We start from the raw sequence: 121277 nt of genomic DNA, 5'->3' as shown, positions 1-121277 counted from the left end.
TGGTAAATCCTCTAATTTTTCCAGAAACACTTACAGTGAGATGCCACTATTTTATCGTCTACATGCTAATTCTTTCTACAGATCCCTCACGGCCAAGTTGAAATTGATCTAATAAAGAACATTTGGAATCATGCATGTTGGAGTGCATCTTTGACATATCCCCATTCTCACTACTGTGATCCTAATTTTGTTCCCTACTCCAAGCTCAAGAGCTGCTCCTCCTCCCACCCCAGTTTTTTTAGAATGGATCATCTGCTGTGGTTTGTTTTCCTTTGATCAACCCTTTGCTGTAATAGAGATTTATACATTTTCTCCTTGACCTTAAGAACAAATTAATGGCCATACTGAGTCAGACCAATGGTCCTTCTAGCCCAGTATCCTGTCTTGCGACAAGGGCCAGTGCCAGATGCTTCAGAGAGAATGAACAGAACAGGGCAATTATGAAATGATCCATCCCATGTCATCCAGTCCCAGCTTCTGGCAGTCAGAGGTTTAGGGACACCCAGAACATGGGGTTGCATCCCTGACCATCTTGGCTAATATCCATTGATGGCATAGGAGCGGGCTTCCTATGGGCCTGGGGGGTGCTCAACCCCCCTGGCCCTGCCCCCACCCCATCCCTTCCCACCTCCACTCCAGGCGCTGCGCTGCCCCACTCCTTCCCACCCAGTTCTGTTCCCTCCCCTGAGCGTGCCCTGTCCTTGCTCCTCCCTCTTCCGGCGCCTCTTGCATGCTGTGAAACAGCTGATCGCGGTATGCAGGAGGTGCTGGGACGGAGGAGGAGGAGTTGATCAGCGGGGCTGCCGACGGGCAGGAGTGGGGGGGAGGGAGCAGAGCTGCCTGCCAGTAGGTGGTAAGTACCTGCTAACTTTTTTATGTGGGTGCTCCAGCCCTGGAGCATCTAAGGAGTCAGTCCCTTGATTGATAGACCTATCCTCCATGAACTTATCTAACTTCTTTTGAACCCAGTTATACTTTTGGCCTTCGCAACATTCCCCAGCAACAAGTTCCACTGATCAACTGTGTGTTGTGTGAAGAAGTACTTATGTTTATTGTAAACCTGCTGCCTGTTAATTTCATTGGCTGACCCCAGGTTCTTTTGTTATATGAAGGGGTAAATAACACTTCCCTATTCACTTTCACCACACCATTCATGATTTTATAGACCTCTCTCATATCCCCTTTGTTGTCTCTTTTCCAAGCTGAACAGTCCTCATCTTTTTAATCTCTCCTCACGTGGAAGCTGTTCCATACCTTTAATCATTTTTGTTGCTCTTCTCTATACTTTTTTCAATTCTAATATATCTTTTCTGAGATGGGGCAACCAGAACTGCACGCCATATTCAAGGTGTGCGTGTACTATACATTTATTTAGTGGTATTATGATATTTTCTGTCTTATCTATCTCTTTCCTATTGGTTCCTAACATTGTGTTAGTTTTTTTTTACTCCCGCTGCATATTGAGCAGATGTTTTCAGAGAACTATCCAGTGACTCCAAGATTTCTTTTTTAAGTGGTAACAGCTAGTTTAGACCCATCATTTGTATGTCTAGTTGAGATGATGTTTTCCAATATGCATTACTTTGCACTTATCAACACTGAATTTCTTCTGCCATTTTGTTGCCTAGTCATCCAGTTTTGTGAGATCCCTTTGTAACTCTTCGCAGTTTGTTTTGTTCTCCTTGGTTGTCAGGCTTGAAATAAAATATTACTGACATGATTATGTTTTAATCATATGCAGGAATAACCCTTAGCAAAGCAACCCACCATTAGTAAAAGTGTTGGAGAAACACAAAATATATCAGCTAACTACTCAGTTTATCAAGGTCTTTGTTTTTATTATATATATATTATATTTAATTTGGTCAAACTTTTTTAAGGTACTTATATGGCCCCCATTACCATAGTATCTGAGCACCTCACTATCTTTAATATCTTCATCCTCAACATCCTTGTGGAGGTAGCTAAGTGCTATTATCCCATTTTATAAATGAGGAATGGAAGTAGAGAGAGAAACTAAGTGACGTACCCAAGGTCACACAAGAAATCTGTGGCAGAGCAGGGAGTTGAATCCATATCTCCCAAGTCCCAGACCAGCATACTAACCCCTGGATCATCCTTCCTCTCCTAGTTGGGAAAAATATATGCTATTCTATTCTATCAGAAATAAACTCTGTGGTTTGCAACATGAAACCACAATAGGAGAATGAATTTGTGAAATATAGTCATTAGGACCTATCTTAATTGTTAAAGTAAGTTTATTACAGAGGTACAATAAAAGTACAAAATTAATACATCTACCTATAATCCAAGTTTGCCAAGCAGGTAAAGCTATGTAAGGAATATCTTCCTATTAATTCTTTTTGCACTTCTATAATTCTCAGCATTTTCCTCTGTTCAGGAATACTTTGTGGATCATGTCACTATAGTCTATATTTCCAAACAAGAGTAACAGAAGCTTCCTAAAAGTGGTGGTGCCACTGGTACCCAAACCATGGCATAGCCCTCCCACTTTTAAAAGTGATAGGGCCCTTGCTCCCCCATTCCAGCACCCCATTTCCAAATCTCTCATTTTATTTTTGTTTTGCTATCTAGCATTTGTTGTTCTAAACCTGTGGATTGTACAGGAGTGGTAAGCAAATGGATTAACACACTTCTCCCAGGTTTCACATGTCAAGGGAGTGATGAAGTGACATCTCCATCTAAGAGGATGCCTTTGGGAAACCCAATACCTGTAAAGGCTCTGAATGTGCACAGCCTATTGTAACCCATTATTACCAACAACAGTGGGCTATAGCTCATTGATTATTTTGACATTTAGGATGATATCAACAGTCCTCAGTTATTTTGAGGGGGGTTGTTTTGTTTTTTAAATAAGAACCAAACCTCTGTGATCTGAAGTACACTGCTACCTTGATATAACGTGACCCGATATAACACGAATTCGGATATAAAGCGGTAAAGCAGTGCTCCGGGGCGGCGGGGCTGCACACTCCGGTGGATCAAAGCAAGTTCAATATAACACGGTTTCACCTATAACGCGGTAAGATTTTTTGGCTCCCAAGGACAGCGTTATATCGAGGTAGAGGTGTATCAGAGCACATGTAAGAGATCTACTCCCATGAAGCATCTTAAAGGAGGATCATCTTCCAGTTGCCATTGTTAAACCCCATTTATCAGTTTCCTCAGCAACAGTATCATTGAGAGAGGGCTGTACTTAGTCATCCCTGTGATTCACATTTTCTTTTCAAAGCACACTGGGCCAAGTTTATACCCAATGAAACTCCACTGACTTGAATAAAATTACACCCCCACTGAGTTTGAGATGCACTTTCTGGTAGGGCAACCTAAACTGAAATTCAGTGAGAGGATATAATTAGAGACTATAGCATACTCCCAAATTTTAAAACATAAGCCACTTTTATTTTTGCTACTGCATCTTAATTCCAAACTTTAAAGCAGCAGTGATACTGAGCGTAGGATGATTTTATAGGCAACAGTGAGGGGGAAACCCCAAAACTTTCCTTTGGCCAAGCAAGCCAGGGGATTTCAGACTGATTGCTGCTTTGTTTCGGTTATCTTTGTCTATTTAAATTCACTTGGCAAGATATTTTGACATCAGATGATTAATGAGAAACGTAAAATTGTTTTGCTGTCTACCCCCACCCTTCTACCTGGGTATGTCTGTTTGCTGCTAGAAGGGAAAGCATTGATCTTTCTGTTTATGTCACAAACTTCTGGCTTTCCTCCAGGCAAACTCCTGAAGTTACCATTTACAGATTGAGTGTACACAAGTGCCTGCAATGCACAGTTAAGTATAATAAAAAATAGACATAGGATTTAACTCAGCACTGCTTAAGGACTCCAGATGTGAACAACAATAAATAAATAAACATTTAGAATTCCATGAATTTATTACTTCAAGAAACTTTATTAAATTTAGCCTGGCCAAATGGTGGGACAATTTGTGAAAGACAGCACTGCCAACACGCTTACAGAAACCCCTCCAAACCCAAATAGCCAGGAAGTTTTTTATAGGCACATCTGATAGACTCTCATTTTCTCTTGGACTCAGCTAATTAAACTGTGACTGATGTAGCTGAAATCTGGAAGAAGGATTGCCTTAACCATAAAACCCTGCGTGGGAAATCTGAGTTTTAGGCTTTGTCTTCACTACCCGCCGATCCGGCGGGTAGCAATCGGTCTATCGGGGATCGACTTACCGCGTCTAGTGAAGACGCGATAAAATCGATCCCTGATCGCTCTGCCGTCGACTCCGGAAATCCACCACGGCAAGAGGCGGCAGCGGAGTCGGCGGCAGCGGTCGACTTTCCCCCGTCCTCACAGCCAGGTAAGCCGACCTAAAATACGCAACTTCAGCTACGGTATTCACGTAGCTGAAGTTGCGTATCTTAGGTCGGACCCCCGCTGTAGTGTAGACCTAGCCTAAGTGTTCTGTCACAGATTTCCTTTGGGACTTCAGGCAAGTCACCTGGGGCCTGATTCTCAAAGATGCTGACCCACCACACACACAACTCCAGCTCTGAAAAGTAGGCCCCTAATCTCTCTGACTATACGCTGGGAGAGGGAGAGGTGGTTGTGTAACCCACACAGCTCCTGGGTGTGGTGCTCTGTCCCATCTAGTGGCACCGAGACCACTTAGAGAGAAATTAATCATAGAAGATTAGGGTTGGAAGAGACCTCAGGAGGTCATCTAGTCCAACCCTCTGCTCAAAGTAGGACCAATCCCCAACTAAATCATCCCAGCTAGGGCTTTGTCAAGACGGGCCTTAAAAACCTCTAAGGATGGAGATTCCACCACCTCCCTAGATAACCCATTCCAATGCTTCACCACCCTCCCAGTGAAATAGTTTTTCCTAATATCCAACCTAGACCTCCCCCACTGCAGCTTGAGACCATTGCTCCTTGTTCTGTCATCTGCCACCACTGAGAACAGCCTCGCTCCATTCTCTCTGGAACCCCGTTTCAGGTAATTGAAGGTTGCTATCAAATCCCCCCTCACTACTCTCTTCTGCAGACTAAATAAACCCAGTTCCTTCGGCCTCTCCTCATAAGTCATGTGCCCCAGTCCCCTAATCATTTTAATTGCCTTCCGCTGGACTCTCTCCAATTTGTCCACATCCTTTCTGTAGTGGGGGGCCCAAAACTGGACACAATACTCCAGATGTGGCCTCACCAGTGCTGAATAAAGGGGAATAATCACTTCCCTCGATCTGGTGCCAGTGCTCCTACTAATGCAGCCCATATGCCGTTAGACTTCTTGGCAACAAGGGCACATTGTTGACTCATATCCAGCTTCTCGTCCACTGTAATCCCCAGGTCCTTTTCTGCAGAACAGCCGCTTAGTCAGTCGGTCCCCAGCCTGTAGCAGTGCATGGGATTCTTCCATCCTAAGTGCAGGACTCTGCACTTGTTCTTGTTGAACCTCATCAGATTTCTTCTAGCCCAATCCTTCAATTTGCCTAGGTCACCCTGGGCCCTATCGCTACCCTACAGCATATCTACCTCTCCTCCCGTCTTAGCGTCATCCGCAAACTTGCTGAGGGTGCTTTCCATCCCATCACCCAGATCATTAATGAAGATGTTGAACAAAACTGGCCCCAGGACAGACCCCTGGGGCACTCCTCTTGATACCAGCTGCCAACTAGACATCGAGCCGTTGATCACTACCTGTTGAGCCTGACAATCTAGCCAGCTTTCTAGCCACCTGACAGTCCATTCATCCAATCCATACTTTTTTAACTTGCTGTCAAGAATACTGTGGGAGACCCTATCAAAAGCTTTGCTAAAGTCAATATATATCACGTCCACTGCTTTCCCTATATCCACAGAGCCAGTTATCTCATCATAGAAGGCAATCAGGTTGGTCAGGCATGACTTGCCCTTGGTGAATCCATTTTGACTGTTCCTGATCACCTTCCTCTTCTCCAACTGCTTCTAAATGGATTCCTTGAGGACCTGCTCCATGATTTTTCCAGGGACTGAGATGAGGCTGACCGCTCTGTAGTTTCCCAGATTCTCCTTCTTCCCCTTTTCAAAAGATGGGCACTATGTTTGCCTTTTTCCAATCGTACGGGACCTCCCCGATCACCACGAGTTTTCAAAGATAATGGCCAATGGCTCTGCAATCACATCAGCCAACTCCCTCAGCACCCTTGGATGCATTAGATCCAGACCAATGGACTTGTGCATGTCCAGCTTTTCTAAATAGTCCTTAACCTGTTCTTTCACCACTGAGGGCTGCTCACCTACTCCCCATACTGTGCTGGCCAGTGCAGCAGTCTGGGAGCTGACCTTGTCTGTAAAGACCGAGGTGAAAAAAACCATTGAATACTTCAGCTTTTTCCAAATCATCTGTCACTAGGTAAGGGTCATACTTTGCCTGACCTCCTTCTTGTTGCTAACATACCTGTAGAAACCCTTCTTGTTACCCTTCACATCCCTTGCTAGCTGCAACTCCAATTGTGCTTTGGCCTTCTTGATTACACCCCTGCATACTTGAGCAATATTTTTATACTCCTCCCTAGTCATCTGTCCAAGTTTCCACTTCTTGTAAGCTTCCTTTTTGTGTTTAAGCTCACTGAAGATTTCTCTGTTAAGCCAAGCTGGTCACCTGCCATATTTGCTATTCTTTCTGCACATTGGGATGGTTTGTCCCTGCGCCCTCAATAAGGCTTCTTTAAAATACAGCCAGCTCTCCTAGTCTCCTTTCCCCCTCATATTAGCCTCCCAGGAGATCCTGCCCATCAATTCCCTGAGGGAGTCAAAGTCTGCTTTTCTGAAGTCCAGGGTCTGTATTCTGCTGCTCTCCTTTCTTCCTTTTGTCAGGATCCTAATCTTGACCATCCAGTGCTTCCCATCCTTGACCAAACTGCTGCCCAGGTTGCCACCCACTTCTACTTCCCCTACCAATTCTTCCCTGTTTGTGAGCAGCAGGTTAAGAGGAGCATGGCATCTAGTTGGTTCCTCCAGCACTTGCACCAGGAAGTTGTTCCCAACACTCTCCAAAAATTTCCTGGATTGTCTGTGCACTGCTGTATTACTCTCCCAGCAGATCAGGGTGATTGTAGTCCCCCGTGAGAACCAGGGCCTGTGATCTGGAAACTTCTGTTAGTTGTCCGAAGAAAGCCTCGTCTACCTCATCCTCCTGGTCTGGTTGTCTATAGCAGACGCCCACCATGACATCACCCTTTTTGCTCTTGCCTCTAAACTTAACCCAAAGACTCTCAACAGGCTTTTCTCCAGTTTCATACTGGAGCGCTGAGCAGTCATACTACTCCCTTACATACAGAGCAACTCCTCCACCTTTTCTCCCCCACGTGTCCTTCCTGAACAGTTTATACCCAGGCATGACAGTGCTGTAGTCATGTGTGTTACCCCACCAAGTCTCTGTTATTCCAATCACATCATAGTTCCTTGACTGTGCCAGAACTTCCAATTCTTCCTGCTTGTATCCTAGGCTTCTTGTGTTCGTATACAGGCACCTAAGATTGCCCTACTTTCTCAGTATGAATCAGGAGGCCTCCCCGTTTGCACCCTCCTCCTTGGGTTTCCTTCCGGTATCCCACTTCCCTCCGGGCTTAAGTCACCATCCCCTGGTGAATCTAGTTTAAAGCCCTACTTACTAGGCACTGCCTGCTAACCATTCCCCCGCCCTCCCCCCAACAGACCTGGCACCGCCCCACCCCATCTGGCCACTCCCACGCACCAGTGGACCCAGCACTGCCATTCCCGCTACTCACCCACCCACCCAGTGGACGTGGCACAGCCCTTCCTGCTACTACCCCCACCCCCCAGTGACCAGTAAAATATCAGGACACATTGGGGTGCCATCAGCCCTGCCAACAGTTCAACCCCACTCCTCCCAGGCTCCACCCCCACTCTGTCCCAGGTCCCACATCCTCCCTGCTTGGCCCCCCCGCCATCATGCCCTTCCTCAGCCCCCGGCCCGCTGCTGGCTTGCTGCATCCTTCCGCAGTCTCCCACCCACCGCTCGCCCTCTGCTTGCCTCCTCACATCCCCCGCCCATCACTGGCTTGCCGCTTGCCCTACGGCGCTGACTTCCCCTCTGCCTGGTAGGTGCTCACCTGCCTCCTGCCCCTATACTGCCCTTGCCCCACCCCCATTCCACTCCTTTCCCCCAAGTCCCTGCCCTGACTCTTCTCCATCTCCTGCCCTGAGCGTGCTGCGTCCCCGCTCCCTGCTCCACCCGCTCAGAAAGTCCCACATGCCACCAAACAGCTGTTAGGCGGCAGAACCACTGGGAGGGAGAGGAGCGGGGACACAGTGCACTGGGGGAGGGTGGTGGGAGGGGAGCTTGGCTGCCCCGGATCACCCACAGAGTCGGAGCCTCCCTCCCGCTTGCTTCCTTACCTGAATATCAGGACAAATGGGGTCCCGATCGTACATCGATTGGGACAAAGGGTTAAATATCGGGACATCTGGTCACTCTACCCGCCACCCACCCAGCAGACCCAGCACCGCCCACTCCCTCGCCGGCTATAGCGTAGTCGGTACTAGCCTCGGGACCGCCACAGGCAGGCCCCGCCCGGAGTACAGCTCCCTACTGCCCCCGCTCACCGCGCGCCCGTAACTCCCTCCGTCTCCTTCTCCTTCTCCTTCTCCACTCACCTCAGCGCGGCCGGGGCTGGGCGGGGCTGCGGGAGCGAAAACCAGGGAGGGGGCCCACCAGCTCCTCCCCCGCTGCCAGTGTAACGGCCTCCCGGCCCGGGCCAGCCCGCAGCCACAGCCCCTCTACTCCCTCCGCTCGGCGACAGCCTCAAACTTTGAGCCCCGCCCCGCCCCGCCCCGCCCCAGCCGAGTCCAGCGCCGAGCGGAGGCTCCCGGGCGAAACTACGAACCCCAGGCTGCCACTCGGCCTCAAGTGCGCGCTGGGAGTCGTAATCTCCATCGCGAGCCTCGCCCGTTGCATGCCGGGATTTGTAGGCCCCGGGTTGGCCTGACGGAGCGTTCGGTCGCTATGTTATGACGCAGAGCAGCGGTCACCACCTTCTTCCTCTCTGCTTGCCCGCGAGTCGCGACCCTGCTCCCGGGGTGCTGCTGAGGCTTTTGTTTAGCTAGCGGAGGCGGCCGGAAGCGCCGGCAAGGAGGGAACCCCGCCCCGGAGCGGGTAAGAGGGGCCCGGGGTGATCACCGCTCCCCATGATTCCCCCGTTCACCGTGATCCCCGCCCCGTCCTGACCCCCTGGTCCTTCAGCCCCGTCCTGACCCCCGTCCTGGGTCCTCTCCATCTCCCCCGCCCGTCCTCCACCCAATGGTCTCTTGACCCCGCCCTCCACTCCCCCCGGTCCTTCAGCCCCCTCCATCTCCCCCGCCCGTCCTCCAACCCCCCCCCCCCCCCACCGGTCCTACAGCCCCCTCCATCCCCCCATCCGTTTTCCAACCAACAGTCTCCTGACCCCGCCCTCCAACCCCCCGGTTCCTTCAGCCCCCTCCATCTCCCCCGCCCGTCCTCCAACCCCCCCCCCCGGTCCTTCAGCCCCCTCCATCTCCCCCGCCTGTTCTCCAACCAACGGTCTCCTGACCCCGCCCTCCACCGCCGCCCGGTCCTTCAGCCCCCTTCTGCCCTCCTCTTTCAGCCCCTTGGTCCTCAGTTCTTCAGCTCTCCCCGTCTCCTCTATCTCGCCCCCTCGTCCTTCCCCCCCCTTCAGTCCCCCGCTCCCTCCATCCCCCTGTTCCCTTAAGCCCCCTACAGCCCCCAGTCAGCTCCACCCCGCCTCCGGTCACCTCCACCTCTAACCCAGTCACCTCCCTCTCCCTGGTCTTTCAAACCCCACCCCCCTGTCACCACCCCCCACCCAGTCACTTTCATCCTCCTGGTCCCCCTTTATTCACCACCATGTCCTTGTTAACTGAAAACAATGGGCCTGTTTCTTTTCTGAGTGACACCCATGGAATCCCCAGTTGTGTGACTGGGATAAATCCCTGCAGGCTCAAGGATGAGTTTTCTCCAGCCCTGCTATGGAAGTGATGATTGCTGGGAGAGACATGGAACAGGGAGCAATGGAACTTCCTTCCCATTTGTGGAGGGGGGTGGGAGAGTTGTACTAAATTGGAAGGAGCATTTCATAAACCTGTTCTCTTATAATGGTCTCAAGTAGGGCTTCCAAGAGGTGTGTGCGTGGGAGGAGTAGTTACTCTTTGAGTTTTTTAACACCCTTTCCTTTCCTCTGTTGATGATTCAAAATGCAGATTGCTAACTTATTAACAGATAAGTATGGCTAAGGTGGATTAATTAATTAGAAACTAACTAATGCAGATTAGTTATTATTTAGAAACTAACGAATGCAGTAATGTGGCCTCTTACTGTGGCTATACTGTCAAAGCTGATTCCGTTTACAGATTCTTGGTAGATTTTTCTCAGTAGAATGTTTTATTCTTGGCACTTGCTGGAAGAAGTTAATTAGGGGAGGTTTGCTTTATTTTACACTTTCTTTCAGAGAGAATACAACTGAGTAGCCTAGAGCATGAGACTGAATCAGAAGGTCTGCATTTTGTTTCTGTTTTTGCTGTTGACTTGCTACATGACTTGGGGGAAATTGTTTACCCTCTGATGCGGTGTCTACTCTATTGCCATCCTTTTGGGGGGGGGGGGAGATTTTCCACTACCATTGGTGTAATTACAATGTTGTGTTTTGTATGTAGGCAAGGTACCTACATTTTTATCACTATATCATATAATCCTGCTCAGGATAGTACTAGATAATGCAGTGTAAGAATGCAAGTGTCCTATCTACACTAGGGCTCCCACTGTTGCTACTGCTTCTTGGGAGATTCCCTAGAAAAGTTTAATGTGGGTCAAGGCTTTAAATTATGTTAGGTCAGTGGGAAGCAATGAAAACAGCTTCAAGTATGCTTGAGAGCGCCTTTTGTTTAGATTATCACCAGGTTCGGTTATCACTGGGATAATTACCCAGTTTTTATTCAGAATATCACCAGGTTGAATCATCTCTAGGTTTCGTGGTCTGCTACCATCAATTTTTTAAGTTCTTGGCCATTTTTGGCTTTTTTACATGCAACTTTACAAATTTCACCCATGCAGGAGCTTGAACATTCAGCTATTAGTTATTACAAGCATTTCAGCCTCTGAAGTGTGAGTTTCTTTTTAAGAAAAGAAAATTCTATAAGAACCCATGGAAGTATTCTCTGCCATCATATATAATATGTGTATTAAGAATGCTCAAATTACTGTAATACTTTCAGTCAAATGTTATACTTCATTGTAAATTTTAGTGGTAGCTGCAAACATGCCAGATGGCATGACTTTAAGCTCCTAATCAATGAGTTCATTCATTCATTCAAAGTACCTTTCAATCATATTATGATTAGAGATTATATATTTACTGATAGAAAATAAAGCTGTTTTAAATTCTGTTGTGGCTCTGCTCATGTGCAGATCTGGTGCAAAAGAGATTCAGACTTCACCAAGTTTTGCAACAGTCTTCTTCACTGCAAAGTTGTATTATGGCATTAATAGTGATACTGTAAGAATTTCTATTAGAAACCCTGTTTTTCATGAATTACCTGGTCTGTTTCAAATTATACTTTGTTAAAATTACTCTTTGAATGCAACTTTTAATCTTTTCTTGAAATCAGTCCTCAATTATATGGAGTCAAATACACATCGTTCTTTGTCTTGGTTTCGGAGGTATTTTTGATAAATTCTGACAAGAGGATTTTTCATAGAAAACCTGTGTGTTACTGAGTGACTCATTGGACTTTGGATGGGGAAAAAAACACCCTTTGAAAATACCCTGAATTTGATTACCTTCAGAAATGCTGCAAAACCATTTGTGGGGTAAAGTTAAGGGTATGTTACTGGCTATAAATTAGGGTTGAATGACTTTTTTGGATTTTTTCCCACTTTTATCCTAGGCACCACAGTAATACAAATAATAATTTATCTCAGCTAGTAGATTATTATTTATCTTTATTTATCTAAGGCTGCTGGCTGGCAGAGTTAACTTACTTGTATATTTAGTGTTGTAAATCTAATTATTGTCATGATGCTTTTATATGGGCATAATTTTTTTAAAGTTGAATCTAAAAAAAATTGTGTATTTGGAGTAGCTACTCTTGTTGCAGTATTCTATAAAGAGGTATTTTAAATATACCCATCTCTTAGGCATGTTGTCAATATTGGTCAGTGATCGTAACCCATTTTGAAAGCCTCAGATGAAAGGTGCTATATAAAGAACAATTTGTATTTTATTTATGGTTTCACATCTGCAGATCCTGTTCTAGAAACAAAATTCTTAAACTTTTGTTTCAACATAAAGCCCTCAACTTTCTGTGCTTTGGTTAAATTGAACCATTTGAGTGTCAGTAACTCTTTATTAAGGATCATTACCACTGTCTCTACATAGAATGAACCAGATAATACAATTCAAGGCTACTTGATTTTTTTTCTTTTTCTCCAGTCCTGTTGCTACCAGTAGCTGATGTCGCCCAGTTACAAATGCAATACTGTTAATACTATTCAGGCCTCTGAATAACATTACAAAAGAAACAAAAATTGTTTGTTGGAAAATATACTCTGTGATTTAGGAGTGAGCAGTAAAGCTAGTGACTAGTTGTGTTACTGTTTTTTCTGAAACACATCATTTAACATCATTTATAATTAGCTTCTCTCCTCCCTCCTCCCCCCTTCTTTTTATACACACTTCAACACTGTCTTGTCTCTTGGATTTCTTTGTTTCCTTCAATAGAGATATAGTGACATGTGAGTAGTTCATTTATATTGGTCACAGATCAATGTAATTTGTTCTTGTAATTTATGGCAGGGGTGCTAGAGCGTTGAATAGATGCCTGTTGTTCATATAAATATAATAATAAATTGTTGAAGTAAATATGAAATAATCTAGTTCCCATTGCTTGACGTATTGATTCCCCTGTATGAGGTGATGCTGCCATAATATTTTTATATCTGTGTAGCCTAGTTTATCTAATCTCTATTAGGTATTTCTAAGGCCTTGGTTTTATATGACTAAAGTTCTTATGCAGCACAACTTTTTGTGACAGTGATTTGCTTCCATAAGAGAGGATCTGTGGGGGAGGAATAGCCTTTCTGCTGTGTCCTGACTCTGTAGGAAGCATAGGGATATGTGATTCACTGACAAGTATTGTTCTAAGAAATTACAAACCAGCATTTCCACAGAGATGATTACAGAACTGACAGCAAAACCTTTCTATCACTTAAAATGGTGGCTATACTCATTTTGAGGCTGGTGATTCAATAATAGACAGTGAGCAAGGTTATTATTTATCGGAGCATTTTAATAGTGCAAAATTTGTTTTAAAATACAGTCGTGCAGAATTTGTTTTTGAGCGTTGAACTAAAATTCTCAAACTGTTTAAAAAAAATCACATTGTGGAATTTCTGAAGACCTCTAAAAATATAGTGATTAATACAACTCTATAGATTTTCAAACAAATATTTAAAAAAACCAATAATGGCATCAGATGAAAGTAACTTAGCTACTGCTTCTGATTTGAAGAAAGAAATGTTACTTGCTTTGTTTATAATCTTGAAGTAATGCACTGTTTTAAGTATATTAAGAAACCAATCTCTTGACTGATAATAAGTATTTCCAGATTGTGTGTTTTACTAGCTATGTGTCAATGCCCCTAAATGCTCAACAAAACTGAATACAACATGCTCATTTTAAGTTTTGCCCAGTGAAACAAACTTGTACAGTAAGACTCTTAATATTGTAAGAATATTTTATCCTAAAGATCTTTATGTAAAGACAGTGATATAACATATTGATGAAAACTGATAATAATACACAGCATTTAGGTTACTATTTTGGGAAATCCAATCTCTTGCTTGTGTCCTCCAAGAATAAAAGGAAACAGCTGCTTATATTATTCCATGATTCCCCACTAGTCATTGCTAAAATATTTATTTTCTGCCACTAATTCACTCAGAGTACTCAGTCCATTTCTAAGAAATGACATACCCTGTTTGTAGCAAAGAGACATGAAGACACCACTTGCTGACTTTCCCTGGAGCCACCCAGTCCTAACTTAGACATGTACCTAAGGGCCTTTTGTTTCCCAAAGAGTCAGGAATTTAGAACAGAGTCATCAGAATTTCATTGCAGTCTTTCCCTGCTATGCTCCCTGACCAAAGTATTGGTTTCATGACATTTTCTTGTACTCTGAAATAAAGGTCCAGGCCTCACTGGATGCTTTTGGTGAAAGTAGAAGGAAAAGAAAACCCACACTGCCAAAATGGTAATATATCTGTTATTAATGTTGTGTATGTGCAGAAAAGATTTGGGAACTAATAATCATGACATGGTTACTTTGCAGAAGTTGTTGTAGATGGACTTAAAATAAGAACTGTTTGTTTTGCCATGATTTTGTACAGAAACTCTGCTTTCTCCTGTTTTAAATACTGTTATTCAGTTACCTGAGCATGTTCCTTTTTTCAGTGTGTTTGCCCTGTATTTTTGCTGTACTGTCATTGTAGTGTGTGAAGAGCATCAAATTATTTGATTTAAATATCTGAAATGAGTCTTTGCTTTAAGTAAAAATTCTTAGATAAAAGTTAGCTAAATTAATTTGCCTAGAATCTACCAATTTAATTTACTAAATCTGTTTTCATTACAAAACTTTCAAGCTGTCATGGGTGTCATGCTGTCTGGAGTGGCTCACGACTGTGAGAGCCTACTTGAGGGCAGACTGTCAAAAACCGGGTGGACACCCCAAACTGGTGATCTGTTCTATAATTAGTTTTCACCAAGTCAGTAACAAATGAGAACTGCTAGATCAGTGGTTCTCAAAGCCGGTCCGCCGCTTGTTCAGGGAAAGCCCCTGGCGGGCCGGGCCGGTTTGTTTACCTGCCGCGTCCGCAGGTTCGGCCTATCGTGGCTCTCACTGGTCGCGGTTCGCTGCTCCAGGCCAATGGGGGCTGCGGGAAGGGCGACCAGCACATTCCTTGGCCCGCGCCGCTTCCCACAGCCTCCACTGTCCTAGATCACTATAAGTATCAGGGGGTAGCCGTGTTAGTCTGTATCCACAAAAACAACAAAGCGTCCGGTGGCACCTTAAAGACTAACAGATTTATTTGGGCATAAGCTTTTGTGGGTAAAAACCATCTGAAGAAGTGGGTTCTTCTTCGAGTGCTTGCTCATATCGATTCCAATTAGGTGTGCGCGCGCCGCGTGCACGATCGTCGGATAATTTTCTACCCTAGCAACACCTGGTGGGTCGGCTGTGTTGCCCCCTGGAGTGGCGCCTTCATTGTTGTTTTTGTAGATCACTATAACAGTCTTAACATGGAGGTCCAGAGAGTCCCCTTAGACTCTCCAGCCTATCTTGCCACCCAGACAAACTGGACTTCATGATAAATGCGCACATAAACCAAAAATCACCCCACATTCAGGTTGCTTCTAATCTCAAGATGCCAGTCACTTACCCTAGATCAATTGATGCCCTAGATTTTACACCAAAGACAATGCCTGCAGCTAATCCTGTAACAAACCATCTAAAGGTTTATTAACTAGGAAAAAGGAATAAGAGTTATTTACAGGTTAAAGCAAGCAAACATCTACACAGAAATTGTTGCCATCTAAATCCTAGGAGTGACAGAGTTGTAGTGATCTCTCAATTCAAAGTGTCTTTCCAGGCAAACTCAGGAGGCAGCCTGTAGGGATCTCTGGCTCCAATTTAGAATCTCTGTCCCTTCAGAGTTCAAACAGCCAAAAAGATGGAAAATTTTCACATCAGCTATTTTTATTTCCCTCTTCCAGCATTCAGAGCAATGGGATGAGGCCTTCTGCACATACTCCTCCAGGGGTGTGATAGAGCCATTAACCAATCCTTCGTATTGCAATGGTCCTTTGTGGCCCATTTGATTTTGATAGTCCTTCTGGATGGGCAGTAGGAATGATTTCTGTGCCTGAGTTCACAAGTTTAGAGCAAACATTTTCAAAGGTATAAAGCATAACTTACATATTTTCTTAATACATTCATACATTCGTATAAAACTAATATTTAGTTTTGCTCAAAATAACATTCAAGTGACCTGTTCTGGTCTCCAGCTCTGAGTTCTTAGCTAATGCCTGCAGCCTGGGCAAGAGCTAGCATCTGGCCTGCCACTGTCACAGTGGGTATTAATGACTGTCATTAAACTAATTATTCTTGAAATGGTGGCACTTGGGAGACATATACATATGGTTATGTTTCGTTCCCAGTTGCTTTACACTTTAAATCCAGAAAACTGATGGTCTTGCATTCAGTGTGTAAGGGCTTGTCTACACTGGGAAAATGATCAGATTAACCATTGCAGAATAAGGTATTCTGCACTAGCTCCCGTATGAAGACTCTATTCTAGAATAAATGTGACTTTTATTGTGGTCGCATCTGAGGTAGGGGAATTATTTTGGAATAAAATCACTTTTATTCCTGAGTAAAGTATTCACACAGGCAGCTGTTGTGGAATAGTTTATTCTGAAATAGCTATTCTGGTCAGCTTTCCTGTGTAGACAAGACCCTAGTCATGTCTAGTGGTTTTAAGTCTTTGAAATTTTCTGCAATTAAATGTAGTTAGATGTAGTCTTGCAGTTATTCAGCTGGGACAAGTGAACAGCCTGAGTTGTTTCTCACTGCCTGCATTTCCTTTCATGATCCTGCAAATATTTACATGCCTGCTTAACTTCATGCACTTGCATAGTCCCATTGATCTCATAGGCTCTGGGACTTCATTTGAAGTACTCATATGAGTAAAGTTATTGCATGTGTATGAGTGTTCACAGGATTGTCCCTTAAAATTCTTTTTTACTTGTGGTTGAATAGGTGATAACACTTGCGAAAACATCTTTGTTTATATAGTCAGAATCTCTAGTCCTTCAATTACAGGCATATGTCAAATTAAAAAACAAAAACAAGTCAAAAATAGATTCACACACGAAACCTTCTCCAGACACCCCCGCCGATTTTGATTGCTTTATAATCACATTTTACTTTTTAAAACAACATTTTGTTACTAAAAACTTTAAAGAAGGCTTTAAGGTTACTGCTGCCTAATTGTACCTTCTGTTCCTTCTACTCCTCTGGGACATGAAACTTCAAAACCCCCAACTCAAATATTAGGAAATACTCATATATTCCCAGAAAGAAATGTTGTTAATAAGTCAAAAACAAACCTATTTATGTGAAAGACCTACATCAATGAGAGAAAATGGCTATAAAGGGGAAACAATGCAACTGACTAGACACAAAGTTATGTTAAATGCACAAAATAAATTGGACATATAGAGACGTTTTCTTCAATATCTTTTAGTTATGGTAACTTTATGTGGTACAATAGTAGTTAAAAATTTTTTTCCAACACTTCTGTTTGTGTGTGGACGTGTTAAACTGATGGTGCCCTGGTAAGGGCAGAGAGAGCAAGCAAGCGAGAGCTTACAATCCATATCTGAGACATCAGAGTCTTCCAGTGAAACCAGATTTGACATTTGACTTTTCTAAAGTGAAAGAATCAGCAGTAGGGAGAAAAGTCCATAAGGCCACCTGTATGCATCAAAAAACCAAGGAAGAACATAGAGACCTCACATTTTAATAGCTTATCTCTCCTTCAGAACATATGTTGTTTCATTAGCAGCAAAGAGACTGAAGATTTTGTTCCTTATGTATAAAGAAAAATAGTGTGGGATTCACAGTTGGCTCTAAAACCCAGTTGCTTAATGACAGAGTAACACTGACTAAGCAAAAGGAGCTAGTCCCTTTCATTATATAATCATGACACTGGCATTAATAAGGGAGAGGGAATATGCAAATAAACTTATTCTTCACAATCAGATAAAAAATTCTTTAGTCATTTAAAGGAAAGTGCTGTACACACGTTTAGGACAGCTCTTCACAATATGACAAAGTGACAGAGCCAGGGGCAACTCCAGATCTGTCACAACAGCTGTTTTAGGAGTAGAATTGCAAGAGAGCCAGACAGTGCTGGAAAAATAGTATCCTGCATGACTTATGTGTCTGATAATGAGTAGAGCCCTGCACGGATACTAAAATGTGGCTCATCGTCCGCCAGAATCAACCCATGACCCGACCCGTGATCCGCTAACCGTCTTTTATGTATATCCGCACCCGCAGCAGCAAGCCATCTCACAAGGGCTAGCGATGGGGGGGGGAGGGGTGGTTTGCAGGGGGAAGGGAGTGGAGGGGCGCATGTTCTTGCAGGGAAGAAGCAGCGTGAGGGCGGGGACAGTGGGTAAGGGGTAGTGTGGGCCCGGGGACAGGGTGTCAAGGAAAGGGGGCCATGCGGGAGAATGGCTTTTGCATCGCGTGCTGCTCCCGGGGTTTTCATCGCTTAGCATAATGTCTAGGAGACAATCACTGCCAGGTGAATGTTAAAATTCAAGTATGTAATTTTTTTTTATTGTATGTCTTAAAAACCCAGCCCATTTATTTTTAACCATCCCCAAATGTTGGATTTAAATTGTGACATTCTCTTTAAACTGTATTAGTCACAGATTTCAATTACCTTTTGTCATATATCACTTTTTTGTGCCATGCTGCTTCTGAAAAAGAAGACAAGAGGATAGAAACTATATCATGAATAAAATAATCATGGAGAAGATGAGCAACCTTGTCTGGCCCTTGCATCAGATATTAACTTTAATAGTCCTTTTAAAAAAAAAATTATACACGTTAAATTGTGCAAAAAGAGACATCTTTATATAAATTCCAGAACTGGTAACTGTTTGTGCCAAAGTTAAGTATTATAAAGCCAGGTTGGAAATAGGGTATTCCTGTGATTTCTAGGTGGATAAATCTAACTAAATTTGTAACTTGGAAAAGCAAGTTGCACTCAACAAACAAATAGAGCGTGATTACTCTTGATGGGTTGTATTGTACAGTGAACTGTCTGTTCTAATCCCTGGAAATGCCAAGTCATGGCAAGCTATTTTAAAGCAATAAGAAACCCCACAAATGTCAATAAGATGAAATGCTGTGGTACTGGTACATTTCAGTAAATGTCTCAGGGTTCTGCTTATGGATTTGCCTTTCTCTGTCTGGACAATGCAGTAGCTTAATATTTGCATGATGTCCTAGAAGCTGCAGAGAGTTTCTGGAATGGGAAGTAATTTTCTTTGTGTTGACTAGACTGCTGTTTGAGCAACACTGTGCTTTTGATGCTGTTGACTACAGTCTGTAGTAGCTCTGCTCTTACTTTATTTAGAAGAGATTTAAAGTGCCATCCTGCACAGATGGGGAGAAAAAAAACATTTTTGATGCTATCAATAATAAAAATGCAAAGGGAAAAAAAAGTGGTTTATTGTAAGGTGTTGTGATGAATCTTCAGCATCTAACCAGTGCTGAGTAGAGCAGTACTGTCACCTCCTGTGACTTGCATGTTATGCCTCTGTTAATGCAACCTAAAATTGCTGCTTTTTATTTATTTATTTATTTTGCAACAGCATCATGTTGCTGACTCATGTTGAGGTGGTGATCCATCACAGCTCCCAGATCCTTCTCAGCAGTGCTGTTGCCAAGCCAGTTATCCCCCATTCTGTATTTGTGCATTTGGTTTTTCTTCCGTAAATTTAGCACTTTACATTTGTCTTTGTTGAATTTCATTTTGTTGTCTGTAGCCCAGTTCTCCAATTTATCAAGATTGGCTGATGGAGCTAAAATTCAAAAGTGTTGGCAACCCCTACCCTGCCTAACTTTTTGTCATCTGCAAATTTGATCAGTATGCTCTCTATTCCTACATCCAGGTTGTTAATAAAGATGTTAAATGACATTGGACCTGAACAGATCCCCGTGGAACCCCACTTGAGACCTCCCTCTAATCTGACATCATTCCATAGTAGTTACTCTTTGTTTGCAGTTGTTTAATTGGTTATTACTCCTGGGGGGGTTCTGCGCCAAAAAATTCAAAATTCTGCATATTTTATGTGTCAAAATAATGCAATATAATCACACCAGTTTCAATTGTTTTGGTAATTTATTTAAAGTACAATACAGAAAAAAGTCACAATAAGTATTGAGCATTTCCTAAACACATGAAAGTTAAATTACAAACACTTGGTAACTAATAATCTGCATTACAGTTATAATCCTGGATTTTCATTTAAATTACATTACACATCACCAAACAGCTTCACACACACACCCCCAACCAAAAAAAAAGTTGAATGTCATTTTAAATTGCTCAGACTTTCACACATGACAGCCATACAGTTTTGCTAATCATTGTCCTGGACCTGGCTGGGTACTTTGGGAAGTACTTGGTTCTGATTGTCCTGGCGTTTTATAGGCTGCTTGGTAAATGTTTCATTTGCCCTCAGTCTTTTTTTTTTTTTTTTTTTTTTTTTTTTTTTTTTTTGCTTTAATGGGTAAGTAAAATAAATCCTGAGCTGTAATCTAACTCCATTGTGCCACTTTGGCACAGGAAAAGTGAGAAAGCACATAGATCTTCCTAGGTGAGGATTCTCTTAACTGTCATTTATAATAAGGCTCCTTTACATCACTCTGGCAGTATAGGGGCCTTAAAACTTTCACAGATTTTATGCTCCCGAGGGAATTGACTGAGAATGGGAACAGTTAAGTAACAATAGAAACATTAATAACATTAACATTAAAAGTCAGGTGCTACATTTCTGCCTCGGAAAGTGAGATCAATTAACCATTAACAGCAACTTGAACAATGTTACTAACTACACAGTCAGGCTGCTAGTGTCTCAGAGAATGAATCCATTAACTCAGGCAGGGCTGCTACATTTGTGCCTCTAGCCTGCCTCATGCATAATAAAAAGCACTACCCTTACACGCCAGTGAGCTGCAGTAGCCAGGAGGAGGAGAGTCACACTCTCTCTCTCTCTCTCTCTCTCTGGCTTGTTGGCAAGCATGTACGCCCAGCCCCGTCCCTGTCTCCCACCTCAACCCCTGACAGTGATCACGCAGGCACGCACGCCCAGCACCCCTCCCCCATCTCTGAGGCTGCTCCAGGCACACTGGAACAAACGCGCTGCCTGGGCTGCTGCGGAAGAGGCGCGTGTCCCCCGGCTGACTTTTGTTTGCATTTTTCTGCGCAGGGAGCACAGAAAAATGCGGGCCTTATGAATTCTGCGTCCCGCATGGGCGCAGAATCCCCCCAGGAGTAGGTTATGTATCCACTTAATGGCTATTAATATCCTGTTTCTCCTTGTTTTCTTGGACTTGAGAAAAAGCATAGGTGCAGTTAAATGTTTCCAAAGGATGTGCATAATTTACTTATCTAGATCGATTCACAGTTGCACACGTGTGAATATTCTCAATAGGCTGTGCTTACAAGCAAAGAAGCTATTGCTCACAAAAGCGAGGGTGCAAACAACTGGCCAGCTCTAGATCCTAAAGATGTTTGAAGTGCTTTTGTCCATCTGGGGCTTAACTCAGAGTTATAGTGCACGCAAGCCCATATCATGCCAGTGGACATAAACAAACATTCAGTTGAGCTGAATTGCATGGGAACTGCATGCATGCAACTGACAGGTGAATAACTGCAGAAGCAAACACGCCAACTTCTCAACAGTAGATGTGGGGATAACTTTTGTGTGTCTTTATGGATTAACAATTAAAGGTAAGAAAATGTTCACCTCTTCTGAGAAAAATCAGATAGGGCTTGGACCTGCAACCCACTTGTATAAAGTTGCATTAATCCGATCACGGGCTCTTCAATGCAACATTCTGTACTTTCTAGGGTAAAAGGCTTTTGAAATATGTTGTAATTTCCAAGTAAACTTTTTTCAAAAGTGAATTGTATCTTTTTTTTTTTTTTTTTAAGTTCATAGCTGAAACAACTTCCCAGTTTCCCCTCAAATTTTGACAAAAAAAATCTCCTCACACCACAGATCACATGTGGAATTTGACCTATGAACAAGATTTTCTTGAGGACATGAGGGAATGTGGAAACAATTACACTGGTCTACAATTTTTGAGAAGTCGTCTGCTTCAGAGATAAAATGTGCTATTTATTATGTATTTTGATTTCAAATATGACAATTAAAACAACTGATTGGCTACTGTTTCTAAGATATTTAAGTTTTTACATTTTATGTCTATGTATATTGTGTAGATAGTAGAGTTTTAATCATAAATTGTAAACCTAGGTCTTTTCATGTGTTTATGGTTGCTTTACATAATAATATTTCACCTGTCCTGTTTATGTAACACTTTAAAAATCAGCAAAAGGGTTATATAAATAAAACTTATTATGAAACAAAAGGCAAAAAACTATTCTGTACATAGTTTAGTCCTATTCAGTGTCTACTCGGCGCTTCTTGGCTTGTCTCTTGTATTCATTAAATGGAGCATCTCTTGTCACTGTCCAGCAATAGTCTGCAAGCATTGATGGGCTCCATTTGCCCTGATAGCGTTTCTCCATTGTTGCAATGTCCTGGTGAAATCGCTCGCCGTGCTCGTCGCTCACTGCTCCGCAGTTCGGTGGAAAAAAATCTAGATGAGAGTGCAAAAAAGGTATCTTTAGTGACATGTTGCAACCAAAGCTTTTGTATGCCTTGAGGAGGTTTTCCACCAACAACCTGTAGTTGTCTGCCTTGTTGTTTCCGAGAAAATTTATTGCCACTAACTGGAAGGCTTTCCATGCCGTCTTTTCCTTGCCACGCAGTGCATGGTCAAAAGCATCATCTCGAAGAAGTTCACAAATCTGAGGACCAACAAAGACACCTTCCTTTATCTTAGCTTCACTTAACCTTGGAAATTTTCCACGGAGGTACTTGAAAGCTGCTTGTGTTTTGTCAATGGCCTTGACAAAGTTCTTCATCAGACCCAGCTTGATGTGTAAGGGTGGTAACAAAATCTTCCTTGATTCAACAAGTGGTGGATGCTGAACACTTTTCCTCCCAGGCTCCAATGACTGTCGGAGTGGCCAATCTTTCTTGATGTAGTGGGAATCTCTTGCACGACTATCCCATTCGCAGAGAAAACAGCAGTACTTTGTGTATCCAGTCTGCAGACCAAGCAAGAGAGCAACAACCTTCAAATCGCCACAAAGCTGCCACTGATGTTGGTCATAGTTTATGCACCTCAAAAGTTGTTTCATGTTGTCATAGGTTTCCTTCATATGGACTGCATGACCAACTGGAATTGATGGCAAAACATTGCCATTATGCAGTAAAACAGCTTTAAGACTCGTCTTCGATGAATCAATGAACAGTCTCCACTCATCTGGATCGTGAACGATGTTGAGGGCTGCCATCACACCATCGATGTTGTTGCAGGCTACAAGATCACCTTCCGTGAAGAAGAATGGGACAAGATCCTTTTGACGGTCACGGAACATGGAAACCCTAACATCACCTGCCAGGAGATTCCATTGCTGTAGGCTGGAGCCCAACAGCTCTGCCTTACTCTTGGGTAGGTCCAAATCCCTGACAAGGTCATTCAGTTCACCTTGTATTATGAGGTGTGGTTCAGAGGAGGAGGATGGGAGAAAATGTGGGTCCTGTGACATTGATGGTTCAGGACCAGAAGTTTCATCCTCTTCCTCTTCCTCATCTGACTCAAGTGAGAATGATTCTGGTGCATCAGGAACCGGCAGTCCTTCTCCATGGGGTACTGGGTGTATAGCTGATGGAATGTTTGGATAATGCACAGTCCACTTTTTCTTCTTTGACACACCTTTCCCAACTGGAGGCACCATGCAGAAGTAACAATTTCTGGTATGATCTGTTGGCTCTCTCCAAATCATTGGCACTGCAAAAGGCATAGATTTCCTTTTCCTGTTCAACCACTGGCGAAGATTTGTTGCACAAGTGTTGCAGCATATGTGTGGGGCCCACCTCTTGTCCTGATCTCCAATTTTGCAGCCAAAATAAAGGTGATAGGCTTTCTTAACCATAGTGGTTATACTGCGCTTTTGTGATGCAAAAGTCACTTCACCACAAACATAGCAGAAGTTATCTGCACTGTTCACACAAGTACGAGGCATCTCTGCTCACTTTGGCTAAACAGAAATGTGTCCCTTTGCAAAATCAAACACTGACAAATAAGAGAACACGACACCGTATGATTTCTAGAGCTGATATAGGGCAATTTGTTCAGCAGAGTGATGTAAGCTTCGTTATGATTGCATCATCCATGACTTCTAGGAATAACATGATGCAATTCATATAATGTATGACGCAATACCAGCTTCAGATTGCATCATTCATTGTTTTGCCTAAAAAGCAAGTACTGTCCAAACCCAGTCATAGATTTATTCATAGATCCAGTCAAAGATGTATTTTAGTCATTTCTGGTTTAAATTGAAATCCCTTCCCTTTATAACTCACTTATCCTCCGCCATTCCCAACTCAAGGGTCGTAAATACTGACCCAATAGCATATCTTGAAAACTAGAGCCAATCAACAATTTTAAGCATCATTTTCGTTCTCAGTGACCCAGAATTAGTAAAGTTTGACTACATTTATTTCAGAAGCATTTTGGCTGTAGAGCAGTGTTATTGAAGTTTGTTTCAAACGTTATGACTAGCATCTCTCCATAATACTTTTCAGAGCCTATTTTGACAACTCAGTGAGTGAGACTTTTGTAAGAAATAGACTCTCACAAACAATATGAAGGTCCTTAAAAAGCTCACATATTGTAGATATTGATAAAGGGACATCATAAATGCTTGGTTTCGGAGACTGTTTCCAAAGTTTGGAGCTCATTCATTTAAGATAAATGAGACACAGTGACGACCTCTAGATCGCACTGTCCCATACATTTACCTAATGCTGGCTTTGTAAATGACAACTGCATATGTAATCAAGACTAAAAACAAAAGCATAACAATCTGTTTTATAAGCTGTTCTCACAAAAATGGGTATTAAACACAGTGGCTCATTTGCTTCCATATACAAATCAGTTTTCTGTGCTTTTTCCTTCCTGGGGTGATACTTCGTGGGGAACAATCTAACAGTCACATGTTTATGCTCCTATTAACTTGTCTCATTATTGCAATGTAATAAACAGCATGCACTATGCATGATTACTGTGGAGAGGAGCTAGGAGTACAGACTTTGGTTTATGCAGTCACATGGCAGGGTTACATTATATATGGGCTTATAATTCTAAATGGATTTGTTACTAGCCTCAGGGTTTATCAGTATTCAAAACTAGTAGTTGTATTGGTCTGTTCTTATAACTAACCAGGGCTTTTTAGTCTCCGTCATGAGACTAAATTTGTTCCTTTGGCAGCATTTCTGAAGTGATTGGGGCATGACTGGGAAGGGGTCATGGGTCAGAGCTGTGAAAGCCAATGAAAGCTGTGTTGTTTGCTTGTTTGGCTTTTAAAAGTTTCCGCAGTTTGACGTCTCCCCTCTTTTACTAACTCTTTGGTGTAAGGAAACTCTGCTTAGAGATTTCAAGGCTTTTAGATGTATATTTACCCGTAATGTGGCAGTAAAGAAGCTGCGTTCAGCCCAGCTGGCTAGAGGGTGCTTGTAGTGATGTATATTACCTGGAGGAGGGCAGAGTAGTGTATATGAAAGGGATATGCACCCATTGTTAAAGCATAAGTGCAGCCTGGGTGCTCTTGCTGCCTGTATTTCTTGACATGTCTGCATTCTCCGTAATGGGAAAGGCCGTAGGGAGGAGTTGTTTTACAAGAGGTAGTGGCAGATGGTGGCTATGTAGGATTGGGGAAAACGAACACTAAAAGGTGGTGGCAAAAAAATGGAGAAATCAAGTATTTAGTTTTAACTACAAACTGTCACTGTGTACTGAGAATAAAACTAACTCAAACCCTGTGGATTTTCTGTAAGATCACTTGCAAATGGGGAAAACAGATTTGTCCTCCTTACTATTTTTACAATTGGTTTATATAAAGAAGGCTTGAAAGGTTTTCTCCTTTTTATTATTTTTAAGTTGGAACAATTAGATCTTGTGTAGCCTGATGGGTGACTAAAGAATTAGTATTGCTGATACCAAGCATTAGTATTGCTGATACCAAGCATGTTATATTCATTTTCTTTTTTTAACACCTATTTATCTATTTGTGGGGGGCGGGAGGGGGGAAATCTTTAAGGATTCAAAACACCCTTCTTTTATTTAAGGTTTGATACTACCCATCTGAGTCATTCAAAAGAACTTCCTACACAGGGAAGACTAGACTTGATAGTCCTAAAATGGAAAATCTTGTGAGGGGAAAAATCTTTCAGGCTGGCTTAAATAATAAAGAAGCCATAAAGGGGCACAAATCCCTTCCCCCCTCCCTTTCTTTGCAATGTACCTTCAACAATTGCTTTAACTTTTTATTAAACATACAAGTGCATTCCAAGAAGCTGGAGAGCAGAAGTCACAGTCATACCAACTTGGACAGTTCTCTCCAGCAACTCCCTCTCCTCCTTAAAGCACTTCTGATTAGCAAACAGGTGCAAGCTTAAATAAATGAGTTTGCTCCCTGTTTCACCCTAGCCACGTTTACCCAATAGGAGCAAAGCAGGCCCCTGATGTTCCAATAACCTTGTGTTAATGCTTTATGTTATCCAAAGCTGAAGTCACTGCTTTAACCATGGCAGCAGTTTTGAAATAGATATCAATAATGTTCAGCTAAAAATCAATACTTTTTGAAAGAAGTGTCACAAATTGCTGTAGTAGCCAACATGTGTTCAGCCTAATATAATTAATTTTTTGTTTCAAAGTCAAAATGAAGACTTTTAATTGGACACAAAAAAGTAATTAATGGCAAGAACAAACTAAGGCCTTGGCTACACTTGCGAGTTACAGCGCAATAAAACTGCCCAGAGCACTGTACCTCACTCCCCGTCCACACTGGCAAGGCACGTACAGCGCTGTATCTCCCTGGCTACAGTGCTACAGGTACTCCACCTCCCCGAGAGGAATAAGAGATGCAGCGTAGTGGCTACAACTCCCGGGTGTCAGTGTGAACGAGGAGTTAACTTGCTGCGTTGTGATAATCCCCTTATCAAGTGGCCATTCTTCTCATTGTTGTGATGGCTCCAGGAATGTGGAAGTGCAGGTTCAAAACTCCGTACCAGAGAGAAAAAGCAAAGATTTTGCTGTTTGCTTTGAGTGAGTGAATGAGAAGCAGGGAGGGCAGAGGGGTCGGAACTTGCTAGGCAGGGTGCTGACACACTCTCAGCACCCCAAAACCCACTCTCTCTCCCCCCCCCACTCCCTGTCTCACTCCACCCCACCCCTCCCTTTTGAAAAGCATGTTGCAGTCACATGAATGCTAGGATAGCTGCCCATAATGCACCGCTCCCAGTGCAGCTGCAAATGTGGCCACGCCAGTGCGCTGGCAGCTGTCAGTGCGGACAGACTGCAGCGCTTTCCCTACTCAGCTGTACGAAGGCGGGTTTAACTCGCAGCGCTGTACAGCTGCAAGTGTAGCCATACCTTAACTCTAACAGTGTTTAGGTCTCTATTAATTATCTTGAACCTATGAGCGCTCCTTGGGAGTTGATAGTTGGGGCCAAGGGGAGAAGTGTTGGCAGTTTCTCTTAGAGCGGTATCGCTCTGCTGACATCTACACATAAAAGGCCCAGTCTTGCGGACCTTGGTGATGTGAGTAGTGCCAATGAGTTGAATGAGACTACTCATAAGTGAAGGTTACAAGATCTGGCCAAAGTTTGGGGAATTTTTTAGGGGCAGGTAAACTGCTTGATGCGAAATCTGTGTGTATTTGGGTATTTCAGGCTCATAGCTGAGTTAAGATCCATTGAGAGTTTGAAGTTGGTGTGCATGTTTTAGATAAAAAATGCCAAACTTCATACAGCAGAGAAAATGTGGTGGACCGTTTTGAAACATTTGATGAATAACGTTGCTCAGTCAGTGAAAAAACATTTTGTTATCTTAGTCTCTTCCATTAGGTTATAAGTATTGTAGGAGGTCAGCTTGGCTTTTTGTGGTACTGAATGTGCAATTCAGGTGACACTTCTAGCAGTGTTGAGCCTACTCTCAGTTCACAACATTCTCTGGAAAAGAGTTCCACAGGTTGACTGTGCGTTGTGTGAAGAAATACTTCCTTTTGTTTGTGTTAAACCTGCTGCCTATAATTTCATTTGGTGACCCCTAGTTCTTGTGTTATGAGAAGGAGTACACAGGTTGACTGTGCGTTGTGTGAAGAAATACTTCCTTTTGTTTGTGTTAAACCTGCTGCCTATAATTTCATTTGGTGACCCCTAGTTCTTATTTACTTTGTCCACACCGGTCATGATTTTATAGACCTCAGTCATATCCCCCCGCCCCTTTAGTCATCTCTTTACCAAGCTGAAGAGTCCCAATCTTATTAATCTCTCCTCATATGGAAGCTGCTCCATACCTCTAATCATTTGTGTTTCCCTTTTTTGAACCTTTTCCAGTTCCAATATATCTTTTTTGAGATGGGGCGACCCAACAAAATTCATGATGATGATTTATGGAAACAAGTAAAGTAAAGAGGATCAAACTGCAGGAATCGAGCAAGCCTTGGGATATCGCTTTGCTAATTTTTTAGATTACATATGAGACTAAACTTTTGACCTATTTGCATTATAAATAGATGTATTTTATATTACATCAGTTTTGCTTGATGCATCTTTTTGCTCTGTTGTATAATAGCAATTGATAGGTGTTATGGTCTCTAGAGTACAGCTTTTTTAAGAGATCTCGACTCTTAGCTCATTTGCAATCAGAAAAGAAATGGCCATCTTGATGGTCTAATGTAAATAAATTAAGGAATTGCCTCATAACTTGAGTACACAGGAAATCTGAGACTTTCAACATTTTTTAAGTGGCATTTCTGTTGAGTTAATGTAACAGCCATGTTTTTAAAAATATACCTTTTCAAAATGTTTTAAATTCTCAAACCCTTAATGCAGTCAGCTCACTAAGCAATCAAATCAGTGCTGCAAAAGACCTATTATGGATATCGTCTAGTCCAGGGGTTCTCAAACTTCATTGCACTGCGACCCTCTTCTGACAACAAAAATTACTACATGATCTTAGGAGCGGGGGGACCGAAGCCTAAGCCTGCCCAAACTCTGCCGCCCCAGGTGTGTGGGGGGGGCCAAAGCCCAAACTTCACTGGCCTGGACAGGGGGTCCAAAGACTAAGCCCAAGGGCTTCAGCCCCAGGCAGGGGGCCTGTAACTTGAGCCCCACCACCCAGGGTGGAAGCCCTCGGGCTTGGGCTTTGGCCCGGGGTGGTGTGGCTCAGGCTTCATCCCTGGGCCCCAGCAAGTCTAAGCCAGGCCTGGTGACCCCATTAAAATGGGGTCATGACCCACTTTGGGGTCCCGAGCCACAGTTTGAGAACCGCTGGTCTAGTCCATCCCCTGGCATTGCAGAATGTTCTATAAATCATGTTTTATATATGATGATACTAGGCTTCCTTCTGCAACCTATTTAAATGACAGCCTCCATGAAATAAGATACCAGCACTAATCCCAGCTATGGAAATACTGAAAAGTGATGGGCACTTCTGAAATCTACCTAGAAAATTAACTACTGATGATTTTATTAAGTAAATATCTGCAGTAATAGATAACAACTGGGATTATATTATTATTTTATTTTAAAGCAGCTAATAGCTGTGTCTCTATTCCTAAAAACAGGAGGGACCACAAGGCAGGTAGATATTGCTGCTGGCAAGTCTGAATCAACCTTAATGGATGAAGGTCCTTTCTTGGTCCGCAGCCAAATTCTACAGCTAGAGGAAATGGCAGACGCCCTTTAGGAAGTTTCTGCATTGTCTATTCTGATCCTGCCAAGTGAGATGTTACTGCTGACAGCAAGTCAAATCTGTGCTAGCTGTGGTAGATAATGGGAGACTTTGAGGAAATCTAGAAAGCATTCTTGAAACTTATCTACAACTTCAAGAAAATTTCAGATTGCTGAAGTTAGCAAAAGAGCTTGGATGCAGAGACCTCGCTTTTTGAGTTAGACTGTATCATCTATCGCTATTTTTGTAAGTTTACATGATAAACTAGCAATCCTGGCTAGAGGACAGCAAAAGCTTGGCTTCCTTAAACTGTTCTGGCAGTTCACCTCAATCTTAAACTGTAACATCACTTCTATTTTAGACCTGGGCTGCTAAGCAGGCACAACCAGTTGTGTGAGATTTTTACAGTGAACCATTATGTGATTTTCCTGTTAGGGCACACACTTGATTTTTTTCCCTTTAACATAATTTTACTAAAGAGCAGAGTCATACAGTTTTGTGTTTGCTAGAGTGTTGTTTTGATGTATCTAAAGAGATGACTAAGTCCTGCCCTTTAGAAACCATTACTGTACTTTGAAAAATAATTTAAACCCCTTTGTCTATGAGGCTGCAGGGAATCTACTTAGCTGAAGCAGCCATGTCTTAGGGCAAAAGAGAATGTCCTACAGCAGTGAACAACCCGGTCATACATTAAATATTTTATTGGAAGGGGAAATGAGTAGACAGCAACAGATGAGAATTGTGAGTTACCAAAACTGAGATTTACTATCTTAATAGAGAATTTTGTTTTTGTTTTGGTTCATTTCATGCTGCTCTTTGCATGTAATATATAAATTACAATCCAACATATTCCATGTCTTTGATTTCTAGATGATGGCTGATCTAAGAGAAACCATCACATGAAGCTTGCACAGTATGTCAGATAAAACTTTTACTGATCTGTACCTCTGATGAAGTATCAAGTGTCAAACCAAGAATATAACCCAGCCAGTAGAAGTGAGTTAAGAAAACCAGAGTAATTAATGCCTAGGTAGCTTGATGGATCTCACTTCAAACCAAAGTTATCCTTCAACCAAAGCAAGAAAGGGACTATGCACAACCTGAACACAGAATGCCATTCCTAAATAACTGAAGCGTGAAGAAACCCTCATGAATATCAACCACGGAGATCCGGAGAGCATCACTGGTAAGTTGGAAGGGCAGCTCCAGTCTCAACTGCAAATTCATGGAGTATTTTGAGTGCAGCTAGCCTGAAACCCCTGATCTCAGCTTTAAATTGTGTGAAGCAGTTATCCAGTAGTTCACATGAACAAGAATAGTAGATCCTTCATAAACTAAATTAATTCATTCTCCACCCTTCCAAACCATCCATTATTATATTTTTCTCACCACATAAAACTTTTCTCCAGTAGATAAATGTTTGTTCTTATCAGGGATGGAATGAATGAGTGTTGGAGACCCCAAGTGATTTTTGAAGGAGTGGTGGGAATTGACAGAAAAAGAAAGATGTGGCTTCAAATGTGATAGTTGAAGCTGTAAGAATACTTTATATTTTCAGGTAAAAAGCCTGACCGTAATCCAGGCCACTGCTGCCTCTCCCTTCCCATTCATGGTGAGTGGAGAATTGTGGCCAAGTTCCTTCCTTCCTCTTGGATCTCTTTGCTGTAACTTATTCAGACTCCCCTGAATTCTGTGCCTTTTTTTCATATTTGTAACCCAGAGGAGGTTGTGCCTCAAAAATGTCAGAAATCATTGATATAACTTTGAGATTTCTAAAGAATGCACGTTGGAATATAAATACAACTCTTCAGCTGACAGCCTGTGGAGTGGTGTCCAATATGTGGCCCTTAAGGAAGACTGTCCCTGAGAAGAAAACTTGTATTTGATTATGGATTGAAAATGTGTACCCTCAGTTATGTATGCCCTGTGACTTATAAACTGACATGTTTGAATCAGGCCTGCCACCAGGAAGGAGGGAGTTCACGGGCACTGCCTCCCAGGTCCACCACTGTAACTCCAGGAGAAGTCCTGTTAAGATCTGGGAGTACTCTGAGCTGCTGCTGCTGCTGGCTGCCTGCTGCATTGGAGGGAAGGGAGGAGAGTGTAGTACTAGCTGCTCCATTGCCTGCTTCCCTGCTGGCTGTGAGAGCCCTAGGAGGAGCAGGATAGGAACTTGGTTGGCTGTATCTCAGTCTAGGCCAGTGCCTGGCAAAGGATGGCTGCCCTCCCGCACACAGGGCAACCCAGGAGAGGTGAAAAAGAAAAACTGAAAAACAGCAACCAGTTACAGCTACTTGATTCTCTGCATCAGCTGGGTATGGTCCCCAAAGGACCTTATGCTAGCTAGGTATAGGCAGAGCACAGCATGCCCCAGCCACTTCCCATCCCTTATGCCCAGGAGAGCAGGTGTCAGCTTAATTGGGTCTGACCTCTGGGCAGGGAGACTCTTCAGCAGGCTTCTTGCGTTTCCCCTCCCTTGAACAGTGCAAAGGGACCAGAACAAGACAGAGAATCTGTCCCTATGTCTTGATTGTGTTCCTTTTGAAATACATTTGGCACTCAGGCTGAAAAGCTCTGACACCTCTGAACTAGGAGTACTTGTCCTTTAAATGATGGTATCTAAATGTAATATACTACTAGGTGCTTTCCTTTCATTTTTCTATTGGTGGAATACAAAGATAGAATTAGAAACTGCCCTCCATTTTGGGGGGTGAGGAGGAGTCACTCCACATGTTCACTCCAATCCATAACATTTCTCATGGTTTAAAAAAAAAAAAAAAAAAAGCTAAGTTTTTAAATAAATGAAATGTATTCTACCATTAGGGTGTCACAGAAGGGATATGCATCACTAAACTGAGAGAGAAACTGAAAGGCAAGAAAAAAGTGTGGTTAAATTGAAAGGTGCAAGAGGATATTCAAGACAAACAGATTTCCTTCCAAAAAGGGAAATGCAGCCAGAGTAAAGCCTACAGAAGGTAGTACAACCTATAGCAGGTAAAATGAAACATGGAAGTTAGGAGAGCTGTGATGGACTTTGAGAGCTAATAGCCAGACATAAAAACAAATAATAAAACTTAAGTATGTCAGAGCCAGGAAGCCAATGAGAATCAGTGAGTCTGCTAGATTCACTAGAAGTAAAGGGATCAATTAAGGAGAATAAGGATATTGCAAATACTAATATTAAAAAATCATGCTACTAGTGCAAATTCATTTGCTGGTCAAAGTGAAATATCCTTGTGTAATCCCTCCTATGTAGAACAATTCTTTTCAAATCTGTGGGTTTTTAAAATAGCAGATTTAATAGTAATGTGCTTGCTTTGGTTTCATGGCACATGTTCATCTTTAGATGTCTGCTCCAATGAGGACCTTCCTGAAGTAGAACTGGTGAACATGCTGGAAGAACAGCTACCACAGTATAAGCTGCGAGCGGACACTCTGTATCCATATGACAACCAAGACTGGCTCCAGGCCCCCTCCCGCTATAGCCATGTCCCCCAAACCATCTCTCCTGTCCTTGCTGAGGAGACCTTCCGTTACATGAGTGAGTATTTCTGGTTATCATGGAGATCTTTGCATCATGTGAAATGAAGTCATTAAAGTGATTAAAAAGTACTCTCTTACTGAAAGATTCAGAGCATTGTGAACACAGGCAAAACAAAAAGCTCTGTTCACAGGGAAACGTTTCTAATTCACTGTTCCAAGAAGCTAGAGTCTGTGCATAAGCAGTAAAGCAGTGGTCCCCAGACTTTTTGTGGTCAGTAGCACATTCATGTTTTCAGAGGAGTGTGGCGGGCGCCAACAATTTTTCAAGGCTTATTTTGTATTTGTACATTAAATAATATAAAAAACATCATATTCATAATATATGAATCCAGAGAGAAGAGAGAAGCCGCAAGGACAGAGAACACTGGCGCCCGCAGCCCCGGAGTACTCTGTCCCCAGCAGGCACGGGGCCGCGGCTTCTCTCCCCTGCTGGGCACTAGGCGGGCGCCCATAAATGCCCCGGCGGGCGCCGCGTTGGGGATCACTGCAGTAAAGGGTCTTGCTGTAATGCTCTGCAAGTCATAGATATAGTCCTGTTTTATTGCAATTGAAGTCATTTGGGCTTCATGGGGAAATTGGGAGCAGAAACGGTATTAGTGCATGTGGTTCCCTAAGTATGATGACGCGAACCTGGAATATACCAGGTATTGCTCAGTGTCATGCATAATTTGTCCCAGTTATAACTTGTTTTAAAATATCACTTTTGTTTTAAAATATATGGCTATGTAAACACAAGTGGGAAGAGATGAGATAAGAACAACCTAAAACACACCTTTTCTTCTTAATAAAGAAGTTTTACTTATTTAAAAAAAAAAAAACAAATGTGAACTGTGGTTATAAAGCAATTGGATCAGCCAATATAACTAAAGAGATGCTGTCCAATTAAAACTCATATTTAAGAAAATCTTTACCTGTTATCAGTAACATCTTAAGATTAGGGAAACCTAATTTATTAAAAAGCCAAAAAACAATAATGCTTGTTATTTGCTCTGAGCATTTCTCTCAGATTGGTTGATGAAAACTGATTAGTCAGTTTTACTTTTGCCTGTGGGCAGTTTGACTTTGATTCTTGTGTAATAGCTCTGACCTGAGATATTTTGGGTTGGAATCACTATAAGGCAACATTTAAATCCAAATCACTGTTTCCATTGAAATTTGAAACAAAACTGTAGTTACAATATTTCTGCTTTAGTTTGTAAAACCTTGTTCTTACCAAAGCTAATTTTTAGCCTAAATCATCTTGATGTGGTGTCCTTTTCAAATTAATGTACACTTTAATGTTCACTATATAAATATATTGTCATGTTCACTGTCAGGAAAAACATTTTTAGAAAACTTTTATTACATAAAACATTTGTAGCCTATAGGATGTTAGGTTGAGAAATAAGTAGAAATTAGGTTTTGGTTAAGTTAGGTTAAGTACTGTATAGAGGAGTATGGGAAATTGAGTTTGTTAGTTTGAGTAAAAGTTAGAGATAAGTTGGAGACAGGAAGATGGGAAAATTTAATTTAGTGAGGAAATGACTCAAGGTTATGTTGTGGCTGTGTTTCTGGTTATAACTGGTTCTAGCAGAGTTTTTAACAAGGGTTTAGAGAATTTTGAATATTTTATTAAAATGCTATCTGAACTGATAGCATGGAAGGATATTGGTGCAGATGTTAATTTAAATTATGTGTAATGTAAAGAGCCAATGAAAAGGTGGTGGAAATTAGAATATAGTTAGGGCCCTACCAAATTCACAACCATGAAATCTGGTCTCCCCCTGTGAAATCTAGTCTTTTGTGTGCTTTTACCCTATACTATATAGATTTCACAGGGGAGACCAGTGTTTCTCAAATGGGGGTCCCGACCCAAAAGGGAGTTGCAGGGGGGTCACAAGGTTATTTTGGGGGGGGAGGTCGCGATATTGCTACCCTTACTTCTGCACTGCCTTCAGAGCTGGGCGGCTGGAGAGCGGTGACTGTTGGCCGGGCACCCAGCACTGAAGGCAGCGCCGCCACCAGCAGCAGTGCAGAAGTAAGGGTAGCAGTATCACAACCCTCCTACAATAACCTGGCAAAACCCCATCCACCCACACAACTCCTTTGTGGGTCAAGACCCTTACAATTACAGTACCGTGAAATTTCAGATTTAAATAGTTGAAATCATGAAATTTATTATTTTAAAAATCCTGTGACTGTGAAATTGACCCAAATGGACCATGAATTTGGTAGGGCACTAAATATAGGGTTTTATAATAGTTAGGTTTAGTGTTAATTAGTATTAAAATGGAATATAACAGGAGTAGCCTTGCTAAATTGTGGAGAGCGCAAATTAACACCAAAAGGTACCGTTAGATTACAGGATTATACTTCATTCTGTTGTCAGTGGTCTGATCACCCAATGATGCACCATTCCATCTTTTAATGTGAGTATAATTGTTGCATCAGTATAAATGGTAATTGTATGCCTGTTTTGCTTAACTGATCATTTTCCCCTTAAATAAAGTTTGGTTCTATCATTCAAAGTGTCCTCTAAGTTAAATTGTCTCTAATCTACCTAGAGGCTTGCACCTGAAAACTAATTTCAGTTGAGTGCATTCTTAGCTTTAACAATTTAACCTTAATTGAGAACATTTAAAAGTCCAGGTTTGATATCATAATACCATATTTTATAAATAAATTACTAGATAAACTGAAATGGAAGCACTTTACATTTAGACTTAATAGGTTTTCAAGTAAGCAGCAAAGTAGTTGGAACATAAAAATTAAATTCACTGTTGACAGTGGCTACTACCCCATAACTCCTGGTTATTATAGGGAGAGAAACTGAGGTTTTACTGAACCTTTAAGTCACAAATGCTCAGCAGTCAGTTGATGAAGATATTAACCTGAAATATCCTTAATGAGATTCCAAAATGCTGAAGCCATGAGAATGATAGTTCATGCTTTGGGTGAAGTTATACTGCTGTGTACCATTTCCCCCCCCCCCCCCCCGCCACTTCAGCTAGAGTTGAAAAAACTGATATTTCTTCTGCGGGGTAACAGCGTCTAAGCACTGTAGGTAGGCAAAGACTCCTTAAACCCACAGGTGTAAATCACAGCATTGTCCTGGAGCTTTACACCTCTGAGATAGGAAAAACTGGCTACCAGGGAGTTGCCGGGGTTAAAGTCTTTCAAATGAAAACAAAGTTGCTATCTACTCAACATGAACCTTAGTGATCCTCTGGCCATTTCCGTAAGAGTAAGGATGTTCCCCGTTGCCTTTTGCAAAAATGTCCATTCTTGTCATGCTGTGTAGTAGTTTATTGAATGACAGTTCATTGCCACCCTCCACCTCAGAGGTGGCTGCATTTCATTGCTGCTTTGTTTGTGTAGGGCCTGATGATATGAGATACGGAACAACCTCTTTTCGTATTTGTTGTTCAGAAGTAAGGGTGCTTAGTATCTTGCAGGACTGGACTCACATGTGAAGTGCTTTGGGATTCTTTGTGTGGTAGAAGATTTCCTGCGAATGGCAAATATTTTTTAACTGCAGTAGGAATCCAATCAGCATTCATCATATCACATGCTGGAAAGGCAAACAAATTCAGTGACTATCAATTGGTTATCTTCCCATTAGGGCTGTCATGCAATTAAAAAAATTAATCACGATTAAAAAAAATTAATCGTGATTAATCGTGCGATTAAACAACAATAGAATACCATTTATTTAAATATTTTGGATGTTTTCTACATTTTCAAATATGTTGATTTCAATTACAACACAGAATACAAAGTGTACAGTGCTCACTTTGTTTTTGATTACAAATATTTGCACTGTAAAAAAAACAAAAGAAATTGTATTTTTCAATTCACCTAATACAAATACTGTAGTGCAATCTCTTTATCATGAAAGTTGAACTTACAAATGTAGAATTATGTATGAAAAATAACTGCATTCAAAAACAAAACAATGTAAAACCTTAGAGCCTACATGGCCACTCAGTCCTATTTCAGCCAATTACTCAGACAAACAAGTTTCAGAGCGGTAGCCGTGTTAGTCTGTATCTGCATCTGATGAAGTGGGTTTTAGCCCACGAAAGCTTATGCCCAAATACATTTGTTATTCTCTAAGGTGCCACAAGGACTCCTCATTGTTCAGACAAACAAGTTTGGTTACTATTTGCAGGAGATAATGCTGCCCGCTTCTTGTTTACCGTGTCACCTGAAAAGACGTTCGCATGGCACTCTTGTAGCCGGCGTCGCAAGATATTTACGTGCCAGATGCGCTAAAGATTCATATGTCCCTTCAGGCTTCAACCACCATTCCAGAGGACATGCATCCAGGCTGATGACGGGTTCTGCTCAATAACGATCCGAAGCAGAGTGGACCGACGCATGTTCATTTTCATCATCTGAGTCAGATGCCCCCAGCAGAAGGTTGATTTTCTTTTTTGATGGTTTGGGTTCTGTAGTTTCCGCATCAGAGCGTTGCTCTTTTAAGACTTCCGAAAGTATGCTCCACACCTCGTCCCTCTCAGATTTTGGAAGGCAGTTCAGATTCTTAAACCTTGAGTCGAGTTCTGTAGCTATTTTTAGAAATCTCACATTGGTACCTTCTTTGTGTTTTGTCAAATCTGCTGTGAAAGTGTTCTTAAAACGAACATGTGCTGGGTCCTCATCCGAGACTGCTATAACATGAAATATATGGCAGAATGCGGGTAAAACAGAGCAGGAGACGTACAGTTCTCCCCCAAGGAGTTCAGTCACAAATTTAATTAATGCATTTTTCTTTTTAACGAGCATCATCAGCATGGAAGCGTGTTCTCTGGAATGGTGGCCGAAGCATGAAGGGGCATACGAATGTTTAGCATATCTGGCACGTAAATACCTTGCAATTTCGGCTATAAAAGTGTCATGCGAATGCCTGTTCTCACTTTCAGGTGATATTGTAAATAAGAAGCAGGCAGCATTATCTCCCGTAAATGTAACCAAACTTGTTTGTCTTAGTGATTGGCTGAACAAGAAGTAGGACTGAGTGGACTTGTAGGCTCTAAAGTTTTACATTGTTTTGTTTTTGAGTGCAGTTATGTAACAAAAAAAAATCTACATTTGTAAGTTACACTTTCACAATAAAGAGATTGCACTACAGTACTTGTATGAGGTGAATTGAAAAATACTATTTATTTTGTTTATCATTTTACAGTGCAAATATTTGTAATAAAAATAATATAAAGTGAGCACTGTACACTTTGTATTCTGTGTTGTAATAGAAATCAATATATTTGAAAATGTAGAAAAACATCCAAAAATATTTAATAAATTTCAATTGGTATTCTATTGTTTAACAGTGCGATTAATCGCTGTTAATTTTTTTAATCGCGATTAATTTTTTGAGTTAATTGTGTGAGTTAACTGCAATTAATTGACAGCCGTAGTCCTGATAGTAAAGCTGGCAGCTTTTCAGGGAGAAAATGGCCCAGTCATAGAGCATTTTTGAAGTGTTTGAATTTGAATTTGTTAAAATGAAATGTCATAGTAGGCTCCCAAAAGGATTGAATGTGGGGGTGGGAGAATCTTTGAGTATTTTGATGAATTGGTAGGGGCACTAGGTACATATTTTCCACAGGAAAATAGGGAAATGAAATGACTTTTCATACAGCAACTGGAAGAAAATAGCTTTTAGTAGAGGTTAATATTATATTTGGACATAATATAATATTCACTGTGAAACAAATTTTCCTTGTACATGCCTCACTAAGAAGATTTTGTCATTAGTCTGTGGGCTTCCTCCTAGGGAGTATAGTAATAAAAAGGAATTATCATCTGAATTTGGCTTGACATGATGTCCCACAATCTAAACAGAATTTTGTTCTGTGACTCAAAGGTTCAGTTCAGAATTCTATCTAAATGTGTCAGATGTTTAAATATTGACTAGACTGTGTTTTATTGCCCTAGTTTTCTGATAAGAAAATTTAAAAAACAAGTAAAGTGAAAGCTTTACTATTGCCTTAAAGCACATTGCTGTGTATCAATAGGGTGTGTTCTTGCCTCTGAGCCCAGAAAAATTGAGACCACAGTTCACTTAGATTTGAAAACAACTTTACAAGCTTTACTGAGGTACTTTTGTTGTCAGTGTCTGAAAGCGCAATTTTTCAGTATCAAACTGTTCTCACACAAGAGGCCCTTTGAGCAGTCCATCAGAGACTGAATTTGTAGCCTTCAGAGTAAGATGCAAGGCTTTTGAAACAAACAAAAAACCCTCAGAAAGTTAATTGTTCTATTAACTGATTGTAATCAAGGCAGTAGAGTGGGTGGTATTTTTGCAAATAAAGAGACAGTGATTTTACTTAGTTATTCATTGGGATTCCTTCCTTTCACAAAAATCTCTAAAATGGGACTAAACATGACTTTCCAGTTCATCCAGTGGAATTTATTTTTTCTGAAATCTTAAAAAAAGGAAATTCAAAGAAAAATATCACTTCTAGAAGGAAAAATGTAACCTGATCAGGAGAGAGATTCTTGGAGTTACTGTAGAAATACTCTTGTAGTTTTCAAAATAATGCATTCCTTAACAAATACAGTGAAACTCCATCCAAGTAAGATGAATTCTTGTTATTAAGAAGAGCTACTCCATTTTAGGATTTAGAGTTCCATGTAGTCTGGACGTTTTTGTATATTTTTATTTTTATTATTGTTAGGATTTGTCCCTACAGTGGTCACTAGGCACCCTATAGGAACCAAAAAAAAAAAAAAGCATTACACACAATAACTAATCCTGTCATTAATGACTGGCACACCTGTTGGACTCTGGACACTTTCAGGGAGAGTTGCAAATTGTATTTATTTACAGACACTGGCTCAGAGTAACAGGCTGTGGATTCTGAGACATATGATACCAACCCCCATAAGTGCAATCCTACAGACAAACAGAAGGGCCACAGCCAATAGCAACTGTATCAGAGGATATGGATAGAATTGATCCATGTACATTCATTCAATTTAAAAAAACTTGGGTACTGCATAAGTTTAAACAATTGTTAGGCAAAATGGGTTTCCACACTAGAAGTGATAATAATTGGGAATAAAATAATAGAAGATGTCATAGTTCAGGGCACTTGCACCTGTATTCCCCCTCGATGGTCCGGGAAGGGCACCCAGTCTAGGCTTCTGGCTCCCCAGCTGTTGCCTCTCTTGGGTGGAGATGCATCTCTCCTTTCTGACCAGGGTATTTCCAGGCTGCACAGCTCCCTGGTTATATTGTAAATTCACCGGCAAAGTGAGACTGCATGAGCAGCCCTCTTTGCTTTCTCTTCAGAGACTAACAACAGTGTAATTGGCCACCGTTAAGATACCACATAGTTCTTTCTATCCAAGCTTATTTATTGTTAGGATAAAAGCATTACAGAGAAAATGGAGATCATCACCTCAACTCCATCAGGGGGTCTGTCAGGAAATTAGTCCTTCAAACCCCACAGAGGGCTCTCTTCTTCGTCACAAATTCCATTACAGCAGTGGTCACTAACCAGTCGATCGCGATCTCCGGCGGCACAGTGGGGCTGCCAGCGCGGCTCCGGGGGCGGGAGGGCAGGGGTCTCCCTCCACGCGTTGCTCCTGCCTGCAAGCACCGCCCCCATAGCTCCCATTGGCCAGAAACAGGGAGCAGTGGCCAATGGGAGCTGAGGGGGCGGTGCTTGCACATAGGGACAGTGCACGGATCCATGTGCCACCTGCCCTCCCCCCAGGGGCTGCAGCAGCGCATTGGCCCCTTCCAGAAGTGGCGTGGGACCGGGGTACACAGGGAGCCTGCCTGAGCCTCGCTGTGCCGCCTCCTGGGAGCAGCCCAAGGTAAATGCCGCCCGGCGAAAGGCTGCATCCCAGCCCTGAGCCCCCTCCCGGACCCAGCACCCCATACCCCCCTCTTGCACCCCGAACCCCCTCCTGCATCCCAAGCCCTTTCCCCAGCCCTGAGCCCCTTCCCAGAGCAAGCACTCCAAACCCCCTCCTGCACCTCAACACTCTGCCCCAGCCCGGAGCCCTCTCCTGCACCCAAACTCCCTCCCAGAGCTTGCACCCGTCACCCCCTCCTGCACCCCAACCCCCTGCCTCAGGCTCAGCCCAGAGCCCCCTCCCACACTGCAAACCCCTTGGCCCCAGCACCCCCTCCCAAACCCCTACCCCAGCCCAGTGAAAGTGAGTGAGGGTGTGGGAGAGCGAGTGACGGGGGGGGGGGGGGTGGAATGAGCAGGGCAAGGCTTTGGGGAAGGTGCGGGGTAGATCCTGGGTTGCTCTTAAATTCAAAAAGTGATCTTGGGTGTAAAAAGGTTGGAGACCACTGCATTACAGCCTCATCTCAGAACTAGCACACTCATGAAGAGTTTAGTCCATCCTTTATATAGTTCAGGGGTCTTTGATCTGGAGTTTCCAGAAGCTGGTAATTAGTAGAGAATGGGTTTTTCTCAAGGCCAGCTTTAAAACGATAGACTCTGAGGTGGATTATTTGCATTCTCCTTATCCCAAGTATTTCCTAGGAAACCCACTTCATATGTATTGTCTTTTTGGTGCTTTGAAGTTCCTAATCCTTCCCAGAAATTGCATTAGTCAGTCTCCTAGAGGAGTTACATACAACTCCACAATAACACATACACAACTGCATTTTTAATACAATGGACCCCAAAGGTATTAAACTTAATACAGTAATGTTCATCATAATTCCTTAAGATTTGTCCAGAATGTTGCAGGATATTGTCATATCTGTCACAGAAGGAACTACTAATGAGTGTTACAGCAAAGAGTCAAATGCACATTTTAGATAGGTTTCTGAAAAGAAAAAAGCAGGAAATGTGCAGCCATTAATAAAGCCGAAAGTTCTATTCTAATCTGTTACACTCGTGTAAACCCTGAGTAACTGAATTGACCTTAATGAAATTATTCCAGATTTATACCAGTGTACCGGGAGCAGAATCTGACCTACTCCGTGTAGGAAAAGTACAAGCCAATCTTTGCAATATGCTTCCAGCTTTTTCTAGACCTCTTCAAAAGAGCTTCCATGTGCTAGCTGAGATGATTCTTCTGAGACCAGCTTCAAATCAGTATTACTTTTGTTCCTGTAAAAATAACCGTTCTAAAGTATATTGGGCCCAATACACTAACAGTAGCTTAGATCCTAGTATCATTGTATAAATACTGATTTAAACACTGGAAATTTCACACTATGGGCTTGTCTACATAGGGGGTAATGATTCTACATGGATGTGTTGTCTAAAGCACACTAATGTGTGGCACTTGAATTAGTCTGTGTAGACCCAGCTGATGCGCACTAACTACATGTTAATGCTATAAACTATGTTAGAGCACCCTAAGGAATTTTTAGTGTGCACCAGCTGGGTCTACATGGACAAATTAATGTGCAACATATTCTTCTTCAGCTATCCCTCGATGCGAGGGTGATGTCTGCCATGGAGGTTCATTGGTGGATTTTTAAGTGGCTGAGGAGCCCAATATGTGCCCTGCAGGTTTTCCCACAGAATTGACAGGTGTAATCTTGGAGGAGACATAGTTGTTGGCTGGACTGTTGTGCCCTTTCTTTCCTCCTTTGTAGCTTCTCTGTCTCATAAGTACTTCTGTTCTCTTCAAAGTGACCCTGTGGCTTGGTGTATGGTGCGGTGCCACTGTACACAGTGGCCAGTCCAGCAGAGTTGGTGTTTCATGAGCTGTGCCTCTATACTGCTCATGTTGGCTGCAGAGAGAACGCTGATGTTAGTGCATCGGTCTTCCCAGCTGATCCTGAGAATCCTCATGAGGCAGCGCTGCTGGAACCACTCCAGCCACTTGAGATGTCATCTGTAGGTTACCCAGGTCTCTCACCCATAGAGAAGGGTGGGGATGACCACTGCCTTGTAAGCCAAGATCTTGGTGCCTGTTTGCAGATCCCTATCATTGAAGACTCAGTTGAGTAGTCTTCCAAAGGATGTGCTGGCACAGCGGATCCTGTATTCAATTTCTGTGCCAATGCTGGGTGTTTGGGAGAGGTGGCTGCCAAGGTATGAAAAATGGTCCCCATTTTCCAGGGGTTCTCCGCTGATGGTAATTTGTGGAGTACGAAGAGTAGTTTGTGCAGGTGAGGGCTGGTAGAGTACTTTGGTTTTCCCAATGTTGAGAGAGAGACCCAGGCTGCGATAGGCATCTGCAAAAAGATTTAGGGTACTTTGAATGACGCAGTCATCTGCATACTGAAGGTCAGTGATGGCAACTCTCGTGATCTTAGATTTTTGTTTGGAGATGTCAGAGATTGAGGAGTTGATCGTCCATACGATACTCAATCCTGATTCCATCAGAAAGGCAATCACGGATGAGAATCGGGATCACAGCAAGGTAAACGAAGAAGAATGTTTGGAGCAATGACAGCGCTGCTTGACACCAGTGCGAATGATGAATGGTTCGGTCTCTGAGCCATTGCACAGAATAGTGGTAGTCATCCCGTCATGGAGTAGTCTGATGATGGAAATGTATTTCTGTGTACAGCCAAATGTACACAACACCTTCCATAGGGCATCACAATTGATAGAGTCAAAGGCCTTGGTTAGGTTGATGAATGCCATGAACGGTTCCTGGTGTTGCTCTCTGTACTTCTCCTGAATCTGTTGTGCCACGAAGATCATATCAGTTGTGCATCGGGATGGCCTGAAGCCACACTGGCTTAAGACCCTCAGAGCGACATAGTCTGGAGCTTTTGTACTCCTGGTAGGGTCCCCCTTGGCGAGGAGGTCTGAGGCCAGGCTCCTGACTAATCGCGGTCCAAACTTCACAAGACCCCAGCGGTGGATCAGGCACATATAGAGGACCTTTTAATACTCTGCGGCTATAAAGGCAGATGAGGGCTGCAGCAGGAGGGAGGCCCCTTGTTGTCTTGGATCTCCTTGCCACTGGGCCAGGGTTTTCCTCCTGCCAAGTCTCGGGTGGTCACACACAGCCTGTGCACCGGTTTCCCCATGCTAAAAGATTTCATGTGCAGGCCTCTGCCAAAGGGCTGTCACCTGCACAAAGCCCTGAGGTGACGATAGGAGCAGTGATCTCTGGGAGTCTTTAGTCACAAATCTGTACGCAGGCGGTAACCGTGTGACAGTCGTCTTGTGCTTGGGGAGACAGAAGTGCATTTCGGTAGCAGTGGCTGTGAATGAGCGGACTTTTTTTTAAGATCCCCTCTGCTGACCCCAAATGGGGAGGGGACTAGAAAAGGTGCCCCAAACGTAGGCTGTCTCACTCTTCCGACTGGATGGCCACATTCAGTGGGGTCACTCAACTCCGTAGCCAAAACAAAAGATGATGAATTTCACCACCTGGAATGTCTGCACCCTTTTGGACTCGCAGCGCAGTGAATGTCCAGAAAGAAGAACTGGCAAGACTCAACATTGACATTGCAGCTCTTAGTGAGACTTGCCAGGCCAATGATAGCCAATTAAAAGAGGATGGAGGTGGCTACACCTTCTTTTGGAAAGGAAAGCCACCCGAAGAGAGATGCATTCACGGGATTGGCTTTGCCATCAAAAATGAGATCGCCAGTCAGCTTTTGGGGCTTCGCATGGGGATCAACGAGCATCTCATGACTCTTCGGCTCAAGCTCAGCAACAACCAATATGCCACGATCATCAGTGCATACACCCCAACACTTAATGAGGAAGACAACAAGGAGCAGTTTTATAGTGTTCTTGATGCAGTCGTCACTGTAGTAGTAGGATTTTATGTTTGTATTTTGTATAATTTAAAATAAAGAATAAAAAATAAAATAATAATGTAGCATGTATTAAATGTATTGGTGTATAATTTGATCATATCCTGCCAGCCACCCTTTTTGAATAACAAAAGGAATGGCCTAATGGGCCAATGAGTAAAAATAAATCAGCCAGAATCTGTGTCTGAACTGATTTCAAGGCTGTAACAGACCTTTGAGGGTCACTAATTTGTTGTAGGTTTAGCATTTTAAAATAAGTAAAAGAATGCCATGATTGTTTTCTTTTACATTGCAATTTAATGTTCCTGTTCAAAATGTTCTGTGTAAATTAATTCTGTTTTGTGTGTAAATAAGGAATGTATGTGGAAAGAGAGAAGTATGAAAGCCATCACTGAGCCAGATGTATGAGGGAGGAACCAAAGACAAACGCAAGGGCGCCAGGAGGCTGCAACACGCCCCTATTAAAATGTCAAATTAACAACTCTAAAAATAAGACCAGCACCTATCAATAGGAACAAGATAGCTGTGATAAAGAACGAGAAGGACAATTTAAAAAACAAGCACTCATCAAACAACAATTAATTACAGCATGACGGTGCAAAACTCATTGGTCCCAATGAAGAAAAATCACTATATAAACAGGGTGCCTTGCCATAAAACTTTGGGTTCGTCCTGTCAAGACTTCCCCGGAACATCGTGTCACAACTAACGGCACCCGGCTCCTCTGTACCTGTGATCAATATAGCTGGCCACTAGATTGATCTGGACTCTAAGCTGGTAACTATAACATCAACTGGTGGAACTGTGTGTGGTGTAATTAAATGCATATGCTAATTGTTGTATCTTTAATAAACGCGGCATATTGCCTTTTCCTCTAAAAAAGATCCCGTGTGCTTCTTATAAGCATAATTTTTTGGTGGAGAATTGCGAAAGGGGGAAAACATGCACTGTAATTATTAAAAATACTGCTAAATATTGCTAAAAGGTATACCATACATATAAAGTAATCAATCATTCAGATGTGCACACCCCCAGTCGTAAAAGTGCTGAGCAATAAAAAAAAAAAGTCCTTGCTCCGACCTGTCTGTCGGAAAAAACTATACAAATAAAATATATACAAACTGTCTAGGTATATACACCCCCAGTCATAAAAGTGCCGGGCCATAAAAAAGTGTTAAAGTCCTCACTCCTACCCGTCTGTCAGGGGAAAATTGCATAGGTATATATACTCTCGGTCGTAGCAAAATCAAGCCCAAAAGTTAGGGGGCTTAGCGTTTCCCCCTCCTGCTCTGTCAGGCAAAGTTCTTTTTAGTGGGTATAAACTTTTGTGTTTTGTAAGTCCCAGCACAAGCGTGGGCACGGAAGAGTTATAAAGGTGAACATATTTTTTAATGAAATTTTTTTAAGCGGTATTTTCTATGTAAAACCCAACTCTAAAAAATATAGGCGTGTGGGCCTATAGTGGTAGCACCTGTGTAAAAAATGTTTAAAAGGAAGCAATCCAAAGATAATACTTTGTTCAAGAGATTACTCCTTTTAAACAGATGTTGCTCTGTTAAACCAAACTCTGAAGAATGTAGGAATTTGGGCAGTGTAGTAATTTTTGTAAGTAATATTGTGGTAATTTCACAATTTAAAAAAAATATGCCTTAAAAAAAGGGACCAGGACGGGTGGGGGGCTAGTTAAGGATCCCACTCTCCTTGCTAACTTAGTAGTAAAACAAAGCCTGTGTCCATAAAAAGGGACAGTTCAGCAAAAAAAAAAAGCAAAATCGGGCCCAAACAAGCAGGCAAGCAACAAAGTATTTTTAAAATTTTTATTTAAAAGCCCTAAGGGCATAATGGCAAAAATAAAATAAAGTAAGTATAAGCATAAAAAATTCAAATCCCTAAAACAATACTCAAAATAGTAAAATCTAAGTTAATAAAGGTGTCATTTTAAAAAATAAGCAAGTAATTTAAAAAAAAAAAAGTTAACTCTGCAAAGGCAAAAAAAATTAAGCAATTAAACATTATAAAAATGTTTCAAAAAAGTGTTAAGAAAAATTCTTCGTTTCTTTGCAGCCATTCTAAAGAAAAAATGGGCCCTTTTCCAAAGGAATGTCTGTAAATAAGGCAGGCAAAAATACAATCAAATTTAAATCATTTAACGATAAACAACTTAGTCAAATTCGCAAAAAAAATAAGGGGTTTCTATTAAAACTTAACTGCTTCCAAATGTATACAAATATCATCTATGTACAGCTGTATAAAAATTAAAACAATATAAAAAAATGTTTAAAAAAAAAAAAGTGTGTATAAATATATTGTGTAAATATGTGGAGTGTTTAAAACCTAAACCAGCGTTCCTGGTTTGTAAAACTCTTGTTTTGTAGGTTTAAAATAAATTGGTTTTGTTTTTAAATAATACCACTAAAATCCATTTGAATCTTTGATTCAAAGTTGCAAAACCAAAAAAAACACTTTTTGCCAAACACAGGTAACTAGTGTTGTTTGGCTTTGGTATTTAGCATTTAACCCTTAAGGTAATGCTTTATAAGTTCAATATTTTTTTTAAAAAGACCAAAGTCATGGCTGCAGCAGGGCAGTCAAAACCAAAAAATAAAAATAAAAATCTGGATTTGTTTTTTAGTAACAAAATAACAAATAAAAGCTATAGTTTAAAAAAAACACACAATGCCCCACACTGAGCCTTAAGGTGGCTCTGTGTAATTAAACTGTCACTTTAATAAGGGTACATAAAAACTCTAAGCACAAAAAAACCCAGTTACACCTTATATAAAAATTAATATGGCTCATGTTATAAAAGTTCAACTATAAAAAAAATTGCTTTCTCCCCAAAACATGTACAATATATATTATTAAAAAAATAAAATAAAATAAAATAAAATTAAAATAAAACATACCATACTACTTAATTAAAATCCTGTTAGGGCTCCAAAGGGAGCCACAATAGGTTGTGTTTTCTTTTTCAAATCGCTGTGTTTTAAAAGCAAAAGTTAAAAATAAAAAACAATTAAAACTCTGGTAAAAGTTAATTGTGTCCCTTTTAAAACAGAGTCTCTGAGCTGCTAATGGCTTTAAATCCAAAGGCAAGCCCAAAAGCATCTGTGTTAATGCAAATTACCAAACTAATAAAACAAAAAAAAATGCTCATAAATGGCAGTACAAAAAAATCAAACAAAAAAAAAAGGGGTGGCTGGCAAAGTATAATAAAATTATACACCAGTACATTTAATACATGCTACGTTATTATTATTTTTTATTCTTTTAAATTCTACAAAATACAAACATAAAATCCTACTACTACATGCCAAGACTTCCCCGGTGCATCATGTCGTGACCGATGGAACCCAGCTCCTCCCTACCCGTGATCACGTGTGTGTGTGTGTAGTGTAATTAAATGCATATGCTAATTGTTGTATCTTCAATAAACACGGTGTATTTCCTTTTCCCCTAAAAAAGATCCCATGTGCTTCTTATAAGCATAACATCACAGCCACATGTAAGGCAGACAATCTCATCCTCCTGGGAGATTTCAATGCCAGAGTCAGACGGGACTCCCAACTCTGGAGCAGCACAATAGGCAAAGAAGGAGTAGGAAATGTAAACCCCATTGGTATTCTCTTCCTCACCAAATCTGTGGAGCATAATCTGCTCATCACAAATACCATCTTTAGGCAGAGTAATAAATTTAAAACCACCTGGAAATATCCTTGGTCCAAACACTGGCACCTCCTTGACTGTTCTAGTCAGAGCTCAAGATTACGCCGATGTCTGTATAACACGAGCCATGAGAGATACAGATCACTGTTGGACAGACCATCGATTAGTAAGATCAGTCATGTACCTGCAGCTCCACCACAGCACAAACACCCAAAGATTAAGTGAAAGCGGTACAACGTCAAAGCACTTCAGGACCAAGCCAGCTGCGAGATGTTCCAGCAACACCTGTCTGAGAAACTCTCTAATTTGCCTGATAACATCATTGACATTCAAGAGCACTGGGATCAACTTAAAAACACCATTCACAGTGCATGTGTTGAAACTATAGGATAGTCCATTCATCTGTACCAAGACGGGTTTGACGAAAACAACGAGGAAATCCTAGCATTAATTCAACAGAAAAGAACTGCATTCTGTAACTGGCAAAATGATTCCTCCAACCAATGAAAACATGAGGCTTATTACCTGCGCAAAGCCAAACTCCAAAGGAGGCTAAGTGACATCCAAACTAAGTGGTGGCAAAAGAAGGCCTCTGAGATTCAGGGTTTCGTAGAGACTAGGACAACATGAGAAGCTATATATGGGCCAAACGCTCAACCCCTTTACGTTCCCAGAATGGCTCCATCCTCCTCAAGGAAAATGCGGCCATTAAACAACGCTTTGAGAGCCTACTAAACAGCGAATCCACGGTCTCTGAAGACACCATCAAGTCTATTCCACAACATTCGGCAATGGAACACTTTGCTGATCCCCCATCTTCTGAGGAAGTCCAGCATGCCATCACCCAGACAAAAAATCATAAGGCAGCAGGCCCAGATGGCATCCTAGCTGAGGTTTTTAAAGCTGGTGGAACAATGCTCCAGCACAAACTTTGCCAACTCCTCGACAAAATCTGGACCTGTGAAGAAATTCCACCTGACTTTAAGAACGCCAACTTTGTTTCAATATTCAAGAAAGGGTACGAATCTTTGTGCAGGAACTACAGAGGTATTGCCCTCCCCTCCATCGCAGGGAAGATCCTTGCCCAGATCCTACTAAATTGCCTTCTCCCCCTTGACGAGGATCTCCTCCCCAAATCGCAACACATTAGTATGCATTAGAAATCACACCCTCATAGAACTCATTACAGTGAAGACAAGCCCTCTGTAAATGTAATACCTTGTCCACTGTGAACATCACAGATAAATCTGAGACAAGATATTGTTTACTGGATGGAATTCTAAAACTTTAAATGCATTGGGGAATACCAGAGCTCAGACTGATTATCATTAGGACATAAGTATGTGTGTCTGGACATAAACCGGAAGAGATAATGAGTCTGAAGGAGGTGATTAGAGGAGAAATGATGGTCTTTACATTGAACATATCCCTTTGGATTATTCCATCTAGTTTAATCAACTGATCCAGTGCAAAGTGATTCCTAGTAGAAACCAACTATACCTTGTCTAGTCACATATCAGTGGGAAAGAATCAAGCACACTGAAATGCAAACATACATTGCTTTCTGGATGTTGGTCCAATAAAAGATATTACCTCACCCACCTTGTCTCTTCTGTATGTTAGAGCAATTGGGGGGCAAGAGATTGGTCCAAAACTGTGGAACTAGATTACAATCATCCTATCCTTTAGGGGTGTTTTGTGTTACATGTACATTATGAAAGCAAAGTATGAGTACATCTTTGAAGTGTAATCTGCTACATAATATCTAAGCATTTGCTAGGTTTGATTTCCACAATTCTATACCAGCTTATTTCTGATAAATTTGGGGTTAAAGTTTTGTCTTGTGCTTGTAGGAAAGAAAATGCGATTGATAAAGCGTCTGAAGCACGTAATGCAGGCCAATTCCCAATGTCTGTATAGCGTTACACCCTAATCTAGGGAAAACCCTAGATTATTGCTGTTAAGCTCCTCCTTTTTATGGCCACTGCTGCCTGAAGGCATGTTTCTCTAATAAACCACTGAGTACACACTGTGAGGAGTGCCTTTCAGTGAGCTGCAGGAGGACTCTGTGCTGCAACAGGAGATACTACCTTAGTAATCCTCTGCTACAAAGCATCTTTCTTCACATCTACTTTGTAGATGTGAATGGAGACAGCAACATGGCACTAGATAACAAGGACACTAATCAAAATGAAGAGTTGCTTACAGCATTCGCTATTCAAGGTGAGTGTGTGAGAGAGAGGAAAGTGTAACAAACTGTATGTGATCACGGTCCTAAGCTTTCTGGAAATATTGAGACTATAGAGCAAAGCACCAAAGCCATTCTCTCTCCATAAATTATCAGTTACCAGGGTAATATGTATTTGTGCAGAATGGAAATCCCAAGCTGGCTGGATATAGCAGCCATGTACTGAATGTAAACCTTCACTAAGAAGGGTGAATACTGATTAGGACACCGACCAGATCTGGTTAAAATGAGGCATGGTAGGAACATCTACCAAAACAGAGCTGTTTATGCTCTTTCACCTGCAATGGCTGAAGCTTGTGTGCGAGTGGGCACCTGAATCATCAAGACTAGTGAGTAAAATGAGGCTTTGGAGCAGGGGTAGTCAATTATTTTTTGGTAAGTTCCAAATTTATTGGTCAAGGTATAGTCAAGGTCCAGACTCCAGAGAAAATAATAATAAATAAATAAAAAGATTTTGGGGTCCCTTCAAAAGCATCTGGCGGTCTGGATTTGGCCCACAGTCTGCCTACTGACTTACCCCTGCTTTGGAGTCTCTTCTCCTTTCAGTAAGTACAGGCAACTCTTGTTAAAGTGGTAGAACAAATCCCACCTGTTGAGTGCACATCTTGCTAATAAGATGGTGAATATTTGGCATGTGATAAGGAAGCTTTTCTGATTCTGTCTTGCTCAGAAACACAATTTGTAATTTACATTGCAATAAGTTCAGAGTTCCCAAAAAAACAATACAAAACAGAATAAAAGTACTGACTGCAGTGAATTGTTAATAATTTCTGTCAGGAAGTGAATAATTAGTTAATATTTTTGTCAAAGGTATTTTAAAGGCTTTTAAACAAGAGAGGTTAAATGAGAGCTCTGCTTTTCTCTGAACTTGCCTTTGAAAATATGCCTGGCATGATGTGTCCTAAGCAGGTATAGTGTGTCAGGGAAAAGAAAAATGTCTTTGGGCTGCACAAGGGAATCCTTGTTTTCCTGTTTGGGGTTGTTTTTTGTAGGGGGTCCCGTGTACAGGGATGTGCTACAGACATTATTGTATCTTAATGATTCCTAGTGATTTGTCATGTGTAATGTACATGGTGGGTTACAGACTAGATGGGGGTGTGTGTGTGTGTGTGTGTGTACATACATCAGAAGCATAGGAGCACTTGTGTATTTCACATGGTCATAGGATCATTTGGAAACAATGATATATACGTTGTTCAATCCATAAGTATTTACTGTATGTAAATAAAGAAATGTATTACTTCGAAAACAGAACTCATGCAAGTTGACACATGCTTATGGAAGCCTAGTTATATTTGAACTAGAAGTCATGGAGGTATAAAGAGACAAGCAAGGAGGAATAAAGCACTTAAGATCACAGGAAGATACATGCTATATATCCAGTATTGTGAGAACTAAGACTAGAAAACATACATACATACATACATACATATGTGTAATGGAAACTGAAAGAGCTGGGGGGAGTGGGGGGGAATGCCTGCTGAGCTACTTGGGTGAAAAATGTTTGATTTAGGGGGTTGGTTTGTTTCACTTTTTAGGAAAGTGTTTTAGAAAACAATTCAGTGCAACTTTGTTCTTCTCCTTTGCTATTCTTTCCTTTTCTCCTCTCTTTTGCAACTCACTGCATAATTACTCCTTCCAGACTGAATACCAAATCCGCTTTACTCCAACCCTGAGTCACAGTTAAGTATGAGGCCCAGAATGGACATAGTCTATATTCTGTATGTGTGTATTTTGATTTATAAAAAAAAATTAGTTTAAAGCCACTTACATAATGCAAATCAAGCAATGGCCAACTTTCTTGAGGAAAGGGGGTATGACTGCTGGTAGAAAAAAATACCATTTGCAAGGAGTAGTTTCAGCACAGGTTCACAGAGACATTTGTCTGATGGAAAAGTTTCATGGCTCTGTTAAACTTTTATTGCTACTTTAATTGTGTTGCGGCTTGCTTTATGGCTTCGGATCATGAAAGCTATAAATGGAAAAGCTCTGGTGAGTGGAGGCCACCACCTATACCCATCCCCTCCAAGTGCAGGGCATAGTTCCCCTGTTGGTGGTTGTATCACATAATAAGCTGATACTTTAAAAACATAATTCATTACTGTTTGTAAAGAGCTGTAGGATCCTTTGGAAGGTTTTTAGAAGTGTGAAATTATGATTTTATATATAAAATGCATGCATCAACAATAGTCACTGAAAAACAAATTCACACTCATCTATTTTCTTAACTTCTAATTCTTTCTCTCTTCTCCTCTCACCCTTTTTTCTGTTTTTCATTTTCCGCTATCCTAGCTCTTGTTGAACTTCCCCCCTCCTCTTTGGCTGGATCTCAGAAATTTGCACAAGGTAATTCAGGTTTCTTTTCCATTTTCATCTTTTTCTTGTAAGGACAGGAGATGGCAGACGCTGGTACTTCATGTTTTTGATGTTCAGTTTTGATCCTCGTAATCATTGATTCCTCCTTAGTCTTTAGAAGTTCTTCCTGACTCAACCCTGTGTTTAAAGTATTTTGAAAGTGCAGTTTCACTTCTCAGTAATACTTCTTATTTTTAATAGTTTTCAACAGCATGTAAAAGCTCATTAAGACATTAGCTTTCCAAAGAAGACATGGTTACCATTCCAACGAGTTTGCGCTAGTAGGCTATCTGGAGGTTTAAATGATGCATGTTTTCCTCTTATCCCATGTAACCTTAGGCTTGATCCTGTAAACACACGCATTACAGGACTTGCATGAATTAGTCCCAGTGATCTTAGTGCCCTAAGGTTTTTCTGTCTTCCTGCTTGTAACTACCACACAGTCACCTTGATTTCATTGTGTTTCAAGGGTAAAGCCCACAGACATCCTCAGCCACATGGGGTATGCAAGACTGCCCCCTCCTGCAATCAACTGCAGTGCAAACCAGATCGTTCAGTAGTTGGGCTTCATCCAGATAATTGATTTCCCCCCACTTACCTCAGTAAGGACCAAATCCTGAGAGGTTCTGGCAGAACTCCCTCAACTTCAGCTGACTTAACTGGGAGTTGCACCTCCCTGGATCAAGCTTTATGTGTGTTGCCTCAAATGGGTTTCCTCAAACTTTCCAGTGCTTCCTAAGCTAAATATTCTTAGCCTGCTTGTTAATCCTCTCAAAGATCCCTGTGTTGCATACTGGTTAGGTAATGTATGCGAGTTTTACATCTACCCCTGCTTGTATTCTACTTGTTATAAACTACTGCAGTGAATGTTTCTGGGTTTGGTTTTCAGTTCTCGGCACAGACAGAGTGGAGCAGATGACAAAAACCTACAATGACGTTGACATGGTCACACATCTGTTAGCTGAGGTACAGTCATCTCCACTTACTGTTGTATTAATTTGTAGTGAGCTAACCATACATTTGGATACAAGCTTTCCTTTACCCACCTGTCTGCATTGTTTCTCCAATGAGCAGCTGTTGTCACTTAAAGGGAGAAAAGGAAATGCCTCTTGCCTTTCAGTCGTTAGACACGATAGCACAGGACTCCTCAAACAGCGGGGCATGAGAGCGCCCAGTGAACTGCACCAGCTGAGAAACAAAATAACTTAGCGAAATCCTGCAAACCTAGTGGGAACCCATGACAAGGAGGAGGAAGGTAGCAACTTGCTCCTTCCCTTCTCCTCTTTCTGCTACCTCTACTCTGTCCCCTTCATACCTCTCCCATTCCCAGACCTATGCTCTACTCCGAGGGAAGCTGTGCTTCAAAGACGGTGGAGCTGGTGTCTACAGCTCTTTAAAATGATGCCTCAATAGCAACTCTAAAGTCCCCACATCAAACCACCCAGGACCACAATAAAAAATTCCAGCACCCAAAATTAATTTTTTTTTAATGTGACCCCAGTTCTCTGATGTTGCAAAGGACTGTGGGAATGGATGAGTCATGTCAGGAAATCAGTGTGTATTCTAGATCCCAAATGGTTAAAGATTGGGAAACACTGCACTGGCATGTATTGCTGCAGTAGTTCCCTGTCAGTGCAGTTTAAAATGAGTTGGGGGCACATCCTATATTATCTGGCCTTTGTGAATGAGGCAGAAGTATCTTAAATTCATTAGGCTGAATTTAAATTTAGGTTGAATTTAAATGTAGTCTGATCAAAAATAAAGATTTTTTTCCTGGTATTTGTGAGCAGCGGGATCGGGACCTGGAGCTAGCAGCTCGAATTGGACAGGCCCTTCTTAAGCGGAACCATGCCCTGACAGAACAGAATGAAGTACTAGAAGAACAACTGGGACAAGCCTTTGACCAAGTGAGTGATTTTTAAAACAGAGAGATGAGGGATATGTAGGGTAAAGGGTTTGTTTTTTTTTTTACTGTGTAGAGGCAGGTAATTGCATTTACTCTACAGCCACAGGGGGATCCTTAAAAAAACAAACAAACAAAAAACGTATTTATCTAAACTGAAGTATTCCAGTCAAGTGCATCATTCCAATATCCAACTATGAAAATTCAGTACAGTGGTCATTAAGGGGAATGTGATATGTTGTTTTGTAAATATAATACACACTTAGAATAGTTTTCAAGGAAGTTGAGCTGATCATAATGGTCCCCTCTGACCTTATTATCTCTGAATCCAAGAAACTCAGTGTATTTTTATAAACAATGAATTCAGTTTCCCCCACCCTTGTGAAGTAGGAGGTATTATTCCCATTTTACAGATGACGAAACAGCCAAAGAGATGAAGTGACTTGCTCAGGATCACAGAAGTCAGTAGCATGAGACCTGGAATCTCTTCCAAATTCTGCCTCCATCTTATGCTTTAAACACAAGCACATCCATCTTTCCCTGTTTATTCAGTCTCGTGTAACATTTTTTTCACTGTTGCTCAGATCCATCTCACGTGCTGCCATCTCAACAGAGGAACTAATGAAGGATGAAATTGTTACCAAAGTATGACACTTGCCAGGGATACCCAGGGCTGTGAGGCACCTTGCTGCCACCAGCCCTTAGTGTGAAGAGGCCTTGTTTGTGCCTCCCTGCGGTCAGCTCCCCAACTCCACTGGCCATCGGCAGCACCGGCACTCCCCTCTAGGCCTGGCAGGCCCCCGTGTCGCTCTACAGTTCATCGTTTGATAGCATATGTCAAAATATACAAGGCAAATAGCCTTAAATCAAACTCTAATAAGTTCTGAAGCAGCATTTTCTTTCTTTGCCTGTCTGTATCTTTTGATCATCATCAATGGAAATATATTTGTCGGTTCATGTGTGTGCGCTGAAATCATCAGTCAACACTTAAGTTACAAATAAAAATTGATCCCGCCAAGCCCACTTATAAAACAAAATCATTACTCACATTCTAGAGGCTTGACTTAATTAACAAGATACTCACATATCTTGTGGAATATTGCTCACCCAGAATCCTTGCAGCATTTACAGACAGGCTGACTGTGACACTCCTTTCACAAAACAAAGACACTGTTAGCTTGCATCCTTGGTGATGGATTCTGTGTGTTTCTTTGTACCCGCAGATTCAAGCCTAACAATTTTTTGTCTTTAGTCGTAAACAGGACACCCCCTGCTGTCTTGTTTTCTCCTGTGAATTTCCTCTCATAGATTTTTGCAATCTTTTCTCCTGCCTGTGGCTCAGTATGAAAATAGACCTGCATTGTGAGGCACATGTGACCAGACAGGGAGATAAGTGGAGATAAGCTCCAACCTGAAAGGAACATGTCCGAAGTGTCACCTCCTGGTAACATGCCTTAACTCTAAAACCTTAAGAACATAATTTTCAGAATAGATACATAACTCCTTAATTATCCTTAAACATATATATATATATGTTTAAGGATATCCTTAAACATATATATAATTTATATATATATATATATATATATATATATATAAATTATTATGATCACCAATGGGCTACTGGGTCTCTGTAGAGATCTCACATGCCATCTTTTGGTGAGCTATTATGCATATACCTCACCATGGGATCCCTGTAAATTCCTATGCACCCCCTGTGTCCACTGATAGTTGGCACCAAGAGGTTGTTGGGTCATGCAAAGGATTATAAACTATATCAATAACATTTTCCCCTTGTTGACGTGACCAGTGCATCCCACGGCCAGATTTTTCAGTGAAATGAGCACAACTGCAAGCACAGTCAGCATACAGATACCAAATGTGTGCTCACAACTGTCCACATGTATGTTCAAAGACTTAGGGTATGTCTACACCCAGCCGCTAGTTCGGCGGCTGGCAATCGAAGTTCTGGGTTCGACTTATCGCGTCTTGTCTGGACGCGATAAGTCGAACCAGGAAGTGCTCGCCCTCGACTGCGGTACTCCAGCTAGACGAGAGGAGTACCGCGGAGTCGACGGGGGAGCCTGCCTGCCGCGTGTGGACCGAGGTAAGTTCGAACTAAGGTACTTCGAACTTCAGCTACGTTATTCACGTAGCTGAAGTTGCGTACCTTAGTTCGATTTGGGGGTTTAGTGTAGACCAAGCCAAAGTTTGTGTATTCACATCCGATATTTGTGCCAAAACTTGGAAGTGCGAGGTTGCACACACCTAACTTTGAAGATATGACCCAGGGACGCTGGAACAGGGGAGGCCGGGGGGCAAAGGGGCCATGGACCTCCCACTTTTTTGAAAGTGGATGGCCCTGACCTCCTGCCTCTCCTCTTCCCCCCGAGGCCCCACAGGCCAGGCTGGAAGCTGGAGCCCATCCTGGGCTCCCCAACTAGGCTCCAGCTTCTGGCTTTCATCATATTGGAGATCATTGTAATTATGTTCCCTTGGCTTTTCTTACATAAGTTCTTAGTTCCAGTCTCTTATGACATCATAATTTCACTTCCTCTATAGCAACATAGTCTTCAAAGCTAGACAAAACCTGAATTTCCAGCATAAAAATAAATAAAAAGCTTGTCATAATATTTGGGGTTGTTTTTACCTCAGTTTAAACTGGACCAAGTTTTGTTCCAAGAATTCAAAAGCTACATATTATACTATAATACTTTGCAATGTTAGGTATGTTTTGTAAACAAATTATCTTTTTAAACATAGGTTAACCAGCTGCAGCATGAACTATCGAAGAAAGATGCGTTGCTTCGTATTGTTTCAATTGCTTCTGAGGAAAGTGAGACAGACTCCAGCTGCTCTACACCACTTCGGTTCAATGACTCCTTCAACCTGTCGCATGATCTTTTGCAGCTGGATGTCTTGCAGGACAAACTCAAGGAACTGGAGGAGGAGAACCTGGCTCTCCGATCAAAGGTACACTTCATTTTTAGTATGTGCCACGTACGTAACGTTGCAGGACAGTGTTATAAAAACCAGCTTCCATGCTCGCTGGAGTGACTTCTCTACCTGAGAAGGACTGTAAATACACCATCCCACCCCAGGTCTGCATTCTTCAGACTTGGCACTTTACTCTTAGTTGTCTTTAAAGTTCTGTAATATACAGTGTGCAGCGGCAATGCATGGGTGGGGGGGCATGCGGGGTCATGTACCCCTCCAGATATGCTGCTTGGCTTGTACTGAGTATGCTCACATGGACTGAGCATGCTCAGTAACACTGCAGAAGCCAGATGCCCTCACTTCCCCCCCACACTATTGGCCGGCACCAGTCATCTCTGCCAGTGTGCAAGGTTGCTACATCCAACTGTTCCCAAATTCCCTATAGTATGTGATATAATACAGGTTCACATTTAACTACCCACCCAAATTACATTGGCCTGCAGGACTTGCTGATTTGTATGATCCAATATTGTGTGATGATGTATTCTTCTGGTAATACAGTTGAGCTGACATCTGACTATGTAGTTACTGTTTGTCCGTCTGTATTCTAGATCAGGAAATTACAATTTAAAGCCCCAGTCATGCACAGATTTGTGCACGTTTCACTTTATGTACATGAGTGATCCCACTGACTTAAATGAGAATACTCTTATCCTTAATTTTTTGCACATGTATTCAATTTTTGCAGGATCAAGGCCCAATGTTTAAGACAAAATATAATGAACATGGGGTTAGTAGAACTAGAGGATGGGGGAATCCTACAGGAATAGGATCATGCAGTTGCTTAGGTTTGTGATGCTTAGTTAAGTGTTGTATACTTTTGTTTTGGTGTGCTCTATTATCACTAGCGTGAGCGGAAGATCTTGTTTTACCCCAGGGCTGTAGTTCCCAACAGGCTTGGGCCTTTGCACCCAAGAAAACCTAGTCAGGTTGCAGAATTTAAGGCATGGGGCATGTGGGAACTGGGTCTTCTTGCAGGCCTTATTTTTCTCCTTATCTGACTTCCCCTTCATGTACTTAAGCCCTTGTCAATCACCAATATTATCTACAAACCTCTCAACTGAACATAATTATGAAAGTTGTCATTAATTTCAGATTTAAAATTAGCTCTGTGCCATAGAAACCTATTGCGTCTAATTTATGGGAGAGCATTAGAAATATTGAATCATGAAACCAAAATTAACTCAATCCCACCTCCTTTAAAGCAGTCTGTTCTGCTGTCTGGGATTCCCTTTCCTGTGGAGTGTCTCACATTTTAAAAGTCCCTGTCAAACACCTGGGCTTTGGCAGATGGAGACCCTGTGATTCTTTGAATAGTTTAGGGAGACAGAGAACATTTACAGGATTTAAACCAACATCATATCTTTGCATAGCATGATTTTTAAAATTCCAAATTGCCCCAGTCCCTCCATTTAAAATATGAGATCCTTTTAAGAAGCCTGTGTCAGTACGGGGCTGAAGTTGCATGTATTTTGGAACTGAAATCTTGGTTCCGTGCTGTAAGCACCATGGTGGAGGAAAGAGAGGAAAAGTCTTCTCCTCCTGTCTTCTAGCCGCCTTGTCCCCTGTCTCTTGCCACTTCTTTTCCCCAAACTACTTTGCTTGACTAACAATTGGAGGAAGTAGAAGAAGAGCCTTTTGTTGTTTGTGAGAGAGCGATTTGTATTCTACCAGCACTGCTAGGGCATTCTCTTTCTGATTGTCACTCTGCTTGCTGCTCCCGAGGTGTGCACCTCAGAGAGTTGCAGCAGCCCAGGCAGTGGTGCCCACATCACCGGTACAACTCCGAGGGCATAGGGTTTTCCAGCTTGACTTGTGGGGAGCTTTCTTCTCATGGGTCAGCAGGTTTGGCCTTTCAGGTGTCGTCCTGCGGAAGCCGTGTTCAGTTTGCGGCTTGTTGGTCATGCTGTCCTCTCCTCTCACCCTGCCCCTCGGTCCTGCTGGGTGTGCCAGTGCTGTGAGCCAACAGTGTGTTGGAATCTGCCACATTTCTCTTTTTTAAGAGTAGGGTTTTGGTACATTCCCAAGCCCTGTTCCATTCTAGCAGACATGGGCAGATGAATGAGAGAGTCACAGTCCTAGGCTGGGGGAAGCTGCAATGCAAGGAAAAGTCCTACTCTCGTCTATGTGGAAGCCTAGTGTAGATGGAAACATCTGGGATTTTAGTTGCGATTAGGGTTATAATACATCCAGGTTTTCCTGGACATGACCTCTTCTTTGATCCTCCGGCCCGGTCTACGCTTACCGGTAGATCAGTGCTGCTGCAATTGATGCAGCGGGTGTCGACCCGCTAAATCGATTGCAAAGCACTCTCCGGTCAACTCTGGTAATCCACCACTCCAAGAAGAGTAAGGGAGGTCGATGGGAGAGTGTCTCCCATCGACGCAATGTGGTGTAGACACTGTGGTAAGTCAACCTAAGCCAGGTCGACTCCAGTTACGTTATTCACATAACTGGAGTAGCGTAACTTAGGTCGACTAACCGCGGAAGTATAGACAAGCCCTCAGTCTGGGCAGATTTTTCAAATAAGAGGAAATGTCTGGGACAACCGTCTCTGCGCCCTGCGTCCCTCCCCTTCATCCACAGCTGCTGGATCCCGCCCAGCCCAGCTCACCAGGTAAGCAGAGCCACTAAGTGTCTCTCTGCCTGCCCCACCCTGGGGTCTCAGAGCCCCGTTGGGAGGGGTGACAAGGCCAGGCCCTAGCTCCCTGTCCTGGGGAGGGGCAGAGGCCCGCAGGGAGGCACTGGCTGACACTGCGTCCTTGGCCTGCATCTGCCACCATGACAGGTAGTGCAACACTGCCCCCAACCTCGAGTGCAAGGCCACAGGTACTCCTTCCAACACCCCCCAAGTACCCTATTCCAGTACACACCCACCCTTCCAGCACCCCCCAAATACTCCCTCTCAGTACATGCCCCCCCTCTCCAGTTCCCCCATCCCCATCCCTGGCAGTGTCCTCTCTTTGGGAACTTGAAATGTGGTAACCCTAGCTGCGATGCTCTATCAAGTCTCAGCTGAGAATGTGTGAACTGTGATTTTTTTCAAAGGTTTGTATCTTGGTCAAATATGGGCTGCTTTTCATAGGGATGGCAAAAGGCACATCCCTGACACACAGACCACCACCCACTGCCACATTTCAAGCCACTAGTCCTAAGCATTGGGGCACTAAAGCTTCTCAAAGAAAAGATCCCTAGAATTATTTTTAACTGGAACAAAACAATGTATTTTCCCCTAACCTCCTTCTCGGAAATGGCTGGACTATTTTGGCTAAATTTTTCTATTAAAGAAATAAATAAATAAATAATCTGCTTGAGGCAGACACCTGGCATTGAAATTTTCAGCCCAAACAGTTAAAATTTGGCCAAGTTATAAGCAAGTAGAAATGGTCTTATAATGGGGGAAGTGTCAGGCAACTATAGTAATAAGTGGTGCAACTAGCCCAGCCTATAATAAAAATATGGCACTTAAAAGATAGGTTCAATTTTTGCCCTGCCATTTTGCCTGAGCCCTTTTAACTTTTCTATTGTTTTATTGTTTTCTGTTATATAATTTCCTTTGTCTTTTGTAAATATCCTCAGGCATATTGAGCTCCTTGTTGGTTGGCCTGATTTCATGAGAAATGCCAAGATCTATTTATAGTTCATTGTGATTATGTTATGTGGAAATGTTTTTATCTGCAGTTCCTTTATCTGAAATAGACCTTCAAACCCAGTCACTGAGGTTTCTGATAAGCCAGCACTAATTATCAGCAAATTGTCCCAAACAAATATTCTCTGATGGAGAGAGGCAATTATTGATGATTTTGTTTTTATTCCGGTGGCACCCAGACACTCCAACCAAAATGGAGATCTCTGTATGCTTGCTGTTGTACATACTTACAGAGCAAGACAGTCTCTGGCCCAGAGAGCTTACAATTCTAGATAGATGAAGAGTGGGAGAAAGGAAAGTATTGTCCCTATTCTGAGAGTTTTTCAATGCTTTTGTGGCCTTTGTGGGTGTGACTAACGTATCATTCAGTTTTCAGACTACAGGATTCCTCTGTTTTGAGGACACCTATTTGCAGTAAATTCACGTTGTCTAGTTCCAGGTACTGCATCTGCTTCTGAGTTCCCCTACCAAATTTTATGTTCTCACACCCACATTTTCTGTTTGTTTTTGTTTAAGTTGCTGAAAACCCACACAAATAGGGGAAGCTAGCTGTAGTGAAATAAACTTAGCAGAAAGTACAGTCAAATGCACAACATAAACAAATTGAAAAAAACGGGGGAAATTTTGTTCTCTAATCTTTCATTGACAGTAATCTTACATATTACTTATAATTTCTGCAGATGAAATGTTTTCAGATGGAAGTGTAATTTTTAAGTTAATGTCTCTTTAATTTTCTTGAAGGCTTGTCATCTAAAGACAGAAACCATTACATATGAAGCGAAAGAGAGGGAGTTGGTCAGTGACTGTGTCAAAGAGCTCCGTGAGTATCAAGTTTGTATCTCATAGTAGAACCAGGGAAAAGGTGTTTGATCACCCGGTGCTTAGAATATTTTGGCTATCCCCAGGTTCAGATATGAGTTTCAGAAATCTCCATGAACAGTGTTTTGAGTCTACCTACTTGACCAGTTCAGAATGATGATTCTGTTTACAAGCACTTATTTCTTTCAGCGTCACTATGGCACGGAGCTTTGGTTTGGAGACCAAAGTATAGCTGTGCAAAAGAAGAAAATAGATATTTGCGAAAAATTGAATGCCTCTTGCAGACCTGAGCTCTTAAAAAAGAGAACTAAGTGCTCATGAGAGCTGCCCGACAGATTTTCAGTCTCCCCAGATATCAATGTAAAGGACACATCTGTGATTCTGAATAGTAGATGACACCTGTTCTTGGGAGTATTAAACTGATCAATATATAGCCTCCTGGAGACCCATTCTAAATGTTCATAGCTCCATAAACACACACAAACTCCCTCTGATATAAATGCATAATAGAGCATTAAAATCAACTGCATTTGCAGTAAAATCTCGACAAGAATGCTTGCATTCCTTTGCACTTACTTGCAGATATGTAACTTTCACTATCCTTGTACAAATGCAAGTAAACACTCTGATGCAGTTGGGAGTGATATTTCCTTTCTTTGGTAATTGGGTAATCTGGTAGTTTAAACTTTTACCTGTATTCATTTGATCTATGCCTCCTCCCATATTCACTAGAAAGATAGGCTTATCTTGTGAGAGTTTTATTTTGTGTAATCCCTAAAAAGAACTCTGCACTGTTGCCAGCTCTCATTTTGAATAACAGTCAAGTGTTCTGGATTAATGCCCATCTGATTGTCTACTTGCTTTATTGTATCCTCCTGGAAGCTGTGTAACCTCAGTGAGTGGAGGTTGCTAGATTCTGTCCTACATACCACTTCACTGTACCACCAATAAGAGGGATGCAACTCTTGTTTAACTTTATAGAATCCAAAGGTGTGCTAGGCACTTCAGAAACTCATAAAATGGATCTTGCGCCCGAAGAGTTTATAGTCTACGTAGATGACACACAGAAAAGGAAGGGCGGAAGCACACTACGAAGTTTTTCCTATTTTACATCTTTTCATCTCTTTCTAGTATATTATTTTTACCCCTAATTTTAGACATAAACGTATCTCTTAACAGCATAGATTTACTGTTATCCCACTATCTGTTGTAATTTGCCATAAAGATGAATCATGTAACCAAGGTTATAGAAATTGTTATATACAATTAAATGTATCTTGCCTCATGTCACTGTTACAAGGCTAACTGCATCTCTGTCCCCTTTCTGGTTTCTAGTTATTAAAGATCACCCCCATGTTTTATTTCAAGCTCTCCTGGGCTGAGCAGGGTTGGGTTTCTCATCCATTGGTTATTGCAGCTTTTTAAAGACCCATTTGAGTGTTTGCAGGGTGTGAGTTATGCCCTTTAATGAAGGAGTTGGTAGAAGTTATGAACTATGTCTTCAGTGATAAAAAACAAGGTGTGTTTTATCTTGGCATACTTAACATGCATTAGCTGTCCCACTATAAAAACATCATGGAGACAAGGCACTTTGGTTTTACTGCAAGGTAAACTGGGTGAGGTCAACCACAGATGGTATGAGGTTAACCACAGACGTTCAGGGCCCCTGTGTGCTTTTCACCATATTGACAATCCAAAGCTCCCACTGTTGTACATCCTGAATTGATTCTTTAGGAATTTCACTGTCCTTTGAAGACTACAGTGTTCACTTTTGCCAAGGGTGTATCAGGGAATGCTGTGTACTGAATGTATATTTTACTCTGTTTCTAGGGGAAACACATGCTCAAATTGCCAGAATGACAGAAGACTTATCAGGAAAGAGTGAAGAGCTGATTCGCTATCAGGAAGAGATCTCAACCCTCTTGTCTCAGATTGTTGATCTTCAGCATAAACTCAAAGAGGTGTGTGCATGCAGTAGGGCACGGAGAGGCTGAGGGACAGGCTGCTGTTTTAGGAGTGTGGTTATTTCAGAGGATGTTCTGGAGAGGAACAACTTTCTGTTTAGTAAAAAAGGAGGAAATAATCTGAACACCCTATTTTGCTTTGCTTTTTGTACCTACAGCATGTGATTGAAAAGGAGGAGCTGAAACTTCACCTTCAAGCTTCCAAAGATGCCCAGAGACAGCTGACAGGAGAGGTATTGGGGGCTTCTATTTATCCATTTGAAATAGGGTGAGAAAAAGAAAAGCAAGGTGGAGGGGAAGGGGAACAAGGATTTTTTTATTTTTTATTTTTAACCTCATGGTGGGTAGAGGGTGAAGGAAAAGAACAGAGTACTTCTAATAACTCATCCTGTTTACAATCCACATGAGTCTCAAAGCAGGTAAGGTGTATATGGAGAGAGATCTTACTGCTCCAGACAGTTATGAAGACTATATCAAGTGAAAGTGCACAGTTCTGGTTATCTAGGCTGGTTTGCGGCTTGCTAATTTTTAGGGAAATGCTCTTTGTTCTGTTCTTTGTACACATAATTACTGCATTGCAATGATATTCATCTGTATAGATTTATCCTGGGGTAAATTCTGTTGGTTATTGTAGTACTGTCTTTGCTTCTGTTGCGGACTGCTGGCTATATTAATGACCACTGTTTCTTGTTGCAGCTGCATGAGTTACAGGATCGGAATGCAGAATGTCTCGGGTTGTTGCATGAATTACAAGAAGAAGTGAAGGAGCTGCGCAGCAGAGCCAGCCCTGCTGCACATCTCTGCCGCCCCCCGTCATGTGGGACATTTCCTTTGGTAATGAATCTTGAGCTTTCTCTTAGCATGGTGTATCCACACTGTTACATTGTAGGGCTGTAATGCTATCGACAGCCTTTAGTAACATGGAATTACAAGGGCAAAACTATAGTTGCTTGTTCTTATGAGTAGAATGCCAAAGAAAACAATCCTGCAGGTGTCAGAGGGATGGATTAGATGAGCTAATCTTTTCTATTTCTGATTTCTAAGATCAGACGTGATCTTCTAACCTCTCCACATTTGGGCCATTTATTCACTATAAAGAGATTTAAAAAATGTACTCTGCATGTGTGTTCCACACTTCCCTTTCCTTACCTTCTATCACAAACACTTACATCACCTTCTTTCTTCTCAGAAGTTGATCCCAGTTTTATATCATGCTGAGCACTATAAAATCCAAATGCCTTTCAAGATTTTTAATTTTTTGGACCAGTATCTTATGAACCCAGTCTCTCCACACCTAAATAGTTTAGAGATTAGCCTGCTAGCACGTTACATCAGTGGAAGCCCCAAAGAAACATGCTATGGTTTGAACTTTTAAATGGCTGTTCTGCTACAAACAGGGCATGGCAGATTTCAGAAGTTTTCTTGAGGGAAATTCAAGAAATAAGTGCCCCCGGTTCAGTTGGTAAATTTCCCCAGTGCTGGTGAGGCCTTAGTAGCTTGACAGCTTCTCTTTAAAAAAAAAAAAAAAACTGTTCCTGAAAGTAATCACCCTTTTATAATGCACTATGTTGCTGTGATTTTATCTTCATGATATACTACTCTGCCCTCTCCTTGTTATGAAAGCGGTGCTGAACACCAATAGAAATGCATAGCCTTGACATGGTTGTAAATGACCAGTGGAAAACTTTTGATTGTAAATTTTGGTTTCTTTTAGATTAATCTTTTTGGAGAACTGTGTCTTTGGCCAGGTTTACATTAGAAACTTTTGTCAATATAGTAATATCAGGGAGGTGATTTTATTTTTCTCTGGTGATATTTTTATATTGGCAAAAGCCCTGGTATAGTTGCAGTTATACTGCGAAAACTGTTTTTTCCATTGCAGCTTATTTCGCTTGGGGAACCAATGTAAACTATATGTGCAAAACCACTTTTATGCTAGTATAAACAGCATCTACACTAGGAGAGTTTGCTGGTAGAGCTATGCCAGGAAACATTTTCTAGTGTGCATCTGACCTTTATCTGTGTCTTTTAGGGCACTATGTACTGACACTAATTAATAATAATAATGGAGCAGAACATGTGTTTTACTGGGTGTCTATTGCCAAACTTATGGAGGAAAGCATTTGAATGTCAGTTTTGTTTTATTTGATTGGTTTGTTCCCCACAGGATTCCCTTGCAGCAGAGATTGAGGGGACAGTGCGGATGGAGCTGATTCTAGATGAAGAATCTGCTCTCGATAAACAAAAGTAAGTTCAGCTTTCACCTTCCCACACACATCCTCTTTTAACATTTTGCTAGACATGCCAATGCCATGTCAATGAGGTTCAGGTAATTGCTGGAAGTGGGTGAATCTAGATATTCTGTGCCTTATACAAAGGTTCAGTATAATTGAATAGAAAATCACCTTTCTAGTGTTGAGTTTATTTTCAACAATCTTATGGAATTTAGTACAGTATTTAATACAGTATGTATACTCCTCCTATTGAGTTCTCTGGGATGGTTAACAAATCTACTGAAAGGATATTATTCCCGAATTCTGTAGGTTTTTAAACTAATTTCTATATTACCACATTGGTTTCATCCCTATTAAATTCTCTAGCAATTTTCTATAAAGGAAACTAGAACTGAAGAGAAATGGTATCAGTTCCCAGTATCTTGAAGGCCTTTTCCTGGAGCCTTTACTCAGGAGTAAGGACCGCAGGGTCTGACCCTAAAACATTTTATTGACCTTGAAAGTTCCAGCGTGGTATTAATGCCACCTCCTCTTGTTCTTTCAAGCCCATACAGGGTGGTTATTCCAGCAGGAGAGAGCGTGCCCCTCAGCAACTTCATCACTCAGACAATTTGCACTCTTTCTGGGCTCTGATTCCTTACTGTTTACTAGACTTGTATAGCCCGGTAGAAGTCTTGTGATTGCCTGAAACTGTTTTTTTCTGTATCCTACCCAAAACACTTTTGAGAACGTTATTGGTCATTGGTCAGTTCCTTGCTATAAAGATGAAAAGGGGATTGTGTATATTTATTCTCTCTCCCTTTCTCAGGGTTCAGCAGAAACGGGTGTTTGATACTGTCAAGGTTGCTAATGTTACACGTGGTCGCTCTTCTTCATTTCCTGCCCTACTACCAATCCCTGGATCTAATCGTTCAAATGTTATCATGACCGCAAAGCCCTTTCAGTCTGGCCTACAACAAGTGGAGAGCAAGGCACATCTGAACCAGAGGAGCAGCTCCAACGAAATCTCAAAGTAGGAGACTCAGCATATTAGTGTGGTTTTAGATTACTTGTATTGATGGTAGGCAGTCTGTATGCATGCATAGGAATTGTCATTCTCGGTGCTGAACTATAATCCTGTTGCTCTCATCAAAACTCGAGGAGATAGATCTCTCTCACCAGCTTTTTCACCTTTGCAGTGTGATTGAAACTATTTCCCTTATTCTCTTAACTGCTAAATGTTCCAACTTCCGAATGTCACCTCATGGGATATTGTGGACCCAGGCTTCCTCCACTGATGACCTGATTTAATACTAAACCTGCTAGTGCTATCCGCACCTATTGTGCTGGCAGGTCATATATGTCTGTGGCTTTGTGCATCAGGGTTGAAGGGGGAGAGATTAAATGGCGCATATAAGGCAGAAGAGGATAATGTTAGCAAGCAAACAATACAAAGAATTATAAACATCCTTCTGTAGTAAATTCAGTGACTGCAGAGAAAAAGCAAGCCAACAGGTTATCTTATGCACGGGTTGTCTTTGTTCCTAAATAATGAAGCTGTGAGATGCTGCCTCCACACAAATTTGCCTGCAGATTTTTAGTCTGAGACTTTGCAAGATATTGTGATACTGACTACACCAATTAAATAGAAGTCTTTAAAACAACTTCATCTTTTTTTCCTCATCCCAAAACTAAATCCAACCTGGGCTCCTGTTTACTTTAGTAATGTTTAGTCTTTAAACATTTAGTCTTAACTCCCTATTCTGATTTCATGTTCCCCCAAGGGACAACCAAAAGCTGGGCCAGCCTGGAACCCCTGGAGACAATGATTTAGCTACAGCTCTGCACACACTTTGCCTCCGTCAGCAAAACTACCTGAGTGAAAAGCAGTTCTTTGAGGAGGAATGGGAGCGTAAAATGCATTTGCTGGCTGACCAGAAAGAAGAGGCTGGGGGCTGTTGCACACCAACAGAGAGTTGTCTGTCCATGGGTACAAAGTCAGAATTCACTGACTTCTCTGCGGGCTCTCTCTGCCTCCGCGCGCTCCTGCCAGAGAAATTACAAATTGTTAAACCTCTCGAAGGTAAGAGAATAATCTGCCTTCTCTCTCTAGCAGAAGGAAATGTGCTTTGCTTATGGTGGAATCAGTGTATTTGGTAATTAAATCAGTGTTGCTCTGGGAACGGGTTGGTACTCAAGAATCAGAAGCCCTTGGAGAAAGAGACTTTTTTTTTTTAAAGCCAATTATCTGTTAGCTTGGTAGTAACACAATGTACTTCAGGGTAAGAGACCCAAATGTAGGAGCAAACTTGTTTCAGTACTAGGCATTCCTCTTTAATTCTCTGAATCTCTTGGTCTACATTCTTCTCATGTACCATGATGACAGCCCCAGTTGGTCAGGTTGTTTTGGTATTTTGTTCTGGCCACTCTTTATGATTCAGTAGAGTGGAACAGAAACATCTCCTTGCACCTTTTTTTGCTTCATCAGGATCTCAGACTCTGTTCCACTGGCAGCAGCTTGCTCAACCCAACCTAGGTACCATCCTCGACCCACGGCCAGGTGTTGTCACAAAAGGCTTTACACCATTACCTCAGGATGCCGTCTATCACATCTCTGACTTGGAGGAAGATGAGGAAGAAGGGGAAGGAGGTATAACATTTCAAGTGCAACAATCCTTTCTGGAGGAAGGGAAACATGCAGTGCCAAAGCCAGAGGCAGGGATCTTCCTGCCACCTATTACTTCAGCAACAGTGCCACTCGCTGGTAAGAATCCTGGATGTTTATGGTTTCACTTTTCATATATCTCTTACTGTGGTGTATACTCCACTCTTGATGCTTCCTTATGCTTATTTTTTCATTGCTATATAAGGTTGTGCGTTACCCCTGTCGGATTTTAAAGCTAAGTAGAGGTAGGTCATGTCAGTTCTTGGATGGGGGATCTCCAGGAACATCAAGGTTTTGCAGGATATAACACTGGCAATTCAGAAGGTGGCATTCTCCCTCTAAGCCTGTGCTGTTATGGAGCATACGGCTGCTGGAAAACCTGGTTTTGGATGTGACCGAAAACTGAATTCTTAACCAAGTACATTCGTCAAAGGAAAAGCCCTATGTTCTTAACAAATATTGTATCAAAAACAATTGACATTTTCGTATTTATAACAACAAAAATACTGATAAAAAATTAAAATTTTACCATGGCAACTCGCATTTTCCTGCTAGAAGGCATGAAAGAGAAATTCAGACAGGAAGAAATTTAATCTGCACTAAAATTAGTTGGGGAAAGTACTGTATTTTGAACACTGAATTTAATAAAGTTTCAAAATAATGATTCATTGAGAAATAAGGTTGTGGTAAAGGAATAAAATTGCTGATTTCAACACTGTGATTTTTCCCTCAATGTTGGTATGAGGAGATACACTTGCCTACAGCAGGGATGTCTTGGTCAGTGATTTCTATACAATAGCCTGCTGGCAGACTGAGAAATATGAGATTTCTGAATTAAGAAGTCTGGATTTGTCTCTGGGAAATTTTAAGACAAACTTCTTTGCAGAGCTCCATTTTATACTTGTTTGGGGAGGTAACCTGTTGGGAGTCTTTTCATCCAAGTACCAGAAGACAGTAGTCATACAATTTTAACTAAAGCACCCTTCAGCAAAAATCAGATAATCACTTATTGTGCTCTCCATCTTCAGAGCACTTGACAAACAGCAACTAGTCCTCGCCACACCTGTGAGGTATAGAAGTATTTCTCTTCCCTATTTTACTCATGGGAAAACCAAGACACAGAGAGACTTGATGTGTCGTGGGAGGAGTCTGCATCTGTGTGTGGAATGAATTCCAGGATCAGTCCTTCACTGAAAACACTAGATATAACACTCTTGCTAGTGTCCAAGATACACATCTAAAGAAGCAGAAACTCTAATATTGAGCAGTCTCAATTTCACTTCATCTTACACTGAAAAAAATTAAAGTGAGGAATGGAAAGTCTCTTAAAATAGAACTGTCTTTTTCAATTGAGCATATTTATCTTTGGGGGATTCCCCTTCTTTAGTCTTTATTTACCCCCCCCCCCCGAAAAATCCTGGAATAATGGTACCTTACCTTAATTAGTCCCTTTCTCTCGCTTTCTGTCCTCATTGGCTGTGTTTTGTCTGCATTGCAGCCTCAAATCCAGGAAAGTGTCTCTCCTCCACATACTCCACATTCACCTTCACTACCTGTAGGATCCTTCACCCCTCTGATGTCACTCAGGTTACCCCCAGGTAAGATGGTTGTTAACGTTCAGAGAGTTATTGCATGGAATCAGTTGCTCCTGAGGTATGGACCAGGTCTAGAAAAGAATGATAGATGTATCTGGCCAGAGAGGCGCACTCAGGATTGATGTTCTTACTAGTGGTTTTAATTATGAAAGACATTGCGAAAATGGATCTGTGTCTCTCTGTCACTCACTTGCATACATATACCTCTGGCCCCTTTAATTTCACCACACATTGGTTCCTATTGTGGAAGTAAATTTAGACCAGTAAATGGAAATATAACTTTATGCAGCATATAGTCTACTGATGGGATTCACTCTTGCAGGAGATATTTGAGATCTATACTATGACTGGGTTTTTAAAAAGAACTAACTAATTTCATGTAGTTATCCAGCTGCCTACCGCCTGTGTAGTTATCCAAATTCATACAGTGAAGGTGATCACACTTTATACTTCAGGATAGATGGTGTATGATGACCCTCTGTGGCATTTGGGATCACGTATGACCTTACCTAATTTGCCAGGAGCATTATTAGTTGGTTTTGTGTTGGATCTTGTGTGTGTTGGTGGTTTTCTCCTGAGGGGTAGGGTAGGAGTTTAGATGGATCAGTGGTCTGATCTGGTGTAAAATCCTACGGGAGCTCAGGGTTCTGAGATTGACCTCTTACCCAGAAGTCTGGTCTGAAGCTTTCTCCCTATTCCCTCCAATAAACGGGTGCACCAGAAACCAGCACCCACCTTCCCAATTAAAACTAGATGTTGCTTCCTGAAGCACCGAGTTATTATAGTTGCAGAGACAGGTGGGAGGTGATGATGACAATGTTTGTGCATTGGGGATGGAAGATAAGGATTAAAAACGGGATACATGGGAGAGAGAAAAAAACTTGTACTGCACAGTGTTAATCCTCAGCTTTGTGAAATGAATCATATCAGTTGAAGTGGCAGCTCTACAAGATCCTCCAGTTTGCAGCTGTGAAGAATCAGGTTTGCAAGTGCATAGACCTTTCGCCTCCTTCCACCAATGTGTTTGTTTTGCAGCAGAGCAAACATTTTGTATGCTTTTGTAATAACGTTTCTGTCAAATGTATCCAGATACAGACACTCCCCGACTGACGCAAGCGTTCCATTCTGGAACGCCTTGCGTAACTCGAATTTTGCATAAGTTGGAAACATATCTCCGACCATTATGCAAAAAAAAACAAAAAAAACCCAACACTCCTATTTCTAGCTTACAGAACTTACTCCGTAAATGCGGATTTGCGTAAGTCGGGTCTTGCGTAAGCTGGGGAGCGTCTGTACTCCTAAATAGTAATTGGCTTTGGAAAGTTCTAGCTTACGGTGTTAATCTCTAGCTTCAGCGCCAAGGGCATTTAAAAGGTAGACTCTTCCAAATTAAGGCTTGACAAAGAAATGAGTTTAACATATACCATGACCTTTGCAATCAACCCCATACTGAAATATACTCTTGTTAAAATTTTAAAGTAGTAGGGTTCTTCTTCCATGATGATTTTAATGCACATAAAAGTGCTGGACTGTAATTATTCCTGTAATTTGGTTGTGTAAGATCCTGTAAAATTTGCTGCGTTTTCTATAAAAAACATTTCCTATCAAAATATGTCAATATGGCACCTTCTAACTTTTTTTCTAATGGTTTTGTGTCCTACAGTGTGGGATTTGCAAAGCAATGTTTTGTATTTCTGAATATTATAAAGGCGGAGGTTGTGAAAGTTGCAGTGAATCTTGTTCTATGCAGATATGGAATTGTTAATCTCCTTTTTTTAATTTGAGCACAAGCCTTATTTTAAAAATGATTGTTATTACCTTGCCCTGTGTTATATGAAAGTTTCCAGAGAGAGAGCAAGGTGCAGTAATAATGATATCCTGTGTGTGTGTTTGTTTTTTTTCAGCTCCATGTACACTCCATTATCATTTGGAAGTAGTGGCAACAGTACTGGCAATACAACGGTGAGCTCTCCAGCCTTGTCCTGTAGGCTTAGTATTGGAGAATTCCTCACCAACAGAAGTGACTCTTCCACCACCTTGAGCACCACCACCAGTCTGGCTAAACTCTTGCATGAACAAGGCATCTCTGCCAAAGTTTGTGATAGCCCCATGCCAGAAAAGCTGCCTATACTACAGCCCCTACGAACCCTTCCCATTCCCTCCACTCCCCCAAATTCTCCCTCACACTCACCTTGTTCTTCCCCTCTGCCTTTTGAGACTCGAGCGCATCTCTCTGAAAACTTTCTGGCATCACGACCAGCTGAAACATTCTTGCAGGAGAGGTGTGGCCTGAAACCATCCCATAACCCTCCTAACCTAGACCAATTGAAGATGAACCTGGTGGACAGGCTGAAGAGGTTGGGTATTGCCAGAGCAGTCAAACCCCCTGAGACAGGGGACCAGGGAAAAAATCAAAGGCCAGAAATTGGCCTGCAGAGGCAGGACTCAGCTGTGTTTTTACATGCAGGTAGCAACCTGATGGGTGGACTAAGAAGAAATCAGAGTCTTCCAGTCATGATTGGGGCACTTGGAGCTCCATTTTGTACATCCTCATCAAAAATGGGTATCTTAAAGGAAGACTAAGTGGTTTCCAAGTAACAGACTTCTAGCAGAACAAATAATACATTAAGGCTGAACATCTGATACAGGTGTGGAATGGAGAGTTGCAGAAGGAATGTGCATGTTAAAGTGGAAAAAGAAAGGGAGATGGGATGAGAGAGAGAGTTTGCATGGAGTTGAGGAAGGAAGAAGAAAGAGTTGGGAAGAGATCACAGGAAAGAAGAAACCAAAGTTAAATCTTGAGACCCTTTAGACATCTGACTTCCTGGCTTGAATAAAAGAAGACAATAACAAATACTTGTCAGTATCTTCCGCTTTCAAATGTATGTGTCTAGGGCAATAAATGTCTTGTAGAACGCTCTGTCTCCCCCTTTCCACCATGATCATATTATTTTGCCAAATGTTAGCAGTCAGATTGTACAACTGAAGGTACTAGTAAAAGGAACAAGGAATTTGTTCTTTACTGCACCAGAATAATTGGTCCAAATCTATCTCTGTAGTGAAAAACAAGCACAGGAACAACTCGGATTCCTTTGTTTTTTTGCATTTCCAATTTAGAAATTAAACTGAACCTCTTCTTTTAAAAAATATTTTGTATGTTAAGTTTTATACTTCTCATTGCATGTACAAATAGGAGTTGGGGTAGGATTTGTATTTTGGATGAGTGCAATGGTGCTAGTGGAGTATTAACAGAATGACATTTCTCTCTGAACTTTCTGAAGGCTGTTGAAAGCACACTGAGGAAAGTGCAATCAGTAGGAGCTAAGCAGAAGAAGATTTTATATTCTAGGAAAAATTGTTTATTTTGAGCTAAGAAACCTTTCCAAAGCATGCTATGCATATATTTTTAATAAAAGGAGGTTTGCTTGCACACACACAAAATCTCAGGCACATTTTAATGTTATAAAAGGGAGTAAAACATAAATGCTTGATTCAAGGTTTGTTTTTATTTGATCTAAACGGGGAGCATATTCTTAACAGAATGTTAGAAGTTTTGTGACTGACTCTGCTCTTTGCTGCTAGATAGTCTCTACATTTGAGGGAGCTTTTTAACGGAATATAAAAATAATGGATTTGATATTTAAGATACTTTCTGATTCTAGGCAGGATTCTGTTACACAGATTTCACTGAGGAAACAGTCCATGAAAGTTGTCCTGGAACTGTGGTTAGTACATAACCTAAAGTTCAAGACTCTGGCACTGAAGCACAAATAAGACAGCAGTGAGTGTTTTTTGTGGCCACTGTATCAAATAGAAATGAGTTTTGTCATTGTCAGAAGATAATCTGCCTCTTCTTTGTTGATGGAGAGCAGGTCAAAGCCTTACTGTTCTGAGTGAAAGTAATAAAGATCTTAGGAGGCAGACTCACTGCATTGGAAAACTCAATGGACAGAAATCAAGTCTCTTGAAAAAAAAATATTGGTGTCTTTGGGTGCCTATCACCAGTGGATTCAGAAGCATTTTAGCTATAACTAAGCATAAAAAGTTGTTCCTTTGAATAATCTATATCATGGTTTATAAAGTAGCTACAAGGGAAGAAAAACCTGTCCAAACTGATCGGTGCTAGATCTCTGCAAGTGATTCTATTGTGAACAAGTCCTTAACCTCTGTGAAATAGAATAGTTTATTTGTAACCTAATTTTAGTTACAAGGAACTTTCATTGTTATGATTTTTAGTCTACATTTCTTTACAAGTGAATTAACAATTATACTTTACCCTAGTTGTTAAATATAGTTGCGGTAGACCTACTGAGACCAGGCCAGCATGAGCAGTGTAAGGGATCAAATCATATGGAAAATCAAACCAGAGTTCAAAACTATATATGTTTTGGCTGAATGGTCTTTACCTGCACTGGAACAATTTTTATAGATGTTTTAATAGTCTTTGGGCCCATTCATTCTGACCAGTCACACAGTGATAGGGTCAGATTTGGCCACAACCATGTTTTAACAGCCATGCTTAACTTGGATGTCTAAACTCGGTTGTAAGACCTGTGTAGTTGGGGCTCGAGGTGACATCCTCTTCGGGTCCACTGGAGTGAAGCAGTCATAGGACTGGTTATAACTGGCAAGAGGTACAACCATCCTAATTTGGGCCCTAGATGCTGCAGCACTGCAGGCACTGTAAAAACTTTAAATGGAACAGATAGAAAATATGATAGCTTTATAAATGGATTTTTAATGTCATTTATAACATGACATTTCCTACTATTACACTCCTTTAGGTGTCTTAATGGTGCTTTTTGATATAAAGCTTGTTTCTAAAAAAGAAAAGTAGTAACCACTCCAAGTGCTAACTGCTTCACAAGGTTTCACAAAGCTCCATTGGTTGGCCTTTGGGAGTTTGCTTAGTTAGCTCACATAGTTGTAAAAGATGAATCTATTAATTTAAAATAATGCATATGGGTTAATTCTGTTTAAACGACAAAAAATGTTCCTAATTTTTATTTTAAAGCATTTGGGTTGTACTTCTTTAACCATGCACAGGGTCTTACCTCGCTTGACAAGGTGAGTATTTGTTCTCCAGTGAACTGAGCATTTGGTATATCATCTGTGTATTTTGCAGTTCCCAGGGAAACATCAGGTGACAAAGCAATAGAAAATTAGACAGTCTGATGTATACAGAGAACAGCATTTGTGTCAAATTAATGTTCAATTTAGGTACATTTATTATATAAATACTTGTAAACTACAGCTAGACTTTTAAATGTATTAAATAATTTAGAATTTATATATATATATATATGTATTTTAACTAGCTTTGTCATGATTGCTATAGCTGTGTATTAACAGCAGAAGAATCAAAACAACTGAGTCAGACTTCTTTTCAGACCAGATTGCTGTTTAAGTTCATTTAAAAGCACAATAATTAAATGCATGTAAATATGGAATGAAGCCTTTTAAAAACATGTTTTGATTTGAATGATACCAAGTTGTCCCAGCCTAATGTGTAATAACGTTTCCATAGAGCAGTGTCTCATCAACTACCTGTCCAAAACAGGAAGGTGATAAAAGCAGAACTTGTGCACTATCGTGGCTGTATATTTATCCGTTCAGTTGAAGCTGAAGATTTTTTTTATCTTGCATTTATATCAATGGATACGCCAGGTGTATTTTGTATACTTGTGCCTAAATTCCATGGTCAAAGAAAATTAGACCTGAAGGATGTAGCAGTGGTTTGTGCCAAACCTAGAAGACAACATTTTGTCATAGGCCTTTATGATGAAGTTCGTAGCATATTTAGTTCCTGTGGAGTTGGAAGAATTGATTAGCGTTTCCTGCCTCCCAGTAGAGATAAGCATTTACATGAATGATCTATCTAAGATTCTACAAAGGGTCTCTTGATATAATTCAAGGTTGCTTAGACAGCTAGGTGGAGCTAGTGGCAACAGCAACAAATAACTGCAGTTGAAACAGGTCCTGTGTCCACAAACCTGCAGCATGGAACAAACACCAGAGAAGACAAAGGAATTTAGCCATCCCTTTTAGGAAAGACCTAGAAACAGAGCTTCCTGCGATGCCAGTCTGCCAACCTCAGTGTCTGTCTTATTCAGGTTTTGAGCATATTTTTGGCAAGTAAGCAAAGTACACATTTAATTTTCTGCCTTTAGAACCACAGGGTTGTAGTTTCACTAACTAAACTTCTTTGATGTGAAATGTATACAAACCTGTGCACTAAAAGCACACATGAGCAGTGAGATGGAATATGTTTTAACTTAAGCAGAAGAAAATCTACTTAATCAGAGCAAACAGCATAGAAAAGAGCAAAGATTTGGGGTTGAGACCCATTTAGCCACTGCATAGGATAGTTGCACAACATTGTTTGAGAAACTGGGAACCTTTTTTGTTCATCTGCTTTTGGCACTTAATTTTTCATAGCGGAATGTAAATTTGATAATAAACATGTACAAACATGCCTTTTACATTACACTGGTTGCACTGTGGTTTGTTCCATGCATGTCTTTATTTTTATTTTTAGATAGATATAAAAATATGAGTATTGTGGTGGTGGGTACTCTTATAAAAGGAGATTTGGCTTTTAAAAAAATGAAATGTTGCTAAAATACAGTAGATCTGTATTTAGTGGTGGTTAAATCTAGATAACAATGTTTATTGTACATCTTCTTTGCCTTTTGAAAAACCTTTTTGTTGAGAATGAAGAATTTCACATCTGCCTTAAAAAAAGAATATCCAGATGTGAATGTCTCCTTGTCAGATTACATGCAATAATTAACTCTTGTGCATACTTTTTCTTTCATCCCACAATGGCTATTAAGGACTCTTAGCATTAGGATGACTTCTAGCAGGAAGCCAAGAGGGAAAGAATGGTGCAACCTCCCATATATTTATGGAAAATCAACCAGCATCCCTCAGTCCTTCCCTCCAGTTTTTTATTGTCTCCTGTTTGGAAACAAGAATCCTTCCCCCATACTACTACCACTGACCTATCTTCTTGTGACTCTCATGCTTCTAGGGAAGGAAGGGAGGACTGAATGGGCCTTTTATAATTAGGGGAATGATCATGCAGTTCTTTTACCTCCTTCCTGGTCATTGCCATCATAATGCTAAGTGTCCTGAACACCTGTCATAGGATGGGAGGAGAGACTAAAGCAAATTGAATTAATGATGGATAATTCTCCCTTCCTTAAGTGTTACCCTTTCACCCTTGGGTGCTGGGGAAAGAAACCTATTTCCTTGTCAGCCTAAAGCCATCTCTGCACACCTGTCCCTCTAAAGCTTCCTGAGTTGGGCCCTCTTTGTCCTTCAGTTGAGTACCTGTCTTCGTAATTAATCCACCAGTCAATCATCAGAACATGCACATTGTCAGATGAAAGCAAACTACTTGTGTACCTAGTCAGCATTCCACCTGACATGCTGTGTTTTCCTTGCTGAGCCTCCAGTCCTGCAAATACAGCATGCACGGAAGTTTTACTTACAGGAGTGTGCCTGGAATGTTCCAGGTGTTTACTCACTGCTGAAAAGTTACACGTTTGCCTGTTTTCAAGATCAGGACCACAGTAGTGTCAGTCCCAAGATACTGAAGCAACGTAACCCTAGATGTCTAAACATTGCAAATATATCACAGATATGGGGAGGGAGAAATCTGGGATTGCTGTCCAAAAGTCATTACCATCCGAAGGCTGTTTACTGATCAATAAAAATGAGTGGTGGTTACTGTCTGGTTCCTAGAGGAGATGTGGTCACATTACAAAGATACACTACCACAAACCATTTTTTCACCCTTTTGCCAGCCTCACAAAGAGGCCAAGGACTGAAACTTTTAACAAGATGAGTAACCTCCTCCATTGTGGTGTTCCTGTCTGCTCGGGGTAGGGAGGTGTTGGGAGGCCAACCAGGGGAGACTTGCACAGCTGATGCCTGCGCTTTGCTGGTTCATTTGCTAAACAGGACGAGAGTCTCTGGGTTGTCAATCCAGAACTTCTCGTGTGAATTACAACCTTAAAGCGTTATTTCCTCCTTGGGAATAATGGGCTTCTTACACTCTGTACACCTATTTCTCTCTCTCAAGTTTCTTGTACACCCTTAAATCATTTCAGATGGACTCTCTGGGCAAAAGAGTTTTGTGCACTCTCTCTTTAAGATGGAATGAATATTAGTAGCCAATGAAGTGGCACTCTCCTGTTTCCATGGTGACAAGGGAAACTAACCTTGTCTAGGGAGAAGCAAAGATCTTGATAAGAAACAGGACCTACAAGGGCTGCTTTTTTTCATAAACTTCCAGGGGTTCCAGTCTCTGGAAACGTCTGGACCCAAAGGATAAAGCCAGCTGCTGTAGGAGAGTAACACAAAATGTAAGGGTTGTTTGTTTGTTTGTTTTCCCCTTGTTTTGTTGGCGATTCAGATCGGCAAAGGGGACACAGTCCAGTACTCTTGGGTTTTGTGTTTTAGAAACTAAAGAACTTGAAACTGCTGCTAAGACCCAGAAATGTTTTTAAAAAGCTGTTAAATCCAATCCAGCATTCAGACAAACTGCTTGAGGGCTGAGGCCCCAAATAGATTTCAAGCTGTTGTTTTTGGGGTTTTTTTTGTTTTTTTTAACAAGTGGAGCGGGCCTGATTTGTAGAGGTGCCAGTACCTGAAGCTCCCATTGATTTTCAGCTGGAACTGTGGACCCAAGAGATATAATTGATTTATCTTTGTTGTGGGCTCTGTTCATCTATGGGTTTTCTAAGCGTTTTTCAGCAGATTAGGGTGTGGGGGGGACAATCTCTCAGCTTTATGTACCTGGGAAACAGGAAGTTTTGCCTGAATACTTGGCCTAATTTTTTCCATTTCTAAATGTGATCTCATTACTCTTAGTTCTACCTCCCTTGTTAGCACACACAATAATCCCTTCCAATACTTGTAGGCTATTACCATGATCCACCCCCCACCTTTCCCTTAGTCCTCTCCTAGCTCAATCTAGGCTACTTTAATCTTTCCTGTATTCCCCGATAATTGTTCTTCTCTAAAGTGCCTCTACATTCTTTCTAGTGTGATGATTCCACAGCTGAGTAGGGATGGTGTCAGCAGAGGGTAATTTGGTAAATTTGTTACTGTTTTTTCCCATGTTCTGTGGAACGTGGTAGGTGGCCAGGAAGAGAAAATTCCATGGCAGTTTTGAAGAGTGGATGACAGGGACAGGATGCCAAGGGTCTGGGAAGAGCACAGAGTTGAAGGCAAATGGAGAGTGCAAAATGGAACCCATCAGTTGTTAGGGTCTTTAGAGCCTCACTCATGATGCACCTGGCATACTACTAGGAACTGTCAGACTAGGTTGGGTACCATGACAAGCCAGAGCCTTGTACCTGTGGTTACACTAGTGATCAGTTATCCTGGTGTGGGTGCACCATAGGCATATACAGCAAGATGATTGCCTGCCTTCTCAGTGATGTTATAGCTCTCCGTGCAGGCCAAAATTGCATTGATCTTTCTTTGGATCTCCAAAGGATGGATTTGTCCCAGCCCTACTTGTAAATGAAAGTAGTGAATCTCCATGACCATTTGAAAGTAGCCAGCTGTGAAATCTCCAAAATCCCTCCCCTGTCCACTGTGTGTCTGGGGCGGATCACTGTATGAGTTAGGTAGTTGGTGTAAATAAGATGGAAAGATACTGTGCTTGCATATGAGTATAAGATAAAGATCAGACTTGGGAATCCTTAAGAGTGAATTCTGTGCTCAGATACACGTGTGTAACTCTTACAGAACTCAATGGGAGTTGCATGTATGCATCCAAGGGCTGAATTTGCTGTGTATACTTGGCTGTGTTGGTCTCCCATAAGAAGAAGGTGATATTTTATCTGACTTACAAAAAAATTCCAAAACTAGTAAATGCTTCTGAATCTTCATATCTTTATTTCATCTCCAGCCTTTTGCCAAGCCAGGGTTCCTGCTATGCAAACATGTCTCATTCCCCCTTTTTATACTGTGCCTGTTGGGATCCTTGGAATGTGAGGGGTAAAAGGCTAATAAAGACCATGCCAGGCTTACCGAATCAGAAAGCCAGGTAAGCAGAAGCCATTGGAGGAAGAGGGAATGCCATTCTTTCTAATGCTTAACACCACTTCTTGTGTTTATCTTTTATTTGGGCTCCATTAATAGTTGGGGGGGGGGGTGTTGTAAGTTATATATACCTATAGAGAAATGTGTTTAAAGTTACAGGTAACTCATGTGTATACTGATTTTTATACAAGTAATGTATTACCCTTTTATGTTATGTATGCCTTTCCACATGTATTTTACACAAGTTATATTGTAATGAGTTTAGTGCTGGTGTCAGGTGCTGTGTATGTCATTTCTGTCATGCTTCCCGCAAGCTCAGAGGGAAGAGATGGGACTATGGGAGGGCACCACTGAGAGGTTACTGCTTAGATACACTACAGCTTATCTTAGCAGAATTCCAAGAGGCCATAACCCAAACCAAGTAACTGGAGACTTGCTGTAACATCTGAGTATAGATTCAGGGCCAAAGTCTGTCCAAAATTACACCCAATGCAATCTTATTGTGATTGTGCCTGGGGTGTGGCAAGGATACAGTCCGTGCCCACTATGAAAGAAGCTGGCTAAAGGACTGCTGCCTCCGGGAAGTATAATGCTTGGCTGCTCTCAGAAGGCTGAGTTGCCATGATTATGTAAACCTGGTTTGTGTCTGTTCCATAAATATGTCTGAATACTGTTTATATTTTTAAATCAGGTCCTCCTCACTAGGCATGATCTTGAAAAACCAAAATAGTTTCCTGTTTGCTCTAAAACCTCCCAGCACATCCAAGTAAGTATTTGTCTTTTTCAAGAAGAAGAGTGGGGGGCTCAAGATGGTATGTGACATGAAATGGCTTTCCAGTGTGTACAGGTGCTAACTCTCCCCAACGAGCGGCTGTGTTCAGCAGAAAACAGATAACTCTTATTAGCAGTCCCAAGACTTCACATGACTAACAGGCCAATAGTACTGATGTTATGGTAATTTACCCATGAAGCACTGAAGCCTCAATGACGTGGAGTCTCGCCAGTGAATGCATGCACTCTTGCTGCGCTGCCTCCGTCCTTCCGCTTAGGCTTGTCACAAGATTTAAAAAAAAAAATGGACATCAGGGTTTGTCAAATGGCACCTGGACACACAAGCTGAAACCCGGGCTGTCCGGGTGAAAACCGGACAGGTAGCAACCCTAGCTGAGTGGTGGTGACTGCCTAGTATAGAGCACCAAAACCTCTGTGAATGTGGCTGGTGTTATTGTACATTCATATATGGTATGTGACAAAAAAAAATCGGAGTCCCTCAGATAAATAATAACATACAGAGATCACAAGCAGCTCTCAGGGAAACTAGTTGGCAAACTCAGTATAGCTATACTCACACATCAGTACGAAAAGGGGCACATCTTTGTTCTCGCCACCCTGGCCGCCCACGAAAACTGAGCTTAACTGAGTGCGCCTGGCTCTGATCTTTGAAGTGGAGCAGTTTTAGTCCTTGAGCAACTCTACTTGTCTGCAACTCTCTGAGGAGGTGCTTTTCATTTGCAGAGGGATATTGCCCAACAGAAAATATGGATATCGACTACGAAGCAGAGAACCACCTGATGTGAGTAGAACAGGTGGGATCATTTGCAGTAAAATGCTAACAAGAATTTCTTCTTCAAGTGATTGTATATGTGCCTCCCACTCTTGGTGTGCCCGGGCCCCTCACACAGTCATTGGAAAATTTTCCCTCAGTGCTACCCATCAGGGCAACTCGAGCACCCTCTGCTGCCTCGCGCCACTTGCACCGATATAAAGGGCCCAGCCGCCCCTGAGCTCCCTCAGTTCCTTCTTAGCACCTGTGAGGATCGTTGGAATTGTTTGTTGGGTGTTTGACAGTACTCTTGGTGTGTCCATTATAAATTATTTGTAGATAGCTTTCTAGACTTAGTGTGAGTTTTCATTTTGGCCCCAGTTGTTTGTTTGTTTGTTTGTTTGTTTTTCTCCATTACTTGGTACCGAGGGATGCCTTGGTCATAGGGCTTCATACCATGAATCTCTTGCCTTAGGCAAATGCCCAGGAAAAACCCAAATTCACGCTTCTTGAAATGTTTAGGGGAGGCTCATATTCGGACTCTTGGAAGTTGGCTGGCCTCTGTTTGTTCACTAAGTCGCCACGATCTGAACTCTGTGCCCTCCTGGATACTAACTTTGTTAGATTAGTGGACAGACCCACTCAGTGTTTGTGGAGGTGTTTCCTTTGTCCACCCTCAGCCTTCGCTGGCTGGTGACAGACCTGTCTGCCCTGGGGTGGGCAGCTCATCTGGGCCCCCTCGGAACTCAAAGTTTGTGGCCCTCAAAGAATCTCTCTTCATATCAAAGCCAGAGAGCCAAGGATTGTCCACCTCACCTGTCAGGCCTTTCTCTACCTCATGTCAAGGGGAAGAGCCTGTTTGTTTTCACAGACAACGTGCAGCGATGTTTTACTTTAACAGTCGGGGTGGTCACACTTTGCTGCTTTGTCAGGAAGCAATTCACCTATGGAACTTTTGCATTGCCAGTTCAATCAAACTGAAAGCCTCTTACCCTCCAGGGGTGCAGAACAAGCTGGTGGCCCACCTAAGCAGATCATTCAAGAGTCACCACAAACAGACATATTTGGAACATGAAGTGCTGACAGTTTTGCTTCCTACAAGGCTGCAGTCCTGCTTCCATCACAGATGCTACCCTGGACAAACAGGCTATTACACTTTTCCCCCAATCCCACTCCTACACAGAATGATGCTAAAGAATAAGTGGGACCAGACCCAAGGTATATTAATAGCCTCAGCATGGCCTCGACGGCACTGGTTCTCCACTCTAGTGTATCTGTCAGTGGCAGCTCCAATTTCACTTCTGTTGAACCCAGACTTGATCTCCCAAGATCATGGACAGCTGCTCTACCCAAGCCTGTGGGCCCTTCATTTAACAGCCAGGAGGCTCCATGGCTAAATGCTAGAAAAGAGTCTTGCTTGCAGTAAGTTTGCCATGTCTTGTTAAATAGTAGAAAGCCCTCTGCCAGAACTGCTTACCTGTCAAAATTGAGGTGTTTTTCTGTCTGGGCTCGTCAGTCCAGGGTCTTGCCAATAGGGTGACCAGACAGCAAGTGTAAAAAATCGGGACGGGAGTGGGGGGTAATAGATGCCTATATAAGAAAAAGCCTCCAAAATCGGGACTGTCCCTATAAAATCGGGACATCTGGTCACTCTACTTGCCAATATAGTCGTCTATCCTGCATATCCTGGACCATCTATTGCACCTAAAACAGCAGGGGTTAGCGATTTCTAGTATCAAGATCCATTTTCCATCCCTATATGGGTAACCGTGCTATATTTCCTAATGATATGAGAATCAGGTTTGTGAAGGGCCTGGAAAAGTTGTCCCTTCAAATAAGGGAACCTATCCCCCTAGGGACTTGAACCTAGTTTTTGTTGACCCACTGTTTGAGCCTCTAGCAACATGGACTCATGGACCCACCCACTGTTTGAGCCTCTAGCAACATGGACTCATGGACCCACCCACTGTTTGAGCCTCTAGCAACATACTTCTTGCTGCACCTATTCCTAATGGTGGCTTTACTGGTAGCTATCGCTGTGGGCAGGAGGGTGGCTGAACTGCGTGCTCTGACATCCAAACCACCTCATGCAATTTTTCTAAAGGATAAGGTGTACTTGCACCCTCATCTGAGATTTCTCTCTAAAATGTATCTGATTTTCATAATAACCATTCAATTTACTTACCTGTGTTACCCAAAACCACATGCTAATAAAGAGGAGCAACATCTGCACACCATAGATGTTAGAGAGCGTTGGCTTTCTACATAAACAGGACCAAATGGTTTTGTTGGTTAACCCAACTATTCATGGCCTTAGCAGACAGAATGAAGGGTCCTCCTGGTCTCTTTGCTAAGAATTTCATCTTGGATAACTTCCTGCATTCATGTTTGTGATCTGGCAGGTATTTCCCCACCAGGCATGGTGTTAGGGCATGCTGTGCCAATGTTCAGGGGAAAACAAAGACCTTCACTGCCTGTAGTTCTTAAAGATCCCTTGGTACTTGCAAGAGCTGGGGTGTCAACCCCTCTAATCCTGAACAAACTTCAACTTGGCTCATTAGAATTCTGCCCAACTTCCCCCTGCAGTTAATCTGGATAAGGTATTCTTCACTTCCTGCCCTCAACACTGGGACCCTGCTGGGGACACCAGGTCAGCAGCAAAATTAAGCAAATTGTAGCTGCCTGGATCTTGGGTTCAGAGATGCCGTGCATGGCGAATGCCGGACCCAGGATGTGATGTTCTTTCTTGCTCCGGTGCTATGAAGGCAGCTGGAGGCCCTGTTGCAGAAACGTATGGGCTGCTCTTTACCCATGGGCCAGCATAAAACACAAAAGCCATATAATGGTACAGATCTGATTCTACTTGATTTTGGGGAAGGGTCCTTGGGTGGGGAATCCCATTTTTCCCTTCTGCTGGTACAGGGAATACTTTAGAAAACACTCCTGACAGTTTCAGAATGAGAGAGAGAGATCCCTTTAATGGGTTTAGGGTTCCAGACACTAGGTTTCCTGAGCTAAATATCTTCTCTTTTGGCCCCCAGGCTTCAGGGGAGTTCATAGAAATCTCACCTGGTTATACCTTGACTCGAAGTAAAGAACATCTCTCCGTCACGCTAGGGGAGGAATTTTTTGAAAGAAAAAAAGTTACTGAAGAACCGGCCCCGCGCTTTGTTCCCAGGTAATCTTAGAAAATCAGTTAAATGGCAAGAAAAGTGGTTGAATCTTAAAATGGTCCTGGTCCCCCACCAAAATAACAGTGTGTGAGGAACCTGTGAAAGCTTGCAAGAGGGGAGATGACCCTCATAAGCACATGCTGCATAGACAAGGGGCCTTTGTCCAGCCCAACTGAGTTATACTAGTGTAAAGCTGATGTGAGATCAGAATCTGCCCCAAGGTAAACACCTCGTGTGTGGTAAGAGGGAGATGAAGAGTCTGATTCTTCTCTAATTTAAGTAACTCGGGAGCGATTCCATTGACTTCATAGAAGTGAGAGCAGAATCAAGCTTCTCTCTGGATTTCTGGTTTGTGAGCGTTTTGGGTCCTGTTTGTTGTTCTGCACGTGGCACTCTCAGGGCTCTCACAAGGGTAGAAGAGAGAGGGGTGCACTGTCATTTGATAGTGCGGCTGCAATTGTAGAATCAGTTGTACAGTCTCAGCCATAGTGCTCTGCCTTCCAAAGTGAGGGATGCTACCAAAATCGCATTTATTTTAATGAGGGGAGTTTTATTTCTGTAACAAAAAATAACATTTTCTTAATGATGGAGTGTTTCTAAGGCAAACAGAACGGTAAGAAAATGGGAGAGCCCCAGGTTGGTGTGAGAGGATCATTCAGGTCCAAACTGAAGATCCAGTAAGAGATCTGATCTCAGCTTTTAGAAGAGACAATTTCTAGACCACTGTGCTAGCTGAAGAAAGTGTAACTTTGGTGCATCTGCCCAGGGTGTGTTCATAGCTCTCTGCTTTCAGGCAAAATATAGGACAAATAAATGCTTTGTTTCTGACTTGCATTGAAATGTCTGTACCTGGCCTTCTCACCAAGCACTCCCATCCACTTCACTGTCTATTTTTTAGCACCTACCACCAAGGGATGTGTGTGTGTGTGTGTATGGGTGTTGAGGCTGAAAAGTCAATGTAGAAGCGTTATAGGTTTTTGGGTGTTGTATAGTATCCTGCATTATGGGAGGAGTTGCTAATGGAACAAACTTCAGAGAACAGTCAATAATGATCCGCCTCTTAGATGCAGTCAGGTTTTTGCTTTGCAACAAACTCATGTCATCCGCTCTAACTCAATCTTCAGAAGTTTGATAATGTACATTTAATCTTTCACTCTCTTTGCAGAAGCCCAGTGAAACTTGAGACGTGAGTATTGCTTGTTTTGTGTTTGTTTTGGGTCAAAATCAAAAACTGTGAACTTTATGTACATTTTTAACCTCCTTCTCACCACCACCTGGTTTCATTCCTTACCCTGAATGCTGTTTCTTGGTTAACCAGTGACCGCAAGATGTGCTGTTATATACAAAGTGTCTCCCTCACCTCCTTCCACCCTGGAGATGGAACACACTTGTCCCACTGCTTGTTTTGTGTTGAGGGCTGGAAACTGAGTCTAAATGTAGATCTCCTGTAAGGAAAGCAGATGTTAAAGTAAGAAAATAGTGTGAATATTCAGATCTTGTTCAGTCAGAAGCCATTTATAGTGACTGAATACAGTTTGTAAACTACTGTGACATGAAATACACTCTGCTGAGAAGATGGGGATGACCCAAAATCTGGAGCCAAATACCCCTTAACTTTGTGTGATTTGGATTTGAATGTTGTGTTCTGGGCCTATCAGATGCCAATACTTGTGCAAATGTTGCAGCCCGTTAACATTTCAAATTATTCTGTTTTAAAGTTTAACATAATTTGATCATTAAGTTTGGTCTTTTCCTTTAAATGTTCTCATCCCTCCATTTGCTTCCTCTCTTTGGAGTGCTCTTGTGACCTTGAATCTGGTATCTAGCTGCCATTGGGAGGATACTAGAGCGAAGTGAAGTGTTCAGTAAAAGCCCCTCTGTGGTCTGGGGCCCAGCTTTCATTCTCTTAGCTCTAACAAGCTAAGAGGCAGCTTGTTTAGTCCCTTGAGAGGAGCACATCACGTGTTGCTCAACAATGGTCCTTCCAGCTGACTAAGTGGCAGCATTGATGGTCTCCAAGAGGAGTCCTGCCTGGTCCACCTTGGACAGAAAGGTGGTAGCCAAAGCATGACGTCTTCAGGATTCTGAAAAAGAGAGGGGATGACCAAAGAGGGTCACAGGGAAGTAGTGGATGGAGAAAGTTGCCCCAATTAAACTGAAACTTATCTAGAAGTCCTGAGCACCAGTAAGCAGATTAAAAGACCTGCCTTTTGGAGAGGGAATACCATCCATTCAATTTTAAATCTCATGCTTCCATATTGAGAAATGCCCTTTCTTTCGCAGATGAGAGCTGTAATCCTTAGAGACAGGTAGTGTTGCCAACTCTCCAGGATTGACCTGGAGTCTCCAGGAATTAAAGATTAATCTTTAATGAAAGATTGTCATGTGATGAAACCTCCAGGAATATGTCCAACCAGAATTGGCAACCTTAGAGACAGGGGATATACAAAGGGTGCTTTGATCACTGTTTACCAACCTTTCAGTGTCTGGGGTGGTCACTGTCAGAATTGGGATTGTAAAATTCACCAGAACACAGCACTGGAATAAATCAGAGACCCAAATGCACCAGCTCTCCACAAAGATGTCCCACATTCCGACCAGTGATGGTCAGTCTCTGTTTGCAACCACCCACCCTCTCCTCCTTCCCTCTGTGCATCTATACACCCTCCCTTCTCATTGTGCCTCCATGTGGGCAGGACGTCAAAGCTTGCTTTTCTCTGTGACCTTATTTTCCTCTGGTGGCCTTGTTGCTGCTGAAGGGAGCAGGAAAAGGAGCTGCACTGGAAAGTAGGTTGCTGGGCCAAAAGAGCCCAAAGGGAAGGGGACGGCATCCCTAATGAGTGGGTAAACCACTGATAAACGTTTCCTCAGACCCGGTGGTAAGACAGGCTGGGGGAAGATTACACACCCATTCTGCAACCCTGCCGCCTCGAGTGAGAGAAGCAGTGAGGGAGCTGACACCAGCCCCAGATGCTGAATTCTAGTAGTGATATTATTTCTATTTCCACCACTGCTCCTTTTAAAACAACAAGATTGTCCCAGCAATGGGCCCCGTGCATGACGGAAAGATGGTGTATCATTGTAGGGAGGATGTTATTACTGACTTAGAGGAACAGATTGCTGAGCTGACAGACATGATGGAGCAACTGCGCAGAGATCACCAGGCCTCCCGCAAACTGGTGAGTCCACCTGGTTGTCTGTCATCTATCCCTTCTTTTCAGAAAGTGCTCCATGAAGTCAGTGTCTGAGGAAGACTACAGGGAGAGGACTGACTAGACCACACAGCACTGCCTGGATCCTTTCAGTGCCATTATTAGTGAGTGACTGGCTAAAGTGCACCCAGATTGCTAGGTGTCCACATGCCTGCAGGAGGCAGTGTTGTCTAGCGGTTAGTGCAGAGAACGGGCAGGCGGGGAACTTGACTAATTATTTATGTGCCATAAATGTGGATTCCTTTACAGCCAAACAGCTGCTTCATGGAGGGCGGCATTTTTAAAACTACCTAAGTCACTTGAAAGTCACGGGGACTTGTGCTCCCAAGTGAGTTCAGCGCTTTTGGAAAGCCCACCTTGAACGACTTCCCTGCTGTTTGAAATTTAGAAGCATTGGCTTTGATTGCAACTGGTGACTGAAAAAAGAGCAAGGGGCTTAGGTCATGAAGAGATCTCTGCATAACCAACCTAGGATGGAAAACAGTTAAACAGCATGTTTTTCACGGGGAAAATGAATAAAAATAATGCTTTTTCTGTACTGGGATTGGAATTGTAGCTATCACAATTCTGAGCCCACTATGGACAGGATTTTTAGTAACCTGACTGGAGTTATGTCCTTAGCAGATATTTTCTCTCAAATAAATGGCAGGGTAGGTACGTTTACACCAGGGGTTGGCAACCTTTGGCACGCGGCTCGCCAGGGTAAGCACCCTGGTGGGCTGGGCCGGTTTGTTTACCTGCCGCATCTGCAGGTTCAGCCGATTGCAGCTCCCACTGGCCGCGGTTCGCCACTCCGGGCCAATGGGGGCGGCGGGAAACGGCGGCCAGCACATCCCTCGGCCCACGCCTCTTCCCGCAGCCCCCATTGGCCCGGAGCGGTGAACCGCGGCCAGTGGGAGCCGTGATCGGCCGAACCTGCGGATGCGGCAGGTAAACAAACCGGCCCGGCCCGCCAAGGTGCTTACCCTGGTGAGCCGCGTGGCAAAGGTTGCCGACCCCTGGTTTACACCTTAATAAAGACTTGTCTCCTTTCCTTTCAAGTTGGAGAAGGATATGGAAGAAAAATGCAATGAGATGCAACAGGAGCATGAGAATAAGATCAGGTACAACTGCTGTGCTGTGCAAGGAGAAAGCACATGTGTGAACTGAATGTTGGATACCAGTTTTCTCTACAAGATTTTACATCTTGTGTGGTTTTGGATGTTCAGACTAAGAGACAACATGGCAGTATGTCTTCTATAAAATGAGCCAAGCTTGGGATTGACGCACTGTGATCTCTATACCATAATTATTATTGGGGCATCCAGATCCAGTGGCTTTGAATCCAGGCCAGAATCAGGCTCACTTTCCAATCCTGGATACCATGGGAGCAGCGGTATCATGAGGCCATCTGTACTTAGATTTTGTACCGTGGCTGGTGAAGATATTGTGAGATTTTATTCTCTCATGATATTTCCATCATCCATAGGCCAAAATGTGACATGAACAGCCAGGGCCGGTGCAACCACTAGGCGAACTAGGCGGCTGCCTAGGGTGCCTAGTGGTTGAGGGCACCTAAAAGCCCGTTCAGGCGAGGAGGTGGAGTGGAGGTGAGCTGGGGCGGGGGGGGGGGGGGCGCGGGGAGGGCCGCCTGCAGTAACGGGGGGGGGGAGGCGCACAGGGGAACCGCTCTGCGCCCCAGATCACCTCCACTCTGCCTCCTCCGCTGAGCACACAGCCCGTGCTCTAAGTCTCCTCCAATCGGCACCGCAAGTCTGGGAGGGGAGGAGAATTAGAGCGGCGCCAGCGTGCTCAGTGGAGGAGGCAGAGCGGAGGTGAGCTGGGGCGGGATCCCCGGGCGGAGTTAGCTTCCGCGGCGGGGGGGGGCTCCCCGGGCGGTGTTAGCTGCCATGGAGGGGGGCTCCCTGGGCGGGGTTAGCTGCAGAGGGGGGGTAGCTGCTGCGGGCGGCGGGCTCCCCGGGCGGGGGGGGATGGCAGGCGGGGTTAGCTGCCGCGGGATGGGCTCCTCTGGTGGGTGGGCGTGGTTAGCTGCCGGGGGGGGCAGGTGGCGGGGTTAGGTGGGGGGGGCACAAGGTGGAAGTTTTGCCTAGGGCGCGAAACTTCCTTGCACCGGCCCTGTGAACAGCTGTTCTTGTGAGATCTTAGGCTGGACGCTTTCTTGGAGTAATGGGAGGGCATAGCAAGTGTGTCTGCCAGTGTCTCAGTGTTTTCCTTTGCTGACCAGCCTAACCTTGACTTCACGTTGTGTTGGGGACATCAATGTTTCTTTCATGTCCCTACTTTGTCCAGACACTTAGGGCACCACGCTGTCTTCAACTGATGAGGTGCTAGGTGCCATCCGCACAGTGTTGGCATCTGAGCCCACAGCATGATGGACCTTACCGTAGGGGCCTTGCATACTTGCTGAATGAGTGGTGACAAATCTGAGCTGTGCTGCTCTCTATGGCTAACTGTCACCCAGGATCCATCAGCGCGCTCTTGAAGAAGAAAGAATAGAGCCAGCTTGGTACAATTGTGCCTCCCGCCCCCACCAGGACTCTCAGATGGCTAACGGAGCCTTTTGGCACAGTCCTATCTCCCTACTATACCCAGCTATGAAGTCTGAGTTGGAAACGATAAATCTACATTTTTATAAGGTTCCTCCTCGCTGAGGTATCAATTGTCAGCAATGATCTCGTCAGCTTGGGAAAGGTTATTGAGAAGGTGGGGTGATGGGCTAAGTCTACCAACACCCGACTTCCTCCAGCCACCCCATGTGCAGTAAACTCTGACTTCACAAACCAGAAAATATACATTTGAAACTAATATATAAACTGACTTTAGATGCCCCTTGTACAGCATCACTAAATTCTGCTCATATCCATCAGCTCATTAGAAACTAATGCACTTTAAAGAGAGAAAATGCAGAATGAAAGAAGAAAAATAGGACCAAGAGCAAATAAAATAAGATAAATGACTAGCTGGGACATGCCCAGCACGAACAAAATAGATGATGGTGTGAGATGCCATAAAGCTTCTAATGGCTACTTGTTTAGGAAGATCTGCATGACACATCTGCAAGCCTCTCTGCTTATCAAATTACACCCCAGGTTCTATTTTCTCCACACACAAAGAGCAACCCTATACTTTCAGCCTGGTTGACTTTTATTTAAAAACAAGAAAGAACAAAAGTAAAGTCTCCGGGGATATGCACAGTGTGTCTCTCCTCTGGTAATTTGCATCTGAACTGACCACAAAATGTCAGCTGCCTCCTGCAGATTCCTAGAAATGTAAATGTGCAGTGCACAGAAAACAAAATAACGTACACAGTTACAGTCACCTGGCCAGTCACCTTCTGTAATGATTCCATCACTATAAACCATCAAGTGGGTGGCGGAGAGGAAAGTGTCTCTATGGATCTCTGCATTGATGTGCTTGTGCGTTGGTCACACAGGGAACTCCAAGAAGCTCACTGTGCTGAGCTCCAGGCCTTGCAAGTGCAGTACAAGAAAGAACTGAGGACTGAGAGGGCCTCTGCACAAGAGAAAATGGGTATGGACAGTCTGATCCCTGTTGTTTTCATGGTTACTCTGAGCTGGAAACTCCTGTCAGGTTCTTTCCCTCTCTAGCATATTCACAGCAGCAGACTCCCTTTGGAAGCTCCCCTTGCCTCTCAGTGTTTTGGTACTGAAAGCAAAGAGGGGTCTGAGCCGTGATTGTCAGTACTAATTGGGGAAGAGGGATAGTTGTGAAGGAAGGTGGCTTGAGGCTGGTAGTGTGCCAGTCCTTTAAATGCTAGCGTTGTGCTGGAATTATAAACTGACGTCGGGAGTCATGTCCAGATCTGGATTAGGTTTAGACTGGGGTCTGTGTTCTGAGGCCGAATCAAGGTTTATGGTTGAGATTCAGTTATGCCAAAGTAGGGTGACCAGACGTCCCGATAAAATCGGGACCGTCCTGATTTTTAGGTGTTTGTCCTGCGTCCCGACTGATCTTTGTCCCGATATTTCGCTCCGCCGGCAGTTTTTGTTTTGTTTTGTTTGCTCCGCCGGCGGACCTCCTTCCCCCCGTGTCCCGATATTTTCTTCCTCTCATCTGGTCACCCTATGCCAAAGTCTCATGCGGTCTTGAGAGATTTCAGTCCAAAATAGCAGGAGGGAATTGGAGATCACCTGAGCTCCTCAGATTTCTGCTGCTTTGAATAATGCTCAGGTTTCCAAACAGATATTGATTTCAGGGGGAGGCTGCCCAGAACACTTCTTGGATGGCCAGCCAGAGCTTCTGCAATTTGCTCGGTATTTTTGTAAACAGAAATGAAGAAAATCTTTCAGATCAATGAGTGTAGCCCAGCTATTTATTTATTTAATTTTGGGTGCCTTTTGGTGCTCAGAAAAGTCACTGACCGTTGTCTTCAGGCCAGCTGTAGGGTCAGCAAATATTCCACGCAACCTGCCCCAACCCAGCCTCAGTCCCCTTCTAATTCTGAGCCGCCTTTAAAAAAGAGAATTAGTTTCTTCATTCTTAGTCCCATACTATGTGGTGGAATCTGTGACATAGACGTGTCTTGTGGGGTCTGGACTGAGATGCCTAGTCCACTTTCATGTTACCTATTCAGGGTTTTAGTGCAAATCCCCATGGCTGAGACATTCGTGTTAAAATTGCTGTATTAACTAAACATCTTGTCCTTCTCTTGTTGCTCAGAGGGGATGCAGAAGGAATACAAGTATCTGAAGAATGCATTCCGAATGTACCAGGTGAGATTTCAGCAACCCTGCAGTGATCTCCAAAAGTGGATCAAGTCCTGTTAGTCTAATGCTTAGGGCTTGGCTACAACTACCGTTTAAGTTGACGTAACTTACATCACTCAGGGCTGTGAAAAAGCCACCTCCCAAGCAACGCAAGTTACATCAACCTAAGCGCTGACCAAACTGGTGCTCTGTCGGTGGGAGATGCTCTCCTGTCGGCATAGTGCAGCTGCGCCGATGTAGCACTGTAGTGTAGACTAGCCCTTAGTTTCATAGGAAGGTACTGCAGTGAGGGCACTCATCAGATTCACACACACACACACCCCCGCCATCCCCATTGGCACACAGGGTCCCCGATGTGCTGGATTCACTGCAGTTCCACTGTGGGTAAGGAGGGCAGGATATCCGAAACCCAGGGGTGGGGACACATATCCTGTGCACCACAGAACATAACTTCGGTGACTGCTAGCAGGAGCAGGCATGATGGATGCAGCTGGAGGTGTCTCCCTCACCCCTGTGGAGGAAGAGGGGTGTGCAGTGGCCACAGAGGCTGTCCCCCCAAAGGATCTCCCTCCTTCTGCTCCTTTAGCCTGGGGAGAGCTCCATGGTACAGCACTTTGGGATCTGTGGATGGAAATGGCTATTTAGTTGCTAACTATCTTTTTACAGCATAATTGGAGGCAATGTGGGAGATTCAGGAGTCGTCAGGGTTTTTGGAAGATTTTCTGAAAATGCATATTGTCTGTGTGTGTAGGACAGTGTTTCTGATGAAATGGAAGAGAAGTGGCTGAGAAGGCAGGCTGAATGGAAGAAGAGTGAGAGGACTGAGCGGGAGAAGGCACTGTTACAGCAAAGTGAGTAAACAAGGACACTTGTATTTACATCTGTGGAGGCAGAGCCGCAGCTGATTACCACTCCACTGCCCCCAAGCTTAGGCAATCCGTTCTGTTCAGAGGGACACCATCAGCTTCCAATGTAGTGAATTAAAATCAATGAGTTGGAAATAGTTTTAGTTACTACATTTGCCTCTGAGTCATTTAATTGTTTGAGATCTGCCTTATTAACTGCTAGGATGTAAATACCAGATTATCCCAGTCAGTTTTACTGACTCTTCTAGGTCTGGATGCAATAGAGTAACTGGTTGCTCTCCATTATTCAGTGGATGGAGAAGAACCCAGGAATACCTTCTGCTCTGGTTATTGTAACTTTTCTGTGATAGCAATGAGTATTCCTGAAGATTTTATATATTCAAGGCCTTTGGTTCCATGCCTGGTTACAAAAAATCACTTCTGGGCTGAGACCAAGCATGACGCTTCCTGGGATTTTAAACAAACAGCAACAAAAGAACCTTTTATAAGTGACTATAAATAAGGGCTTAGAATAGAAGAGCAACCTACTGTTACTCACACCTTCTTGTCAACTGTTGGAAATGGGCCATCCTGATTATCACCACAAAAGTTTTTTTTCTCCTGCTGATAATAGCCCACCTTAATTGATTAGTCTCATTATAGTTGGTATGGCAACACCCATTTTTTCATGTTCTCTGTGTGTGTGTATATATATATATATCTTCCTACTGTATTTTCCACTACATGCATCCGATGAAGTGGGTTTTAGCCCAAGAAAGCTTATGCTCAAATAAATTTGTTAGTCTCGAAGGTGCCACAAGTACTCCTGTTCTTTTTCCTCCATATTGTCACTTCAGCAATGTGCTTATCTCTTCCCTGCTAGCCCATTCTGTAGGAAGTGTGCCCCTGGGTAAGGACATATTTCTGGCTACGTTGTACATTGTGCCACATCCCAGAGCCTCGCAAAGTAACACCTGTGACAGCTACAAAGTTACCATGCAAAGAAGAGAGACTGCAAGAGTGGGAGAAGGGAGCAAGACGATAACTGGAAAAGTGATCCAGTGTGTGGGCATGTGTATGGGGTGAGACTATGAGAAAGTTCTCCTTCGGGGCACACCCAGTGCTGTCATTCGTTATCTGGTGCTTAGATACCATAGTGCTAGGGCTGTAGAAATATTGAATGCAGCTGAAATGAGTCAAACACCTCATATCCATGTTACCACGTACATTTGTGTGCCTCTTATACAGAGTTAAAATGGATGATTAGGAAAAGCCCTCTGACCTCTGTCTTTCTCTCCACAGAGCAGGAATTGATGAAGAAATTTGAGCTGGAGAGAGAGCAGCTAAAGAAATCATCTCAGAGTGGTAACTCCATGATGAATAAACACTCCCAACAGGAAAGAGAGGTAGCTAGTCCTGAGGGAAGCATAAAGCTACATGTTGAGGTGCTGCAGTTCCCATGAACTCTTATTGCCAGTAAAATAGTAGCAGGTTTGTTATAAAATCCATGTGTCTATGGTGTCACTAGCCTCTGTTTTCCAGAAGCTGGGAATAGGCGATGGGATGGATCACTTGATGATGATAACCTGTTCTGTTCATTCCCTCTGGGACACCCGGCATTGGCCACTGTCACGAGACAGGATACTGGGTTAGATGGACCTTTGGTCTGACCCAGTATGGCTGTTCTTATGTCTATTTATAAGGCTCCTATTGCTCAAAGGCTCAAGGGCCTGATGCTCTGAGTAAAGGGAGAGATGGGGACAGGCTAGATTCGAACCATAATCACAGGACAATTCTGTTAAACCCCAGGGATCCTAAGGAGTGTGGGGCATGTCAGACACCTTCCAAAGCACCAGTCACTTGTATTTCTGCCTAGCAGTTATTGTCTGGAAGGTCGTGCGTTTGGTTTCGCCTGTTGGATTGTGCGGGTGGTTGGAATCGGCTGCTCACTGATGAGCCTGGGAATGTTACAGACGTGCCATGAACTGTGCACAAACTGTGTGTCCTTTTCAGGAGTTTATTAAACAGCACCAGGAAGATGTGGAGAAAATAAAAGAGTTGCAAAATATCAAGGAGGCAAGTATGGCAAAAAAAGGAATGCAGTGCCACTGGAGCAACTGTGTCACATGGTACGGTCTAGATTTCTGAGCAGTTCACTCGCACCCAGTCAGCAGGACGGGACTTAGCTGAGGTATTTCGCTTATGGAGGGGATAGTGCAGACTGATCAGCTCCCCTTTTGTGCACTGTTCTGTAATAGGAGAAGGAGCCACTCAGGGAATTTAACTGTAATTTCCATTGGAAAACGAAGCTTGATTCTGGGTTCTTGATGTAGCCCTGGTGCTTTTATAAAACCTGAAATAAAAAACTTTCCAAATAAGGGCAGACCCCAGACAGGGGGCCTGGCTGGCCAGCGAGCCACATGGCCTGGGTGTCTGAAGGCTGTAATGGTTTAGTGCAGCCTCTGCTGTCTGGGCTGCTCTCGATCCCTGACTGTAACATAGAGCTCTGGGTTTCCTCGGGGAAATGTCTACACTTGGAGCTGGGGGTGTGATTCCCAGCTCACTTGAGGAGACATACCCAGGCTAGCTCTCATTGTGCTGGCATGCTAAAAATAGTGTATCTGTGGCAGAATGGGTTGGGGGAGGGGCCAGCTGCCCTGAGTATGTGTCCATCCAAGATCCTAGGCACATCCTCAGGGTGGTTAGCCCATCCCCACACAGCTACACTATGTTTTATGTGCTAGCTCTGATTGATCTAGTGCGAGTAGGACTCCTCGAATCACACCCACCGCTCCAAGTGTAGACATATCCCCTCAGTGGGGGAGTGGTTATGTCTGCTCTCCTCTAGGAGTGGCTCCCACTTCACACGCGGCTGCTCTGTAACTTGTAGCCCCTGCACCATTGTGTGTGAAGAGGTAAATCTAGGGACCATTCTAGCTGTGGGCAAACTGGACAGCTCCCTAGGCCAGCCAATTCTGCCTAGGGCAAGGGGTGGCCTGGCCAAACCTGAGCAGCGCAACAACCCCAGCTGCTTGGCTGCAGTGCGACTCACTCACATTTGGCCCAGCTACGTTCCCCCCCCCCCCCCATGGTGGAGGGGTGGTTGGGCCAAGCCTGAGTGAGTGGCACTGCGAGCTGATGCTAGCCCCTGCTCTTCTCCCATAACCACCTAACCATCAGAAAGCTTGCCATGCCCTCCCCTCAGCCTGAAAACCTGACGTGCCCCCTCGCCCCCCATGCTGGTCTCTGTCCTAAGGAGTAGGAGGGGTGTGGAACACTGAAGTTTTGCTTAAGGTGGCAGATTATCTTGAGAGGCCTCTAGGTAAATGAAGTCCATATGCAGGAGAGCTTATGCTTGACTCTCCTCTAGCCCAATTAAGTACAAGGACAGCATGGGTAACTAGTTGGCCCCTACCAATAGGAATGAATCCAGCTCATAAAATCAGGGCAATGGTATGTCCGTGCTTCTGTTCAGGTCAACCCTCGCCCCCATGTGGTGCAGACCGTGACACAGGTATTGGAGATGGATGGCAATGACTGGGAGAGGCTGATGGGGGCTGCACAGTACATTGGGCTAGAGAGAGAGGAGCCCATTTTATCCAAGTGAATGTGTCTGTGTTTTATCCAATCAAGTCTCTGGAAGCCGATTTGAAGGAGAAGGAACAGATTCTCAAGGCGCTCACCACAACGATGCAGAACGCTCAGGTGGAGCTTAAGAAAGAGGTGGGAGAGCGTGTGTGATGTCATCATGAGTAAGGCTAAGATTTTGTCAGGGATATTTTTAGTAAAAGTCACGGAGAGGTCACAGGCAAAGAAGAAAAATTCACAGAAGCCGTGACCTGTCTGTGACTTTTACTAAAAATATACCTGACAAAATGGGGATCTGCGGGTCCCCACACCGCCTGAAGCAGGGCAGCTGCGCAGGGGCTAGGAGCCATCACTTTGCTTATGTGTCACAGAGGCCCTGATTTGGCTTGAAACTAGTCTCTCTGGGCAAGGAGGTGTTTGCAGGGCTGGCAGTTAAAACATGGGTGCCATTTGCCAAACCAGTTTAGATACTAAGGAGCATACACATCACTAAGTTTCAGTGGGACTTGGGCTCCCAAGTACCTACATCACTTTTGAGAAGGGGATTTAGGCTCCTAGGTCACTTAGTTACTTTTGACGATGTTACTTGCTGTATTTTATCCTTTAAACTGAGCACCTTTGGTCTGGGAATTATTGTAACAATGGCCCTGATTCCCACGTTTATCGTCTCCATTCACGTTTCAGAGCAGAATTGCTCTTTGTTGTGCTAGAAGTAGTTTCTTGAGTCTGGATAAGGTTGTGTCTGAATTTTGGTTTATCGGAGGAGGAGCAAATGTAAGGTTGTTTAGGTGTTGCACAAACAGCAAATTCCAGCACATGGCTATGTGCTCATGAGTGGTGTGTTAAGGTTGGGGGTCAGAATTGCACAGTTAACCTTGGTGGGAAGTTCCACGTTTTACAGTGATTGGGGTGAGGTTATTGATGTGTGTACTGATCCATAGCTTTTAGACAAGCACTTACATACTTCAACTGTTACCATCCAAACCTTGTTGTCGGCCAATTTCCTTTTTTCTCAATAGTGCTAAGGGGAATAGTGTTGGGGTCTGGAGGACAAGGGGATGCATGGTTGGGGGCAGGTGTTAAGGAGGGTGCTGAGAGTGTTGGGTGAGACGCAGCATGGTGTTGAGACTAGGGTGACCAGATGTCCCGATTTTATAGGGACAGTCCCGATTTTGGGTCATTTTCTTATATAGGCTCCTATTACCCCCCACCCCCGTCCCGATTTTCCACATTTGCTGTCTGGTCACCCTAGTTGAGACAGACTTTTGGTAGGATCCATGGGGAGAGTTGTGAATTAGGAGCCTGGTATAGGAGATCCAGCAGGAGGTGTTAGGGGAAGAGAACCTGTTTGGGGAGTTAATGAGTGTCATCAAGATATTTGCAGGCTGCATGCAGAGGCAGGAGGGCATAGGCCAGTGAGCCCCAGGTCCTGGGGTGGAATCCTTTCTGACACTGGTTGGGAATTCCCTGGCAAAATGAGGCCTGTCACCCAGTGGGCAAGATTTCCCCTGTGCTGAGGAGGAAGTGGGATGTGTGTTGGGTGCAACTTCTAGAATCTCACGTTGAGCCCTCACAATCGAGACATCCAGAATCAGTGGCCATGTCGGAAGAGGTGGGCTGTTTCTGCACTTCTAAAGTCAATTTTCTGGTGGATTGTTTCTGTGCATTTCTTTGACGTTATTAATATCTGCTGCTGGATTCAGACTTTGGGGGGGGGGGTGGGCATCATCTTGGTGCACAGAACATAATTTGCATTAATATTATAACAAATGACCGGAGAACTGCTGTGCTCTATGCCGTAGGTCCTATACACAAGTAATAGCTGACTGACTACTTCTCCTATAGCTCACATGGTAGGGGCCTATGCTTTTGGTGCAAGAGGAGCTGAGTTCTATCATCACCGTTGCCAAGAAGTTTCTAGACACCATCGCATTGGTGTCTGCCAATGAAATTACTAGAGGCCCAAGCATTCGTTACAATACAAATGCCAGTTGGTGGCATGACCCGTTCAGTTATGTCTGAGACAGATGAGGGGATTCCCTTCCCCACTCTGTGGTTGTGGTGAATTTTCTGTATAACCGGTGAGGAGTAGCTGTACCAAGGATATGCTGACAGCCTCTTAACTGCAGTGATGCTCTGATTATTGCCCTCTTGTTAGTTATAAGTAGGGTACATCCTGCTATAAGAACAGTGACCAGTGGCATTCTGTTTGCAGAGAGATTACTGTGGTGTCCACTATAGAAGCAAATGGGAAATTAAAAGCAAGTGTAACTGACTATACCCTGCTGGCAGGTCAGCCTTTTGTGACTAGCTACTCTGGGATCCCACTCCCTGTTAGTAATGAGTCTTTCTATTGCACTCTGATGCTGCACCACCATAGCCCACCTTTCATACATGTTCATGCTGTCTCACCCAGCAAAGAACTGTCAGTGTTTGACCATTCTAACAGCGAGCTTGGGCTGTTCCTATAGCAGAACAATTGATCTGGAGGAAGTGTGGGGCAGAAGTTTTTGCCTGCTTAGACCGGTCCAGACTGATTTCTGTGTTTCTCAGTCATCCCTGCTGTCTTGTGTCCTGCCGTTGTGTAAAACGACTGATCCTGTCTGGGTACAGCAAGTGAATAACTACCCGGTGCTCCTTTTTCCCCAGAAAAGCAACCTGATGGCGTTGGAGAAAAACATTCAACAGAAAATCTCGGCAGTTGAATTAAAACACCAGCTCAATATCACTTCCTTGGCAGATGAAAATGCCGTTCTGAGGTAGGAACAAAATCTAAGTATTTCAGCCCAGATAGCTTCAACTAGCAGCACTCAACTACATGAGCATTTACTAGTTCACTCTTTTTAATCATTCTTACTTACACTACGAGGCTTTGTCAGTCCTTTCATTCGCAGGAACAGCTGATTTTATATCCAAACATTCTCATGCAAGTGCCATCTGCCAAGCAGTTTCAGCAGAGCTGCGCTGCCCACATGGAATCACCAAGATGGTCTATACATTCCCCCTGCTCAAACTTTGGTGCCTTAGAAAAGCCCCACAAGAAGCTTAGACAGCCTGTCAGCTTCCAGAACATGGGCTTGGCAATCAGTGCAGCTGCATGTAGTTTCTACATATCTGAGCTCTCAACAGAGAGAATGTTAATTATACTTGTTCGGTGTTTCATGATAAACCCATTCTGACACACAGTTACTGGAAGAATCCTCCCCTCCAAGCAATATGCACATCAGTGAGGCAGAGGCTGGCAGTAGCTATGCCAGCCACGTTTTTAAGAGTGCACTTTTTTCATGTGAAACAATTATCCAAACCCTATCAAAAGTATCCCAGTCCTTAAACTAATGATCACCTACAGCATGGGAGACGCAGGAAGTGAAACTAACCAGTCTGGTTTCACTAAGGTGAGTGAAGTGTAAAGAAAAAACAAATGGAGATGACAAGGTTAGAGTGTTTAAAACACATTTTCTAGTTCTAATATACAAGATGGTGTTAACACAGAAAAAAATGTGTGTCTTTTGGAAGGAGGGGAGGAATTTTTTCCCATTCTTGGTCATTAAATCTCCGTTCCCTTCTTGAAGCAAACACTGTCGCAGTTTACTGGAATTAATAAAGGGAGAGGATGCTGTGAATTGCTGGCCTTCCACTGTTCAGTTTGGTGGCCTCATTTTAACTCATCAATGATCATTCTCATTGCTTACTGTGGAACATGGCACTCAGGTTCCACAATAACCAAGATGAATCTGTTGCTGGGCCAAGATTTAAGCATATTAATGTATTGTTTACTAAAGATCAGGGCTTAAGTTACAATGGAAATAGAGCTTCTGCTTATGTCTGGCAAAGGAAACCCACGTGTGGAGGTTGTGTGGGAGCTGAGCATGCTTCCTATCGTGTGAGAGATCTGGTGACAAACAATCAGTAAACTGATCATAACTGTGAGTCTGCTGAAGTCGGTGGAGTTGCACCTGCTTATCTGGCAGTCTTTAAATTCTGTAGCCTGTATAGTAACTGTAGCCAATGACTTTAGTTTATTCATTGAGGTTATGATTAACGTGTGTCATATATAATCATTGTAAGCTAAATAGAGTTAAATTGTAGGATTATAGAGATATATGAGATTCATCAGTATGTGGAAGGGATAATCGTGTATTAGATATCTAAGTAGGGCTGAAATGCAAGGCCTACGGGCTGAGGCCTGTAAGATTTTAGCTTAGCCATACTAGGCAACAGAGTTAAGAAATGCTAATATAAGTGACCAAAGAATAACCTCACGCCCTAAGATTACGGGAAAAGATGTACCACTGGGCGATATTGCAAAAAATTAATAGTAAGAGTAATTTTTTGCTTACAAGATACTGAGTAGTTACATTTTTCTAACACATGCCCTAACCGCAGGGTGCACAATGTACGTAAATGCTAAAGAGTTATAGACAGAATCACATTATAAAAGGGTGCCCAGAGCGGGAAAATTGAGCTCGCTATGGGAAACTTCAGCAGGAACCATCCCTCTACTGATGATCAATCCATGAGAGACCCATCAGATCCTAACACTATTGTTAAGGATGTGAGTATAAATATATTTGTAACTTGTGTATGTCTGTATAGAATTTCTATATGCTTGGCTAATCCTAACTTTAACTGTAACTTTAATAAAACTTGTAAAACAGACTAGATCTCGTACTTGTGAATGTCTGTGTGGTCACCACCCTTGGTCTTTGTGTTCCTAGAGACTCTAAATCTGAAGCAAGCAGCAGAGGTGATTTTCACTCTGCTAAGCTTGAAACTCTAGCCACCAGAGTAGAACCCATGATGGCGTAATACCACATTACAAAAGTCACTTTCAATAAAATAAAAGGCGACATAACAGAGGCAGATGGGAGTAGATACTCTACTGTCCCTTTTGTAACACTTCCCCTTCCTATCCCCACAGACGCAAACTGATCACAAAGAGCGAAGAAGCATTTAACGAAAGAGTCCGGCGAAAGAGTCAGGTGTGAGGACTGCTCTAGTGGGAATGTGACCTTGTTACTAAGGGAAACTTGCTGATGATGGTAAATACAAACGTAGCAATATGTTCAAGTTTATTTTCCATTTCTGTAGGCAATGCCAAATCTGCAGTCCCTCACTCTTCCAAAACCATATCAATCAATCATATCCAAGGTGTCATGTTTTTGTCCTGTCATTTCCTTATTCTCTATCCTGTATTGCTTCAGGCCACAAGTCTGCTGCAAATCACTGTCCTTGCTTTGTTTCCAGACAGAGAGATGGAAGCTGGCCCCAAGTGTGTGTGCTGCACTATGATGCTCAGCTGAGTCTTATCTCTGCTTAAGCTCTCTCTTACCAGGCCAGGCTGGTGTGGTGTAGATGAATGGGTGCTCAGAGGCTAATGTTTTTATCCCTCTCGCTAATCATTACTACAATAGTTATGTGCTACTATAAATGGGGATGCTCCTCCTCCCAGGCAGTCAGACTTCTAGTCAGAGTCCTTCCTACACTTGGCTGAGGCTGTATGGAATGGACAACTAACTTTGCTGTTGCTTACCTTTATTTTATATCATTTGCAACCCGTCTTTACCTTGTAATAGCATCAAAGCTCACAAGCCCAGCAGTGCTTGGAGTCCCATCTACCAAGGGAGGTGTTGCAAGAAGTGAGTGTGGTGATTGTGGCTATTTGGCTTTCTTCTGTGCTCTGTTACTAGAAGTAGGATTTGAAAACCAGTGAGGTAAGTAAATTAGTTTCCCCTGAAGTAAACCACTTCAGGCTTCCCTAGGGTTGCACCTTCACAACTGACTTAATTCTTAGGCTGCTAAAAGCAGATGCTCTGAAATATGGAGGCTCTTGCTGTCACTGTCTGACTGGCTATACTGGAGAGCAGTGTGTGGAACTGGAGAGTTAGATTTATTGAGAACAGAAGCTGAATAAGTATAATGGACACTTTATTAAGAAAAGAACTTATTATGATGGTCAGGCAGGTTAATAGCAACAGTGCTTTGAAAAGGCACTTCTGGTATAAGCCCTTGCCATATACTTTCAAAAAAAAAAATTCCAAATCTATCTTGTTGGACTAAAATGTGTATCCTTATTTTCAGGGAGATAAAATTTTCTGAAACTTACTTTTATTTTTGTACAAGCTGATCATAAACTAACTACATGTGTGCACAACCCTAAACTTGATTCTAAGTTAGTCAATATCTTGTTTTCCAAATTTGGTAGATAGTTCTCCCTGAAAAATACATGATTTGAAAAAGTGGCCAAGTGCCTCTATATTAATACCTGCTATCATCTACAGCAGTGTTTCTCAACCTTTTTGATACCAGGGACTCGCTTGCTCCCTTCCTAAACTGTGTCAGGGAGATATCAGGGACCGGTGCCGGTCCACGGACCGGTCGCTGAGAAACACTGATCTACAGGCACTGGTGAGAGCATTGAGCTATCCAGCAACCTGGTTGTACTCACAGTTCTGACAGACTACAAAAAGTGAACACTTCTAATGAAATAGCCTGCTCTCTGGAAAGCTACATTTCAAAAAAAAGGTATGTTTGTTCCCAAGCTGAGAGCACATACTGAAAGCTCTAATTTTGTAACAAACGAAAGTCCAGAACTGACTGCAGACTTTTCCATAGCAGATTTCAAGTTGGGGTGACTACAGTTCCCTGTTCAGTTGACTGGGAAGATGAGTTTTTTCCTGAGTGTGAAACTGGGCTGTGGCATCTGCTTCCCTTGGTTCAGCCTGTCATTCTTCCTGCTCACCTCCCGGTTCACTGCTGTCAGGATCGAGAGAATATCCTCTCCTCTGCCAAAAAATCAGAATCTCAGCATTAGCAACAGCAAAGGGGTTCACCTAACCTGCTGTCCACTAACACCTTTTGATTGCTTCAAGATGCTACTACATTATCCCATATCCTGATCAAAGCCAGCAGTGCTTGCTCTGTGGAATGAGCAAATAATGGATTTAACTTTATTATGCTATACTGAACAACTTACAGTGGCTGTTCTGTAATTGCTGTCTTCTAAACAAGTGAGTTGGACCCTATTTAGGTATTTCTCTTTGTATGTATGTAGGAGCAGTGTGTGCGTGAGATTCTCTCTATTATTTTATACAGAGAGAGACCTGTCTCTGTGTGTACAAATACATGGGTGTGTAGGTACATGCTCCCATCCCTGCCTCCATACATATATCCACAGATACCTGACTGAGGTGCAACTCACTTATGTAGGAGACAGCAATTACAGATCAGTTGTAATAGGATTTTATATTATACATGTGTGTCACTGCTTCATCCTCAGATTTACACAACACTTGTATCAATGAGGGTTGTAGGGTACTCTCCCTACAATCACTCCAGGTGAGGCAGATGTGTGCAGACAACACCCAACCACCCCACTAATTGCACCACGTATATAAAGCCTTGTCTACACAAGAAGCTAGCACTGGTTTAACTTGTCAGTTTAAAAACTGACATAGGTAAGGGTATCTGCATAGGTATTTGCACCTATTTAACTAAATCACGGCTTAAGTTCAACAGGTGAAATTTTGTATAGACAAGGTGTAAGGCTAAGAATGAAGAGGTGACAAAATGTATGTACATATACAAATCAGTGTTAACGCTTTTATGGATAAGATAGAAATAAGTTGTACTAACCGTGGACAGCTCTTCTCCAAGTGCTCGCACAGTGATTGTATATACCAAGTGCCCTGGGTTGTGCTTCTGTAGGAAACAAAATCCTTCATAGTGGCCATTCCAAGCAGGAAGTCTGCCTCATCTGGAATGCACTCCAGTTGAAATCTTGCATCTGCCTCTACAGAAGAATCCAGCTCTGTAGAATCTGTTTCTATATGTACCCCTCTCTGGAATGTGTCACCTTGGCAGGCCTGAATGAAGAACACTTTTGGTTTTCCAGCAAGTGAGGGGCAGTTCATGCCAGTGAAAGAAGTGGTTAGTGCCTGGATAGATGTTTCCTGCCCATCAGTACCAAATACGATGCCTTTATCACCATGGGAGAGGATGCAGCAAACAAAGCAGTCCCGGTCACGATGGTCCATGTTCCTGTAGACGTGCACTGTGTGACGGATTTGCTCTGCAGTGAGGTCTTTGTGTTCTGCTATCTCAAAGTGAAGTTTGGTAAAGACCTTTCTCAGAGCCGCTGGAGAGTAAACAGAAGGGGCAATGGGGGGAGACATTTTGTAACTTTTACTAAATAAATTAATCAGTAACTAAAGAGAATTAGGTTCATGCTTTTTTCCCCCCACCCATATACATTTAATTCCCCACCCCCATCACTTATGTTTTCAGAGTGGGAATTTATCTCCGCTACCACAGCAATGAGCATCAGAGAGGAAAAGAGGGAATCTAAGGGCCTGAACAGTAGTGATCTGATATTGTCAATATTTTCATTCACAACTTGCATGATAGAGTAGAGAGCATACTTTATAAATTTGCAAATGACATCTTTCTTGAAATGTGGTGCCCAGAATTGGATACAGTGCTCCAGCTGAAACCTCACCAGTGCCGACTAGAGCAGAACAATCACCTCCTACGTCTTATCTACAACCTTCCTGTTAATACATCCTAGAATGACATTTGCTTTTTTTCCCAATAGCATCACATTGTTGACTCATTAAATTTGTGATGCAGTATAATCCCCAGATCCCCTTCTATAATATGGCTGCCTAGCCAATTATTCCCCATTTTGTGTTTAGGCATTGGATTTTGCCTTCATAAGTGCAAAGACCTGCACTTGTCATTATTGAATGTTGTCTTACAATGAAGAATTGTTTTGGAATCAGTATCAAGATCATTGTGAATTCTAATCCTGTCCTCCAAAGTGCTGGCAACCCCTCCTAGCTTGGTGTCAGCCACAGATTTTACAAGAGTACTCTCTACTCCATCATCCAAGTTGTTAATGAAAATATTAAATAGTACTGGATCCAGGACAGACCACTGTGGAACCCCACCTGATATATCCCATCTCAGTTTGACAGTGAACGCCGTGATAACTAGTTAAGTACATTTCATACAATAGGCCAGACCTCTTCCCCTTTCTCAGATTACTCCAATTTCCCTGGAGTTCACAGATATGCAAACTGCGCCTGAATTTTTCTAGTCCTTGCTGTACCTGCATCGGCGTCTGTTCCGTTCCGGTCTTTTATGTTTTGAAGTTTAGGCACCTCTGATCTTGCTTTTGTAAAGTCATGATTGTTCAGGATCAGGCAGATTCCACGGGGCCGGCTGCTCATTTTGTACAAGTCAGGCTGTTCGGGAAAACAGATGAACAACCACCCACAACCTGAGCTGCGGCAACCAGTCATTCACATTTCATATACTCCTGCTGCATGTTCAATGGGTTCAGCCTAGTGCACCGCAGCTGGAGAGCTGCACTAATGGGGCAGCCAACGATTCTCCCTACACCAACGTCTCTTCATTGCAGGCTCTGTGCCACCTGCTTCCCTCCTTGGTGTAGGGGGTGTGCTGAGGCCGGGATGCTCCATCAGCTACTTAGTCACCATGGCTGCAAGTGACATAACTTAGGGGCATTGCGGGGGGTCTCCCTTCCACCTACCTCAACCACCTTCTTCTCTCCTCACATTCTTGCTCCAGCTCACCTATCCTTATCCTCACACAAAGCGCTCCTTCCCCGCTGTCTGATGTACAGGCCGCACCATCCCCCTCAGCTACCCCTCCAAACATTCCCTCACTGCTCACTTCACACCCATTATTCATCCTGCCCATTGTCTCCCTTGGTTTTCAGTCTGATTGCTTTTGCTTGTACCGGCCCATTTCCTTCCCCTGCCTCTGCTCTTCTCCACTTTACATTAAATTTTTTCTACCCTATAAATCTCTCCCCCACTCTCTCTGTCCAGTCCAGTCTCCTGCCCTCCCCATTCTCCCCCCATCTCCTGTGAGATCTCACCCTTGGATCGCTTCCCACCCTCCCCTAGTATCTTCCCCCATTGGAGCCACCCCCGATAGTCCTTCTCCTCAATCATATCCTACCTGCCCCTGACTCTTTCCCCCATCACACAGCTCCCTTCTGCTCCAGCATCCAGGCCCTTCCCCACTCTACTGCATCACATCTCCCTCTGCCTTAATTCTGCCTCCAGCACCTTCTCACTCTCCTCGTCCATGGCCACCTCCTGTCAGGGTTCACCCTCTGCCCCCGACCCCTGTTCTACATCCAGCCCAACCCCTTCCTGTGGCCCCCTCTGCTCCCCTCACAGGGCCCTGTCTGGTCATCTTCACTCTCACACCTATGCTCTCCTTTTCCCCCAGTACTCCAAAGCCTTCCTGCCTCCACCGGGGACCCACAGCAGGGGGACAGGCAGAGACAGGGCTATTAGGCTAAGAGCAGAAGGGAGTGTTAGTACCCTCTGCTGTCCAGAAGCAAAACTGCAGGGTTTACAGCCAAAGGAGAACATTTTTACCTGAATTTTTTTTCTGTTAGCAGCTTCTCTCCTTATTCATTACTCATAGCTCATGCCCCTGCCTGTGGCATTTGGGGGTGATCCAGTGGTATTGCTGGAGGCTCCAGGGCTAGGCTGAGGTGCCACCCTCCAGCTTTGGCTACCCCGCTGCAAGTCCCAGCAGCGCTCTTTGCCTCCCCACCCCCCCAGGGTATTTTTGATAAGCATCAGGGACAGGTCGTGGGCTTCTGTGAATTTTTTATTGCCTGCAACTTGTCCCTGACTTTCACTAAAAATGCCCATGACAGAATCTTAACCTTAATCGTGAGAATCCCCCGACTCACAGCCAGAGGAAGGGGAGCTGTGTAGGAGCCCCCACGCACCTGGCAGGGACCGGATCCTCTCAGGGTTTTTTTTCCCCTTCCAGCCCAGCTCTGTTGCAGGGATTACCCCCGGCACTGGCCTGATAGCTTCCTCCTTGTCCTTATACTCTCCCTCAGAAGCCTCACTGAACGTTTCTGCATTGGAGTTGTGGCTCCTGAGGGCAGGGAGGGGCCTGGGCCCTAGCAGCACAAGGGTCAGATGGCTGGGACCAGGCAGGGCATACCTCCCTTGCTGTAGAGCCTGCAAATGCTTTTTCAGAGAGAGGACCACTGCTTAGATTTAAAACTGGGTGTTTACAGGATAGCTTTGCCCTTCCAGAGCAGGGGCAGAGGACTCCAGGAGGGAGGCAAGGTGGCTGAAACCACCATGCTGCTTTTCACTAGATCCAAGGGCAGAGGAGGAGGAAGATTAGAAGTTTCAACTGCACAAAAATGAATAAAAACAATTTTTTAAAATAAAATTGACAGGAGAAACTGATCCACCACCATGTTCGCCCTGAGCTGAAGGACGGAGACCAGTCCTGGAGCCTCCAGCAACAATGCACCACCTCCACAGGTAAGGTCAGCCCTGAGTAACAAATGAGGAGAGACACCAGTGCAACAGCAACTCCTGTATGGTGTCTGGAGAGGCTGAGAGTGAAGTAGAGAAACAAGGCCTTATAGAGCTGCCATCTCTGTAAAACTGTAGCATTCTGTTCTTATAATGAATAGCAATATTTGGAAGCATCAAATGGACTGGGGGTCAGGATGAGATATTTAGCATCTAGCAGGATAGCTGCAGATCAAAATTTTCATCTTTGTTTAAAAGAAAAACGCAACCATCCAACCCTAACACAGAGCCACTCCGCTCTCTGGCACTGCTTATCAGTGTTAACTCACTCTGCCCTTCCTCTGTTCAAGAAATGGGCCCCTTCCAGCTACCCTGTGAAACAAAAGACTTTCAAGTAACAGATTTGCTGAAGTTGAATAACTGTGCCCCATTCTGCCTGTGCCCCAACTGACACAGCTTCAGAAGAACAAATATCCCATAAGTGACCTGTTTCCACCTCACAGACAGCCTCTCTGCACAGACAAAAAAACTAGCATCAAAATTTCCAGCTCATGCCAATCATTGAAAGGCTACCATCTGTTGCCACAAGCTTGTAGGGTTTTGTTTTCATAGACAGATCTGGCTGCTGCTTGATACTCTCCCTTCCTACCATCTGCCCAACACAACAATATCCCATATACAGCCAGATCCCCTAAAGTAACTTTAATCCTGATTTACCTGCTGGATTTCTTCTTGGATGCCTGGAGAATCCGATGCAGTCTGAGAAGGCCAAAGGCTGTCCTGGACTAAAATAATCCAGAAAGAGACAGTCAGGCATAGAACTAGGTAAAGCATAAAATTTTATCATCTGGGAAATTGTTACTTTAAAAGGTCCACTAGTTTGCTCTTGAGACACTGTGTAATTCCTGTTAGCAGCAATGCAAGTACAATGAGTAAGTGCTACCCTCTGACTTCAGTAAGGTGTGCGGAGGGGTTGGTTGCAAAAAGTTTTTTGTTTCAAAGTAGATGAACTGGAGTAAAATGACACAGGAATTGATCCTGTGCCAACTGGCAAAAAAAATTACAAAACTGCTCAATGAATTCACTGGGAGCAGGAGCAGGCCCCTAACACTTTGCTTCTTGTGAATCAAGGTTCACTGCTAGGATAATAGCTATTTATCTAATGGGTTTTTCATCTACTCTCACAACTGTGCTGACAAGCCAAATACTGAACTGGTAAAGCTATTTATCCAATAGGAATTTCAACTCCCTATCTACGATACTGACAAAAGCCAAAGTACAGGTAAAGCATGAATTTTCAATGAATTTTCTATGCCTCAAGAATGGCTCCCTAGTCCTTTCCTATTTTGGTACATAATGGTGAAAGCATTACATGGTAAGTGAGTAGCTTTAAAATCAAGGGACTTTCTGCACGGACCCTGACTACTGGATCCATAGCACCCACTCCCTTTCTGGCTAACACCAGATTAACTCTATGAAATCTCCCTGCTTCCAGGAATGGATTTTGGAAGTTTCAGTGTGCCACCACCAAAAAATGTATAGAGTGAAAAATAATACCACCTCCCTGGCAGCTAGTGGTCTTCAGCTATAGATCACAAAATACTTTTAAAAGGAGATCATTGTCATTATCCCCCACTTTACAGAGCTGCCCAAGGTCACCCAGCAGGCCACAGACAGAGCTGGTATTAGAACGGAGATCACCCGAGTCCCAATACAGTACTCTATCCACTAGGCCACATAGTCTGCTGGGGAGGCAAAGATTTCTTAAGAGTCCTTAACTAGATACACTGATATTAAATAGATCATTTTTTCCTTGCACTCCTTGGGGCCCAGAGCCTGCATCAGTTTCTGTGCAGCATCTCAGTAAAGTCAATGAGACAGCGCATGGATCTGTGTTGATGGAGCCTGAGGCAGGACTACAGCCTGCGTATAAAATAAAATACCTGCTAGAGACAGCAGGCATCTCTGATACTCTTTGCATATTCATTGCAATAAAGAACATTTTTAAAAGAAAATCTCATAGACTTTAAGGTCAGAAGGGACCATTATGATCATCTAGTCTGACCTCCTTCACAACACAGGCCACAGAATCTCACCCACCCACTCCTGTAACAAATCCCTAACCTATGCCTGAGTTACTGAAGTCCTCAAATAGTGGTTTAAAGACCTCAAGGTGCAGAGAATCCTCCAGCAAGTGACCCGTGCCCCAGAGGAAGGCGAAAAACCTCCAGGACCTCTGCCAATCTGCCCTGGAGGAAAATTCCTTCCCGACCCCAAATATGGCGATCAGTTAAACCCTGAGCATGTGGGCAAGACTCACCAGCCAGACACCCAGGAAAGAATTCTCTGTAGTAACTCAGATCCCACCCCACCCCCCATCTAACATCCCATCACAGACCATTGGGCATATTTACCTGCTAATAATCAAAGATCAATTAATTGCCAAAATTAGGCTATCCCATCATACCATCCCCTCCATAAACTTATCAAGCTTAGTCTTGAAGCCAGATATGTCTTTTGCCCCCACTACTCCCCTTGGAAGGCTGTTCCAGAACTTCACTCCTCTAATGGTTAGAAACCTTCGTCTAATTTCAAGTCTAAACTTCCTAATGTCCAGTTTATATCCATTTGTTCTTGTGTCCACATTGGTACTAAGCTTGAATAATTCCTCTCCCTCCCTGATATTTATCCCTCAGATATATTTATAAAGAGCAATCATATCTCCCCTCAGCCTTCTTTTGGTTAGGCTAAACAAGCCAAGCTCTTTGAGTCTCCTTTCATAAGACAGGTTTTCCATTCCTCGGATCATCCTAGTAGCCCTTCTCTGTACCTGTTCCAGTTTGAATTCATCCTTCTTAAACATGGGAGACCAGAACTGCACACAATATTCCAGAGGAGGTCTCACCAGTGCCTTGTATAACAGTACTAACACCTCCTTATCTTTACTGGAAATACCTCGCCTGATGCATCCCAAGACCGCATTAGCTTTTTTCACGGCCATATCACATTGGCGGCTCATAGTCATCCTGTGATCAACCAATACTCCGAGGTCCTTCTCCTCCTCTGTTACTTCCAACTGATGTGTCCCCAATTTATAACCAAAATTCTTGTTATTAATCCCTAAATGCATGACCTTGCACTTTTCACTATTAAATTTCATCCTATTACTATTACTCCAGTTTACAAGGTCATCCAGATCTTCCTGTATGATATCCCGGTCCTTCTCTGTATTAGCAATACCTCCCAGCTTTGTGTCATATGCAAACTTTATTAGCACATTCCCACTTTTTGTACCAAGGTCAGTAATAAAAAAATTAAATAAGATTGGTCCCAAAACCGATCCCTGAGGAACTCCACTAGTAACCTCCTTCCAGCCTGACAGTTCACCTTTCAGTATGACCCGTTGTAGTCTCCCCTTTAACCAATTCCTTATCCACCTTTCAATTTTCATATTGATCCCCATCTTTTCCAATTTAGCTAATAATTCCCCATGTGGAACCATATCAAATGCCTTACTGAAATCGAGGTAAATTAGATCCACTGCATTTCCTTTGTCTAAAAAATCTGTTACCTTCTCAAAGAAGGAGATCAGGTTGGTTTGGCACGATCTACCTTTTGTAAAACCATGTTGTATTTTGTCCCAATTACCGTTGACCTCAATGTCCTTAACTACTTCCTCCTTCAAAAAATTTTCCAAGACCTTGCATACTACAGATGTCAAACTAACAGGCCTATAGTTACTCGGATCACTTTTTTTCCCCTTCTTACAAATAGGAACTATGTTAGCAATTCTAACTAGAGTAACTATGAAAAATAAAAAAAAATAAGGGGCTTTAAAACAGTGGGTTTGGTTAGACATGATCAAATAAATAGAGCTCACTTTGTAACTATATATAGAGGTGGGACAAGACAGGTAGGTGAATTAAAAAGAATGTGACAGATGTGGGGGAAAAAGGTGAAAATTCATTAAGAAAGTTCTAAATGGCATCTCCTTGGAAGCTAATCTGTCAGTTACCTTCAGAGACTCCTGTTTGGCCTCCATGTCCTTCCGTGATGTACATTTCCACTGCATACCAAAGAAATTCATTGTTTAGCTACAGATGCTTAGCATATTAAACTGATCTGTCAATGCAAAAGTAACTGATGTGAAAGAGGCCATTTTTACCATTTCGGTCTAATTCATACTCTTCAATTTTCTTCAGAAGGCTTTTGTCAATTTTCTCACAAATAATCTTGAGGGTGTCTAGGTTTTCTTCTGCCAATAGTCCCTTCTTCTCCATCTCAATGAAAACATCGATCAGTGTCTGGGCAATTAGAAAGACAATTTCCTGTTAGAGATAGAATTTACTTTCCCTCCACATTCTCCAGTCTAGAGGCGCCTCTTCTTGTGGAGCCATATCCTCAGAGGCACTGATCATCCTCCACACCACACCACTGTGAATAGAGGCTACTCAGACCCGGGTAGGATGGGGCCCACAGTGGTGATCTCATATTTATACTGCGCTTTTCATTTAAAGGATTCCCATGGGGCACTAACTAACGATTGCTTAACTACGTATTGGAATCACTTCGACTACCCCTCAAGAGCAGCTGCCTCTGGAGGGAAAACAGGCAAAGGGGTCTCAACAGCAAAAAGTGCAGTGGAACGTAGGCAGGCAGAACAACAGGGCCCCATAGGAATCTGATCATGCCTGAGCATTCATCTGACTAAGCAGAAGCAACCAAGACCTCAGTTCCATCTCTCATCAAAAGATGATTCCTCCAGCAGAGCAGAGCCCCCATCTCCATTTCAGATTTGACGTGACTTTTGTGTATTTTTCTTTGTAATGAGAGAAAATGAAGTGTTCAGTCCACTTGGGGTGTTGTGGAGTGGGAGGGCAGAGGAATAGAGTGGGGCAACCATGCCTGCATGCTTCCTAGCTGCTGTTTTCATTGGTTTCAGTAAATCTCCCACAGTGGCCTGGACCAAGGAAGTCTGAATTATGCAAGTTAGTTAAGGCTACGTTTTAGTCATGGGTATTTTTAATAAAAGTCAGGGGCAGGTCACGGGCAGTAAACAAAAATTAATGGCCCACAACCTGTCCATGACTTGTACGATATACCCCTAACTAAATTGGGGGGGGGGCAGCCCAGGGGTGCTGAGGTGCTCGGGGGGGAGAGGGGTGGGGGGAGGCCAGGGGTGTTGCAGGTGCTGTGGGGGGGAGAGGGGGGGCAGGCCAGGAGGCACCACAGGTGCTGGCGGGGACAGCCCGGGACCCTGCTGGTGCTGGAGGGGTGGGTGGCAGCCCCGGACCCCCGCTGGTACTGGGAGGGGGTGGGGAGCGGGCAGAGATTGGTGGGGCCAGCAGGCTCCCTACCTCGCTCCGCACCTCCCCGGAAGCAGCGACATCCCCCTCCCTCAGCTCCTAGGCGGAGGCATGGCCAGGCAGCTCTGCGCGCTGGCTCTGACTCAAGCGCTGGCTCTGGAGCTGCCATTGCCTGGGAACAGTGCCTGCAGGCGGAGGCAGTGCAGAGCTGCCTGGCCACACCTCTGCTTGGGAGCTGAGGGAGGGGAATGTCACTGCTTCCGGGGAGCCCCCGAGGTAAGCACCACCCGGAGCCCTCGCCCCCTCCCACACCCATTTCCAAACTTCTGCTGGGGGAGGAGGGTACGATGGCCCGAGACTGCCCCAGCAGCGGCTGGTGCGACTGGCCCAAGGGCTACCTGAGCTACTTAGGGGCCCTCGGGCCAGCCGCACTGGCCACTGCAGAAGTCACGGAAAGTCACAGAATCCGTGACTTCCATGACCTCCATGACAAACTCGCAGCCTTAAAGGTAGCGTGCTTCAATAGTTAGGGCACTAGGCAGGGAGCTGGGCGATGTGGGTATCATTCCTGGCTCTTCCACTGACTCACTGCACCTGATCTGAATAAATCACTTAATCTCTGTGCCTCCATTTCCTCATCTATAAAATGGGGATATAGTGCTCACCCACATTCGTACAGCACTTTGAGGTCAATGGAAGAAAAGCACTAAGTATTATTTTATTGACTGATAATCCTTATTGATAAGAGCCATTTCTTTTGATTAACTGTTTAAGTGTCTGAGAAGGATGACAGCCACTTAATGGGATCCAGTGACAAAAGCACTCTGCTTGTGTGTTCTACCCCTTCTCCTCTACTGTCTCTATCTTGTCTATTTAGATTATAAGAACTTCAGGGCAGGGAACTGTCTACTGCTTACTTTGTTTATACACTATCTAGTACAATAGGGCCGCAATCTGGACACTACAGTAATAAACATGATTAATAATAATGAAGCATATAAGTCATCTAGTCCCTAGCCAGAAATATTCCTGACTGGAGGTGGGGGGAAGGGAAGCGGTGTTAAGATGTGGAAACATAGGGTGGCCATTCCCAAAGAAGCCCTGTTCTCCCACTACACCCTAAACAACTTCTAGATCTGCTCAAAGCAATGAAACAATTCTTACCATCTCATTGTCCAGCTTGCACTTCGGAAGCTCTTTGATCAGAAGAAACTTCAAAGATTTCAACTCATCTGTTGTTATGTTTTCTGAGAGCTGGAAGAGCAGGTACCTGGTGGGAAAACAGGGAGTTACTTCGCTCAGTATGAGCCAGTTGGTATCGTAGCTTTATTTAATATTGTGCTGCAAGCTACTGAGAGCTCACTAGAAGCATACATGGCACAAAATGTTAAAACTGTATGATATACACACACACAAAATGTATTTTTTTCCATACAGACACAAATGTTAACACAAAGGAAATTGATTTTTTTAACCTCACTTGGTCCCAGGACAACCTGGAATTCAAACATGGTTCTTTTTATGCAGCCAAAATGAGTTAGTTTTTAAAAACTAAGCTGAGCTGCCCAACCCAAACCCAATATGGACTGATGGATTTTACAGTTCAGTTATTAGTCAATGCTTTTTCTCAGTTACCAGTAACTCCCCAAGTTCCTAATCTGCTATAGTCTATGATAAATACACTGAGACATATCAGATCAGTTTACACTGCAGTCATATTTATACTGGCAGGTGAATGCCCACAGAGATGCTTTGTTCCAGATCTATCTTACAGCCAGCGTCGAGACCCTCAGTAGAGCTGAAAAACCTCAAACTGGGACCATTCGCATGTGAGGTGTATGTGTGTATTTTAATCAAATTCATAGAATGAAATCCAAAGTTTGTCCTGCAGCACTGTGGATGCACCAAAAGCAAGCATGGATCTTTAAACATCTGGGACCGTTAAACAGCTTTACAGAATGCCACTGAACTACTGACAGGCAACTTTAAAGGCAGATGCTGGTGGAGAAGGGTATCCTCCTTTACTGAACTCTCAGGACAGAAGCACACGCATTGGTGAGAGGGAAGGGAATGGAAGGAAGGATGAATTTGCATTGTGTGCATGTTATCTCAGATCACAGCCAGGGACTACTGTACAGCCGAGTCTCCACTCAGTCAATGAGCAACAAGGATGGATGGCAAACTCAAAACCAGAGCTGGGCAGATGTCACGTGGGGGCCCTTAGGGAATGGTGCTTTTCACTGTCTGAAAAGGTAGTCTGAAAGGCAGGCTAATATCAGTATGGGAGGCAGACAGCTGCTGTAGATTCTGCGCATGACACCTTCTCTCAGGAGCAAGCAGCTAATCTAACCCAACCAGCTAGAATCAGGGGTGTACTGAACTGTCCTAACTAGACAGACAATGAATACAGGCCTCCTGCCTCCGTTTCCTTGTAAATCCCACCTTACAGCAGTTACTCCCCATGCTCCACATCAAGGAGAGCCACTTCCAGCAGCCAAGTGCACTCTCCTTGGATTCCAGCCTGCTGCGAAGAGGAATTTGTTTAATTAGGAAATGAAGATGCTGGTTTTCATTTCCAGGCTCAGGCCAGACACACCCACAACTCCAATTGAAACTTCGTACAGAACTGGGCCCTAAAGTGTTTAATGTCACTTATCCAGACCAGGAGTTTGGTTTTCTGAAAATAGGATGCTCTCTAGTCTGAGCACTAATACTATGTAATCCTCCAATTTAAATAAACAGCTGCAGCCAGATCCTCAGTAAAACATGGAACAGCTCAGAAGGCAATAGTGCAAAGACCTTTATTGCTTTTGCAGCTCTTGGTCCTAGTGCCAATTTGTGACGGCCTGACCCCTGATATAAAGTAGACAGCCTCAGGGCTGCTCTATATTCTGACTGTCACCAACAGTCATTCTAGCATCTGGACACAAGGGCACACAAGTCAAGCTCATACCATCCAGGGATTTCCCCCCATTCTAGGAGAAGCCTCAGATGGTCACTTATGCCACATGTAAATCTGCTTTGCCCTGCTAGAACAATGCAAATGCAGACTTAATGGGTCTGAGAATCTGACCCCTCTCCTGGGATGAATTACTGTTTCCAATCTACTATTTAAAGGAATGCGCAATTTACTCTGTCATTTATTATTTGCAAGTTGTTTAAGGTGCATCAGTGTCAGATTCACATACATTTACTGTACATTAATATGCACATCAAGGTAGCAATTTATTTATACACATTATGCAAAGGATTGCATAACTGTTTTGCAGACTTAATGTGGCTCCCATTAACGTCAATGGCAAAACTTCCATTGATTTCGCTGGGAAGAGGCTGAGGCCCTCAGAGAGCACTTATGGACAAACCACAGGTACAAATCACATGCAAATCATTAACATAATTTATACTTAATTTTTCATGAGGCATTAGATTCCCCCACCAATATGATACAGAGCTACCCACCTGAACTGAGATACCTTTGCCCTCCCTGGAATTTGAAGCTCCCTCTCCATCTCCTCTCTGCTGGAGCTCAGTTTATCAGTTAGGATGTCTATGCGGTTTATCCTGAACAGCAGCTCCTTTAAGAAGGACAGATTGTCTTCCTCCATCATGCCCTTTTCCTCGAGTGTTAGGAATAAGGCCTCAGGATCACGGATGCCTTCCTGCTTCCGCAGTGGGATGTGTTCCAGGCTTAGAAACTTCAGAGCCACCAGGTCTTCTGTGGCCAGAGCCTCACTGATGGTGTAGAGGAGCTTGTGGAAGTCCATCTTCCTCGGACAGCTGACAAAAGGTTATTTCAGTCGTAGATAAAAGGAAAGAAGGGTCCCAAGTGGCCTCTGTTTAGACTGTGAATAAGAAAACCGCTGCATGTATCTGGTATGGCAGCAATTTGCAAATAGTCTCATAAACTTTGTACCTATTTATTTTTTTATTCGTCCCTTGCAGCTGTCATGCCTTTATCAATTCTAGCATTAGGATTGCATACCACTGGGTCATCTACCTTAGTCGAGTACCTGCATTTGGCAATGGCCAGTACTTGGGATGCTGGAGAAAATGGCCCCTCATTCCCAATAAGGGCTTAATATCCTACACCAGGGGTCGGCAACCTTTCAGAAGTGGTGTGCCGAGTCTTCATTTATTCACTCTAATTTAAGGTTTCGCGTGCCAGTAATACATTTTAACGTTTTTTAGAAGGTCTCTCTCTGTCTATAGTATATAACTAAACTATTGTCGTATGTAAAGTAACCGAGGTTTTCAAAATGTTTAAGAAGCTTCATTTAAAATTAAATTAAAATGCTGATCTTATGCCGCCGGCCCGCTCAGTCTGCTGCCGGCCTGGGGTTCCGTTCGCCTAGGCCGGCAGCAGGCTGAGTGGGACCGGCGGCCAGGACCCCAGCCAGCAGCCAGAACCTGGGCCAGCAGTGGGCTGAGCGGGGCTGGTGGCCGGGACCCCAGACCAGCAGTGGGCTGAGCGGCTCAGCCTGCTGCCACTCAGCCTGCTGCCGGTCTGGGGTCCTGGCCCTGCCCACATAGAGTGGGTACCTACTGTCTCCCTGGTTTGAGTCCATTCTCTTCCTCTCTCTCTGCACTGAGCACAGGGCTGGGGGTGAAGGAGCAGGCTGGGGGTTGGGGTGTAGGGTCTGGCCAGGAGCTAGAATGAAGGAGGGGGCTCAGGATTGGGGCAGAAGGTTTGGGTGCGGAGTGCTTACCTGGGCAGCTCCCATTTGGTGTGAGGGGTGCAGGTGGGAATGTGGGGTGGTGGTGCAGGAGCTCCCATTTGGTGCTTAGGGTGGGGATGGGGATGTGGGGGGTGCAAGAGTCAGGGCATGGGGGGTGTGGGGGCTGGGTATGTGTGGTGGTGCAGGAGCCAGGGCAGGGGGCTGGGGGTGTGTGAGGAGGGTGCAGGAGTCAGGGGAGAGGGCTGGGGACATGTGTGGGGGTGCTGGAGTCAGGGCTGGGAGTGTGTGAGGGGGGTGCAGGGGTCAGGGCAGAGAGCTGGGTGTGTGTGAGGGGGGGTGCAGGGATCAGGGCAGGGGCTTGGGGGGGATAGGGCGGGGAGCAGGGTGGGAGTTGGGACTCCAGGGCTCCGGGAAGGGGCTGGTGTCTGACGCTCAGGGGAGGAGTGCTGGGAGCAAGGACTCTGGATTCCTAGGTTTCCAGCTGGGCTTTAGCTGTTCGAGGGGGTGGGGGGCAGACAGAGACTAGGGCTCTGGACTCCTGGGTTCTGCCCTCAATGCCGGAGGGGAGCGGGGTCCAGTAGGGGGGCAAACAGCTGTGCATATCTCTCTATCAGTGTTATAGAGGGTGAACAATTTATGAGTTTACCCTATATAAGCTTTATACAGAGTAAAACGGATTTATTTGGGGTTTAGACCCCACTGGGCGTTGGGCATCTGAGCGTTAAAAACAGGAACACTTCTGTAAGTTGCTTTCAGTTAAGTCTGCAGCTTTGGGGCACGTGGTTCAGACCCTGGGTCTAGTTGGAGCAGACTGGTGTGTCTGGTTCAACAAGACAGGGTGCTGGAGTCTCAAGCTGGCAGGGAAAGCAGGGGCAGAAGTAGTCTTGGCACATCAGGTGGCAGTTCCCAGGGGGGTTTCTGTGATCCAATCCATCACAGCAGGCACTGCACAGAGCCACCTGGCTGCGCCTCCGCCTAGGTACCAGTCATGCTGGCCACTCCCGGAGCAGCGCGGAGCCAGGGCAGGCAGAGGGAACCTGCCTTAGGCCAGCTGCGCTGCCGACCGGGAGCTGCCTGAGATAAGCGCTACCCAGCCGGAGCCCACAGCCCGAACCCTCTCCTGTACCCCAACACCCCACCCCAAGTCGGAGCCCCCTCCTGCACTCTAACTCCCTCCCACACCCTGCACCCCCTCCCACACCCCAAACCCCCTCCCTGCCCCAGCCCTGAGCCCCCTCCCGCACCCTAATTTCCTCCCAGACCCCGCACCCCCTCCCACACCCCAAACCCTGCCCCAGCCCTGAGCCCCCTCCCACCCCCTGAACCCCTTGGCCCCAGCTCAGAGCTCCTCCTGCATTCCCAGCCCCACTCCAGAGCCCGCACCCCCTCCTGCACTCCAACCCCCTGCCCCAGCGAGTGAAAATGAGTGAGGGTGGGGAAGAGCGAGCGGGGGGGGGTGTTTGAAGTGAGGGGGGGCCTCAGGGCAGGGCAAGTGTTCAGTTTTGTGCCAGAGGCTAGGTCTACACTACCCGCCTGAATCGGTGGGTAGAAATCGACCTCTCGGGGATCGATTTATCGCGTCCCGTTGGGACGCGACAATCGATCCCCGAATCGACGCTCTTACTCCACCAGCGAAGGTGGGAGTAAGCGCCGTCGACAGGAAGCCGCGGAGGTCGATTTTGCCACCGTCCTTACAGCGGGGTAAGTCGGCTGCGATACGTCGAATTCAGCTACGCTATTCGCGTAGCTGAATTTGCGTATCTTAAATCGACCCCCCGTAGTGAAGCCGTAGCCTTAGAA

The 121277-nt window shown here is 43.3% G+C and overlaps 3 protein-coding genes across 5 annotated transcripts; 2 read left to right on the top strand and 1 right to left on the bottom strand.

Annotated features, from left to right (window-relative positions):
• Positions 1-9045: 9045 nt before the first annotated feature.
• Positions 9046-73601, top strand: TRAK2 (trafficking kinesin protein 2). Its single transcript, XM_065413149.1, has 16 exons — positions 9046-9151; positions 30580-30895; positions 33056-33250; positions 54103-54179; positions 55004-55120; positions 57880-58089; positions 62504-62582; positions 64412-64542; positions 64704-64778; positions 65242-65379; positions 66713-66792; positions 67588-67791; positions 68543-68841; positions 69247-69522; positions 70922-71021; positions 72923-73601. Exons 2-16 carry the CDS (start codon positions 30859-30861, stop codon positions 73599-73601), a joined length of 2697 nt encoding a protein of 898 aa, XP_065269221.1. The 5' UTR covers positions 9046-9151; positions 30580-30858.
• A 7379-nt stretch (positions 73602-80980) lies between these two features.
• FLACC1 (flagellum associated containing coiled-coil domains 1) lies at positions 80981-103156 on the top strand. Its single transcript, XM_065412873.1, has 15 exons — positions 80981-81084; positions 81772-81846; positions 82596-82653; positions 85665-85801; positions 86962-86982; positions 88882-88975; positions 90050-90111; positions 92442-92539; positions 93689-93741; positions 94487-94586; positions 95883-95986; positions 96594-96656; positions 98214-98303; positions 100818-100927; positions 103090-103156. Exons 1-15 carry the CDS (start codon positions 80981-80983, stop codon positions 103154-103156), a joined length of 1236 nt encoding a protein of 411 aa, XP_065268945.1.
• A 1417-nt stretch (positions 103157-104573) lies between these two features.
• Positions 104574-118565, bottom strand: LOC135885510 (caspase-8-like). Of its 3 annotated transcripts, XM_065413238.1 has the most exons (8): positions 118261-118565; positions 115966-116071; positions 113661-113799; positions 113511-113561; positions 110213-110280; positions 107278-107413; positions 105804-106305; positions 104574-104953 (listed from the first exon to the last, which is right to left on the bottom strand). In XM_065413238.1, exons 1-8 carry the CDS (start codon positions 118563-118565, stop codon positions 104818-104820), a joined length of 1443 nt encoding a protein of 480 aa, XP_065269310.1. In that variant the 3' UTR covers positions 104574-104817. The 3 variants fall into 3 exon arrangements, with proteins under 3 accessions (XP_065269310.1, XP_065269313.1, XP_065269312.1); XM_065413241.1 differs by lacking the exons at positions 107278-107413; positions 110213-110280; positions 113511-113561; XM_065413240.1 differs by lacking the exons at positions 107278-107413; positions 110213-110280; positions 113511-113561 and having other exon boundaries at positions 105804-106363; positions 113674-113799.
• Between the last annotated feature and the right edge of the window lie 2712 nt (positions 118566-121277).

The sequence above is a fragment of the Emys orbicularis genome, chromosome 11 (genome assembly GCF_028017835.1).
Source record: "Emys orbicularis isolate rEmyOrb1 chromosome 11, rEmyOrb1.hap1, whole genome shotgun sequence".
Taxonomy (NCBI): domain Eukaryota; kingdom Metazoa; phylum Chordata; order Testudines; family Emydidae; genus Emys; species Emys orbicularis.
Note: the sequence above shows the minus strand (reverse complement) of the source record. Positions and strands in the feature narration are given on the sequence as shown.

Coding starts and splice junctions, on each gene's coding strand:
- LOC135885510 (XM_065413238.1), bottom strand. CDS start 118,565: ATGGACTTCCACAAGCTCCTCTACACCATCAGTGAGGCTCTGGCCACA. Junction 113,562..113,660: donor GTATGAATTAGACCGAAATG/GTAAAAATGGCC, acceptor TTTGGTATGCAG/TGGAAATGTACATCACGGAA. Junction 106,306..107,277: donor CGGAACAGACGCCGATGCAG/GTACAGCAAGGA, acceptor TTTACTCTCCAG/CGGCTCTGAGAAAGGTCTTT.
- TRAK2 (XM_065413149.1), top strand. CDS start 30,859: ATGAATATCAACCACGGAGATCCGGAGAGCATCACTG. Junction 64,543..64,703: donor TTCAGCATAAACTCAAAGAG/GTGTGTGCATGC, acceptor TTGTACCTACAG/CATGTGATTGAAAAGGAGGA. Junction 67,792..68,542: donor AGCTCCAACGAAATCTCAAA/GTAGGAGACTCA, acceptor TGTTCCCCCAAG/GGACAACCAAAAGCTGGGCC.
- FLACC1 (XM_065412873.1), top strand. CDS start 80,981: ATGTCTCATTCCCCCTTTTTATACTGTGCCTGTTGGGATCCTTGGAAT. Junction 93,742..94,486: donor ATGCATTCCGAATGTACCAG/GTGAGATTTCAG, acceptor CTGTGTGTGTAG/GACAGTGTTTCTGATGAAAT. Junction 96,657..98,213: donor AGTTGCAAAATATCAAGGAG/GCAAGTATGGCA, acceptor TATCCAATCAAG/TCTCTGGAAGCCGATTTGAA.